Raw genomic sequence first — 144,179 nt, forward strand, 5'->3', positions numbered from 1 at the left:
ATTAATGGAACCATCAAGGAACCAGAATCATTACTGACACCTCCATCACTCTTTTAATCAGGCACTGGAAAAAAAAAAAAAAAAAAAAAAAAAAAAAGAATAGAACAAAAAAAATGGCAATTAGAATTACTGTCTGGTTCCCGAACAAATGACTCGAATGAGTCAGTTATTTTTAGTGACTCCAAAACACAATGCTCAAACAGTGTTGTCTGGTTCCTGAACGAATGACTCAGTTCAGTTCTTTTTAGTGGATCAAAAACAGACAGCACCAATAATGTAGTCTCAGTCCGAATGAATGACTCTAATGAGCCAGTTCTTTTCAGCGAATCAAAAACCCACAGTGCAAACAGAGTGATCCAATACCCAAACAAATGAACAAATACCTGAACAAAATCTCATCATCTGGGAGCAGATTTGATTTATATATATATATACAGTACAGTCCAAAAGTTTGGAACCACTAAGATTTTTAATGTTTTTAAAAGAAGTTTCGTCTGCTCACCAAGGCTACATTTATTTAATTAAAAATACAGTAAAAAACAGTAATATTGTGAAATATTATTACAATTTAAAATAACTGTGTACTATTTAAATATATTTGACAAAGTAATTTATTCCTGTGATGCAAAGCTGAATTTTCAGCATCGTTACTCCAGTCTTCAGTGTCACATGATCCTTCAGAAATCATTCTAATGTGCTGATTTGCTGCTCAATAAACATTTATGATTATTTTCAATGTTGAAAACAGTTGTGTACTTTTTTTTTCAGGATTCCTTGATGAATAGAAAGTTCAAAAGAACAGCATTTATCTGAAATACAAAGCTTCTGTAGCATTATACACTACCGTTCAAAAGTTTGGGGTCAGTAAGAATTTTTATTTTTATTTTTTTGAAAAGAAATTAAAGAAATGAATACTTTTATTCAGCAAGGATGCATTAAATCAATCAAAAGTGGCAGTAAAGACATTTATAATGTTACAAAAGATTAGGTTTCAGATAAACACTGTTCTTTTGAACTTTCTATTCATCAAATAATCCTGAAAAAAAATATTGTACACAAATATTTTGTACAATTGTACACATTAAATGTTTCTTGAGCAGCAGATCAGCATATTAGAATGATTTCTGAAGGATCATGTGACACTGAAGACTGGAGTAATGATGCTGAAAATTCAGCTTTGCCATCACAGGAATAAATCACTTTGTGAAATATATTCAAATAGAAAACAGTTATTTTAAATTGTAATAATATTTCACAATATTACTGTTTTTTACTGTATTTTTAATTAAATAAATGTAGCCTTGGTGAGCAGACGAAACTTCTGTTAAAAACATTAAAAATCTTAGTGGTTCCAAACCTTTGGACTGTACTGTATATATATATATATATATATATATATATATATATATTATTCCAAATAAAACTGCTAAAAGAATCATTAATGGAACCATCAAAGAACCAGAATCATTACCAAGAGCACAACCACTCCTTTAATCAGGCACTGAAAAAATCAGAATAGAAAAGAATTGCCAATTAGAATTATTGTCTGCTTCCCAAACAAATGACTTGAATGAGTCGGTTCTTTTTAGTTTATCAAAAATAGACAGCACCAATAGTGTAGTCTAAGTCCCGAACGAATGACTCTAATGAGCTGGTTCTTTTCAGTGAATCAAAAACCCACAGTGCAAAAAGAGTGATCTGATACCTGAACAAACAAACAAATACTCAAACAAAATCGCATCTGGCAGCGTAATTGTTTTTTTTTTTTCTCTCTCTCTCTCTCTCAATTCCAAATAAGATTACTAAGAATCATTAATGGAATCATCAAGGAACCAGAATCATTACTGATAGCTCCTTCACTCCTTTAATCAACCACCAAAAAAACAAAAACAGATTAGGAAAAAAATTAGTGTTTCATTTTTTGGACAATTAACCAAATAAAAATACATGCACTTGTTTTGAACTCTGCATTCATTAACTGGGCAAGACTCCATTAGAGAGTCATTTCCAAAGATCTGCAACTCTCTTTCTGAGGTTTGCTTGGCAACCAGACGCTAAAAACCATGGCACTCGTCTTTGATTTGGTGACAGAGCTTGTGCCAAGACCTAATAATACACTGACTGGAGATTGCAGGCGTTACAGGCCTCCCCGCGTCGTTCTCTCTGAACCTCTAAACATAGCCCAGTAGGAAAATCAACGAAAATTAGAGTGATGTCTTGCCTGCTCCGTGCCACATGGACCCCCTTATAAGACAAAAGGATCCGGGACAACTGCTCACATTCCAGGCATCACAGTGTGGACAGCATGGCACTGTGACAGCAGTTGTAATCCCTCAGCGTCTGCTGGCGTGAGCCTGCTCCAAGATTCCTTGTGTCAGAAAGTAATCAGTAGCCGAGCTATGCGTGCACCTGGAAAAATGTAACACGATATGATCTTGCAAATAGATTATCATACAGTTTTATGGAGGTTGTAGAACTTTCCGAACCTAATTTTGGACTTTAAAGACCCCCTGTGGTGAAAATCAAGTTTTTAATGTTGTTTATAGGTCTATGTGGTGTTTTTAAGACAAACCATGTGCAAATTCATAAGTCAACACCATTGCTGAGTATTTTGTCTTTAAAACTGCAGTTTACCAAAGACAGTCTCAAAAATGCAGTTTGAAATCACACTTGTTTTCTACGTCACCAGACTTTAGCATATCATTAACTATGCTGCGAAGCAGGGGAGTTTCAAGAGAAGCCAGGTTATCCCGGTATATTTTTCTGTTGATATGAAAAATCGGGTACATATAGCAATATAGCAGGTGAATTATGTATATTATGTATATTACGATGTTATGATGAACTATATGCCTTATTCCACTAAGTTGTTCAAAGAGTTTCTAAGGATGCTGACAGAAGGCAGCTGTCTGATTCTGAGATGGCAAACAGGTTTGTGTAACATTGATAACACAGTCAGGTAAAAGGCTAATCATATCAGTTACCGCTATGTGTCTGATGTAGAGAGCAATAAATAAAACCACAATGGTTGATAGCAGAAGTAAATAGTATATGCTATTTATTTGCCCAAAACCTCAATGTGGGTACATACTGCACATGTAATATGCCCATATTATTTGAAACACTCTCTATTCTGATGTACACTGAAGCTAACTCTCAGGTTCAGACAGTTCGCCGGTTCATTTAGAGGGTAAATAATACGGCGGTTTCTCATATAAACCACTGTGACAGGCATTGTCCTGCATCCTACCTTGTCTTTCACTTTTTGAAAAACAATCCCATAAAAAAATGCAATGACCTCTTTCTGCGGTTACAAAATACAGTCTACTTCATTTGGGACTGTAACAAATCAGTCTAATGAAAAGGCTGGAAGGAGGTTTGTAGGTTAGCAAGGGGAAGACAAAGCTCATTAGAGGAGCCATCCTAGAACAATAACATTGTGTAGGCAGACAACAACAGACATTGTTTTATAGGAGGAACATCTGTGAATGGACTACAAAAAAACAACACAGATAAAACAGTTCATACAAAGGAGAACAACAAAATGAGATTTACACATATTGTGGTCTATTGCACTAAAGCCCCAAGTGTTCAATAGTCCTGGATATTATTTTGTGCCTGTCAAAATGCTTTTTCTTTGTCTTTTTTATGTGTGCACTGCAGTCATTTTACATGAAGAAAATAAACTAAAACAATAAATGAAACAATTTTTATGTTTTATTTACTAAACATAAATAAAACATATAAACAATCCCGCTCAATATAATATAATATAATATAATATAATATAATATAATATAATATAATAGGATGCAAGCAGCAAAGCAGACACAAAGTACATGTTAAAAGCCCTCAGGTAAAATGCAGGCAATCTTTTCATTTCAAACAAAACATAGACCTCAGAGCCCTTTACGTCAAAAAAAGTCATGTCTCTGCTCCTGACATAAAATGTGATGGCACCGAGACACATCAGAGGTGTGAAACAACAGCTGCAGAGGACTTAGGCTCAGGGTGACTGGATGAACAGCCTTTGACAGAAACATCCAGAGATGTGTCACAACTGAGCTGTTATATGATCATGAACTTGGAGTCACAATCCAAAATACGATAAATGTAAAAATATGCCTTTCAAAGAAATCTCTGAAATGACTTTTCTTTTCCCACTAACATCATTTAAGCTGAGTGGGCTAAAGGATAAATGCTATTCACTTACATTCAAATCTTGCATTCATAACTGTCACTGAATATCCTATTTCACTTGGCAATGTCACATTATGAAAGTAAAATGTATAATGAACATTCATGTTGACTTTAATAGACAACCATCACGTTATTAGGTCTTCTTCCAAGCCATAATTCAATGTTTACTGTGATCACTCGTCAAGAAGATATCTGCACAGATTTGTTTTCAAAGGACAGGACTTAACTTGCTTGGATTAGGGATAAAGACTTTCACTGGAAGATTTGCACTGTTGATTTTTGGAGAAAATCCTTTTTTTATTTGCTTTGTTTTAGGCATCTTCATGCTATACCCACCCTATGGGTCCAGCACTGCCATCACACAGGTTCCACATCCATGCACGGCTGCTTTCAATGAACAAATCCAAATACCTCTTGTGCTCTAAATCCAGCAGCAAATCTGCTTTGCCTCTTTAGAAATCACCATCTTGAAGCTGAAGAATTCCATTTCCACTCCAATAGTGTCACTAAAACAGAACAGTAAAAAAATAATCTGTTTTTCAAACAGATTTCCCAAACACTCCCCTGTCTGCCATTGGTCAGACAAACAAATAGTCAAAAATACACGTAAAACTCCAAACATCTTTAGTTGAGTTAATGTTGCTGTGTTGGGCTGGTTGGGGATGCTCAAACAAGCAGAGCACATATACAACCACAGCATTCATTTTTTTTAAAGAAATCATGAATGCCATAGAGTTCGTTCTGCATAAGAGTAGAAGCCCATTTTCATCTAAGAAGAAAAAAAAAAAAAATTAACTGTAAAGTATTTGTGGTAATTGCGACTTTACTTCTCGTAATGTGACATTGCTACGCACACAGCAACATTAATTTTCACAAATGCAACTTTATTTCTTATTTTAAACTCTCATAATTACTATATTTAATTCTGAAGCATAAAAGGACTTCATAGATAACATCCACAAAACAAAACACAAAAAACTAAACAAAATAATACATCAAAAAACTAAACAAAACTAAAAACCGAAACACAAAACAACAAATAAACAAAACAAAACAACAAATAAACAAAAAAAAAACAAACCAATAAAAACAAAAATAAAATAAATTTAAAAAACTAACTAAACTAAACTAAACAAAACAGAACAAAATAACAAAACACAAAATAAAATATAATACAGTAAAATATATAATAGTAAAATATAAACAAAATGACAAAAACTAAACAAAACAACAAATTAAACAAAACTAAACAAAACAAAAAACAAAAGAAAAAAGAAAAAAGAAAAACTAAACAGAACAAAATAACATAAACAATTTAAAACAATCTAAAAAAAAAAGACAAAAAAACCCAACATTAAATAAACAAAAAACTACATAAAATGAAAACAAAATACAAAACATCAAAACTAAACAAAACAACAAATTAAACAAAACTAAACAAAACATTAAATAAACAAACAACTAAATAAAATGAAAACTAAACTAAACACAAAACAAAGCATAAAAACAAACAAAATAACCAAAACACAAAACAATAAGACAAAATCCTAACCTTTCATTCAAAAAGAACAAAATAAATAGATTTGCACTTGCAGCCACCTAAGCATTCAGTGGAATTTTTTATTTAAGAAAGCATGTGGTACATCACATGTGCATCCAAACTATATTTATATTACAACCTGTTATTGCAGCTGGCAATACTGCGTGCCGTAATGACACTGCGGGCATACAGATGTGCAAAAGGGTTCCTCCGGGGGATAGAGGAGCAGGTCCCAGAGTGCTGGGTGTGTGGAGCTGCTGCTATTGTACAACAACATGTGAGCACAGAGGAACCAGCCAAACCCATCTGGATGAGAGAGTCTCTCCCTGTTCCCTGTTCCCCACCCTATATGAGTCAACGGCAATGTTTTCAAGAGGCAGTCCGTTTAAAAACACATGGTTACCCTCATGAAAGAGCAAAAAGTGAACTCTTCCATAAGGTCTACACAACAGGATCACTCCATGTTTAAGGCAGATGACTGAGGGGTGAGGAGAAGGCCAAAAATGGAAGATAATACTACAAAGGGAGGTGAATCAGCAGATTTATGTAACTGCAGCACCACTAATTTCATCCAGCCACTCTCAGGGGCACAGAGACAAGGACTTATATGAACCCAATACTGATTTGATAATGAATTGAAGACAATGGGGTGATGACTCAGTAAAGGGACAAGGGGAAAGGGACACTCAGATCAAGGAGATGAGGTAGAATGAGTAAGGGAAAGCACAGGTACGGACAAGTACAAGGAACAAGTCAGATAAAGTTTTATCTTAATAATGCTATAAAATTATATAAACACCACCAGTTAAATGTTTGGAATAATTACGTTTTTAAATTAATAAAAAGCAACTGGAATATTGTGAAATATTAATTGCAATTTAAAATAACTTTTTTATTTTAATATATTTTAGATATTGCTGAATTGTCAGCATCATTAATCTAGTCTTCAGTGTCACATGATCCTTCAGAAATCATTCTAATATGCTGATTTGCTGCTCAAGAAACATTTCTGATTATCATCAATGTTGAAAAATGTTGTTTTTGGTGCTTAATATTTTTGTGGAAACTGTGATAGTACATATAATTATTTTTTTTAATTTCAATAATGGTACATTAATGAAGTGACAGTATGTTACAAAAGATTTCAAATAAATGCTCTGTTGAATTTGTGTCCTAAAAAATGTCTACAAGCACATTAAGCATCACAACTGTTGATAATAATGAGAACCATTATTAATAACTGAGCACCAATAATAACTGAGCAGCAAATCAGCATCATAGAATGATTTCTGAAGGATCATGTGACACTGAAGACTGGAGTAATGATGCTGAAAATTCAGCTTCACCATCACAATAATAAATGACATTTTAAAAGTAAAACATTAAAATAGAAAAAGGCAATTTATATGTAATATTTGACAAATATTACTGTATTTTGGATCAAATAAATGCAGAGCATAAATGTGAGCATAAGAGACTAAAACATTAATCAAAATCTTACCAACTCCAAACTTTTGAATGCATTGTATAGACATTAACATTATTGAAGATTAATGAATGCTATAAACAGTGTTGTAAACCGTATTAACATAATGAATCATATTGTAATAATTAAGTGTTACCAATGTCCCAATATTATAGTATATAAAACAGATCCATTTCTGTGTAAGTTTAGACATCATATCTGCATATCGATATCAATCGGGTTTCTTGAGAAAGGGGGAAAAAACAAGATGAGTAAAGTATTATGCCTTGATGACACCACATCAAGCATTAAGTTGAGAATTTACACTGACATGCCCACACAATGATTTACTCTGCCTTTAAGGCCTGACACAAACTTCGCCATCTCAGTCTTCAGGTGTGTGACCCTGCCGGATCACAGTTACATTTACACTGTATCTCTACAGTAAATACAGACCAGGCTGTTTTTAAACTAAAATACTGGATCCTATTTGATGTTCTCATACCTTACTGCCTTTATTCAGAAGCATGCAACAGGTGTGAAGACTTGAATTTGACATTCAAAGCCATTCCTGCCACGTTTCACTTGGTTTACCAGAAAAGGTATCAGGTCAAGTCAGATTACAATCAAAGTGCATGAATGACGAGGGCAAACTTGCGACAATGGCCCACAGACCAAGACGTGAAACCCAATAACCAAGTTCAAGCTCAGATTAGATTTCACAGAGCTTCTTTCCCCCCCAGATTCATCAAAAGGGTCTGAGGGAACTTCCTTTCATCATCAAAGACATTTTTTAAGAGAATAACACTTAGTCATGAACAAGTGGGCTAATGTCAGTATTGGGTTACTTCAATGCTTTTGTGTTAAATGAGTTGCCCTCATCAGTGGAGTGGAAAACAACCTTCACACTTAGATCTTTATTAGACTCAGTTTAGTTTTGGTAGAACACATGAACAAACTTTCTTGTAACATTAACATAACATTTGTAGTATTAACATTATTAAGATTATCATATCAAATTTAAAATGTTTAATTTAATGGGTTTATCATTTATCTACACACTGCAAGCTGTTTCTTTTCTACTTTATTTTTTTGTTTTGTTTTTTCTTCTCCAGATGTGAATTTGTTGCAACTTGCATGTGTTACTTGAATTACCAGAATATTACCCACAATACACACTATATACTGCAAACGTCTTGGCTGTCACATTTCTTTCAAACATTCAAAAACATGGTGTGTTCTCTGAAGTAACGATAGGGGCAAAGACGTAACGCAAAGCATTTGTGGCCCGTTCACATATTTTTCGGACAGTAAACAAATTTGTCGCTATACTAAAACTATTAGACTAAAGGCTTCAGAGCATTGAATAATATCCTACATAAAACAAAAAGGTTCAAAAATTCGACTCATCGATTTCCATGAAATTAACACATTTTAGACCACTGGATGTAAATGCATTGAGGGTGCATTTACATGACAACAATATACTAAAAATGGAAAAGTTTTTCCTTTGCGTTTTTTGCGTACAGACGTCGAACGATCCCCGTTCACACGGATCTAAGAAAACTACTAAAAACGCTGTATTCTGCTGTCAGGCCAGTAGTTGGCGACGTCACTGTTTTTTTTGTTTGTTTTTGTTTATTTTTTTGGGTTTATTTTTTGGTATTTTTGCCTTTTTTTATTGAGATAGGACAATTAGTTGACAGGAAGGGAATTGGGAGAGAGAGAGGGGGAAGGGATCGGGAAAGTTGCCTGGAAAATCCAGCCTCACCACTGTACCAGCGGATGAGTCTGGTTGGCCATTGAATCAATTCGATTTCTAGGGCGGAGCAAATCCGAGCAAACAGGAGGCGGAGTAAACCAATCAGAGAAGGGCGGATATGACGTTAGCAAAGCGACAAGAGAGTCAACAGCGAAAAGTAAATAATTAAAGTGTTTTTGGTCATTTAAAACTGAATTCACGGCTGAATAGAACAAACTCTCGGGTCTCCCGTGTGCAATCTTTGTTGATATTGAAGGGACTTTGTTTGCGTCACTGAAATAAATGAATCTGATTGCACGGTACGGTTTGGCTCGAATCGCAACGGAGGGCGGACTGACCAGACTGATATATCTTGTAGAAATTTCATTTTTGTAGTTTACACAGAGACGATAACGGCGTCATTCTCAAATATTTGCACTATGAAACCCGTTTTCAATAGTTTGCATTTTTAAGCCCCCAAAACACCATTGTTGTGTAAATGAACAGTCAAAAATGGTGTTGTGTAAACGGCTCCTAAGACAGATAATTTCAGTGGTTTTACCACACAAGTGATACCACCAAAAGTAATTCATTGTCTCTGCTTTACTATAAAACACACACTCAATGTGGCCACTTCACTACCACATAACACACACTAACTGTGACCCGTTTAACAGATGCATAATTGCAAGATGCAGATGCAAGACAAACAAGAGCCTGCATTTGACATCACCTACATCAAACTTAAAGGGATAGTTCACCCAAAAATGAAAATTCTGTCATTACTTATCCACCCTCATGTCGATCCAAACCCGTAAGACTTCTGTTTATCTTTGGAACACAAATGAAGATCTTTTTGATGAAATCTGAGATTTCTGAGAAAACTACCACTTTGATGCTTCGAAAAGGTCATAAAGAGATTGTAAAACTAATCAACTTCAAACTAACTTCAAATTTTCTTAAGAGACTCGATCACTTCATATGATGAACAGATTTAATTTAGGCTTTTTTCACATATTCATCATATTTCACATATTTATTCACATTCATCAACGCACACATCAGATTTGGTAAACGGAAGCTCGAGCATGTTTGAACCAATGAGGTTTGTTCTCGTGCGTCAAGCAGGTTCAGCTGAGCTTCTGTTTATGTTCGCTGATATGTGAGTAAAAGCCTAAATTAAATCTTTTAATCAAATAAAGCGCTTGTCTCTTCAGAAAATTTGGACTAAACCACTCGATTCATATGGATTAGTTTTACGATCTCTTTATGAACATTTTGGAAGCATCAGTTGTGTGGACTGTCAATGGAGAAACTGAAATCTCTCAAAGAGATCTTCATTTGTGTTTCGAAGATGAATGAAAGTGTTACGGGTTTGGAATGACATGAGGGAGAATTTTCATTTTTGGATAAACTAACCCTTTAATTCTAACTCTAAAAGTCTGGCCTTGAGTAAACTAGTAAAATCCTCCGAAACAACTTGAATATGACACCACAGTAATGTTTGAAGCAGGATAAAAGAGGGGACATTTTTCTCATCACCTGTGTGTGTGTGTTGGTTCAACAGATCCACATGGTCATAGTCGTCATGCTTTCATGTTCTCAAAATTCCCCAGAAACTAACGTTTAACTGGATCATTGGTTTCCACTGGTGAGTCCCCAAGCAATTCTCTTGAAATGACAGTGCTGGAAAAAAAAGGTTTTCTCACCCTCTCAGTCTGTGGACAAAGATCAATGGTGCCCACAATAAAGCAAAGGCCAAAGTAAGTGACTTTTGGGCCATTGGGTCATTCATCTAATCAAAGAGGGCTTTTTCTGCACATCATGGTGAGTCAGTCTAGTTAACTAACAGGATGTGATGCAGAGGACAGTGTTTCTTTGTCCCTATGTGTGGACAGAGACACTGAGGCCATATAGGGTGGTGTTTATGTAAACTCACAAACTGAAAAAAGAAGAGATTCGAACAGCCTACGCAAGGCTTGAGTCTAAACATTTCTACACACTTTTCCAGAAAGCCCCACCCTAGCGAAAACATTCATAATATAAAGCATATGAATTCAATCACAACAGTGGCTTAACGAGTTCTCTAGGCCTCTGACTCACTGAAAATAACGGGGCTTGTTTACGTCGAACAAAGGCTTCAGTTAACACAGTTCTACAGGTTTTTTTCTTAGTAATCTATTGCCTCATTGTCACGCAAACCCCCAGAACAGGATTAAAGGCAGGCCTCTACCTGAACACTGGTTCAATCCTATGATCTTGAGCAATCTTGCCCTCTTCATTGGAAATGTGTGAGCATTTCCATGTCACCGATGCACAGAGCCTGTCCTTCTGTGAATGATTAGCAATTGCCCACTCATGCATTCACTCCAAAAACTCACTCCAAAATGAAAACAATCTTTGCTGTCATCAAAAAAAAAAAAAAAAAAAAAAATAGGCATATATCATGATGTATCTCAGGCTACTTTTGATGTTACAGAAATTTCACCCCCTATTTATTTATTTGTAATCACTTTTTCATTAGGTCTTTATTATTTATTAACATAAAACGTAACATTTTATTAACATTTCATTATGCATTCGGTTATTTTGTGATATAATGATTTGTTTTAGATTTTGTGCTTAATTTTATTTCAGGGTATTTCATTTTGTATTTCATGATGTTTTTCAGTTTCAGTTGGCATTTCACATTCTTTTTTCATGTTACATTAAAAAAGAAATGTATATCTAATCTGTAGATACATAGTCAGTTTAATCGCTCCATAGAAAACGGTTATGCTGCTTAATATTTTTGTGAAAACTAACACTTTTTTTTTCTGAATAGAAAATTCAAAAGAACAGCATTTGTTTGAAATAAAAATATTTTATAAAATTAAAATGTATTTACAGTCACTTGATTTTGATTTTATGCATCCTTGCTAAAAAGTATGAATTTCTTAAAAAAAAGATTTAAAAAAATATTGTACCGCTCCCAAAATTTTGAACCAGTGTATTAAAATAGAAAGCAATTATTTTAAATTGCAATAATATTTCACAATATTACTTTATTATATTAGTTTTTAACTGTGTTTGTAATAAAATATTTGCGGCCTTGGTGAAGATGAGGAAATAAACATCAAAAGTCTTGCTGATACCAAACTTTTGAACACACACACAGAGTGTGGGGGCGTCGTGGCCTAAAGGCCTCAATATACTCACGGCAAAGTTCTTTTTCCTTGGTAAAAAATATTTGGTAAAATGGAGTTCAATGAATATGTAAATATGTGCTGTGCGCTTTCCTCTCAATAACACAACAATTATGAGAAAACAGCATAAGAAAAGCATCTGATCATAGCAACAACCTCTAGGACATCTCAGTACACCTGTAAAGGCTCTGTTGAAAGTTTTATTGAACCATTGCGAAACACTGATCCGCAATTGCTTTAAGAAACCTAAAGCCTATTATTTGGGTTAAGCAATGTTTGTACACAGATTATGAAGGATCTCTTGCATTTAATCTTCACTTTAAACAATAAAACTGGTTCTGTGGACATCGCTAGGGCAGTCCCTGAGCAAGGCTATAAACTACAGAAACATGCAGTTTTGTTTATGGGTGGAAATGTTAGAAGGCACAGTAAATGGCTGTGCTTCAACAACTTCTATTTCACTAATTATGAAGAAAAACGTACGTCTCAAAACTACAACTGCACACAACAAAATTTACAAACATATAAGCTGTTTTCTAAGCTTTCTAACCATCTAACAAAACACAAATGCCATTTGTTTGTATAATTTACAATGCAAGCTTGTTTCTGCCACTAAATTAAAAAATTAAAAAAGGTAATTGCAACTTTTTCTCACAAACTCGCAATTCTGACTTTATAACTCGCAATTCTGACTTTATACCTCACAATTCTGACTTTATAACTCGCAATTCTGACTTTATATCTCGCAATTCTGACTTTATATCTCGCAATTCTGACTTTATATCTCGCAATTCTGACTTTATATCTCGCAATTCTGACTTTATAACTCGCAATTCTGACTTTATAACGCGCAATTCTGACTTTATACCTCACAATTCTGACTTTATATCTCGCAATTCTGACTTTATAACTCGCAATTCTGACTTTATAACTCGCAATTCTGACTTTATAACTCGCAATTCTGACTTTATAACTCGCAATTCTGACTTTATATCTCGCAATTCTGACTTTATATCTCGCAATTCTGACTTTATAACTCGCAATTCTGACTTTATACCTCGCAATTCTGACTTTATATCTCGCAATTCTGACTTTATAACTCGCAATTCTGACTTTATAACTCGCAATTCTGACTTTATAACTCGCAATTCTGACTTTATATCTCGCAATTCTGACTTTATAACTCGCAATTCTGACTTTATATCTCGCAATTCTGACTTTATATCTCGCAATTCTGACTTTATAACTCGCAATTCTGACTTTATATCTCGCAATTCTGACTTTATATCTCGCAATTCTGACTTTATACCTCACAATTCTGACTTTATATCTCGCAATTCTGACTTTATAACTCGCAATTCTGACTTTATACCTCACAATTCTGACTTTATATCTCGCAATTCTGACTTTATAATTCGCAATTCTGACTTTATAATTCGCAATTCTGACTTTATAACTCGCAATTCTGACTTTATAACTCGCAATTCTGACTTTATAACTCGCAATTCGGACTTTATATCTCGCAATTCTGACTTTATAACTCGCAATTCTGACTTTATACCTCGCAATTCTGACTTTATAACTCGCAATTCTGACTTTATATCTCGCAATTCGGACTTTATATCTCGCAATTCTGACTTTATAACTCGCAATTCTGACTTTATACCTCGCAATTCTGACTTTATAACTCGCAATTCTGACTTTATATCTCGCAATTCTGACTTTATAACTCGCAATTCTGACTTTAAAACTCGCAATTCTGACTTTAAAACTCGCAATTCTGACTTTATATCTCGCAATTCTGACTTTATATCTCGCAATTCTGACTTTATATCTCGCAATTCTGACTTTATATCTCGCAATTCTGACTTTATAACTCGCAATTCTGACTTTATACCTCGCAATTCTGACTTTATAACTCGCAATTCTGACTTTATATCTCGCAATTCGGACTTTATATCTCGCAATTCTGACTTTATAACTCGCAATTCTGACTTTATACCTCGCAATTCTGACTTTATAACTCGCAATTCTGACTTTATATCTCGCAATTCTGACTTTATAACTCGCAATTCTGACTTTAAAACTCGCAATTCTGACTTTAAAACTCGCAATTCTGACTTTATACCTCGCAATTCTGACTTTATATCTCGCAATTCTGACTTTAAAACTCGCAATTCTGACTTTATATCTCGCAATTCTGACTTTATAACTCGCAATTCTGACTTTATAACTCGCAATTCTGACTTTATAACTCGCAATTCTGACTTTAAAACTCGCAATTCTGACTTTAAAACTCGCAATTCTGACTTTATACCTCGCAATTCTGACTTTATACCTCGCAATTCTGACTTTATAACTCGCAATTCTGACTTTATATCTCGCAATTCTGACTTTATAACTCGCAATTCTGACTTTATATCTCGCAATTCTGACTTTATATCTCGCAATTCTGACTTTATACCTCGCAATTCTGACTTTATAACTCGCAATTCTGACTTTATATCTCGCAATTCTGACTTTATATCTCGCAATTCTGACTTTATAATTCGCAATTCTGACTTTATATCTCGCAATTCTGACTTTAAAACTCGCAATTCGGACTTTATAACTCGCAAATCTGACTTTATAACTCACAATTCTGACTTTATAACTCGCAATTCTGACTTCATAACTTCATAAAATTGTGAGTTTATATCTTGCAATTCTGAGAAAAAAAAGTCCAAACTGTGAGATATGAACTTGCAATTGCGAGAAAAAAAGTTGCAATTACCTTTTTTTATTTCATGCCATTTCAAGCTTCCATAATATACTACACAATTATGCCAAATTGAAGTTTTTCACAAAATAATCAGTTTTGCCCTGAAATTTCCATGATTCACCATATTATGTGCAATACAATTATATCTGCTAATTTAACCAAAAATGTGTTTTAAAACATTTCCAGGTGGCCCAAATTTTAATGTAACACCAAAGGTGCTAGACATCACCTGAAAATCTAACCCTCTGAATGACAGCACATTCAAATTACTGAGCGGAGAAGCAGGCGTACTGCCCTCCTACACTCTTCACGAACAGACTGGCTAGTACCAGAGCACTGCATGAACAACATTCATCTCCACTTCATGGCGGATCAGCTGCAGGGAGTGTAAAAATAGACACTTGGTAGTGATTGCCGGTGCAGGTGGTCAAATCTCCCAGATACTGTGCATAAACACATATGTGCAGACTGCAGAGAAGACTTTGAAAGCTTCTCCTCAGCACTTTGCTGGATTCTGCACTCTGATTGGATGTGACAGCTGAGACAGGGTTATTATTTCCCATATTATCCCAGCGGTCACATCGCTGAGTGAGGACTTTCACACCTCACCACGAATGCATGCTCACACACAAGCCTTCGGCAAACCCGAATGATATGTTGTCATGACGAATTGCAGAACATGTGCAATGGCAAGAAATCAATTAGCTGAATCCTTCCAGCAAGGTTAAACTGCAGCATTATGTGTATCTGGCTGCAAAAAGAAAATGGCAACCAAACCAACTAACTAAATAAATGAAGTACGCTAACAAAAAGCAGTAGTCTATAAAGTCAGTGACATGTCTTATATTTTGCTATTATTTTAAAGATTCATACTTGGACAAAATTTTAAAGAAAATGGTGCAGCAAAGTCATAAAACTACTACATAATAATAATCTTTCCCCAGCAAATTTGCAGTGTAATATATTGGCACTAGGGCTGGGCAATAAACGATATATCAAGATTGTGATAAAATTAACGTCAATAATGATATCTCTGGACATTTTTACTCTATATGGATTAATCAAACAACCTATCACACAGCAGAAATAAACACACGTGGTTTCGTCTGATACACAAACTTACACACATGATATATATGAAGACATGAACACACAAACTTTATCTCCAAAGCTGCTTTGAGAGTCACTTCACAAGCTTTTCACCGTATCATTTGAGGAAAAACTACCGTCAAACACACACTGAAACTAAAACTGAAAGACCTTCACGACAAACTGTCAAAATAAGTTTGGGTTTTACCTCAGGAAATTATGACAGCTATATATCACTACTGTATACTAAAATGTACTTCTCAAAGTAATAATAATATTATTATTTATCTCTAAGGAATATCAAACAAGATATTTTTTCATCCATGTTTTAAATTTTTACAGTTCTGTTGTGCAGCATCTTATTTAACAAAAAAATAATTGTTATATTTTTCATTTGATTACATTTTAAAAGCTTGATTAAATTGTTAAAGTTTATATAAATTTGTATTAAATCATAAAACACAGAATCCCAGAAAAATAAAATGGAAAACACAGAATTTAGGGAAAAATAAAATGGATTTCATGGGGCCCTACATAGCTACTCTGTGGAGTTTAATTGTGAATGTGAACAAGAACGTTTATATGTTTACATTCATTCCCAAATGCTAATATATATGTGGAAAGCATTTCCTTCCCCATTAATGGTAAATTAATATTGTGATAAATACTGATATCATCTGATATGGAACAAAATATTGTGATAATATTTTTGGCCATATCGCCTAGCCCTAATTGGCACGCAACCAGTAATTCTTATTATGCCAAAGACTGCCTCAAGGATAAACAAAAACCAACAACAGACGAATCAACTTTCAAAAACCAACTTGTCACTACAGGGTTGTTATAAAAAAGGGTAAAAATAAAGTAATAAATAGTATAAAAAATAATATTTAATATATAATATGATAAAATTTAATAATGCAATAATCACTTTAGAATAATGTTTCACACTTCTACAACATATTTTAATCTTTATTAATGTTAATCTCAAGATTTAATACATTTTTTAAGATCAAAAGTTATATCAGTTGAAATTAGTTAACGCACTGTGAACTAACATGAACATTTTAATTAAGTAATATTAAAGGTGCAGTAAGCAATTTCTGAGAAATGCTGTCTAAAATTTAAATCAACACACCAATATAACTGCTAGATGCCTGTTCTGTGTGTGTGCTGAAAAAAGGAGAAGAAACAAAGTGGACTGGACTGATCCACAGAGCATCAAAACACTCTTGTAGCCAATCAGCAGGAGGGGGCGTGTCCACTAATGATGGGGGAGGAGAGTGAGCAAGATTTGAAGAAAGACTGTAGATGGCAAAGGTCAAAAGAATAAAAGAAGGGTCATGGTCAGACAAGAGCTTTAGGACCCATGTTAATATTAGAAAAGCTTTCCAGCACTGGAGAGACCTAAGCGGGAAGGCCTAAAAACGTACGCAGAGGTTGCTTTGTTTCTGTTTGATACGTGAATAACACTGTTTTTTTGCTCTTTCACTAAAACAAGATATGCTGTTGTATGCTGTTGTTGAATTACAGCTGATTCATGCATACTCGCCCAAGCTCTCTGATGCGGCAGCTGTTAGTGGTTTGCCTACATTACATAGCGTGTTCGTTATTTTTGGGGGCGGAGCAATGAAGGGAGGGGTGTGTTTATTTGGATGCCAATTTCAAATATCAACAGTGTTTCTCAGAAATCACTTACTACACCTGTAAAAATATATTGCTCATTGTCATTATTAACTCAACAAATGAAACCTTATTATAAAATGTTACCAATATTATACTAATTATCAGTACTCTTGGAGTGTCAAACTTGTGTTGGCCTGACTCAACTGACCAAAGTGACCTCCAAAGTCTCACTGATTTTTAAGTTACAGACAAAACGCTGCAATAGAACTAAATCGCTCAGCCCCACTGTGAACTTCAAATGCAAACCAGCCGAGCCAGGATCAGAATCACAGCTCTTCCTTCTTATTAGCTGGTCGTCGGTCTTGGTCAGCAGTGTCGACCGCTGAAGGAAATAAAGGTGCCTGACACAACACAAACTACAGAGGATTCTTTCTGTCTGTAACGATTAGAGCCATGGTCACTGGAAAATAGAGGAGAGAATGTAAGCGTGGCCTGTAATTGACATTTCATGGGGCCACTTTCTTTGTGTGTCCATTAAGGCAGGTCTTAATGGAACCGAATTATTGTACAAACTTCTAGAACTCTGGCTGCGATAATGTTACTGTGCCTCACAACTCCTGGCTCTCTTTCTAAAGAATGGCTCATGAGGAAAAAGGATAGAGTCACTAATAATACTAGACTAGATAATGTTAAATTGAACATTCATGAATAAATACAAGTTTGGAAGTTCTTTCAATAGCATCTGTTGTCAATTATCACAACAGCTGTCGTCACAATACTTTATGCAAACAAAAATTTGCCCCATAGACTTTTATTGTAAGAACAACATGTGTCTGTTTAAAAAATTAAATTGACATCAATCCATAAAAAAAAAAAAAAAATTGTATTAGTCAGCAGATTTTCTTGGCGATGCACCAATCTTAAAGCTATAGTCGAAACAATAAGTTAATAATTATGTTTTGGCTGATAAGAGATAAATTGCAGTTCACATTTTTTTTTTTTAAATAATTAATTAAAATAATAACAAAATAAAATCATTTTAATTAATAAAAATATATATATATATATATATATATATATATATATATATATATATATATATATATAAATAATCAATGGTCTGTATAAAAAAAAAATTGTATTGTTCATTCAGATTTTCTTGGTGATGCACCAACATTAAAATTATGACTGAAACAGTAAGTTGATAATTATTTCCATGTTTTGGCCAATAACCAAAAAAATTGCAGTTCTTACATTTTTTTATTTTGTCAAAATAATTTTAAATAATAGGTAACACTTTACAATAAAGTTCATTAAACATTAGATAATGTATTAACTAACACGAACTAACCATGAGCAACACATTTGTTACTGTATTTACTAATCTTTGTTAACATTAGTTAATGAAAATACAGTTGTTTATTGTTTGTTCATGTTAGTTAACAGTGCATTAACTAATGTTAACAAGATTTTAATAATGTATTAGTAAATTTTGAAGATGAATAAATGCTGTATAAGTGCAGTTCATTATTAGTTCGTGTTAACTAATGTAGTTAATTAATGTTTAACTAATGAACCTTATTGTAGAGTTACCAAATAACAGAATAAAAACTAAAATCAATGGTCAGTATAAAAAAAAATTGAATAATAATCAAAAGTTGAATATTTATTAATAAGCAATTTAATTAATGTTTAGTTTAATTATTATTCATTAAACTTATTAATAAATGTTCATTTCCAACATACTTTGGGTTCATTTTAAACAAGCAATACAGTAATTTTTAAACAATAATTGAGTTTTAATTAATAATTGAGCAGGTTGGGTAAACATTTAACCAATATTGTCACATTTACCAATATTGTAAACATTTAACCCAACCGCTGGATTAGAACAACCCAATTGCTGGGTTAAAACAACCCATTCGCTGGGTTTATCTATTTTCAACCCAACATGGGTTGTTTTTAACCCATCGTTTTTTAAAGTGTAAATTCATATTCTCTTGGTGATACATCTTTTGCAACTGTATTGCATCTAATCTAATAGATAGGGGATATGTCTAAATCATATCCCCTAATCTAAAATAGGGGATATGACCATGCATAATTAAATATCCAATACGGATGACACTGATATAAAAAAATCAGTCCGATAACTAATGTGTTATGCTTATGCATCCCCAACAACTATGTATATCAAATCACATGATTTCATTATCATCTATCTAGGCTGACTGTCTTATCCTTGCTTATACTCTCAGTGGCATTTAATCGATATAATACTCCATGACGGAGCTTACATCTGTGTCCGCAGAGGGCTTTGAGAGCTTCTTGGATGTCTCTGTAGCGAGCAGCCACGCCTGTCATCAAAGCAACAGCTGTCAATGAGCACAACTCACTTGAGACACAAGGAGGAAGAAAAGACGCATGTCTGTCCGGCCACCACACGTTCTCACACAGCACCGAGGACATGCTGTACCGTAGAGCTGCACTGCACATTCCAGACCCCTGCTGGGAGGCTTTGGTGAGGCTTAATTATGGAGCACCGGTGCCATTGCTTTTCACACACCAGACTGACTGGATTTCACATTGCACATCACCAACTGGAAGAAAAAAAAAAGAAAGAAAAAACGGCCTGAATATATCCCTGCTATAAATATAACCATATTCTTTTAACAGAGGGGGATTGAGGATCTTCTTAGCTATGTTACAGGTGGTGAGCCAAACATTCTCTGGGAGGTGATTTTCCATCTTGGATGTAGTTCATATTTAAATGGTTTGTGTGTAAAAACATGAAATTAATGAAACATTAAATAATTACATTTTTTAAAACAAATTAAATATTAATTTAACATTTTTTTTTTTAATGCCAGCACCAGCATTTTTGATCATTTTCACAAAAAACTTTCATGGCCCCCAGAATATTTTGCTGTATATACAATATATCAAAACAAAGAACAGAGATTCACATGAACACTTGAATGTGGGTATTTCCATAAAAAATATAAACATTTTGAACAAAAACCTGAACAAAATCATGTTGTCAAAGACAGAGACTCTTATTATTCTAGCTTCATGCATTCTTGTTTTTTACAACACCTGAATGTAGGAAGTTTCATTAAAAAAAAAAATACACATTTTGAACAAAAACCTAAGAAAATCGGATTCAGAATTATGATCAAAACAAAAATCAACACCCACAAAGCTTCACAGTCCTGTAACTCTTCCTGGGTTGACATTTATTCAGTAACGTTTGGCAGTTTTGATTTATATGCTGTTGAATGTTTGATGATGGCGTTAGCTTACATGAGTGTAAGGAATGCCTCTATCGCTTGTTTCTGTTTCTTCACCAGTTTTTTGACCCAAAGATTCTGTACTCTTTCAGAAGATGCATAAAACCACCCCCTACCGTATAACAGTGAAAACATGGATTGCCGGAAAATTCCAAAAGAGTTAAAGGGTTAGTTCACCCAAAAATGAAAATACTGTCATTAATTACTCACCCTCATGCCGTTCCACACCCGTAAGACCTTCGTTAATCTTCAGAACACAAATTAAGATATTTTAGTTGAAATCCGATGGCTCAGTGAGGCCTGCATATGGGAGCAATGACATTTCCTCTCTCAAGATCCATAAAGGTACTAAAAACATATTTAAATCAGTTCATGTGAGTACAGTGGTTCAATATTAATATTATAAAGCGATAAGAAAATAACGACTTATATAGTGATGGCCGATTTCAAAACACTGCTTCAGGAAGCTTCGGAGCATTATGAATCAGTGTGTCGAATCAGCGGTTCGGAGCGTCAAAGTCACGTGATTTCAGCAGTTTGGCGGTTTGACACGCGATCCGAATCATGATTCGACACGCTGATTCATTTGTGCTCCGAAGCAGTGTTTTGAAATCGGCCATCACTATATAAGTCGTTATTTTGTTTTTTTGGCGCACCAAAAATATTCTCGTCGCTTTATAATATTAATATTGAACCACTGTACTCACATGAACCGATTTAAATATGTTTTTAGTACATTAATGGATCTTGAGAGAGGAAATGTCATTGCTGGCTATTGAGGCCTCACTGAGCCATCAGATTTCAACAAAAATATCTTAATAATAGTAATTAATGACATTATTTTCATTTTTGGGTGAAATAACCCTTTAAATATTGTGTGGGCAAAGTTTACTTAAAGTAATAGATCACCTCTCCTAAACAAGTTAGATTTTAAGTTATGTTCTGTGATATATTGCAAGTGAATGATTTCTGCAAGTTAACTAATTTCCCTCTTAGTATAAATTAAAAAGGATATATACACACAAAAGTCTTTTTTCCCCATGGAAAAATTATCAGTAATAGGCTGAATTTTATGTATGGCAGTGACATGATGAATGAATGTTTGTTCTGTGCATGCTGCTTTCTCTCTCGGTCAGGTGATTTTTTTAGAGATGGAATGGCCATTAGATTACCATGGAAACCTCCACAGAGACTTGATGGCAAACATTTAAATGAACAGTCGTCTGACTTGAGGCTTTTCTAAAGATGCCTTTACATTTCATAGACACTTCCGTTTTTCATATTTAAAGGGTTATTTCACCCAAAAAAGACATTTCTGTCATTAAATACTCACCCTCGTGTTGTTCCAAACCGGTACACGGTTCATCTTCAGAACACAAATTAAGGTATTTTTGATGAAATCCGATGAAGAGTTTTTTTTTAAATCTCCCATAGAAAGCAATGAAATTACCACATTCAAGGTCCAGAAAAGTAGTAAAGACATCGTTAAAATAGTCAACGTGACTACAGTGGTATAACCTTAATGTTATGAAGCAACGAAAATACTTTTTGTGTGCAAAAACAAATCAATAACGACTTTTTTCAACAATTTCTTCTTACGCAGTTTACATTGAAGACACATTGCAGAGCTTCCGTATTCTACGTCAGCAGCCGAATCTGTATTTAATGCAAAGAAGTTTTGCATTTCGCTGCATTGCAAAGTTTGGTGAACTCTGACCTATAAATAATAAAATATCAATACATCACAGTGTGAACAAACATTAAAGCTGCAGGTTTGCAGCACTGTGGGAAAGTGAAGCAGACTGTATAGTTTTACATTTTAGAAATAATTATTGTTATATGTTGAATTAATTTTTTTAAAGGCACCACAAAGTGTGTCTTATCTCGTTCATTGCAGTTTCAAAATTAATTTAGCATGCACAAAGTGTAGTGTAACCGTCCCTTGAGTCTTTGAAGAAACAAGAAGTGCTGCGTTGTAGCACAGACCCAAGTGCAATGTGATAATTTCACAGCAATCGTGAACTTTGAGACAAATATTTGCCCTGTAGTTGACGGGTCCTCATCTGGCGTTCCTCGCACATTGTAATCACCTCCTTTATCTGTGTACAGCCAAGCCACAGCAAGCCCATAAATGACTTACAACACAATGAGCTAATACCCCTCAGAACACAAGTCAAGACTTGTAACTCGTAAAATCAGGCCATTTAAGAACACGAGCACATGGATACTATCTAGAATTACTGAAACATTCTGTTGTATTAACAGAATGTACTAACAGATGAGAAATGGAACACAGAAGCTATGTTGGAAGAGTAGCAATGTTTTTTGTCTTGACATTGAACAGCTCAAAACACTACATCAAAATCAGCTAAAATTGCACTAAAAAGCCTGCAAATTATTTATTTTTCTGCCACTGCCTTATTTAAACCAAGGCTGTAACCCTGTCTTGAACATTTGGGGGACCTTTGAAATGGAAATTTTTATTTAAATGATTTAAAGGGGACCTATAATGTCCCTTTTATAAGATGTAATATAAGTCTGTGGTGTCCCCAAAATGTGTCTGTGAAGTTTCAGCTCAAAATACCCCACAGATCATTTATTATAGCTTGTCGAAATTGCCCCTATTTGGGTGTGAGCAAAAACACACTGTTTTTGTGTGTGTCCCTTTAAATGCAAATGAGCTGCTGCTCCCACTTTCCAGAAGAGGGCAGAGCTTTAACAGCTCGTGCTTCGGTTGCTCAACAACAACAAAGATGGAGAATCTCACGCAGCCAAAATGAGGATTGTCAGTAATGGTGACTCATCTATACACTTAAAATCTATACACTTAAAGGTGCTAAAGAGGATGTTTTATTTTATACATTTTTGCAATATTACTTGAAACTGTCTTTACTAACTGATAAAAGACTATTTATTAGGTGCACTGAAAGGAATATTATTAATATACATCATCTGTGCACGAGGTAGGGCCTTAAAAACATCAGCCAATCGTTTACGTGATCATCTTCCCTCTAAATGAGCTGTGAAGGAGGGGGGTTGTTCTTACCCATGCGCTCATTTCAAAAACTCAGTCGACAAAAAGAACCTCTTTAGCACCTTTAAAAATAAAGTTTCTTGGCATCTATGGTTCCATGAAGAAACTTTAAGTTTAGAAGTTAACTAGAAGTTTCTTTATAGTTTAAAAAAAAGGGGAAAAAAAGATTCTTTAAATTATCAAAATGTTCTTCGCACCATGAAAAGAATTCACAGAAAGGTTCTATTGCGGAATCCAAAATTATGCTTCTATGGCATCATAGCGAAAACCCCCTTTTGGAAGCTTTATTTTTTGAGTTTTTGGCATAAATTTTTACTCTGAATTGCAAACAAATCACATAAAGTAGGGGAAAACTTCCCAGAAAACCAGAAAGCAGCATAAAAAAAAATAAAAATGCGAACAGCCCAACACAACAACATTAGTTTAAGCAATGGTATGAGTTTGGGGGCGGGACTGTCCAATAGACCAATAGAAGACTATGGAAGTGTTTGAGAAACCTTTTTTTTTTTTTTTTTTAAAAAAGCAATTTTGGTGACCCTGTTTGTCCAGAAATTCACTTAACCTCTAAAAAAAATTAATTTGGACTAAAGTAGCAATCTTCAGAAAGTAGCATGAAAGTTGAATACATCTGCACTGTTTGTGATGCAACAAGGACTACGCTATTTTCAGGCAGCTGTGATGGATATCCCAAAGTGTGTTTGTGTAGTAGAGAGCAAGAGTGTGAAGATGAGATGCAGAGATAGAGAGAAAGAGGAAGAAAGGTAGATAGAGACAAATAAGCAGTGAAACACAGAGCTGTTTAGCTCAGCAGAGGAAGCAGCAGCCATCTGGGTGTAATGACACGCCTCCACTCTAACACAGAGGTGCAGGTAGTGCTGCGGCCTCTGAGGCCCCACTGTCTCCGGCACTCACTACAAAGACGGTTTTCACGATGCAGGCTGACACACCGGCCAGCTGGCCCACTGCAGAGTGACCTTTAATACACAGACAGGACATGCTCACAGCTGCAGGGAGAAGTCAAAGATGCCAAGCTTTAATTGGCAGAGCTTTGATTTAGTTGCCAGAGCCCCGTGATACTAAACTCTTTAACAAAACAAAACAGTCACATCGTGGATCTTACAGAATATTGCCATGCAAAACTTTCAGAAGAGATGGAAATTTTTAATTCATGACTAGCCATTTAAGAGGATATTTAGTGAGTATATGGCTATGCCCAAAAATGAAGCCAGTTGTCTCGCTGCCCAGTCAGTCAATGACTAAACAGGCAGTGTTTGTGTATGAAAGTTCCACCTCGGAAACCAGGTTTCAAACAAGCACCATAACATATTTAAAGTAGAGATGTGGAGATATTAAAATTCTGGAAATGATAAGCTGATAATCATTTTTTATAAATAAATAAATATTATTAATAAAAACAAAATAAAAGATTAAAAATTAAAGAGGCCATATTACTTGACTTGTACGCGTACACAGGCATTTGACGCATTCGCAGTTTTGAGCAATCTCTTGCCATGAGTTACAACACATGTAAATATATTTGTGATCTTTCATGCTAAAGTTGTACAAATGAGGATACTTTCTAACCTCTTCGCATAATCTGGTGTCTATATAGGCCTCCACTATGGCTGTAGCTTGCATGTGTTCCGCTCTGTTCTGTTTATGCAGGTTTTCTTTGACTGTCTTGTGAATCGACGCCCCCAGGGCACGGTTGCCACCTTGTGGATAAAATAATTATTGCAAAAAAATAATTCATAATGCTACAAAGTATCCATGGTTACAAAAATCAGCCAGTGCGCATATTCTTCTGATGACGAAATTCTCATCACTCGTCACATACACTGTATGCTGACTCTCACGTACGCATAAAAAATGAACTATACTTTGGGCATTACATTTAGTTTCTGTCTCTATGAAGCCCCTCCTTCCAAAAAGCACAATGTGCTCTGATTGTTCGGCTGGACCAGTGTATTGTGATTGGTCAACCGCTTTGAGAGTATTACAGAAATTTCACGCCCTTTACTATAATCACTAGTTTCAACACACAACTAATGCAACTCAACCAGACCTCGTCCCTTTTTTTGTGTAGGCCTGTTCTATGTGTGTTCGTTCTTGGAAGAAAACTCAAGAGTACAGTCGATGTGTTTCATGGAGTTCAGAAAATCCCTTTGGAGGGACTTTGTGCTTTGTATCTATGCATCTATACCTTTTTCATGCTCAAACAGCAACATTACTCTCTAAAGAAAGTTGAAAATGTAAAAAAAAATAAAAAAATAAAAAAAACCCTGTCCTCTTTAAAATGAATAATTTTTAAACTTAAAATTTAGGCATCTCAGTATGAAAAACAGAATATTTATTTTGAGATTTGATAAAGATTACATTTAGCAGTCATTAAATTATTTTAAAGATGAAATTTAAAGGTGCCCTAGAATCAGAATTTGAATTTACCTCGGCATAGTTGAGTTCAGTACATGGAAATGACATACATTGAGTTTCAAACCCCATTGCTTCCTCCTTCTTATGTAAATCTCATTTGTTTAAAAGACTTCCGGAAAACACTCGGATCTCAACATAACACTGACTGTTAAGTAACAGTCGGGACCATTAGTATGTATGACCCCAATATTTACATAATGCCAGCCCATTCGACGCATTAGACAAGGAAAGGCAGGATTAACGGCTGGATCTGTGCACAGACAAGGTAAGCAAGCAAGAACAACAGCGAAAAATGGCAGATGAAGCAATAATAACTGACATGATCCATGATATCATGATATTTTTAGTGATATTTGTAAATTGTCTTTCTAAATGTTTCATTAGCATGTTGCTAATATACTGTTAAATGTGGTTAAAGTTACCATCGTTTCTTACTGTATTCACGGAGACAAGAGAGCCGTCGCTATTTTCATTTTTAAACACTTGCAGTCTGTATAATTCATAAACACAACTTCATTCTTTATAAATCTCTCCAACAGTGTGTAATGTTAGCTTTAGCCACAGAGCATAGCCTCAAACTCACACAGAATCAAACGTAACCATCTAAATAAATACTTTACTCACATAATTCGAAGCATGCATACAGCATGCATGACGAACATCTTGTAAAGATCCATTTGAGGGTTATATTAGCTGTGTGAACTTTGTTTATGCGATGTATATATAGTCGAGAGCTCGTGGGGCAGAGGGAGCGCATCTCTTAAAGGGGCCGTGCTGAAAAAATCAGTGCATAGTTAATGATGCCCCAAAATAGGCAGTTTAAAAAATTAATTAAAAAAAATCTATGGGGTATTTTGAGCTGAAACTTCACAGACACATTCAGGGGACACCTAGGACTTATATTACATCTTGTAAAAAAACAAACTAGGGCACCTTTAAATGTGTTAGGTGATGAAAAAAAATAAATAAATAAAAAAAAAAAAATGGAGGAAATTTCAATGCATAATTAAATATCCAATAACATGCATCCCTAATATAAACAAATTCAAGTCACATCCAAAGATAACCAAGCAAATATTTTGTGACCACTTATTTTGACTTTATTTCTGCTTTTTTTTCGTCGATGAAACCACTCCTATTTGAACCACCTACTCTAAGCAGAACTCAAACACGGGTCCTCCGGCATGGGAGTCGGGCGCTCTAACAAGGAGGCTAAAGACCACAGTCCCTAGCGTCAGCCGCTAGAGCATCTTTTGAGATCAGGGGAGTGAGGTTTACTTGCACAGCTTTTACAGGCCTTACGGGACAGTTACACTCAACCCCCAAAACCTCACTCCCATCCGGGTCACGGCACCAATATAACCCCTCCTGTTCAAACCGCCTACTCGAACCCACACACAGCTCTGTGCGTGTAACAGAATCTAAATCTAAAAAAAAATTCACATTTACTTACATTTAATTCAATTTACTCCTTTCTACAGCTCCATCAGATGCCATTTTATTCTTCCCAACAACCTGCTGAACAGCACACACTTGTGGGATATCATAGGCAGTGAAGGATACATCTATCTATACTACCTTGAGAAACCAACTACACGAAGACATGTTTGACAGGATGTAACGCTTCCCTTACCTCCATATGTGAAAGCAGAGCTTTCGAACGCAGTCAATGAATCTTGCCTTGAATTTTGATAAAGAAACAGGTGAGAGGCCACATGTCTAGGCAGGCACACTGAGAAGATGTGGGCTAGAACAGGGATTCAAATGGTTCAGAGTTACACTTTGAGTTAACTTAGCCTACAGGAAAATTATTCAAGTCAAATAGGAGAAACGCTTGCTTAACAGAGAGCTCACTGTTTATATTGACATCAGCTCCTTCTTCTCTATGTGTGACGGCACCTCCTCAGAATGGCATCCTCGTCTTGTCCTTGATTTACGATGCATGAAATCCTGGCAGAATGAACAACTTAATCAGCCTCAGGCCATACTAAATACACTGTATGTACAAACAAAATCATTGGCACAGTTGCTCTAATCTTAAAGATATTTAGGGGAAAGTGCACTTATGTGGCATGAAATCACTAATTCTCTAAGCTAAACTGACTCAAAGTGCTTGTTTTTAACTTTTATGCACAAAAGATTCATTTGTAATTGGATTTAGCTTCATGCACTAAAAGGTTATTTCAGGTAGATGTCCTCCGGTTCTTTTATACATTTTTTTAAAGAAAATTGCCCCTGCCTGCTAAAGGTCTGTCAGCAAATGAATTGACCAATTATAGACAATGAGCCCTATGAGTATTCTTACATAAATAAACAAGGTCAAGAAGCTGAATTGTACAGAGTTTCAACATTCAGTCTCAGCTTTCAAATGTAACACAGATCAGGTGGGTGTATGCTTGAGGTTAATCAAATTGCAGCAAATGTGTATTCTCACAAGCCTCAAAGTGAACATTCAAGCTACTGTTTACAAAATCAGCATTAGTGGAGCTGTTTGGATAACCCATTTCCTTAAGCACAGAGCACAGGCTGAATGGAGGACTAGAGTGCTACTTAAAAGTATTATTAAGAATTTAAGAATGAAAAAATATATAGTTACAAATTAAATTATTTTATTACATTTAAAGTCGGCATGAACGGGTAGTTGCTATAGTCTTTTCTTTAGAGGGTTAGTTCACCCAAAAATGAAAATTCTGTCATTAATTACTCACCCTCGTTCCACACCCGTAAGACCTCCGTTCATCTTCGGAACACAAATTAAGATATTTTTGATCAAATCCGAGAGGTATATGACTCCTCCACAAATAGCAATTTGACCACCACTTTAAAGGTCCAGAAAGATACTACAGATATCATTAAAACAGTCGACGTGACTGCAGTGGTTCAACCTTATTTTATAAAACGACGAGAATACTTTTTTTTTTTTTTTTTTACAATAATGACTTTATTCAATAATATCTTCTCCCGTTTACATTAGGCATGTGACGGTATCAAATTTTCATGTTGGAATGGTGGGATTAATTGATGAAACTTTTATCACGGTATACGGTATTATCACGATATTAAAATAAGTTGCAAAAAAATGTCATAGTTTAACAGGTTTAAGAACTCTTTTTGTAATAAAACAAAAACAACTGTTTAAATACAATACACTACAAAAAAATATATAAAGTGACATTTTCAAACAGATTAAAATGCAAAAGAATTAGGCTATAAAGAACAGATAACACTTTACAATAAGGTCTCTATTTAATGCATTACCTAGGATTGAGCAACAGCTACATATGTTACAGAAAGTTTTATTTTTTGTTAATGTTAGTTTAGAAACACAACTGATCATTGTTAGTTTTATCTCAGGTCCATTAAATAAGTTCTTTTGATTTTAGTAATGTTATTAAACAGTAACTAAGAATAATTAATGCTTTATAAGTATTTTTCATTGTCAGTTTGGTAATAATGAATTAACATGTTAACTAATGAAGCCGTATGACTTTAAGTTTTACTGAACAATAACAAATAATCAGAACATTTCTAATCATTAGGGCATGTTGTAGTCCAGATAAAAATATAAACATGTTTAGGTTTGAAAATAAATATCCTTTTAAGTCTTTTTTAATTATTCAGTATTTGGTGCTGTGATAAACAACACTGAGATTACAAAAAAATTAATGGTTGTTTGAAGCATTTTAAAAACTTCACCAGCGCAGTTACTTTGTTTGCACGGTTTCCATGGTAACCGCTGCATGCTGCTGTTCCATCAGCGCCCTCTGCTGTCAGAGAGTGAACGTGCACTTTCATTCAGGGCGTCTCCTTCACTCGTTCCGCCATGTGCTTCTCATGCACGATGGGCTTGTTTACATCTGAGCTCGTGTGCTTTTGACGCAGAATACAGCGGTGTTGTACATTTTATACGAGTGATGGGTAAAGTATTCTTAATTGCATTATAAAAAATTAAAAATTGGTAATAAATTATTATTTACGGTATTCTGAAGTGCCCACGATTACAATATCGTGCATATTCATTATCGCGATTTATCGCATTACCGAATATCGGCACAAGTCTAGTTTACATCCAGCAATTCCAGGTTCTACGCCAGAATGGCGAGTCATTATTGGCCGACGCTGTTCCCGCGAGCAGCACGACGCATGCTGACGCAGGAGCCGGCCAATAATGAGTCTGCGTTCTGACCTATAACCTGGAAGCGCTGGATGCAAACAGCTATGAGAATTTCCTGCGAAAACCATCATGTCAGGTCTAAAATATGAATACGTATAATAGGCTTACAATAGTGAATCAGGATAAGATAAAGAGGATTGATTATGTACTGACTCATTTAAATTTGAATTTTGAACAAAACAAAAAAAAGTTAGGCTACATAATGTACCTTTAAACTAGAGGAAAGAACACTGCCTGAGAAAACAAACTACAGTCAGATGCTGAGGATGTCTATAATCAGTTAAGGGCACCATATCAAATCTGATTTTCCTTTTGGCAGGGTTATTTCAGAGTCATTAAAACAAGGTTTGTTTTGTTGTCATAAAATTACCACTGGAAATGTTAAATCTTGGAACGAATTCTGTTTGACCAGGGAAAAACAACTTTAACCACAAGAGAAAATACAAAGGACAACCTAATAAAAGACAGATATCACTGAGTGCAGCGCAGTCCTTGACTAAAGGAAGATTGGCAAAGCAAGAAAGAACAAGTTGGAGGGCTTTACCTGACACCACAGGAAACCAGCTGCTGCTCTGGACACTTCAGCAATCCCTAGTGATTCTCACATCGTTGATCTTTATTTTTTTTTCCTCCTTCTGTAGCCGTTCCACTGAAACGATTGGCTCAAATCCCAGCAAAATATTCAATGAACTATATTTAAGTATATATATGAAGTTAGTTATTCCAACTGCACACAAAATAAAACACTTAAGGACGATTAATAAGCACACTACACAAATCCTAATGTAGTTGTCACATCAGAAGAAAACATTTCTGTGAGAGGATTTGCTTCATAACCATTAGTCTAAATGCTCTTCTAAGGCAAAAAGGAAGTAATGTTTAATATGACATATGAACAGAATAACCTTTTTACAGTATAACTGGACTTCATTGCACATTGTTACATTGTAGATGTACTAATACCCAGGCTGATAAAACACTAGTCACCTCTCTGTGGAACATGTGTCCTGCCCTTCGAAGGTGTTTGATTCTGGCAAGGTACATGTTGCAACGAAACCAATGCCAGACGCTGGTGTCATAATCGCTAGCAAAGAGAACAAACTATAAAGGGCAGAGAGTCAGTGTATGATACAAACTGAGAAAAGCTGCACAGACATCCAAATGAGTACTATACACAAAGACAGGGCTCTCACACTTTTTTCAGGCCAAGGACCCCCTGAAGAGAAAGAGCAGGGACACTATTACATACTGTAAGAAAATTAAAGTGTTGGTTGACTCAGAAATTAAATTTCTTATGTTATTCCAAACCCGCAAGACCTTCGTTTATCTTCGAAACACAAATTAAGATATTTTTAATCCGAGAGGTTTTTTTTTATCTCCCATAGTAAGCAATTACCACATTCATGGTCCAGAAAAGTAGTAAAGACATCATTAAAATAGTCCATGTGACTACAGTGGTTCATACTTAAAGGGTTAGTTCACCCAAAAATGAAAATTATGTCATTAATGACTCACCCTCATGTCGTTCCAAACCCGTAAGACCTCCGTTCATCTTCGGAACACAGTTTAAGATATTTTAGATTTAGTCCGAGAGTTTTCTGTCCCTCCATTGAAAATGTGTGTACGGTAGACTGTCCATGTCCAGAAAGGTAATAAAAACATCATCAAAGTAGTCCATGTGACATCAGAGGGTCAGTTAGAATTTTTTGAAGCATCGAAAATACATTTTGGTCCAAAAATAACAAAAACTACGACTTTATTCAGCATTGTCTTCTCTTCCGGGTCTGTTGTCAATCCGCGTTCACGACTCCGCAGTGAAGGAGCTTCTTCCATCGCTCTTAGTTCTTCGTCCGTGTATTCGGGTTCAAATAAATATGGCTGAGCAAAAAAATGCAAGTCTTCCTCTGTGTCGAAATCCTTAGACATGTTTGCGAAGGTTGTTTTGTTTACAGCGTGCGTCTCCCTCAGACTGTAAACGAAGCTCGGGCGCACCGGATGACACGTCAGCAGCGTCACTGCGGAGTCGTGAACACGGATTGACAACAGACACGGAAGAGAAGATATTTTGTTACTTTTTGGACCAAAATGTATTTTCGATGCTTCAACAAATTCTAACTGACCCTCTGATGTCACATGGACTACTTTGATGATGTTTTTATTACCTTTCTGGACATGGACAGTATACCGTACATACATTTTCAATGGAGGGACAGAAAGCTCTCGGACTAAATCTAAAATATCTTAAATTGTGTTCCGAAGAGGTCTTACGGGTGTGGAACGACATGAGGGTGAGTCATTAATGACATAATTTTCATTTTTGGGTGAACTAACCCTTTAATGTTATGAAGCAGCGAGAATACTTTTTGTGCGCAAAAACAAAACAAAAAGAATGACTATTTTCAACAAATTTTCCTCTTCCCCGTCTCTTCTACGCAGTTGGCGCAGTGAAGGCAGTGCAGGCTTCCGTGTTTTACATCCAAACACCGACTCATAACTGGCCAGCTCCTGTGTCAGCATCACACGCATGCATTGTGCTGCTCACATGAACTCATAACTCGGATTTAACTCGGATTTGGCCAATACTGAGCCGCCATTCTGACGTAGAACCCGGAAGCCTGCACTGCATTAACTGCGCCAACTGCGTATGACAACAGTTCAATTTGTTGAATAAATATTTATTTTTGTTTAGTTTTTGCACACAAAAAGTATTCTCGTCGCTTCATAACATTAAAGTTTAACATAACATTAAAGTTGGACCTTTAAAGTGGTGGTCAAACTGCTATCTGCGGAGGAGTCATATACCTCTCGGATTTGATCAAAAATATCTTAATTTGTGTTCTGAAGATGAACGAAGGTCTTACGGGTGTGGAACAACATGAGGGTGAGTAATTAATGACAGAATTTTCATTTTTGAGTGAACTAACCCTTTAATGTTCCATTTTACTCCTGTCCTGGCCTATATAATAACATGTGTAAAGTATGTGTAAAGTACCATATTGTTGAATTTACATAATTTGGGATGACACTTGCATGCCAAAGCCAGTTAAATATCCAAATTATTGATATACAAAGTCATATATTATATCAAGTGAAATCATTATAATTAATATTATATTAATTATAAATTGATATTAAGTTAATGTAATTTACTTAATACATTTTTATATAAGAGGAACATGAAATATTAATATAATATATATAATATAATATAATCTTATATATTAATATAAGAACTTTTAGGACTTAAATGTTACAGTAAGAGGGAGAATTAAACATTTTTTCAGCAAAAATTAAACTAACTATACTATAGTTAGGAAAAAAAAAAAAATATATATATATATATATATATATATATATATATATCCATATATATCCAACAAAAATGATGCATCCCCTGCAGCACCACTGTAAGCATAATGATCATTTAAGTACTTTCTTAAAGGCTTGAAAAAAAAAAAAATCTTTCCTTTACTCAAAAATGTACTTAAATGTTATGATTGGGAAATGCTTGATATGGGCTTATGAATATGGTTGAAGAATGCTTCTGAAGTTCAGTGGATTCAATCCAGGCAGCTCAATAAAGAAGCTGTAAACATAAGAGACGCAGGTTTAGGCCCAAGCTTCTCCTTAAAATATACAGCGAGTGAGAAAGGGCTCAGAATCAGCGTGAACAGCCCTGTGGGTTCCTTGAATTGCCGCAATTTTTGGCTGACACACTGAGAAATCAAAGCTTGGCATGGTTTTGTTGGACTGCACTGAACAAGTACAGAAGCCGCTCTCCTTCCTACAGATTTCAGAATCCCTCAATGAACACTGTCTGTGTTTATCAGGCCAATAAAGCCTTATTTGAATCATAAATCCTGAAAGAACTTAAAACTAAATCCATCTAAGGGCAAGCTTATTTTTTGTGGTTATGTTATGTAAATTTGTAGTACAACTTTATAATTATCAAAGTGGGTCTAGATGAATTGTTCCACAGTTATAGCTTAGTTCTGTTAGCCGAGAGCAATTGCACAAGCAGCTTTACAGAAGTACATTCAGTAAGGATGCTTCAATTACACTGATAATCAGACTTCCCATCAAAGATCTCTGCATACACCCTGTCAGCCTAAAGGGCAAAAAAAACAAGGGGGATTTATATGTGAAAATATTTTATATAAACGATCATTAAGTTATGAGCTTTAATAACGCAACACTGGAAAATCCGTAATCAAAACCACTAGATTGCGACAAACATTTGGACGGATGACGTTTAACTCCATCTGGAAGTTCTTTTACTTCCTATTCCACATATGCAAGACATCAGTTCAACTTTATTACTCTCAGAACCTCCACCAGCACCCTATTTGTATGTTTGGTGGGGAGCGGCTTTGTTACATAAGAAGCATTAGTACAGAATTCCAGAAATTCCAGCTGGAGGAACAACTATGATCCCAGAAGAGGTACAGAGAAAGTGGGGGTTACAGCAAATGACGACAGAGCTGACTCAACGCACGCACACAGCTGATCCATCTGCAGTGCTGGACATTACCCATTACCAAACCTCCAGGCTGTCATTTCCTTAAAACAGAGGAGTATCAGAGGCCTGGACTGTCTCACTGCATTCATGGGAAACTCAGGAGAGGAAATGATCTAAACCGCCATCAGCAAGACAAACAGCATCAGGATAATACTAGTCTGATCATCTCAGAGCGTCTCTCAGGACATTATCTCATCAAGTCACTAAGAGTGAGAAACTGTGAAGAGACTGACAATGCATTTGATCTGGAACTGCGTGATTAATGGTTATAATTAGCTGCATGTTTATTTCTCGAAAGAAAGAAAGAAAGAAAGAAAGAAAGAAAGAAAGAAAGAAAGAAAGAAAGAAAGCAAGCTTTAAGAGCTCATCAAACTGTTGCAGAAGCCAAATAAAAGACAGAGGGAATGTTCTACTGCCATCTAGTGGCGAAACTCGTGTATTAACAGTCCTTCCATGCGACAAATTGTAAACCAATGGAACATAAAGACTGAAATGACCTGCCTACTTTGCACGTATATAAAATACAATAAACATTATTAGATACTGAACTCAAAATATCTAGATTTTAGTATTGAATATGGGTGCTTCTTTAATTAAGAGCACTTTTGTCCCTTGATTTTCAGAAAATAGGACCATCAAAAGAAAATGCCAAATACACACATTTAAATAATATGTAATTAAAATATAATCCTATTTTAAATACAAAAACGTATATTAACTATAATCAAGCTTTGTGCATAATTAACCAACTTTGACAAACCGCCTGAGTAAATATTTCTAGACAGATCTCCTTTGAACACTAAAAACAAAACAAAAAAACACCATCTTGTGGATACAGCACTAAAAAATTACATTTGTCACATAAGATGAAGATGCCACGAAGTCAATTAAAGATAATAAAGTAATATATTGCACGAGTTTTTGTACGACTTTTGTGGCAGCATTGGTTTTCAACATGAATGCTGTGAAAAAACATAAAAAAGAGCTGTGCGATTGACTGTACAAATAGATTTTACAAGAAATCTGAGGTACATTTTTAAAGACTGCCAAAAGCGACAAAAAATGGATCGCATTTTGTCTCAATATGTTAAATCATACTGTAGGCTATATATTGTATTTTTACATATTATTGTATTGACAGTTCCTCAATTAAATATTTAGCATCTTATATTCTGTATAATTGGGTGTTTCATACCTACAAACTTCAAAGTGGGGAAAAAGGTGACGTTTTACAAAGCAGGGCTCGACAATAAGGATTGCCCGATGGCCCGGGGCCAGTGTGATTTAGTCTATTAAAATGCCTTTAGAATGCACCATAATTCAAGATAACGGGCAAAAATGCCCCTGTATATCTTTTATATTTATATCATTTAATATAGTTAACCAACATTACACAGTGCCGTTTTTCTCCAAATATCAACAATTACAAATGTGATATTGATTTTATACAGAGTACAGTTTAATGAACAATAACTTAATATAAAGTGACTTACATTTTAGACACCAAATCGTCTGTTTCGCTCTATTTCGCCGACTAAAACAGTTCCAAACAAAGTCCACAGAGTTGTTTTGCGTCTCTGAGCAACATTTCCTGAATGAATCAGCCGTTTGAATGAATCGGTTGAATCTCAATGACTCGCTCATTAGCAGGGACTTGCTGCCACCTACTGTCTTTTTATTTTTAAAATAATTTCAAACAACAGCATTTAACGTTTTATATTTTCAACATTTCAAAACATTATGCATATGTAACTGCTCTTGACTGATTAATAAAGTCTAATCTATAGTTATATAGTTATATTATATATATATATATATATATATATATATATATATATATATATATATATATATATATATATATATATGCTATAGTTATATAGTTATAGATATTACAATTTCTGTACCTGAAAATCTCCTGTTTAAACCTACATGAAAAACTTGAAAAGCATTGTTTATTTCATTTACATGTTTGTTCCGTTGTATTCATTTGTGCTAGTACTCGTAATTTGATTATTTATTACTATTGTATTACTTGCTGTTTATTTATCTAAAAATATTTAAAATGTAAGTTAGTTAATCTAGTAGCTTTTGGTGTCATAACCTTACTTATTAAGATTACATGTATCAAAAACAACAAAAACAATAACTTGGCTTATTTTATAGGCCCATTTTCTTTTCTGTTACCTTATTAAGAAGCTTGCGATTTGATTTCAATTTGTACCTATCAGGTACAGTACCTGGCAAATTACCTCAAAGAAAAAAATTATCTCTCAAGTAATGCTGTAAACTATACAGGGAGCCACAGCTGGTACATCATTATAATATTAAAGATTAAAATTAATTGATTTGTAAACTACAAATAAATTACACATAAAAAGTTTTTATAATAACGTTATAATACATTTAATGACATAATTATGTTTCTAATCGTTTTAATATCGGCCTAAACATTTAAATGGTGGCTGTCATAAAACGGATTCATACATTCAGTAAAAGCACATGTTAAGTATATGAATAGTATGCAGTGGTCTATAGTCGCAGTGGATAAATGTTCCTCTCTAAGTACATTTTTGTAGCTGACTAACAAGTATTTTGACATTGAATGGCTTTTCTGAGGTAAATGTTACATTTTGTAAGCTATTTTATTGGCGCTTTTACGCGGTTGAAACAATGATTGATCGATTAACGTTACATATGACATGATACGGATTTAGTCCTCAGTTTTTTAAATAAATCACGACACAATTTATAGTTACATTAATCACATAAACTACCTTGTTTAAGAGCTATTAATCGTCTTTCCAGGGAATGGAAACAATAAAATTGTGTAAAACAAATTTTTCTTCCAGTACTGAGTCTGTCCTATAGAGGGCAGTGATTCAGAAATACAGCGCCAATTACCGATCGTTTCCAATCATCATTCGACTTTAACTCACTTCACAAATCAACGCAGAATACAGCAACGGTAAACTTGTTTCTTTAACGTTCTTACATGTATATACTTATCCCACGATTGAGGTTCATTAAGTGCAGCTGATAAAAACTAATCCTAATGCGTGCTCGCTATCACTTTTGCTGCCTTCACGTGCTTTCAAATCGAATAAGGCCTGCAAGATGCATGATGGTAATAATTTAGCAGTTATTTTAATTTTATTGTTATATTTAATTAATAGCATAATGATGCATGCTTTGCTATTTGCATGCATTTTTTTGGGTTAGAAGTAGATGCCATGCATTAGTAAATAATGTTGCTAGTACGCAACAGTAAAAAATCATTTCATTGTTCGTTTTGGTTTGCAGACCATGAAATCAAAATTGACAAATCTTGTGTTTCATAGAATATTGCAGTATAAATTATTTATCTGTGCACATCACTGTTCTTCTAATTCATGTGCCCTTGTAATCTTTAATCAAAATATCTTTCTCTTCCAACATCTCCTCTTCTCTGATGATGTTTTTCAGCATGAAGACAGGAAAAACTGTCACTCACATGAGATTGCAGCAATAGCAAACACAACAATCTTACTATCCAATCCATTCCTGATGGACAAAATCAAATCCCACCCTACATTTTGTCTTGTTTGACAAACTGTTTCACTCTGTCACATTAGGGAAGTACTTCTTTTGAATAAGAACTTACTTCATGAAAAAATCGTTCCATCATCAGTTGCTTATATGGTCTCTCATATATACGGTTACAGCCTCTGAGCTATTTGTTTCTTGTAAGCGTCCTACTTTACCATGGTATCCAACTGTATCACTTTCTGCACTCCCATTGGACCATATGCAAAAACAGTTACAGGATATGCAGTTGTCTAAATGTATATGACTGTAACTGTAACATCTAACAATGTAGTTTCGAAAATGATCAATTATTGTTACAAATACAAATTGTATACAAATATTATTATTACAAATACAAATTGCAGAGATGACAGTTCAAATTGTAACTATGACTTGAGACTAATGTGGCCATCATACGGAGTCCGAGCACATGAATGAATAAAGGATTAGTTCACCCAAAAATGAAAATTATGTAATTTATTACTCACCCTCATGTCGTTCCACATCTGTAAGACCTTCGTTAATCTTTGGAACACAAATTAAGATATTTTTGTTGAAATCCAATGGCTCAGTGAGGCCTCCATAGTCAGCAATGACATTTCCTCTCTCAAGACCTATTAATGTACTAAAAACATATTTAAATCAGTTAATGTGAGTTCAGTGGTTCAATATTAATATTATAAAGCGACAAGAATATTTTTGGTGCGCCAAAAAACAAAATAACGACTTATATAGTGATGGCCGATTTCAAAACACTGCTTCATTAAGCTTCGGAGCGTTATGAATCAGCGTGTCGAGTCATGATTTGGATCGCGTGTCAAACCGCCAAACTGCTGAAATCACGTGACTTTGACGCTCCGAACCGCTGAATCGACACGCTGATTCATTATGCTTCGAAGGTTCCTGAAGCAGTGTTTTGAAATCGGCCATCACTATATAAGTCGTTATTTTGTTTTTTTGGCGCACCAAAAATATTCTCGTCGCTATATAATATTAATATTGAACCACTGTACTCACATGAACCGATTTAAATATGTTTTTAGTACATTAATGGATCTTGAGAGAGGAAATGTCATTGCTTGCTATGGAGGCCTCACTGAGCTATCGGATTTCAACTAAAATATCTCAATTTGCGTTCCGAAGATTAACGAAGGTCTTACGGGTGTGGAACGGCATGAGGGTGAGTAATAAATGACATAATTTTCATCTTTGGGTGAACTAATCCTTTAAGCAAAGTCGTATTTACAAGTGGGAAACTCGGAATTCTAAATGAAAAACGAGTTGTGATGTCACTTTGAAAGACTGGAAACACTAGCCATGTTTTCATCCTCCTTTTTATGTGCATTTTGGGATATTGCATAAAAAATGCTGAATTGAAACGTGCGTAAGATGCGCATAAATTCTAAAAATGTGCATAAAAAATGTAAGCGCTGAATTGAAGCGTTTTTTTTTTTTTTATCCCATTAGAAGACGTGCATAAACTACGATGGAAACACATTACCAAATAAATTTCTCAATGCGCAACAAAAACATTTTGTTGACTTTGCCTCAACAGTGGATGTTATTGGAATAACTGCACTAACCAGCGGATAAGTAGCTATGTTTCCATCACCCTTTTTTGTTATGCACATTTTGAAATATTGCTTCAAAAACGAGTGATGAAAATGGCAAATTTCAAAATGGAAAAAAATCCCTTAATTCGCAAAGAAGTTTTTATGTTCGCTTGAGATGTTTTTTTTTACTTGTGCGAAAAGGAGTTATTGCGAATAATGGGAGATGGAAACACATTTGCAGAATAAATTCTGACGTAGCGAATATTAAACCCACGTGACTAATCTGCCTTTTCTGCTGATGGTGTTTTGGTCACTGTTGGTTACTAGGTTACTAATACCATCATCATCCGTTCGATCAACTTTATGATGTAGGAAAAAAGAGCCACAGTGGCTTCCCCGATTGCAGCAACTTCCATTTTTATAACAGATATTTTGCACCAATTTTCCAGGAAGTGATGATTTTGTTCTCTTGAACACATGGGATGGAAACAATGCTTTATTCGCAAATGTTTTGTGCGATATTCCAATTTTGCACACAAGTTAAGTTCACAACATTGGATGGAAACAGCTACTAATCTATAATATTGTTAATATAATATATCTATTTATAAAATGGTTAGTTTCTGTCCTTGATTGTGATTGGTCAATATCTGTGTTTTATTCACGATAAAACACTGCTATGACCTCTTCACCCAACAGTTCTGTGTATCACTACACTACACCCTTAGCAACTTCTCTTAGCAACGTAAACTGTATGTTCAGAATTGATATTGTTCATTGAAGCTTACTGGATTATGTAGAAGAATGTTGTGAGAAAAAGATTGAGTGAGCAAATTTATTACCTGCATTAAGATTTAGCATTTTCCTTCAGGTCAGTCCTATGTTCATAATAAAAAATCTGTTTAAATGTCCTATGCATTATCTTGTCCTTTTAACAGTTAAGGGGTTTTCCCGTGACTGACAGCGCTAGTCAAAGCATTTGTCAGTTGCGTCTTGTTCCGCGTTCACAACAATTCAGTCTTTTCAATGTAAAAACCTTCGCTACTGACTGACACACTCATAAAGTCAGTCTTTGCCGCCATCTAATGGTTTAATAATGTAACTTCTGTTGCTGTTCATGGTCAGGGACTATTTTTACCGGCGGAAGGCTTTTAGTAAGAGTTTATTTCATGAAAGTTGCATTGTTACATATCTTTGACCTTAATATTTGTATTGTGTGGTAACAATTGGGTGTTTTATAAAAGCAGTAAGTCATAGCTGAAGGGGTTGCAGGCACAACACCCTTCAGCTGTGAATTATTCACGATACAGCACAGCCTCTTGTACCTTATTGCTTACATATAGATCAGTGAATGGAAAGCAAGTCTGTAGTGAAGTTCATCTTAATCTTTTTTTTCCCGGTTGTGATAGCTTCTCGAACAAGAAGAAAATGTAGAGACTTGATTTTTTTCCATCAGGAATTGATTGGATCTTTGGATCATTGTGGTTTGTTATTTCTGTGATCTCATGTGAATGACAGGTTGTCCCACCCTCACACCAATAAACACATCATCAGAAAAGAGAAGAGATGTCGTTGCCAGACGAAGGGGAAGTTATTTTGATCAAAGATTATGAGTGAACTTTTTTTTTAATTGATGTGCACAGATAAATTATTTATAATAAATTGCAATATTCCATTAAAAAGAACTGTCAATTCTGTGACTTTGAATGACTTAGCTTCTCTCACATGTACTTGAAGGCAGCAATAAAACCTGAGTGAGACTTGATTCACCAAGTTAGACCCACAACCTTTCAACATGGTGGAGAAGAGAACCATTTCAGCTGTGAATGGTTGAAAATTATTGATGTAAAGCTTCCCTGTTAGCTGTTTTGCACATGCAAAACTCACTGCCACGAGGCTAAGGTGTTGTGTGTGGTTGAGAGGGCTTTGATATGTGATAGCTAATGTGTTCTCAGTGGTTTTACATGTTGCTACGCAGTTGCATTGGGCATTGCTGGGTTGCTAGAGTGTTCTGGGTGGTTTCTTAGAGCTCACCTTCACATATCAGAATCACCTGAACCGCAGCGCCCACATAACACAATGAGATCTTGTGTAGTCCATAATTTATTAGGTTATGTTATGTGAGATTGTATGGGGGATAACAGCCGTGTCTTGCTTGTCTTAAACAGGTAGTGCTCTGCACACTGTACAATTCTCCTTCATTGTCTATCTTCCAACATCTATTATTATTGGTAGTCACATGCAGTATAGCCAGAGTGTATATGGAAGGTCATTGTTTTCAATTACAGATTGCATTTTCAATACCCAGTATCAAATTGTTTATCGTGACATGTCTGCTGGCAGGAGGAGAACAACTATATGGTTGACAAGCTTTTCCAGCTAGCTTGGATAAATGTGTTACCTTACTATACAGTGGCTTGGTGATGGAACTGCATATATTTAAATATAAATTCTGGACTATTGTATTTTCATTTGTGGAAATATTATCCCACTTAAAAGGGAAATCTATCATAACTTACTGACGCTTATATTGTTTCAAACCTGTATGAATTTTTTTCTTCTGTGGAACATTAAAGGTGCCCTAGAATCAAAAATTGAATTTACCTTGGCATAGTTGAATAACAAGAGTTCAGTACATGGAAAAGACATACACTGAGTTTCAAACTCCATTGTTTCCTCCTCCTTATGTAAATCTCATTTGTTTAAAAGACCTCTGAAAAACAGGCGAATCTCAACATAACACTGACTGTTACGTAACAGTCGGGATCATTAATATGTACGCCCCCAATATTTGCATATGCCAGCCCACGTTTCCAACATTATAAAAGGCATTAGACAAGGGCAGCCAGTATTAACGTCTGGATGTGCACAACCAAATCATCAGACTAGGTAAGCAAGCAAGAACAATAGCGAAAAATGGCAGATGGAGCAATATTAACTGACATGATCCATGATAACATGATATTTTTAGTGATATTTGTAAACTGTCTTTCTAAATGTTTCGTTAGCATGTTGCTAATGTACTGTTAAATGTGGTTAAAGTTACCATCGTTTCTTACTGTATTCACGGAGACCAGAGAGCCGTCGCTATTTTCATTTTTAAACACTTGCAGTCTGTATAATTCATAAACACAACTTCATTCTTTATAAATCTCTCCAACAGTGTAGCATTAGCCGTTAGCCACGGAGCACTATCAAACTCATTCAAAATCAGAAGTAAACAATATAACAGTATACAATACTCACATAATCCGACGCATGCATGCCGCATACATGACGAACACTTTGTAAAGATCCATTTTGAGGGTTATATTAGCTGTGTGAACTTTGTTAAGGCACTGTTTAAGGCAAGCGTGAGCTCTGTGGGCGGAGAGCACGGGATTTAAAGGGGCCGCAGCATAAAATCGGCGCGTTTATAATGATGCCCCAAAATAGGCAGTTAAAAAAATTAATAAAAAAAAATCTATGGGGTATTTTGAGCTGAAACTTCACAGACACATTCAAGGGACACCTTAGACTTATATTACATCTTTTAAAAACATAATCTAGGGCACCTTTAAAATGACAGAAACCATCTTTGGAAAAAAATATTTGACATATAATTTGACTGTTTAGTTTGTCTCATGTCTCATTATATTACATGGAGAGGGCGGAGTTTATGACCCCACCTAGGGGTGACCGAGACGTTTTGGCTTCACTTTTTAGGACTCGTGTGGCAGAGACAACCATTTTCAAAAACTTGCACATTTTGAACCCTCTTTTTCATAAGTTTGCATTTTCAAGCCACCAATGCGCTGTTGTCGTGTAAATGAATAGCCAAATGCTAGTCAGTTAATGAATGTAGTTAACTGCTCTAATTTTGCGTCTCTGGAAAATAGCAATCTATTATATTGAAATATCAAAGGTTTTTGTGTCTATTTGTTAATGAGGGATTTGATGGCACATTCATGTTTTGTGGAGTAATTAGCAAATGTTTAATTTCCATTAATAACACATTTGCTGATGCATCATCATCCTGCACATGATAAACTTAATCAGTTTAAAAGTAAATGCACATTTGGAGTAGGCTTTCCCCCATCTTACCCTAAATCATTTAGACTTATTTAGACTTACATGCAGAGGACATGGTGTGAAGTTTTGACTTTGGTCTTAAAATTAGAACCCTCCTCCTTGCAACTTACCACAGATTTATCTGTCAAGAGTATGATGAAATCTTGTGATAGATGTGTAGAGATGGACTTTATAGCTTAATGCATTTAAACCAGATAAATGGTTCATTTCTGCCTTCATCAGTATGTAGGCTGGTTAAGATTTGTGCTATTAATTTTATGCCATTAAATCCATATTTAAAAGGAAAAAGAAAAAATACAGTTTTTTCCTCTCACTCTCTCTCTCTTTTTCGCTCTCTCGCTCAGCGCTAGCCTTTGCTCTGCTTCTTTTTTCTCTGTCTCCCCCTCCCTCTCGCTGTCCCTCTTTCTTCTCTTTCTTTCTCTCTGGCTGCTTTTCATTCCTGTTTCTCTTTTCATTGTTTTTTTTCCCCTTGCTTTTCTTTAGCTCTTTGGGACCTCTATTTCTTCTCTTCCTCTATTCAGGTTTTCTTTATTCTCTTTTCTGAATAGTTGTGGTACTTAAAGGGAAAGGGGAAAGGGAAGGAGCAGGGGAGGGAGGTTAGTTTCAGACAGATCTCAAGCATAACACTTCCTCCTACTGCAGTCAGTCTCAACCAGACTACACCAGGGACTTTTTCTTAGTGTGTTTTGTGTAGCGACTTACATAAAGCGCTCGGTTTAGCCCTAATGAAACACCCTCAGGTGCCTTTCTGTGCATGCAAACTTGTCTCATCTTGAATAATTGTACGTAAAGTACAGGGGGGTATATTGCATCTCACTGGTTTTCTTTGTTGTCGAGGTTGTGATATATTGCTTCATGTCACTGCTGCAGTTGTGTATGAGGACCGTTATCTCCTCATAGGAGGTGTCTAGGGCTCACATCTTCATCACAGCACTGAGCTGACAGGCCACCGTATGTCCTGCTACATAGCGCGTTTTCCATAGGCAGAGCGTATGAAAGAACCCTATAGGGGGCAAAACATAAGAAATCTCACTTCCTGTTATTAGAGTCAACATAAAATTAAAATTAGGGCTGGGTAAATTTGATTTGAGTCTAACTCTTTTGGTCATTTTTCAATCATAATGTGTATTTTGCTACATATGAAAGATATTCACTGTCAGTTAATGCTGCAAATTCTAGAAGTAATCTTGTAACAAGAGAACCCAAATGATGCTGATTATATAACAGATATAATAATCATTATAATATATAATAAGCAACATGACCAAAAACTCTATGGATACCAATTTAAGCAAACTTCAAATTGCATATCATGAAAACTTCACTTATAAATGCCCATGAAAGAGTGTAGAAAGTCTTTTTCAATGATTTATGAAATAGACTGGCTCATAAGAGTCATTTGTTCGTGAATCTGACACTGACTTTGCTTTTGACTCAGTAAAAATACCTGGTTTAAAAGAGTTTTGTTCATTTGTTTTAATGATTCATTAAAAGGACCAGCCCATAAGAAACGTTTGTTCATCAATCTGACTGCACTTTATGTTTTTGATTCAGTAAAACAAGCCACTTTAAAAGAATCATTTGTATTTGTTCGTCTGGTTTAATGATTCATTAAAAGGACCAGCTACAAGTCATTTGTTTGTGAATCTGACACCGCACTGTAAGGTTTTTGATTCAGTAAAAAGAGTTTTGCACTTGTGAATCAGTCTAGACTGGTTGTACTTTATGTCTCACTAAAAAGAACCAGTTTAAAAGAGTCTCGAATTGTACTTGCTCAGTGATTCACTAAAAAGAACTGGCTCATAAATGCCATTTGATCATGATTCAGACACAGAGCTGTGCGTACAGTAGACACTGGCACAGAGAAGAAAATCGATTTAGGGATTTTAAGAATCAAGATCATTCAAAATCTTGTTCTCTGAGGTCCACTTATAATTTTAGCAAGATTTTTACATCAAAAAACATCCTAATTTAGAAGTGATAGATGATTTTCTATCCTGTTTTTGACACTCTCTTTGAAACACTAGGCTTGCTGCATTGGAAGTAAACGCCCACTGCTATGATTGGGTAACAGTTTTGCATATTAAAATATTTTTAAGCATCTCCGCTACACATGTGAAATTGTTTTGAAAACTTCCGCCATACATTTGAGCCAGAGTCTGATCCTGAATCAGAAGACAAACCTACACCTAAAATACCAAGGATACTCATCTGCGACAGCTTGGTAATTAATCATCTTTATTTATATTTATTCCTTATGTATTTGTGAGGTAGTTTTTACATTATATTAGTTTTTAAACGAATACACTACAAAAAGGTCCTTATCTCTTTACGTAGTACATTTGTCAACTGTGAAACAATGCGTATTACATGCTTTAGAAGTCTTGGTTGTGGCAAATAAAGTTTAAATACTTGGACTTAACACAGCTATAGTTGATAGGATAACTTTGCAGTGTTTCTTGTAAACAAAATATGAATGAATGTACCATCTTTTGTCACACTGTCATCCTTATTCATCGTTCATCATTTTCAGTAAAGTGAAAGTAAAGTGAGTATGTATCAAACAATCTGTAACAGACAAAGCAATAGACATGGTAAAAACATTGTTGTGTTGTGATATTACTGTCGGATCCAATGTAGTCAGCACTGCTTCATCTTTTATTTTCAGTCTCTGAAAAGTCTGAATCGAGAGTGTCTTGTTTAAAAAATGAATCCACAGTAAAATAAAGCAAATAAATGAACAGTGCCTTATTGACGTGATCTGAAACTCTGTTAAAAATAAAGTTCATCCATGCATTCCTAATGTTCGGGCTAAAGAGGCAACCGTGTAGAAGTGGGCGTTGATCTTCTTCTGCAGAGGCTTTCTGTGACGTCATACTGAGACAAACTCTGAAACGAGTTGTTTTGGCAGCTTAGTTTCAATAAAAGCTGTTTTTGGATTAACAATGACATTTTGAGTTCTGAAACTTACAAACCCGATTCCAAAAAAGTTGGGACACTGTACAAATTGTGAATAAAAAAGGAATGCAATAATTTACAAATCTCATAAACTTATATTTTATTCAGCAATAGAATATAGATAACATATCAAATGTTGAAAGTGAGACATTTTGAAATGTCATGCCAAATATTGGCTCATTTTGGATTTCATGAGAGCTACACATTCCAAAAAAGTTGGGACAGGTAGCAATAAGAGGCCAGAAAAGTTAAATGTACATATAAGGAACAGCTGGAGGACCAATTTGCAATTTATTAGGTCAATTGGCAACATGATTGAGTATAAAAAGAGCCTCTCAGAGTGGCAGTGTCTCTCAGAAGTCAAGATGGGCAGAGGATCACCAATTCCCCCAATGCTGCTTCGAAAAATAGTGGAGCAATATCAGAAAGGAGTTTCTCAGAGAAAAATTGCAAAGAGTTTGAAGTTATCATCATCTACAGTGCATAATATCATCCAAAGAATCAGAGAATCTGAAGCAATCTCTGTGCGTAAGGGTCAAGGCCGGAAAACCATACTGGATGCCCGTGATCTTCGGGCCCTTAGGTGGCACTGCATCACATACAGGAATGCTACTGTAATGGAAATCACAACATGGGCTCAGGAATACTTCCAGAAAACATTGTCGGTGAACACAATCCACCGTGCCATTCGCCGTTGCCGGCTAAAACTCTATAGGTCAAAAAAGAAGCCATATCTAAACATGATCCAGAAGCGCAGGCATTTTCTCTGGGCCAAGGCTCATTTAAAATGGACTGTGGCAAAGTGGAAAACTGTTCTGTGGTCAGATGAATCAAAATTTGAAGTTCTTTTTGGAAAACTGGGACGCCATGTCATCCGGACTAAAGAGGACAAGGACAACCCAAGTTGTTATCGGCGCTCAGTTCAGAAGCCTGCATCTCTGATGGTATGGGGTTACATGAGTGCGTGTGGCATGGGCAGCTTACACATCTGGAAAGGCACCATCAATGCTGAAAGGTATACCCAAGTTCTAGAACAACATATGCTCCCATCCAGACGTCGTCTCTTTCAGAGAAGACCTTGCATTGTCCAACATGACAATGCCAGACCACATACTGCATCAGTTACAACATCATGGCATCATGGCCAGCCTGCAGTCCAGATCTTTCACCCATAGAAAACATTTGGCGCATCATAAAGAGGAAGATTCGACAAAGACCTAAGACAGTTGAGCAACTAGAAGCCTGTATTAGACAAGAATGGGACAACATTCCTATTCCTAAACTTGAGCAACTTGTCTCCTCAGTCCCCAGACGTTTGCAGACTGTTATAAAAAGAAGAGGGGATGCCACACAGTGGTAAACATGGCCTTGTCCCAACTTTTTTGAGATGTGTTGATGCCTATTTTTCCTTTAAAATGATACATTTTCTCAGTTTAAACATTTGATATGTCATCTATGTTGTATTCTGAATAAAATATTGAAATTTGAAACTTCCACATCATTGCATTCTGTTTTTATTCACAATTTGTACAGTGTCCCAACTTTTTTGGAATCGGGTTTGTATATGCAGGGTGTTTTTTATAGTACAACAACCTTTTAAATGTCAAAAGATCAAGGAAAATTTGATTCCTTTAAAAAAATTGTTTGGCTTAATAACTTGTAAGCAACTTGCTGAAATGACATTTCCCCTGACATCATTTAGGCCACATGAGTTATTGGATAATGTTAAAGGGTTAGTTCACCTAAAAATGAAAACTCTGTCATCAATTACTCACCCTCATGTCGTTCCAAACCTGTAAAACTTTCATTCATCTTTAGAACACAAATGAAGGTTTTTTTTAATGAAATCTGAGAGATTTCTGTCCCTCCGTTGACATACGCAGCTGATATTTTGATAAAGAGATTTTGATAAAGAGATCGTAAAACTAATCCATATGTATTCAGATTTAATTTAGGCTTTTATTCACATATAAATATTGATCAGTGTACATAAACAAAAGCTCAAATGATCCTGCTTGATGCGCGAGAACAAACCTCTCTCAAACGTGCTGCGTAACATGAGAATGAACCTCATTGGTTCTTCCGGAAGTTCAAATGTCAAATGTGCTGCATAACACAAAAATGAACCTCGTTGGTTCTCGCATGTCAAGCAAACATGCTGGAGCTTCTGTTTACCACAACTGATGTGCGAGTTGATGAATATGTGAATAAAAGCCTAAATTAAATCAGTTCATCATATAAAGCCATCGAGTCTCTTCAGAAAATTTGGACTAAAGCGCTCAATTCATATGGATTAGTTTTACAATCTCTTTATGAACTTTTTGAAGCATCAAAGTGTCAGTTGCGTAGCTGTCAATGGAGGGACAGAAAGTTCTCAGATTTAATCAAAAAGATCTTCATTTGTGTTCAGAAGATGAACAAAAGTCTTACGGGTTTGTAACAACATGAGGGTGAGTAATTAATGACAGAGTTTTCATTTTTTGGTGAACTAACCCTTTAACAAACATCCAAATAGCTACTTAGGTATGCAATTCTTATATGCAATGTCAACTTTTCACGCTCCAATCAATTCCCAATGTTCCATCCTATATCTTTTCTCATTGAATATCCCATTTCACTCAGAAAGGCATCACATTATGAAAGTGAAATGGGTTGCAAATAGTTCACTTTGAATTTAATTATAAACACATCACATAGACATCTGCACCATGCTGAAGTAACCGTAGCGAGATGAGGACACACGATATCAGGTTTGATTCATCCTGTAATTCTTTTCACGCCAGAACCTTCCGAAAGCTCGAAGAACAGAGAAGCAGCCCAGGGATGAGCATTGAAGAACTGACCACTCTGTCTAGCACACATGTAAATGAGAGATTGTGCCAGTGGAAATGAAACGGGATTGGACGACTGGAAGGTGATTAAAAATGCAGAATTGATAGGGCAACAGATGAAACTTTTTTTTTTTCTCTCTCTCGCTCTTCATAAGTAAGAAACTGAAAAAAAAAAAAAACAGCATGATGGAATGGCAGGCTTGAAGGGGAGAGAAAGGTGAAAGACAGATGAAAGTGAAAAGAGATAAAAGCCGGAGTGAGGAGGGTGTGGGATAAAGCAGGAGGAAGGGAGGCAGAGATGAAAGCAAAATGAGAAAGATAAGAACAGAGTGAGAGAGACAGAGAGGGAAACGGAGGGAGAGATAGATAGTGTACAGCGCAGAGAGAGGGGTAACCATGGAAACAAGAAGAAGGTACAAAAGAAGAGAGAGACAAAGGGGTTTTGATTTAAAAGAATGAAACTTGGGAGAAAGAAAAAGTAATTCAGGTTGAAATTTGTTACCGTGAGGTGAGGGAGAAATACAAAAGATCACGATCTCGCGCGGAAGGACGGCCGCTTTTTCCCGTGCTATTTACGAGACCCCGCAAATGAGACTTTGCCTACGGTCAGGCGCGTTAGTATTTACAGGCCTCTTCATTTGAGCCTATATGAAATTGGATGTGAAACTAGGCGGTCAGACTCGTGCCGTCGGTCCATTTAACTGCCATTAGCAGGATTATGAGATGAAACGGCACGGGAGGCAGGAGGCAACTGTTCTCTTGAAGGCAGCGGCGGGAGTCAGTCGAGGCTTTGACCTCCCAACCTCAGACCGCAGGGAAACGCACACATGCAGAGGAGTGGCGCTCCTGAATGCTTCTAGGCCCGACACAATGAACTTGTGCCTTCACAGCTGAGTTTTTGCAGGGTGTGGACTCCCGCCTCATTCAGATGTATACAATATAGCCTCCAATGTTCATTCAAATTTGTCTATCTTCATGGAGCCGAAGCCAGACATTGCTTCTTCTTTTTTATTATTCTGTGGTTTTTGAGTCTCTTGTGTGTCTCTTTTTCTTTCTATCTCCCTCCCTCCCTCCCTCCCTTCCCCCTTCTCTCCTGTCTTTCTCTCACTGTCTCTTTCCCTTTCCTCTTTCTGTTTCTCTCTCTCTCTCGCTCACTCTCCCTCCCCCTCTCTCTCTCCTCTTTCTCCTTCTCTCGCTCTTCTTCTCTCTCTCTCTCGCTCTCTCCCCCACTCTCCTCTTTCTTTTCTCTCTCTGTTCCTTTTATATCCTGTGCTGAATGCTCTCCTCCCTCAACTGTCTTTCTCTTTTCTATTCACTCTATTTCCTCTCGGTAGAAACATTTCTTGCCCAATATTCTGTCCAACATTTTATCTGTAACCCCCATGCTGAATGAGGGGGGTAATCTTTTATTCAGGATTTGGAGAGCCTCTCTTCTTTGCATCTTCTGTTTGTGTTTGTGTGTGTGTGCGTATCTGAGTGTGATTTTTCTCGGACAAGCTGCAGTGAAAATACACAAACATTGAAATCAAGAGCGCAGGATCATCAGGGCCGAGATGCAACTTTGCGTGAATGAGATTAAGACTTCCAGTGAAGTGCTGTAGGACTGTAACTTGGTGTTTGGATATACTAGCTGCCGCTGTCTAACCTCATAACACGTTTACACAAGTGGACAAATGATTTAGAAGTTAATTTAGAAAGGAACTAACTGCTGGCAGTAGTGTCTGGCTTGGGGTCAAAGGTTATGTCCATTGAGTTTCTGTGGTTAATAAGTGGCAGTGCTGGTGTGTGTGTTCTGGGCTCGGATGGGGGGGCGGCTGAAGGCTGGCTGTATGCGCTTTAACACCTCACAAGATCTCCAATAAACCCAGTTTTGAGGAAGCACACAGTAATAATCTGGTAGCTTGGTGACAGGCAAGATCTGGCTTTCTGCTAATTCATGTTTGTTTGGTTCTGCCCATATTAAAAGCTTTTGAAAAGATTGTTTATCATGGAGATATGTTTAGATTAACATGACAGCATAGTGGGGTAAGATGGGCCACCTCCTTAAATCTGTTTTTGTCATGATATATGCCTATTTACACTTGGATTTACTTAAAAAAGCAGTGTCAAGTGGTTCCACGCAACTATATTAAAGGGATAGTTCACCCAAAAATGAAAATTTGACGTTTATCTGCTTACCCCCAGCGCATCCAAGATGTAGGTGACTTTGTTTCTTCAGTAGAACACAAATGATGATTTTAAACTCCGACCGTTGTGGTCTGTCAGTCGTATAATGCATGTCAATGGGAATGCCGTCTATAAGAGTCAAAAAAACATGCACAGACAAATCCAAATGAAACCCTGTGGCTCGTGACGACACACAAAACGATCGGTTTGTGCAAGAAACCGAAACAATTTTTTACCTCTAAAACACCACTATGTCCAACTTCCCTGCGCATCTGGTTAGTGAGGTCAGAAAACGCATTCTGATGACGGAAGTGATGTCTTGCGCTTTGATTCAATGAGTGCGAGAGATCACTTCCGTTGTCAGAGCGCGTTCAGACCTCACTAACCGGATGCGCAGGGCAGTTCGGTTTCTCGCACAAACCGATCGTTTCGTGTCTCAGGACATCAATGTGTCGTCACGAGCCGCAGGGTTTAATTTGGATTTGTCTGTGCGTGTTTTTTTGACTCTTATAGATGGAGTTCCCATTGACATGCATTATACAACTGACAGACCGCAACGGTTGGAGTTAAAAATCATCATTTGTGTTCTACTGAAGAAACAAAGTCACCTACATCTTGGATGCCCTGGGGGTAAGCAGATAAACATCAAATTTTCATTTTTGGGTGAACTATCCCTTTAAATCATTTGTACAAATAAAAATGTAGTTGCATGAACAAAAGAAATTCAAGTAAATTTCTTTGAGTACATACAAATCATTTGAATTTGTCACTGTTACATAATATTTATATGTGCAGTTAACTTAATGTTACTTATAAAAGTTTATTACATGAGGTGAACACATTTATTGACTTAATTTACTTTATTAAAGGATTAGTTCACTTTCAAATTAAAATTTCCTGATAATTTACTCACCCCCATGTCAACCAAGATGTTTATGTCTTTCTTTCTTCAGTCGAAAAGAAATTAAGGTTTTTGAGGAAAAGATTCCAGGTTTTTTCTCCTTATAGTGGACCCTAAACGGTTGAAAGGTCAAAATTACAGTTTCATTGCAGCTTCAAAGGGCTTTAAACAATACCAGACAAGGAATAAGGGTCTTATCTAGTGAAATAATCAGTCATTTTCTAAAAAAAAATAAAAATGTTTATGCTTTATAAACACAAATGCTCACCTTACAAGTGCTCCCGCCAGACCGCCTTCACAGCGCTAGTTCCGTTTTTGCGTAATTTGAATACAGAAGGCAGTCTGGTGGAAGCTGGATATTTGACTTCATAACTTGTTTAGGCTAAATATGGGTATTTTTCTTACACAAACGCATCACTTTGCTTCAGAAGTCCTTTATTAACCCCCCGGAGCTGTGTGGAGTACGTTTATGATGGATAGAAGCTTTTTCTTCAGCTCATACTCGCAGGTCCCGTTCACTGCCATTAAAAAGCTCAGATGCGTCAAGATATTTAGTAATATTTCTTTTATTATGTTCATCAGAAAGAAGAAAGTCATATACACCTAGGATGGCTTGAGGGTGAGTAGAGTTTGGGCTAATTTTCATTTGAAAGTGAACTAATCTTTTAAATTAACTATTTGCTCTACAAAATGCACTCAAAAAACTCATGAACAAACTCAATTTAATTGAGGGCAGGAATTCCATTCTAAACATGTGTATATGAGTGCTCACAGCCTGAACACATGTGCCACTCTTCTGCATAATGGTAACCACAAAATTCAAAAACATTACAGAGGGAAACTTATAGAAACTCCAACATAACTGAACATTGAACATTAAACTCTAACATAAACGAACAACATCTTTGCCTTTACTGAAAAACACATAAAATAACACTTTAATCCCTAAATTTACTCTCCTAATGCAGTCCCTTGCAAAGCATGCTGGGAACTACGTATCCACTGCCCACTTAGTTATGTCATCATTCATTTGTGCGTTTCACTCAGCAATGTTAAGTTGACTGAATTTTTAGTAGAAACTACTCAGTTAAATTAAGTTTATGTAGTTACATGAGTTTAAGTATGTGAACAAGAATGGTTTGAGTAAAAATATCAACAAAGAAAGTTCTTTTTTTTTTTAGTGTAGAAAGCAAAAATTTAGAATATATATATATATATATATATATATATATATATATATATATATATATATATATATATATATATATATATATATATATATATATATATATATATATATGTGGAAAGAAATTAACAATTTTAATCTGAAATGATGCATTAAATTGACCAGAAGTGACAATGTCAAATAAATAAATGCTGTTCTAATCAAATCCTGAAATATATATATTTTCAGAAAGAAAAGAAAAAAATAAATAAATCAATATCAATACTTGTTAAAATGTATATGCTTGCAAAAGGGATTCATCTTCTTTTTTTTTCTTTTTTTTTTTTTTTTTTTTTTTGCCTTCACTGGTTCTTTTTAAAAGGTTGTGTGGTTTGATAACAGAATTTTAAAATAAATCCCATAATCTCTCATTTAAAAATGTCTTAAACGCTGCATGCATAATAATTTGCAAAATGCATTTTAACTTATCACACCACAAGACTTGTCACCTTTCTAAAAGTATTTCATGTCAACTACACATATAAAATCATATAATTGTTTAGTCGTAAAATATTACTGTAAATGCAGAGTTTCCCCAAAATCGTACCTGTGGGGTAAAATGTGCCAGATGCTTTAGGATATGCTGTGTCAGTGATTTAACTGATAGTGGGATTTGTCTCCAAATTCAGGAAAAAAATACTCTTTCAAATACTGTTAAATTAAATGTTAAAATGTCATATATTCGGAATATTAAACTTTTTCTTGCCTGTCTTAAGAAAATGTGAATAATGTGCATCAAAATAAGACTTCCGAATGGTATTGTGCATTTGTAAAGAAAAACAAAATAATTTATGTTCACATTTTTATTTGACACATAAATTGTTCACATAGTCCCTTTTAATTCATCTTGCCCCTTGAAATGATACAGCTCACATTTTTAAAGTAAAATATCTAAGGTCAAATTTTTCTAATTTCAATTGAGAGCAGACATACTGAAAAAATATATTAAATGTATTAGAGGACAACTTCCATGAAAAATGGCACAGTTTACCCCACTCTCTACTTTTGAATTCACCTCTCCCACACACACAAATTGCATTAAGAGTCAAATAACTTGTTTGTGCCACACCCCTTCACCGTCATTGCGTCACCATGAAAATGTTAGTATGTACCGGTGGAGGGTTTCAAGTTTCCCCGTGGCATCTCCGCTCAGGTCACGTTAGCACTGAGAGTTTTGGGAATTTAAAAACGACCTCACATCCCAGTCAGATCTCAGCCACTAACCCAACCGGTTCAATCCCACTTCCCTCAGTATCATACATTCACACTGCCGCAGAAAACAATGCACTGATGCAGACAAAAGTTCCCTTGCTTCTCTTCAGGCAGAAGAGAAATACACAAACCATAAGTACAAATGTCATGTGATATGCGCACGCACACATACGCTTGTCGGTTAAAACCTGTAGATGGATTCCCAAACCACACACCCCTCTAAAACACAGCTACACAAACCTGTGGAGAAGCAAAGACACACACGTGCAGAAGAAACTAGTAGGCGTTCATTATTCATCATGTATTCTTCCCTGTGTGTGTGTGTTAGGACTGGTTCACACAAGTCTGATACTTCTGGGCAAATGAGGTTAGGACAGGTTTCAAGCCATTTCCAAGGGAGGGGGGAAACCCATGGGCCTGGATGGGTATTCTTTCTTTCCCCTAACTTTTGTTGTCTCCCCCTGTTCGTTTTCCCCACAGGCGGGCAGCTCTGTGTTGTTTTATGTACACGTCCCTGGCCGTTTCTTCTTCTTCCATGTGGATTCTTTGTCTTTTGCGTCTTATCTCTTTGTTTCTTCCCTTGCACTCTTTCTATTTTCTCTCCTCTCTCGCTCTCTCAACTTCCTGCTATCTCTCCCCCTCACTCACACCCTCCCTCAATCTCTCTTTATCTCTGTCTGTTTCCCTTCGCTCCCTATCTCTCTCTCTCTCTCTCTCTCTCGCGCTCCCTGTCCTTTCTCTTTTCCCTCCCTCCCTCCTTTCCTCTCACGATCTCTCACACGCACACACATCTTTCTCTCACTCAGACGCACATATACTGACTCTCCTACAATGCTTGATTTTCTCTCTCCTTCATGGATTGCCCTTTCCTGCTCACTGATGAAAAATGTCCTCCGCTCTTCTCACACACACTGACGGCATACAGCAGCACAGTCCTTCACTCAGGTGTGTTCCATTCCATAATAGAGGCTCTTTCGCGGGACGGCCAGCCTATATCCCGGCGTTAATAAGCTCACGGGAAGTGTTAGAGTAATCCCATACCTTTTCCGTAATGAGGATGAGCGGGAACACCTCAGCACACACCCGGCAACGGAGCGCGCAGGTAGCCTATCGCGCGCTCCTCCTGACAAGAGCGAACCAGAACTTCAATAGTTAATATCTTTCCTTGCTGTTTTTCCCTTTTCCTCTCTTTTCCCCTGCCCCCCCCCCCCCCCCCCTCTTCACTCATCCACTCCCCCTCTTTTTCTCTTGCTGATGAACTCCTCTTTTTTATTTTCACACTCCACCATCCCCCTTTTTTTTTCCTCACTATCTCTCTCTCAGGCTGCTGAAACTCTCTCTCTTTCACTGCATTCTCTTTTTCTATCTCTCTTTCAGTCCCCCCACCCCCTCTCGAGCGCTCTCCCTCCCTCTTCTCTCTTTTCTTTCTGTCTTTCTCTCTTTTCTTTGACCTCATCTTTTCTTATGCTTTGCTCTCCCTCCCCCAGTTCCTCTCTTCCTTCTTTTTTGCTGCATTCTCTTCTTCTCTCGCCCTCCCCCACCTCTTTTCTCTCTCTCTGTCGCTCTCTCTCTCTCTTTCTATTTCTCTCCCATTCACCCCCCCTTCCCTTCCCTTTTCTCTCTATACCTCTCTGTCTCAGTCCCCCTCCCTCTTCCTCTTATTCTCTCTCTCCCCCATGTCTGTCTCACTCCCTCCCTCTCTTTCCAAACTGCTTTTCTTTCTCCTTTTCTTTCTTTTGTCACTCATTTTTTTGTGCGCACTGGCTCTCAGACATCGCACAGGCGTCTTGCGGCTTAATTATTTGAGATGCGCAAATAAACAGACCTGTAGAACTCCTCCCGGAAAACATTTCAGCATATCTCACTCACTGTCTGTCTTGACACCGACAGACACACCTCCAGTGATTAGAGATCACTCTCTCTCTCTGTGTGTGTGTGTGTGTGTGTGTGTGTGTGTGTGTGTGTGTGTGCGTGCGTGCGCGCATGCCGGCTTGAAACGTGTTTGCTATCATCTCTAAAGCGAAGAGAGGACGTACATGTGCTGAGAAGTGAGCTTTTGTTAGTACGAGAGAAATATGTTTGTTGAAGGGTCACGCCGTATGGAGTGTGTGCGTGAGAAAGAGAGATAGTGAATGCGCGAGAGAGAGTGAAAGAGAAAGAAAGAAAGGAGAAAGAGATGGGGGAGTGCGAGGAAGGGAGGGCAGAGAGACGGACGGAAAGAAAGAAAGAAAGAAAGAAAGAGAATGGAAGAAATAGGTTTGTGTGTGTATGTGTGTGAGAGAGGCAGGCACAGTCAGTTCTGATAACAGCAACAGTAGGAGGAGGATGAGCTTGGCTCCGCCCCCTCTGCCTCACGCAATTATAAATAGGAGCTGGTGTTTTTTGCTCCTCTCACTTCTCTTGAAGGATGAGGTCCCTGAAACATCTCAAACATCACACCAGGAGTAATGTGGTGAGTGCTCAACCCAAACATACACGCTGCCCGAAGCGGCTTGTGTCGATGTATTGACTCGAACTGTTGGTTTATTGCTGCGTTAAAGTTTGTAACTCTGAACTGTGGAAATGAAATAACTTTTTTTTCTCTCTCACAGAATGTCATTTATACTTGAACCTTACTCTCTTTTTCAGTCTAGCCCTTGCAGTGTGTCTCTTTTGTTTTCTATCTCTCACACTCACCACAAACACACACAGCTTCATTCTATGCTAGTCTTTACACTAGCTAGCGTTTTTGTTTTTTATCTATTTTTATATTCACTTCAGCTCTCCTCATACAGTCACGGCTGCTATCTTGCCCGACTAGCTCTTTCATTTGTCTTTCTGTCTTAACACTCCTTCTCTTTCCTTTTCCCTCCCTCATTCTTTCTAATTTCTCACCCTCTTCTTTTCTCTCTCTTTCTGTCTCCTTCTTAGTTTCAGTCTTTCACTCCCCACACCCCTCCCTCTCTCTTTATCTCTCTGTTGTACTCTCTCACTCACTCAGTTTCTCTTAGTCTCTCATCCCCCGCTGCCCCTCCCTCTCCCTCTTCTTTTCCTCTCACTCTTTCTTTATCTCTCTTTATCTTTCTTTCCTCACTCCCCTCCCTCACTCAGTCACTCAGTCTGTCTCTCATCCCCCAGTTCCCCTCCTTCCTCTCTCTTCCTTCTTTCACTTGCTTCCTCAATCACCCTTTTTCTCTCACTCACTCACTCACTCTGTTTTTCTGTCTGTTTCTCCCTCCCTCTGTCTGACTGCTTTAAAAGCAGTAATTATAAATGACATGGTTATCAGGGCATCCAGGTTCCCCTTCTCATTTCTCGTTCTCTCCTCTCTCTCTCTCTATCTCTCATCCCCCCCCCCCCCCCCCCCCCACTTCTCGTTTTCTTTCCTCTGTCTCTGCTTGTCTGTCTCTCTTTCTCTGTTTTACAGCTGTCAGTCTCTCCCTCCCTCTTTCCCTTGTGTATGCTTGTTTTTGCTTAAGCTGAAATCCGTATTTCATGGCTTTCTTTTTTCAGCAAAAATCAAGGTACCAGCTTGTTAGAGGTGATAATACACGTTAATGACTTTCTGAGCACACATACAATTACTTGTGTGAACATGACAGTGATTTGAGCATTCTGGTAACCTAGAACACAGGTGTGGTACTAAGTTACCCTAAACTAAGAGTTCAACCAAGTTCCCCTTAATTAATCCATATGTAAATAACATAATCATCAACCTCAAAGGAACAATTTTTCTCCTTAAATTGCTGCAGCGAACTGAATCATGTTGGCTTCAGCAAATCTCTGAAGTCTGCAAATTGACTGGACTCACTTATGTTGCTGGTACTGCTAAAACTTCACTGTCCAGCTTTTTCATCGTCAGCAGTGGCAGTGCTTGACCTCGCAGGAAATGCTGTGGATAGTCCACGGATGTAGACTTCCCGCTCGGACCCAGACACTCTTTGTGCTTCGCGTCCTTTAAAAGACTGTGAAGGAAGGAAGCATGGCGCTTAAACATGTCTGTCTTATCTAAAGCAATCTCTAGTGGACACAGGCAAGGCGTTGTCAGAATATGTCTCTTGCTTACTGCTGTAAATATAAATGTATTATATATAGTATAATTTTTATTTCTTTGATGAGAATGTTCACTATTTCACATCAGGTAGAGGAAAGATTTCAGAAAAACATTCCTGCCATGTTGCCAGAAATTGCCTGATCTGACTAAGCTGTCATTTAGCTCTAAAGCAAATCCTTAAAATCTATCCCAACAGCTTTTATTTGTTGCCCCGCATCAGTCAACTTTGTTGTTCTGACACTCATGTTGATGTGACGCTATTGCGCTGACTTGCCATGACAGTGTTGCCATGACAGCGTTAGCCAGACTTTGTTGCTACGAGTGTATTGTATTGACGCGTGCAATGACAGATGTATACACTGATTCTGATTTCATGAAATATTGCTAAGACCTGTTGTTCTCTCCATTGACAGGAAGAGCAGGAGGTTCCTCTGGTCCGCTGCTATTCTAAAGTGATGGAGCATGCGGTGGATGTCGGCACTCAGACTGACCCGGTGGTGGTCCTGTCCCTTGCCCAGGCTGCTGTGCTGGGCCTCATATCTCAGAACGAAATCTTCGGAGCCACAATTGCCCCAAACGGTTTCTACACAGGAGAGGGACGGGAAGGCCCTGCTCCCCCTGCAGAATCCATGGAGTATGAATATGCAGATCAGCTAATTGGAGCCAATGGAGACTATCTGTCCGAGCCTCACGGGGAGAACAGGAGAGCAGATGGGCTCTACGGAGCAGAGCGCAGGCGACCTGGGCCCCGCGGGAGGACCAAGAGGGTCATTGAAGGAGAACCGGAGGAGTCCACGGAGAGGTCTCTGGACACATCGAGTGAGGTGAAAGGAGAGAGGCCTGAGTTCCCTAGCCCCTGTTATCTCTCGAATCCCCAGCAAACTGACAACGAGCCAGAAGTGTTGGACCTAGCACCTCAAAGAGTGCCAATGAAAGAAGAGCAGTGTAACAAAGGCTACCCTGAGTCCTCGAGGGAGCCAGCAAGCAAACAGTTAGACTCTGAGACTCAGTCTCAAGGCCACCAAAGCCCTGTGGGGCATGGAAAGGCATTGGTGGAGTCCCCCCAGGAAGGACGGGGAAAGGAGGAGGAACATCAAGAAGAAGAGGAGGAGGAAGTGGAGGAGAGAGCGCTCAACCTGAAAACTACAGAGGAGGATGTGAGCCCAGCAATGAGGCGCTACTATGAGTCCAGCGTGACGGCGTACGAGGCTGCTGAGATGGGCCTGCCGGGAGATTATGAGGAGGGCGGACAGGCCATGATGTGGACGGAGGGTGAGAACTCCTTGGGTAGACGGATGCAGATCGACCGTCTAGATATCAACGTGCAAATCGACGAATCGTACTGCGTGGATGTGGGCGAAGGCCTGAAACGCTGGAAGTGTCGCATGTGTGAAAAGTCCTACACTTCGAAGTACAACTTGGTTACACACATCCTCGGTCACAATGGCATCAAGCCACATGAATGTCTGCACTGTGGAAAGCTCTTCAAGCAGCCCAGCCACCTTCAGACGCATCTGTTGACGCACCAGGGCACGCGGCCGCACAAGTGCACCGTCTGCAAGAAGGCCTTTACCCAGACCAGTCACCTTAAACGGCACATGTTGCAGCATAGCGACGTCAAGCCTTACAGCTGCCGCTTCTGCGGCCGAGGCTTTGCCTACCCCAGTGAGCTGCGTACTCACGAGACCAAGCACGAGAGCGGCCACTGTCACGTCTGCACGCAGTGCGGCATGGAGTTCCCCACTCACGCCCACCTCAAGCGCCACCAGGTCAGCCACCAGGGCCCGACGACCTTTCAGTGCACCGAATGTCATAAGTCCTTCGCCTACCGTAGCCAACTCCAGAACCATCTGATGAAGCACCAGAACGTACGGCCTTATGTCTGCTCGGAGTGCGGCATGGAGTTTGTGCAGATCCACCACCTGAAGCAGCACATGCTTACACACAAGGTACTGACACAGCAGGCCCTCGAACACAAGGTACTTAAACCTCATCAGTTTTTGTAATCTTCCCGCAACCATCCTATTAGAATTGACTCGCCAGTGACTTTCAGATCCAGACCCCACCTACATATTCCCATAAATCCGTAGGTTATTGTGTCATCTTCAGCTGTGTCTTGGGTATTGCCGCAACAAGTTTCAGTGTAAATGGAGCTGTCTCTGTCAGTCCCTTCCAGCCATCCAACCCTGCCATTAACTCTGTCCCTTGCAATAGTATGGAGCTGTTTTGGTTTTGTGTGTGCTTTGTGCAGTGAAGTGTGTCTCACATGCTGATACTTCCTCCTTTCATTTCTCACTCTCCATGAGTGTGATTCATCTCGTCATGACTGCAGTGTCAGTAAACAGAATGTGTCACAGGTCAGCAGGGTTATAAACAAAAAACACATCGGCAGTTAGTCATTTCTTCGGCGTATATATCAACAGTTGTCTCGTTTGGAATCTATTTTTAGATTTATTGCCATTAGAGATAACGACTGAATGAGAACACTGGGTGATTTCAGTTAGTTGGGTACACTGTATGGCCAAAAGTAAATGGACACCTGAATACTGCACCTGTATGTGCTTTATAATTGCCAATAATAGGGATGTTGGAACACGAATAAAGGAATTTGATACCATTCGGACATGAGCATTAGTGAGATCAGGGGTGTTGGGTGATGTGGCCCACACTGCAAAAAATGCTGTTCTTACTTAGAGTTTTTGTCTTGTTTCTAGTCAAAATATCTTAAAGTTCTTAAATCAAGAAGCATTTTCTTACTTTCTTGTTTTTAGAAAAAATAAGTCAAAATTAAGTGAGTTTTTCCTTAAAACAAGCAAAATAATCTGCCAGTGGGGTAAGCAAAATAATCTTATATCAAACCAAAAATAAGATATATAATCTTGTTTTCAGTTTGGATTAAGATTATTTTGCTTACCCCACTGGCAGATTATTTTGCTTGTTTTAAGGAAAAACTCACTTAATTTTTCTAAAAACAAGAAAATAATTTTTTACTTGTCAAGAAAATGCTTCTTGATTTAAGAACTTCAAGTTCTTAAAAAATTCTAAGTAAGAACGGCATTTTTTGCAGTGCAGTCAAAGTTGCCATTCCAGTTCATCCCAGCAGAGTTCAGTGGGGTTCAGATCTGAGTTTTGTGGCCAGTCAAGTTCTTCAGCATCAAACTCGGCAAACCACAGTTTGTGCACAAGGACATTGGGACCATCCCTAAACTGTATCTCCACTAAACTAGTTCTCTAGAATTGTCTTCACTGAAATTAAGGGTCCAAACACACTAATTAAATGCACTTATGGCCATGTAGTGTAGTTCTTCATAGCACATTCTGAAATGAAAAGAATGTTTCCATGTATGTTAGGACAGCAGTATTCCCTGGATACACTGGAAGTGTTCACTGAATAGTCAGATTGTTGAGGCGAATGTTTAACCCTCTTCATTTGTTAATGTTTTAGCTTGGTTGAGCTTCAGCGCTCACACTGCAGTGTATACACGTCTATTTACCCTGCAGCATTGCGATAACAACAGTGAATGAAGTATGTGTGCGTGAATTTCTTGCTCTGTATTATGAATTCTAGTGAGCAAGCAAGACCGGCACCCTGCTGATGGATTCAGCTGCGCTTATGACAACTAACCACTTTTTCTCATTCAGCTGATGCCAGTGATAAATCATTTTTCCTCCTGCTCTCAAAAGTGAATTAAAAAAAATATACGGCTAATTATAAAAGTTACTTTTAAAGTGATTGAATCGTATCTAAACATATTGCCATTGTCTTTCTCTCTCAGGGTATGAAGGAATACAAATGCGACGTGTGTTCTCGTGAGTTCACACTCTCTGCAAACCTGAAGCGACACATGCTGATTCACACCAGTGTGCGCCCTTTCCAGTGCCACGTCTGCTTCAAGACCTTTGTTCAGAAGCAGACGCTTAAAACGCACATGATTGTCCACTTGCCTGTGAAACCTTTTAAGTGCAAGGTGGGTATGAAGAACTCTTCCATGCACATTATAACCCTGCTGGAGTCCTCCAGGCAGTCTATATTTTTCTACTTGATATGGCTGTGCATCAAACATAGACCTCTAATAGTTCCTGTATTTATTTTTTTTGTAGGTGTGCGGGAAGTCCTTCAACAGAATGTATAACCTGCTGGGTCACATGCACCTTCATGCCGGTAGCAAACCCTTCAAGTGCCCTTACTGCACCAGCAAGTTCAATTTGAAGGGCAACTTAAGTCGACACATGAAGGTGAAACATGGAATCCTGGACACCTCAACTGAAGGGCAAGGTAACATGCAAATTATACCTCAGATTATATTTACTCGTGACTCTTGTGGTTCTCAATGTTATCGAAAATTAGAAACGACAGGACAGGTATAGCCTAGAGGTTTATAGAGTTGCTTGACTCCACCTGTCTGTGGGTTTAAAGGGCGAAAGTTGAAAAAAGTAAATGCTAATGCTAGTTAAAGTTTGCTATCTAAAAGTATCAAGCCTTGTGATATATATTTAACTGATTCAGAGATTTTTGTCAGTGATTTAAAGGGTTAGTTCACCCAAAAATGAAATTTCTGTCATTACCCTCATGTCGTTTCACATCCGTAAGACCTTTGTTCATCTTCGGACCACAAATTAAGATATTTTTGATAAAATCTGAGTTTTTTTCAACATAATTACCACATTTGAGGTCCAGAGAAGTAGTAAAGACATCGTTAAAATAGTCAACATGACTACAGTGGTTCAACCTTAATGTTATGAAGTGACGAGAATACTTTTTTCGTGCAAAAACAAAACAAAAATAATGACTATTTAACAATTTCGTCCCTCCCGTCATTCTCCTACGCAGTTGATGTTGTATGCTGTATTGTGTGTATTACGTCAGAATGCCGACTCATTATTGGCCTTGTCCTGCGTCCGCATCACACGCATGCGTCGTGCTGCTCACGCGAACAGCGTTGGCCAATACCGAGTCGGCGTTTGGATGTCACTGTTGTATATATCTATCGTATAGTCCCGTTGACTATTTGAGCGATGTCTTTACTACCTTTCTGGACCATTAAAGTGGGAATTACGTTGCTTTCTATAGGGGATAAAAAAACCTCTTGGATTTCATCAAAAATATCTTAATTTGTGTTCCGAAGATGAACGAAGGTCTTACGGGTGTGGAACGACACGAGGGTGAGTAATTAATGACAGAAATTTCATTTTTGGGTGAATTAACCCTTTAATTTCATGAAATTATAAAGCATTGGTTAACCCCCTGAATTCACGTTGTGACAAAAGAAGTGTCAAAGCTAATTATGCCAGTCTCCATTTCCTTTCCCAGATGCCCTGCCTGATGCGGAGGGTCAGGAAGATTACGAGGAGGAGAGCTTTGATTACAGTGAGAGGGAAAATCTAGCCAGCAACAACGCACAAGATTTGGCAAAACTCGCCAAAATGAGCTACTACAACTACACCAAGGTTGCTGCTCGCTACAACACGACTTAAGCAACGGACTGAGACACTAAAATGTGGTTTGAGGGGGTGAAAAAGACTGCAATGATCATTTCTGTAGTACTCTTGGCTCTGATAGGAGCCAGTGAGGAAATAGCCATCATGAAGTGGATGTGCACTGGAGCCCATTTTGGGTCTGTGAAACAAAAGTGATAGCAGACTGAAGCTTCATTTTAACAATGTCATTTCACATTACGGACCATCCTGAAGAATAAAGGACTGTGTGTGCAAGTGCTGTTCTTTTTGAAACAAATGTTCCACTTTTTCCCATTACAGAATGCAGTTTTTAAGAAGTGAGCTACATTCAATGGAGCAGTGGAATATGTAGATATAAGAAAGCACTTAATCTATACAGACAATCCACAGCTCATTTAAACGGATAAACCAAGACTGCTGTTTTAGACCATTGATCTTGTTGCTGGTTTTACTGTCCAGCAAGTTAGATACCACTTTATAGGAGTTAACCAAAGCTGACAAAGTGCAAATAGGTCTCATTACATGTTAACTTCCCCAGCATTTAGTTTAAGCATACTGTGACTTTTTGTTAAGGTTCTTCTCCAGCATTTCTCCGATGGGCATATGTTGTTTGTAGCTCATTGTGGATTGATTTGAGTTTGTGGAAAGGTTTTTCAGTGCCTATTTTTTTTTTTTTTTTTTTTTGGCATTTAATCACTGTATGGCCTTCTGGATATTTTGTTTGTTTTAACATTATTGCAAATAGTATTTATTGTTCAATGTTTCTTGGCATTCACAAGTGTAAATACATTGCCAATGTTCCAGATGGGCAGAGTTTATTTCAAATTTAAAATATAGAAGCGAAGTCATGGGTTTAGTTATATTTGTGCGTAATTTACCCAAATGCATTGTTTGGTCCATCATCTCTAAAATACAAGAATCTTCCATCTAAATTATATATTTTCCCATCTTTATTTCGATGAATGTAATAATACTAAGATTTGTCCCTTTAAAGCGTTTAATATTTCACAGAGCCATGCATCAGCAAAAAAAAAAAAAAAAAAAGTTAAATATTTTCTTCATAAATCTCTGAAATGTTTTTTTAGTTTGCAGTGTTATTTACTACTTGTGTTCTTGTACTACCAGCTAACTGCGTGGGCTAAATTCATTTTATATTTAAAATGTGATCTAGCATTTTTTTGGTGTGGATTAGACTCCAAAAAAAAAAAAAAAAAAATCCAATTTAGCATCCATTTGACATAAAACCTTGTAACATGTACTGCATCTTTCACAAAGTCACCAATACTGGTTGAATTTTGAAGAGGATGCCCTAAAAACACTGGACAAAAATATTAACTGCCCTTGTATGCGCAAGAGAGTGTCTCATCCATCATTCCTGCGCAGAGCTCAGGAGTGATGAACGACAGTCTGCCGACATGTGACAGGGCTCGAGACCCAGCAGAGACTGATTGGGGAAATTCACCATGTATTCTCCATCTAGCTAAGAAACTCAAAATGTTAATGTGAAAGATTTGGTGCATTTTTATTGTTTTAAATGGTCGTGTCCTTGCATTTTGGGCTGTTAGCGGGAGTTTTAGTTTTGTATAAGCTTTCAATTCTTCTGTTGCACACTGATGTGAATATGATGTTGATAAATGTCTGTTAAACGTTGTGCTCTGGACATTACTGTAAATTAATACATTTATTTACCTTTAAACGTGTGGAGTGTGTGAATTGCGATAAACAACACAAGAACAGGAATCCAGGTGACCGATTTATTAGAGGGTTTCTCATGTGGCCCTTGATCTTTCTTTTTCTCCTATGGTATTATACAGTATCTGACATACAGTACTTCATCTTAAAAAAATAGACCCCTGGAGGTGCGGGAAGAGATGGGATCACCCATCAGCAGGATTCACTAACAGAACAGCTAGGAGGAACATCACTATGTTTTTATTACTCCTCCCTTCATACATTATGTGGTATTCATGACCTTTAAGTTAAAAATGAGGTACAAAAAGACGCTCTCCACCGTGTCCGGGCCCCGTTGTCCTTCATTTGCCCAGTGCCTTGTCTAGGTTTGTCTTGATGGCATCCAAGAAGTCTGTGGTGTTGACGTAATGCTCGTTCAGCTTACAGCTGTGGTCACAGAAAGACAAATGTTAATAACGTTAGCTAGAGCAAACATTACAATTGATGTCAGCAGTTTTATCATTAGGGCTAGTCATTTAATGGAGGTTACAGACATTACACTTTGATCATTTTTTATATGCTCTGAATAATTTGCTGACTTACTTGGCGAGACCGTGAATGCAGCCAGCCAGATCCTTGGTCATCACGCCGCTCTCCACAGTCTCAACGCACACCCGTTCTAGAGTCTGAGAGAACCTGCAAAGACACCGGATAATGATGAACCGTTCCACTTCCTTTTAAACATTACCAGTATGACTGGAATGCTGCTACATCAAAGATAAAACTCCTAATCATTCAGTACAGATGATTGGCAGTAACAAATGAGCTTACTTGATCAGGTCTGGGTTTCCATCAAGTTTGCCACGGTGCTCCAGTCCTCTGGTCCAAGCAAAGATGCTGGCAATGGGGTTAGTGCTAGTTGGCCTACCCTGTGCAATAAAGATAAACTCAATATTATGATACATTTTTATAATTCTTGATGGTAAATTCTGGGTTCTACATTGTAAGCATTTGACATGCAATTGCACGTGAAAATAGGTAGGTGTGAATATAATAAATATATGGGTGCGCCCCAACTGTAGCATACATACGTATATAAAAATAATTTTATGTGCGCCTCCTAGAAGATCATGTATCAAGACCAAACGTTACATTATAGAATTGTTGCATTTATTTGATCAATAAATAAAAGTAAAACAGTATTATTGTGGAATATTATTACAATTTAAAATGATTGTTATTCTTGGGATGCAAAGCTGAATTTTCAGAATCATTACTCCAGTCTTCAATGCATCACATGATCTATCTGAAATCATTATAATATGCTGATTTGGTGTTCCAGAAAGATTTATTAACCTCAATGTTGAAAACAGCTGTGCTGCTTAATATTTTTGGGATTTTTTTTTTTTTTCCATTAATTTGAAATAAGATTTTTTTTTTTGTAACTGTCACTTTTAAGCAATTATCGCATCCTTGCTGAAAAAAAAAATGTTCAAAGTTCAAATGCTGATGTTGAAGGCAGCCGTTTTTTCCTCTCACCACAAGATGGCAGGAGGCATCTAAATTCAGTTGTGGAACCTCCTGATTGCTTTATTTATTAAGTTCTTGTTTTGTTTAGTTTTTTTCCCCAATTACCCTTATTGGTTACACTTTTGATGGTCCACTTTAGACATTCTACTAACTATAAGTAACTTTGCAACTACATGTCAACTAACTCTCAGAGTACAAGTAGACTGTTAGTAGACTTAGGTTTTAGGGTTAGGTTTAGTAGAATAAGTTGACATGTAGTTGCAAAATTATTTATAGTCAGAAGAATGTCTGTTAGGGCAGCATCAAAATAACGTGTTAGTAGATATTAAGCAGACAGTCCACTAATACTCTAATGAGAGTTAGTTGACAAGCAGTTGTAAAGTGACTTATAAGGGGCTTTCGCACCGAATAGTTCTAGGAACTGAGTTATAGAAACTAGCTACTAGGATAGTTCCCCAAGAACTAATTTCTCCCCCAGGCCATGTTCCTGGTTGCATTCGCACTGGGAATAGGTACTGTGAAGCTGCTGACAGCGGTGTCTTTAAGTGCTGCATTTACAAATGCTAAAAACTGGTGGATGGAAGACGCCGTGATTGGAGCTGTGTTTGTTGTGTGTCGTGGGTTTTATGATAACAAAGATGGAATGTAAATGCATAATTTACGTGGCTGAAAGAGCAAAAAGTGGCTAAGAGATGAAATTTCCTATGACAACTTTCAGTATTACATACCATCGAGACAGAGAAAAGAACAACTCTGCAGACAACAGGTAAATGCCGTTATCACTGTTTTCCATGTTTGTGAAGTAAATGTGTTTACACAGCTTTTTAAAAATGCCGGGTACTGGCGTTTGGCATGCATTTGACCAAAAGACGTACACTCACGTTACTGATAGTTCCTATAGTGCTGGTTTAGCTATAGTGCTCTAAAGTAGGAGCTAATTTAGTTCTCCAAAAGGAGTTCCTAGAATTAAACTGCTGTGAACACGGCAAAATCGGGGTACTTTAGCCAATAGTTCTAAGAACTATGAAAAGGTTCCTCCAGTGCGAAAGCCTCTATAATTTGTAGAATGTCTAAAGTGGACCATCAAAATGAAGTTACCATATTATTTTATTCAACACCACAAACTACTCTGAATATCCAGTGTCAAACCTATATCTGTATGCGGGATATGATACGTAGCAAGACAAAAATAACTGAAATACACAAACCTTCTGGTGCTCACGGTAATGCCTGGTTACTGTGCCGTGGGCGGCTTCGGCCTCAATGGTCTTTCCGTCAGGACACACCAGCACTGAGGTCATCAGTCCCAGAGAGCCGAAACCTGTAGACAATTTTCAACATCCTTTAATCAGCTAAAAGGATCATTTCAAATATCCTTCATGAGCACTATGTGCCTTTATATAAAGGCAGAAAAAGGAAAATCATGCTAGCAATTTTCAGTCTTAAATATGATTATGTAATCTCTAGAGTCTAGAGCATGAATTGAAAGTCTCTAAGTGCTAAAACTATTTTTTTTTAACTTAAAAACGGGCTAATTGGATGAACATGGGTACAACATGATAAAATAATAGAAAAGACTGAAATGATTGAATAAATATTTTCCTATGATTTTTACCCTGAGCAAGGATGTCAGATTGTACATCTCCATCATAGTTCTTGCAGGCCCACACAAAGGCACCCGAAGACTTCAGCACCTGAGCCACCATGTCATCGATGAGCCTGTGCTCGTACCAGATCTTCAGCTTGTCAAACTCTGGCTTGTAGTTTCTGCCCATGGAAAACAAAAAAGATGCATCAAGATTTGCCATTGAAAATACTTTGGAAGAAAAGTATAGTTTCACATGTCACCACTGTGACAGCATCTCAAAGCGCTAATCTCATAATTACACAGCAACACATGCTCGTAGAAAACACACTGTGGAAGTGTGTAAATAAAAAGCATGCCAAAGACACTGATAAATCCTGCTCACTTCTCAAAGATTTCCTGGAAAATGTCCTTGAATCTGCCATCGTAAGCTTTCAGGATGGTGTTCTTAGTGCTCATGTAGAGAGGCCATTTCTTCTGGATGGCATATTGGAAGCAGCTGTGAGCGAAGCCAGTGATGGACTGTTAGAGACGAAAGACAGAATGTCACACAAATGTTCCACTTTCACAATGGGGAATTCAGCTAGGATTTGGAAATGCTGGCTGTGTATTTCCAATTGGTGAAGAGAAAAAAAAAAAAGAAAAGAAAAAAAAAAAAAAAAACCTCACTTCAAATGTGAAGTGGAAATGGTGTAAAAAATCTATTTCAGCACCATCAATTGGTGGCCTGCATTGAACAGAGACTTCATTCAATCTTTTCTGAGGGGAAAAAAGAGCCCACCACCAGCACCACCTCTGGAGCTGCCTACAGGCAGACACCTCTTCTGTTGTAAACCCAAACAGACCATTCCCCTCACTACAAACAAAGACTTCAGGCCACCAGGGTTCACTGCAGGAACACGGGCTGAAGGAGGTCATCTATATCTAGACCTCATCCCTCCGGAGGTGTAAGTGCAGAAAATAACAGAATTTGAGTCAAAAAGGCCTTAATTATACAAACTGAGAATACACGAGACAGTCTAAAAATGTCTCTAATTTAAGGTGTTATTTTTACACCATCAAGATAGATCACCAGAGTACAAGCTCATTAACAAAGATATTTTTCAAATTCATACATCCGTTTGCCAATTTTTTATTTCAGTGGAAAATAGGAAGGCCCCTGCAGATATGCTGTTTTGAGGTCACATTTGGATTCACTAGCTCTGTTGGATGCTGTAATTCAGGAAGTGCAAAACTCAGAGGTCCCACACCTTTTAACCAATGAATTTCCATGTCTTTTCCAGTCATTTGTGATTACTGGATTTTTCAAATCAACTTGATTTGCACTCACAAAAAACTATTTCTAACTGATTAAGCCGTTTAAAAAAAATTAACTGTAATATTTTGTATATTATTTTATACACAACACTTTTCAAAAGTTTGAGGTCAGTAAGATTTTGTATTGTTTTTGAAAGACTTCTCTTATGCTCTCAGAGACAGGAGTATTTGATAATAAAATTTAACTAACTATTTTCTCTTTCAATCATTTTAATCAATTAAAATCATAATATGCTGAAACATTTCTTCTTATTATCAATGTTGAAAACAGTTGTGCTGATGAATATATTGTGGATTTTTTTTTTTTCTTCAGGATTCTTTTATGAATACAGAAGTTCAAAACAATCGCATTTATTTGAAATAGAAATCTTTTGTAGCATTATAAATGTCTTTACTGTCACTTGTTATCAATATAATGTGTCCTTGCTGAATAAAAGTATTAATTTCCTAAAAAATAATAATCTTAGTGACCAAACTTTTGAATGGAAGCGTAGATATATTTATATTAAATTTACACTATTTTATTTCAGGAAAGCACCATTTAATACTTCCAGGATTTCCAAGACTGTGGATATTAATTACATTTGGGGAGGAGGGGGTGTTATTCTTCTTTTAACAGATTATGATATCTTGATTCTCCTTCAGTGTTTAAAAATGCATTGTATGCATATGCTCACTGACCTCGTCAGTGTTGTACATGCCCATTCCACAGCCACCACCAGGGAAATCGAACACCTCCCACTCCTTGGTTTTGCTTCCATCAGCTGGAGAGAAGACCATTTTGAATTTGCCTGGTTGGCTCACAACAAAGTCTGTTGCTTTGTACTGTAAAAGTAACAAGATGATTGCAGATAAGCAGGAATAAGAACAGAACACACTGAGAAAAAACAAAATTCAAAACAAAAACAAATAATCAGACCTGGTCACCGTGGGCATGTCTGCCAATGGTGATGGGCTGTGTCCAGCCAGGAACAAGTCTGGGAATGTTCTTACAGATGATTGGCTCACGGAAGACAGTTCCGCCCAGAATGTTCCTGATGGTTCCGTTGGGACTCTTCCACATTTTCTTCAGATTGAACTCTGTCAAGTGTAAATGATGACAAAGATTTACATAATGCACTTTTTGTGAAAATATGAAAACAGCATGGTTATTTTGGCAAAAGCAGTTGTACAAATCAGATGACCATTATGGATTTTTAAATGGTTATCTAGAAAGCTGATGATATCAATAGAGATTTCAATGATTATTTTAAAATAAATCTTTCACAACATCTGCTCAATTCACAAAAATATGCTGGAAAAAAGTGATACAAACTTCAACTACATTATCAGCATCAGCATTTCAAAATGGCCCAATTGAACAGCATGAGTGATATATTGTTAAGTCATTACAACAATATAATCACACAGAGGAAGTGTTTCTGAGATGTGCCGTACCTTCGACCCTAGCTTCGTCGGGTGTAATGGTGGCACATTTCACAGCAACATTGTATTTCTGGGTAGCTATAGCAGAGTCGATTGTGACTTGGTCATCAGTCTGGTCACGGTAAGGAAGACCCAGGTCATAGTACTTCAGTTCCACATCCACATTGGACAGAATGAGCTGGACAAAAAAGTTTCATGTTAAATGTGAAAACCGTGTCATTCTCATTAAACACAGATTAATTTATTACAGTAAATCAAGTAATTTGACAATTTACCCATTTGTTTTTAGTCTCAAAGGTGATGTTTTTCTGATTTTCTTTTTACAAAATACTTGCCCCTATCCGATCTCAAAGGGTTAGTTCACCCGAAAATGAAACTTCTGTCATTTATTACTCGCCCTCATGTTGTTCCACACCCTTAAGAACTTCAGTCATCTTCGGAAAACAAATTAAGATATTTTTGATGAAATCCGAGAGGTATCTGACTCACCCATAGACAGCAATTTAACAAAACAAAAATAACAACTTTATTCAACAATATCCTCTCTTCTGTGTCATTATCTTACGTGGTTTACATTCAGCGCTTCCAGGTTTAAAATTAAGGTTGAACCACTGAAGTAACGTGGATTATTTTAAAAATGTCTTTAGTACCTTTCTGGACCTTGAAAGTGCTGGTTAAATTGCTGTCTATGGACGAGTCAGAAACCTCTCAGATTTTAATCAAAAATATCTTAATTTGTGTTCCGAAGATGAACAAAGGTCTTACGGGTGTGGAAAAACATGAGGGTGAGTAATTAATAACAGAAATTTAATTTTTGGGTGAACTAACCCTTTAATATTCAGTTTGACGATGCAGAAAATTCACACTTGAATGTTTAAAATTCTAACTGAACCTAAACAGAGAAGTTATTATAATCTTTGGATTAATGGCATTGTTTTGCTGGCTATAAAAAATGAGCCCATTCTGATTCTCCACAGAATTGTCAGAATAATTTCAGCGCATGGAACGCCACCACCATCTGCTGTTTCTCTCGTGGAGGCAGACGGCCAGTCAGTGAGAATGACCCCAACACTGGCCCTGCCCCCTGCGTGACGCGGCCGTAATCTCCCGGTCTTCGCACGTAAATACTCACCCAGTAAGCCTATCACACTGTCTTTTTAAAAAAGGAGATCTGCATAACACGCCAATCACTCCTCCACTCTCTCCTCGTCTGTTTAATTCTCCCAAGAGACGCTGTCACATTCCCTTTCCAATTTCCGTCTCCTTTTGTCTTTCTACTCTTGTCTAACCCAATTTTCATTCTGTCTGTGCCTGTCTAGGCTTCTCAGTCTCCTGTTTCTCTCTTTCCTTTGCCCTCTACATCTTTCCCTCCCGCATTCTGTTTCTCTCTCGATGTGTGTGTGTGTGTGTGTGTGTCACAGATTTAAAAATAGACCAGACAGACATTGCTTCCCTCCCCCTCATTCTCTCACTCACTCACACGCTTGCCGTTTAAGCACCTTTTCTTTGATGAACTCCCAGATGATCCTGGTCATCTCATCTCCGTCCATCTCCACCACCGGCTGTGCCACCTTGATACGTTTATCGGCATCTGTCAAAAAAAACCCAAAACAATCATTCTATGAGTCCGTTTTTCTTTCAGGCCTGAATAAGGCAGTGTTTCTTCCCACTCATGGGACAGACACCCAGAAATTAGTGCTTCCTCAAGGAGGATGATAATAAAGACATATAAAGCTCCATTCACTTTGTCAATGCATGTCACCAGTCACCGTACTTGGACGCTAGTAGGCGTTCCAAATTCTGGTTGCCCAAAAAAAAAGTTATGAACCTCATCATTACCACTAAAATGTCTTTTCATGTTGACACTGGATCAGCTTTTATACTGCTAAATAGGAGTATTCTAGAGGGGAAAGTCTTGTATATAAATCACACACATGCATAATGCATCATCAACACCAGCTCTATGTCACCGCAGCCATCTATCTGCACAGAGCGTGCAAATGCTGGGCTATCTGGGTCTACATACACTTTTGTCTTGCATGTAAAAACAGGGAAATGCATTGCATGCATCATCATCATTTTAACATTGTCCCTGTACATGATCAAAGACATATATAAAAATGGTGAAATTACAGCGCAAATGAGACTACAACACACACAGCTGCTCCCTAATCTAAACCAATTTTGTAATTTGAGGTTATTCTTCAGATCTGACCACATCATAAACTATCGTTCAAAAGTTTTATATCAGTAAGATTTTTTATTTTATTCATAAAGGTTGCATTAAATTGACCAAAAGTGACAGTAAAACTTTTACACTGACAAATATTTTCCATTTTAAATAAACACAGTCCTTTTGAGCTTTCTACTCATTTCTATGCAAGAATCCTGAAAAAAATATATCACCGTTTCCACAAAAAATAAGATTGAGCAGCATGATAATAATGATGATAATAATCAGAAATGTTTCTTGAGCACCAAATCAGCATATTAGAATGATTTCTGAAGGATCACAAAGACTGAAATAATTGCTGCTATAAAAACAGCTTTTCCTTCACAGGAATAATATACAGTTTAAAATAGAAAACAGTAATTGTAAATTGTAATATTTCAAAATATTACTGCTTTACTGTATTTTTGATCAAACAAATGCAGCCTTGGTGAGAACAGACTTCTTTCAAAAGGTAAAAAAATATTTTATATAACTCCAAACTTTTGAATGGCAGTGTAAACAAGAAAATAGCAACCTACTGTTGACTGTAACATGGGATTTATATTTAGATATGCAATACAGTTTGCACTTTGGTTTCATTATACTTCCTGCTAGGGTTTGACAGTACAACTGTATACACCATCTCAACTCAAGTGTTACAAAAAAAGAAAAAAAAAAAGCCACTGGCACATTGTTATTTCACATATGCAATGCCCTCTAAGGGTTTGAAAACAACCCTGATAATGAATAATATCAGCATAAACCCTCATCATTTCTTAGCATAAATCCATTGAAGTATCTTGTAATTATCAATAAGAGTAGCAATAATGATTTTCATCTTCATTACACAATAATGGCAATATAAATCACAGCCAGGCGTGGCCCTTTGGCAGCTGTAATGACTGATTACTGGATTAAACTGGCCCAGGTTTCATTTTTAAAGATTACTGGGTCAATGCACCTTTATTGCTTTACTGGCTGATTGCCAAAGTGATGCAAAGTGTCTGAACAATTATGTTACCTCTATAGTATTTCATATAGCCACATAGCATGCACATTTGGAGAAATATTGATGAATTCTCATGTTTGTCAATTTTCTATACAGAGGAGTAATATTTATTCAATGTTTATTGTCATCACTATGAGCTCTGGTGTTTTCAATTCATACTTGCAGCCGGAGGGCGCTCTGTGCACCTTTAGTCCACAAATTAATCTAAAGAAGAACAGGTCATGTGACATTCCAGGAACTAACAGGCTTCCAGTGATCACTTTAACATACAGATAAACACTTTTCAAGACAATAAATACACGATTAAGACGATGTATACATGTATTGCCTCAGAATTTGCATCTGAATAGCGCTCGTTCCGTGGGCGTGGCCGCATTTGTGGATAATGAGCTGAATCACGGACTTCTGACATGTCTCTTTTCATACAGATTACATAAACAGAATATTTGTTTTCGATTTGACTTACACGATTTAAAACCTGACATTTCAACGTTTCTTTAGACATAAGTCAAATTTTTTTGTGATTAGTATTCACTAAGTTACAGTTCATTTTCTGAGAACTATCAGATTGGACTTCGTTCAGAGAGAGATGACAGATCACGCATCATGTTAGTTTTATTTATTTTACAAAAAGCACAACATTTAGTTTTGACAACATTTAGTGTACACAAATAAAAGAAGATATTCCACAGATTAAAATGGTGTATAACTCTTAATTGTATGTGCAACATTGACGGAGTATTTTGAGTTTCTTTCACACTGGTAAGAATAAAACTGAGGTGGTATCGCCAGCGTAACCGCCGACCCGAGGGAGTTAAGTTTAATAGACAACAGACCAATTAGAACACAGTTTAGAGATGCTTTAAATAGTTCTAGAACTTTTCTCTGTTCTGAATTAGTATTTATTATTATTATTATTATTTAATAAAATGTTTTATTATAGTCTGCATTGGCCACAGTCATCACAATTTGATAAGGATTTTTGCTGATATAGTTCAACCCCACTTAGCCCAGGGTGTTTCAAAACTTTGAGGCGAGGTAATTATAAAACAAATTTACTGTATAATGACAACAAAATACTGCGATATAAGATTACTCATAACACCACTCCCACTTGCTGCTACAAGGACCAACTTGCAGCAATTTCAAGAACTTATAGTCTTCCTTGAGTGTTTCAAACACCTTTTAATGCCACTGCTTCCCACTAAAGCGATCAAGTAGAGGTCAACTCACTCTCCACCTCTCTCAGTGGGGACAAAGTAGAGGAAGGAGGGGGAGCCATGGAGAGAATCAAGTGACTTTATTCCACTTGCCAAGTTCCTGCCCATGCTACAGAACCACTCCATCTAAATAGTCATCAAAATCAGTAAAAGAGTTCATAAAAGAAAATGCTGTCAATAAAACTTGACCATAATGACCTTTATAAGCACTGTGGGTAATACATTTACTAGAATCCACTGATGTAACAATCTATAAACTACATCTTCAATGCATTTCAGTAGCCAGAGGTCAGGTCCATCAAGTCAGATCAGATACTGTGAATACATATATAGCAGAATGGCATATAAATTCACATTCGTCAAATGTTTTTAAATATTTTAATGCAATATACTAACTCAAACGTCTTATATAAAAGATAAATGAGGAACATTTCTTTGGTTGGGCCATTTCATGTCTGCAAATCCAAGGTATCACAGGTCAAAAACAACACCAACAAGTTAAAGGGACAGAAAAATCCATCAGATAGAGTTACCGCTCAGCACAGCTGTGTCAACCAAAACTGCATTATGGGTAAGGCCTTTCGCTTGAAACCTGACTGGGTTCATAATCAGAAATTACATAAACAGGGAATCCTGGGGTAAAGAATCCTCTCACTAGTCATGAGCGCTGGGGACAGCATGCTAAAGGGGGAGGAGGAGTATATGGGCAGGGTTATGTAAGCATGCTTCAATACCCTGTTTCTATCAACACTGCAGCCATCTGCACAGGGCATGAATCCTCCCATGAATTATACATTTATGCTGAGCTAAGATACAAGCTAATGTGCCATGATGGACTGCGGAAATACTCACGTTTCCATCCATTGAGAAATAGAATCTGCAAAAATATCACAATGTCAAACAAGGACTTGTGATCTAGAATCCAATGACCTTCAAAAACAACTTAGTTTTTTACTTCAATGAGTTATTCTTACTGCAAATTGTATGCAATCAAACAACATGCTTCACATGCAGTGAGCATAAGGCACACAGCCACTTTACTCCTACACTACTGCACAACAGACGATACTCTGGCATTTACTGCACTAGAATCCAGTTGATGCGGTCATGCTGTCTATTTTAAACACAATAGTGGGTTCTACACAACTATTTCTCGTTTAACCTAAATTAAAAGGTACACTATGTAACATTTTTGGCTCAAAATTAACAATTTAAATAAGTCATCATTCATCCAACCAACCGTGTTTTTGTCTTTCCCTGTTTCACTATGGTAAGCCTATTATAAATGTTTATATTTTAGACCTTAGACATGTTTTTTTGCAGGAAATTGCGTGCATACATCACCTGTCTGTGCGAGTCGCATCATATCTGTAAATGGAGAAAAGTTGCTCCGGCTACTTTGACGCATGTATGGTGTGGGAGTGGCATAGGTTAGATGTCATAGTGAGTGAGAAAGGTTTTTATTACTCAACATGTGAGTTAGGTATTTTATTGAACAGATAAATTGCCATATGTAGCTCTCTAACAGAGTTTATTGTCAAGCATTATCTATTGTGAAGTCGTTTTTATTATGGTTGTTGTGCTGGAATTTATTTTCAAGGAAATACAATGTCTATTTAGCTTAGGTTAAGCAAGAGTTTCTATTAAAGATACAGGAACGTCTTCAGCTAGTCAGCTTGAGATCCTTTCCATCTAAACTGGTTACATCTCTTAAGCCTAGTAGTGAATGATTTATGAGCAGCAGGATAATCATATTGTGAAAAAGAACCATATTCATCCGCAGTCACGGAACAACAAAAACATTGGGTCTCGTTTACTAAGCATGTGTACGCACAAATTTGTGCGTAGGAACAATTTTAAGACATCAAAAATTTCGCACTAAAATCATTCTAAATTTGTGACAAAATATAGGAACAACTGAAAGCACTCCTACGTAAAAAGAAAGGCCTACTCTGTACGGCCTTATAATGATGTTATATAAATATGAAATTTCATCCTAACAAGACTATAATTATATTAAAGTAAGTTAAATTAATTGTATTATATAATCCATAAAATAAATATTACTAAAATTATTAAACAATACAATTTAATCTTAAAAACATTTCATTATATAGCCTACAGTGATTATGTTCAGCTTCGAAGTTTCTCTGAATAACGCAGATATACGTGTTCAGCTAGCTCACGAAAGGTCTGTAATCTGGGTCTGTATTAAAAGTGTTTATTGTGAGAATGGCACGCTTGGCATTGCTCTAGGATCAGGTGAGAGCACGTCTTTAAACAGCGGCATGTCTGACGAGAGTGACGTCAGCCTGTTAGGAAATCGTGCGAGGAAAGCCCTTATATGGACATGGTTTGGGCGTGTTTTATGCAAATGACTAACCTCGTGCACACGGCCGCTCATTTAGAATACTCCAAATTCACTAAAATAAGAACGAGGTTAAGAACAAATTCATGTGCGTATTCACATGTTGTGAATTCTCCTGTGCGTACAAATATGAAATAATCCACGCAATTATTAGTGAATGAGTTTTTGGTTTTTAACAGCTAGAGGGCCAAAAGTTACATAGGGCACCTTTAAGTTAATTTGTGGAAGTGTTTGTTCAAAAGTTTGGAGTTATAAGACGTTTTTGAAAGTCTCTTATGCTCACTAATGATGCATTTATGTGACCAAGAATACATTTCCAGTCTTCAGTGACACGTAATCCTTCTGAGATTTTTCTATACTGTAGGGATGCACAGATATGGAAATTTTGTCCGATGTGATAATTCTTTATATTTGAAAGCCGATAACCGATATATTGGCCGATAAATCTAAATCCACATTTTTATATCATTTAAGAGCCTGATTACAAAAACAAAAGTTACACCATTAAAAGCCATGTCCCAAGGACGTAATTGTAATATCCTCATAATTTTATGTAGCCTATATGAAAAACATGTTACAATTAACTGTATATTCGTTTTTGAAGTGACTTCATATTTCAAGCAATTCAAAACCATCATGGTAAACAGTGCGCATCTGAAGTGTCTCAGCTAAAGGAAATAATCCCTTATCAGCTTTGATAAATCGGGCAAATTTTCTTATTGGGCTGATAACGATAACGTTAAAAATTAACATATCGGCCGATACCGATATGGTGGCCGATATATTGTGCATACCTACTGTACTGATGTGGTGCTCAAGAAACTTTTTTCTTATTATTATCATCAATGTTAAAACAGTTGTGCTGATTAATATTTTTTAATACTTGTCAGGAATCTTTGATATAAAGTTCAAAAAGAACAGCATTTATTTGAAACCGAAATCTTTTGTAACATTATAAATGTCTTTACTGTCACTTCTGATCAATTTAGTGCATCCTTGATAAATGAAAGTATTAAAAAATTATAATATGGTTACATATTCTACACCATGGTTCCAAGAGCCATAGCATTTCATTTCTGTGCCTGCCATCAACTCTGAATGGAATTAATCAAACTTTCATCAATTACTTGAGTGCATTTAATTCAAAGTAACTTATTTGCCATTCAGTAACATTTTGGCACAACTTTTTGAATCTTATAATTTACATTGCTATATTTATTACCATATTTATATAAACAACCTTAAAAAAAATTGCAATGCAACATAAATAAAAAGTTTACCCCACAATTTTAAATGTCATTTACAAACTCTCAAATCATTCCAAATTTACAATGAGAATAAAATGACAGAATGTGCGCAAACTATTCCTTTAAACCTTATAACTACGAAAGAAAAAGACCATGTCAACCCACGTGTATCTAAGTCTCTACACAAAGCATGTGGTCAGGCTATCATATAGCAAGCAATCATTCTCACATGACCCTTTGATTTTCAGTTGTCAAGGACATGTGCAAACACTGTACACTTGTGCTCCACACCAGAAGGTCAGTAGTTAAAAAATCCATGAGGTGAGCATGTTCACATGGAGTCCTCGCAAATCATTCAAGCAAATGTTCTTACACTCTTCCCTACGGACATCCTTCAAAAGTAGCTCAAGAGTGACACAGAGAAAAAGTGTCTGAAATGAGCAATTTCATGAAGATGCTGCACCATGGAGAAACTAAAAATAAATTAGTGAAATAACCAACCAGCTGGGTTGACAACAGCAAAACAGCACTATTCTCTAAATAGTGGAAGACAACGCAATACTTAAAAGTACTTCTTTTAATCCAAAGAATATAATCATAAAAAAGGAAATTATTATATATATATATATATATATATATATATATATATATATATATATATATATATATATATATATATATATATATATATATATATTTTTTTTTTTTTCAGGAAATTATATTCATAGCCTAAATTTATATTTAAGTTTAGAAAAAGATTTATAAATGAGTATTGCGGGCTTCTCAGCTCTCATTACAACTCAAACATCTTGGCAAAAGTCATATCCAACCTTGTGACTTTAATGAGAGAGAACATGCAATTGTGCTTGGCACTGTGCCTGAACTTAAGTCAATCTGAGATGCAAGACGATTTCTTGATACATGAACGCTATGCATTGCATATGGCTGACACTTCACCTATATTAGAAGCTCACTGAAAGAGCCATAATAATCCCAAACCGCCTTAGGGAACGAGGCAACAAAACCGTTCAGTGCCAAAGCATCACATCTCCTAATAAACTTGTCAATGCAGTTTAATGTGGCACACCTCAAGTGCAAAAGGTTGGTTATATCATTACATTTATTCATTCAGATGTCATGCATGAGTAACATTACTGCTGCTAATTAGGACTAACCTATTCAGGGTAAAGTGTAAAGGTGACCTGGAGGACATGAGGGCTGGTGTACGCCAAGTAAACCTCTAACATTTGGACAATCCTCCATGACAGCTGATTACCTAACACAGAAGGACAGCTACTAGTAACACTAATTCATTCACAGTTGTGCGTGAAGTTGTGCCCTTCAGTCGTCCCATGTTTTAAAGTAACAACCTGAACCGCATGTTTCACAAGATAACCAGTAATCTATCAATACAGTAAGTCTTCATGATAGTTCAGTTGCTGCATCAAACAAGACATTTAATTCAGTGCAGCCTCCATAACAAATAAAACTAGGGTGAAAATAATGTGATACAGTATAATAGTCAAAAATATGATGTTTCTTAAAACAGATAATGTGCATGTCGGTCATTTACACCTTCACTTCATGGTCAGCACTCAGTCATTAGTAAAATACGACGCAACTTACTGACCAGGCCGACTGACCTTGAAATGATTCACATTGCAGCACAAGCAAAACACTGACAAAACCCTATATGAACACTAATATAATCGGTGTTTTAAATCACAAACAGTTCGATTAAATGTCTACATCATTTACAGCAGTATTTTAGGCGCGATTGGTTTCATAAGTCATCCCGCTGCCCGTGTGTGTGTGTGTAAACCATTTAGGAGATTAAAAAAAAAAGCCCAAAGCCCTTTACGACGCCGTCAAATTGTTCAAACACTCAAAGATGTGATTAAAACCGGATTAGCCTTTTAGAAACGGTCTCTTAGGCACAACTGATTAAATGAAACTAAACTATCGTATTATGTTTATTTTCTATAAAAGGCAGCCAACAAGCGAACAAAGGAGCGCGAGCACGGCGCGCGACTTCTGCCTATGCGGCCGCGCGATTCCCGCTGCACGTACAACGTCACCGCGAAATAACGTGCAGCTGTGAAGCCGCGAAGAGATGGAAAATTTGCAAGCTGGCGGATTGAAAGAAATACAAGAGCCGGCGTCTTTCGATACAAGTGTGAGGTATGTGGCAGGAGTGTAAGGATATTTAAATTTAAAGCCCATCGTCTCAGATAAGCATTAAGCGCCGGTTAATGCGGCTTTACTGACACATCAACAGACAATTCTGAAAGTGAAAAACTCACAGTTCCTCTGTTGCAAACTCTGGCAAGAAGCTGGAGCAAGAACGGCGGGGTTTTTTGATAGAGTGGCCGCGGACCTAGTGAGAGAGCTGAGGACCTTCAAGTAACCTGCCATATTTTTTTTCTAGCCGAAAACACTAGAGGTTGCTGCCCGACTTCACTCCGGTCGAAGGAAGGGTCGAATGAATCGGAGCAAACGGCAATAAACGTAGCTCTTCTCCGCCTCCGTGTCAGGGCCGACGTCACTGTTACATGAGGTCAGGACTGAAAACCAGCGGAGTGGTGAATGGCCAATCATATTTGAATACGCAGCTCATCGATGTTCCATCTGGTGACTTTTGATAACGCGCAGTTTGCACGTTCCGTTTCGTTTTGAGTTAACCCTTCACAGGCATCCGGAGATATTTCCGATTGTGTTCTCTTGAGGAATGTCCTCATTTGCATTTATCTTTTTTACAAATATAATTTTTAGAAGATTTTTTGGTGAACATCCAAACACATTGGTGGTGGTTTTATTTGTGTTATTTGGTATAAGACTGTCTTAGCAGACAGATAACCTCTTCACATTCCGCTGTCTGGTTGCTGAGCAGCTCCGCTAATTTTAGCTGGGTTGTGTTACCATACTGGGTGAAAGAATGGGAGGTGCGTAGTGCGCATGCGTCGTAGAGCTTCTGCAGGTCACTTCAAGGTGCCAAAAAGTTTGAGTGTCTGTTTTTGAAGGCTGAGGAGTTGTTGACAAAATACACATTTTATGTTCTGTCTCACAAAATTCACAACATTGTGTTATAGGTAACTTTAGTTTTTGTTAATGTACCATATAATTAAATATAAATTATGGAGTTAATTTATGCATGTAAGGAATTATTTCACTTTCAAATAAAAATTTCCTGATAATTTACTCACCCCCATGTGATCCAAGATGTTCATGTCTTTCTTTCTTCAGTCGAAAAGAAATTAAGGTTTTTGATGAAAACATTCCAGGATTTTTCTCCATATAGTGGACTTCAATGGAGCCCAAACGGTTGAAGGTCAAAATTACAGTTTGCAGTGATCCCAGACAAGAAATAAGGGTCTTATCTAGAGAAACCATCGCTCATTTTCTAAAATTTTTTTTTAAATTTTATACGTTTTAACCATAATTGCTCATCTTGAATTAGCTCTCTTCTTCTTCTCTATTTGATTTCCAGCTGTGTAGATGCTGCTAAATGTATTACTGCCCTCCACAGGTCAAAGTTTGAACTAAATTGTCATATTCAATATGCTAGTGCAAGTATATAACAATTAGTTCAAACTTTGACCTGAGGAGGGCAGCCTTACACTTAGCAGTGTCTACACTGCCGGAATTCAAATAGAGAAGAAGAAGAAGAGGGCTAGTTCAAGATGAGCATTTATGGTTAAAACGTATACAATTTTTATTTATTTTTTTAGAAAATGAGCGATGGTTTCTCTAGATAAGACCCTTTTTCCTCGTCTGGGATTGTGTAGAACACTTTGAAGCAGCACTGAAACTGAAAATTTTGACCTTCAACCATTTGGGCTCCATTGAAGTCCACTATATGGAGAAAAATCCTGGAATGTTTTCATCAAAAACCTTAATTTCTTTTCGACATAAGAAAGAAAAACATGAACATCTTGGATGACATGGGGGTGAGTAAATTATCGTGAAATTTTAATTTGAAAGTGAACTAATCCTTTAAGGAATTTCCTCACAATTCAATCGTCCCAGCTTTGGCAATCTAGGCCAATTCAAATTTAAATTCCTCAAATGCTTCACGTGAAGGAAACAGACTGATGTCAGTAACCTTTCCTGTTTATGTCTGTATTGTTGTCATGTTAGTCTAGGCTGTCTTTCTTAAATTCAATGTGCAAATATTGCTCCACTGACCTACATGTCAATATGACCTCTGTTATCATTCAGAGGTCTGAAACATGTAGTTCACAGTGAACTGTTTACTCTACAGTGTTTGTCTGCTTACAGTAGTCAACTCTGCATAGGTCAAAGATGAAAAAATTCAATTATTTTCACAGCTGGATCTAGTTCACCAAAACTGAATTACTGCTGCGTACGTATAATTAATATGTACAACAGAGCAGTGTGGTACTGATGAGAACATTATGTCATGTGGTTATAATGACAGTTTAGGACAGAAATGACAAAAATATTAACACAAAAATATTTTTATAGTAATAATAATAAACATATTTTTGTATTGATTGTTTTACAGTATCTCACAAAAGTGAGTACACCCCTCACATTTCAGCAACCATTTTATTATATGTTCTCAAGGTTCTCATTTACTGTCCTCTGAAAATAACTCAAATAACTCAGCCATTATCGTCTAAATAACTGGCAACAAAAGTGAGTACACCCTAAGTGAACATGTCAAAACTGTGTCCAAAGTGTCAATATTTTGTGTGAGCACCATTGTTATCTAGCACTGCCTTAATCCTCCAGGGCATGGAATTCACCAGAGCTGCACGGGTTGTTGCTAGGATCCTTTTCCACTCCTCCATAATGACATCACGGAGCTGCTGGATGTTAGACACATGGCGCTTCTTCACCTTCCGCTTGAGGGTGCCCCACAGCTGCTCAATAGGGTTCAGGTCTGGAGACATACTTGGCCACTTCCTCACCTTCACCTTCAGCTTCCTCAGTTGTCATCTTGGCGGTGTGTTTGGGGTCATTATAATGCCGTTTAGCCCAGTTTCTGAAGGGAGACCATCATGTTCTGCTTCAGAATGTCACAGTACATGTTGGAATCCATGTTTCCCTCAGTGAAGCAGAGCCCCAGTCCCAGCAGCACTCCTGCAGCCTCAGACCATGATGCTACCACCACCATGCTTGACTGTAGGCAAGACACAATTTTCTTGGTACTCCTCACCAGGGTGTCACTACACATGCTGGACACCATGTGAGCCAAACAAGTATATCTTAGTCTCATCAGACCACAGGACATGCTTCCAGTAATTCATGCTCTTGGACAGGTTGTCTTCAGCAAACTGTTTGCGGGCTTTCTTGTGAGCCAGCTTCAGAAGAGGCTTCCTTCTGGGACGACGGCCATACAAACTTCTGCAACCTCTAAAGCAATGCTGGCAGCACTCATGCATCTGTTTTTTGAAGCCAGCTTCTGCACCTGACGCATAGCACAAGGTCTCAACTTCCTTGATTCAACTTCTTTGACCTGTTCCGAGTGGAACCCGTCTTGGAAAACCTCTCTCTATGACCCTGGCCACTGTAACTCAGTTTCATGGTGTTACCAATCTTCTTATAGCCTAGGCCATCTTTGTGGAGAGCAACAATTCTAATTCTCAAATTCTTAGAGCGTTCTTTGCCATGAGGTGCCATGTTGAACATCCAGTGATCAGTATGAGAGAATTGTACTCAAAGCACCAAATTTTAACTGCTCTAATACAAGATCCACACATTTGTATGGTCCTGTCAAGGAGACAAAAACATGAACATGATGGCTTTGCATGGTTAAACAACATACAACTGTTATACAACTTGCCGCTGTCGCCTTTGGCTTGCTTAGTTGGGGACATTTGACTTGACATTTGATATTCAACAGTGCTTTGGTCTGCCTGCATTGACACCATTGTTTAAGAGCTGCTGTGCAGCCACAATTATATACAGTTATCACTGTAAAGCTGCTTTGATACAATCTGCATTGTAAAAAGCGCTATATAAATAGAGGTGACTTGACTTGACTTGTTATCACTTAGGGTGTACTCACTTTTGTTGCCAGCTATTTTGACAATAATGGCTGTATGCTAAGTTATTTTCAGAGGACAGTAAATCTATACTGCTATACAAGCAGCACATTGTCTACTCTAAAATATATCCAAGTTTCATTTCTATAGTATTGTCCCTTCAGAAGATATACTAAAATGGTTGCTGAAATGTGAGGGGTGTACTCACTTTTGTGAGATACTGTACATACATTTTTATCCTTTTTCATTTATATCTACAATAAAATCAAGCCTTATATATATTGTTGCATGTAATAATAATAACTTTTATTTTTATTATTATAATTATTATTAAAGGGTTAGTTCACCCAAAAATTAATTACTCACCCTCACGTAGTTTCAAACCTGTTAGACCTTCGTTCATCTTTGGAACACAAATTTTGATGAAATCTGAGGGGGTTTTTTTATCCTCCATTGAAAGCAATGTAATTACCACATTCAATGTCTAGAAAAGTAGTAAAACATCGTTAAAATAGTCAATGTGACTACAGTGGTTCAACCTTAAAGGTCCCGTTCTTCGTGATCCCATGTTTCAAACTTTAGTTAGTGTGTAATGTTGTTGTTAGAGTATAAATAAAATCTGTAAAATTTTAAAGCTCAAAGTTCAATGCCAAGCGAGATATTTTATTTAACAGAAGTCGCCTACATCGAACGGCCAGTTTGGACTACATCCCTCTACTTCCTTCTTTAATGACGTCACTAAAACAGTTTTTTGACTAACCTCCGCCCACAGGAACACACAAGAGTTGCGTTTGTAGAGTGTGTTTGTCGCCATGTTGTCGAAACGCTGTTATTTTCATCCCGCAGTCCAATCACCGGGTCTGATTCCGACTCAAATTGATAGGGTAAAATTAAAGACATGTTTACAATAACACTGAGCGCGTGCATCTCCACGTTATGGTAAGAGGCGTGACCTTTCCGGGCAAGATGCGCTAAGCTGCTGTCGAATCACAACACAGGAACCGCTGGCACAATCAGAACTCGTTACATATTTCTGAAGGAGGGACTTCATAGAACAAGGAAGTCATCAGCCCGTTTTTATGACAGTGGAAACAGCGGTATACAGATAAGTAAATTATGTGAAAAATACTGTGTTTTTTTACACGCGAAACATGAACACATGTTATATTGCACACTATAAACACAAAGCTTCAAAAAAACACGAAAAACGGGACCTTTAATGTTATGAAGCAATGAGAATACTTTTTGTGTGCAAAAACAAAACAAAAATAACGACTTTATTCAACAAATGCATCTCTCCCCTGTTATTCTGCTACGCTATTTTCGTTGCAGCGCTTCTAGGTTCTACGCCCGAAGAACGGCGACTCAGTACTGGCCGACGCCTGTTCACGTGAGCAGCATGAGGCATACCTGTGATACATTGTTCCGAAGATGAACTAAGGTCTGACGTGTTTGGAAGGACATGAGGGTGAGTAATTAATGATAGAAATTTCATTTTTGTGTGAACTAACCCTTTAAAGCATTTTTTCATAGTGCCACCTGGTGGAGGTAAAGTCTATAATGTTAGTAAATAATTAATATAATATAATAATTAAATTAGTTTTTCACCCTGCATTACAGGAAGCTTTAGTTCAGAGAGGATTATTTAAAATATTGTTAGTTAGTTAGTTAAAATAGACAGTATACAAAACCTAATAGATAGTCTAGCAAAAAGTAATATTCTGACTAATATTCCTTGTTTTAAAGTGGTGAGTTATAAGTTATTATAGAAAGAATGAATGCCAAATGATCTCATTTAGATCATAATATAATCATATTCCATTGTATGCATCCTATTTGTTTCCACTCATCTAGAGAGGAGAGATGCTTATACTGTATGTCCACCAGAGGTCAGTAATAAATCATTATTACACTTTAGTGAAGGCTGATAGAGTTTTCTTGTTGAGTTTCTGTGAGTATATGTAACATACTAGAATTTCCTACACCTACAGTGATTATTTTAGTTCACTTGTAGTATGTTGTTACACAAAATGTTTATACTTCCAGCATTGTGAGCTGTCTGTAACCAATTGTTTGTATTGAGTCAAATCATTTATCATCCGTAACAAACACCCCCTTATTTATAATGACTTATTTATGCAATTGTTGCTTTAGAAGACTACTTTGAACAACCAAGGAGACAGCTTAGTCAACAAGTATCATTAATGGTAAATGGTAAACCTAATACCACAGGATATCCAGGGACTTTCACACACAACAGTCAGAGTAAACGGAGTTTACAGAAAATAATACGAAAAACAAGCAAAAATTAAATGAGTGCGCGAGTGAGTGACAGATCTGATATGTCTTGAACACGCTGGTTCAAGCTGAGAGGAAGACAACAGATTTTATTTTTCAACATTACACTTATTCTGGCTTTTACCTGTACATCCTGGTATCATCTGTTCACTATTTAACAAAAAGGTCTAGCCTAAAACTATACCTTTGGAAGAGGATCCTCTATAATCCCTTAATGTACTTTATTAAGAGTCCTGATGACTTTACACTCTATACAGTGGATTAGATCTGGAAAAAGAAACTGGTCTACTATAGGTCACTCCTATTGTTGTTACTTGATTTACAATCAGTTTAACCCACATATTTCTACTTTTTGATGACTATAGTGACTACTAATCTAAATAAGTGGAAGAATGACACAGACTATGAGAAGACTATGGGGATCTGAATGCTGCAACGATGGGTCTGTCCTCATCAAACCTACATCTGAAGAGCTACAGGTGCTTTTATAGTCATTTGAATTTTTAGACTTTGAGATTAGAAAGACTAGAAAGATTGATACAGACATTTATTCAAAATATACAAGATACTACATACAAAAATACTATGCATCAAACAATGTAAACATGAGCGCAACCAATAGTATGCCTCACAGTTTTCATATAAAGAGTTGTGATAAAACCTTTTCACATGGTCTCATTTTGGGGTTCATTAATAATTTAAATTTCACTCTTATATGTTCTTTTTTTTTTTTTTTACTACTGAATTGCTTGAGGGCCAGCAGTTATGAATTATAAATTATAATTATTATTGACCCATATGTATTTTTATGTCATACACGTATTTCATAATCACAGACCAAAAGCCTGAATGCATCTGTTTGTTTGTTGATTGCTTATCTTTTATGTCTTAACCCTAGGGAAAATTAGTGAGGAGTTAGCCAGCTAACTCTAGTACTACAGAACATATATTATTTGACAGCCTTATGCAGGCTAATAAGTGGCTATTAAACATTATAGCAGCAATGAATCTGAAGCACTTTGCAGTTGCACAAAAAGTAACATGGGCACATTAGTTCTACCACATAACATTGGCTGACAAATGGATAAACCTACGTTTACATTTGTCTGTACAATAGTCATTGGTTTATCACAAGGTATGTTCTGCTACAGACCTTACCCAAATATATTATGATATAAGTATTACCTAGTGATTTTTGTCAATTGTTGTCATTGTTATATTTGTCGTGATTTCTTACTTGCAGTTCTAATATTGTAATTAAATTGCTGCTCAATTATATTTTATTGAAAGTAATCTGTGATGCAGAACACCTTTTACACTCCCTCAAAGGCACTATACACTAATTAGCTACAAACATACAATCTTTTGAACTCATCATGGAATGAACTGACACTTTATATATATATATATATATATATATATATATATATATATATATATATATATATATATATATATATATATATATATATATATATATATATATATATATATATATTATAAGACTGCCAACCTAGCAAGGTTAACTAAGGGCTCTATGACTATAGAAATCATCTTTGCGTTAAGGAGTAAGTCATAATAACATTAGCAATGTTGCCTGTATTATTGCAATCGATGTAAGATGTAATCAATTACAAGAGACAGATCACAGATGGTCAGTTTTTCTTACAAAATCTAGATCAGGTATGCATGTAATGATACATCTGCACACAGGCATTATTAACATCAACATTAATAAGCTAACATTTTATATGTATAGTGATCAGAGAACATTTCTTTTGCATTTCCTCTCTCTTGCTACAATTCTCAACCGGATTTGCTTTTCTTACAGCTTTTTAATCAGGAGCCAATGGAATGCTTTCTTTTAATGGGTATGATCTGGTGACCTCTCTGCTCCATTTTGACAGTCTGGTTTTGCATTCACTCTCCTGTCTGCTTTAATGAATCTCATGGAGAGATGTCTAGACTTTGAAGATATACAGATATTTCTGTCTCTGTTTTTGTTTGTAGCAGAAGATCTGCGCTTAGAACTAGCTGTAGTCAAGCCTGTCAAATTCAATCTTCATGCGCGAGAGAAAAATAGCGCACTCTCTCACCTCTTCTTTAAGAGGACAAACACTACCTTTGTTGCAGAATGGAAAATTGCACACTGCTTTGTTGTGTTTTTGTGATTGTGATGTAAATCCCATTTCCACCAACATATATTTTGAAAAACAGTTTTGTGGGTGGTAGGAAGTGACAGTATAAGCTTACACTATAATGTTACATCATATATTAAATCTAAACTAACCGCTAGGTTGCATCTTTAAAGGATTAGTTCACTTCAGAATTAATTTCCTGATAATTTACTCACCCCCGTGACATCCAAGATGTTTATGTCTTTCTTTCTGCAGTCGAAAAGAAATTAAGGTTTTTGAGGATTTTTCTCCATATAGTGGACTTCACTGGGGTACAACATGTTGAAGGTCCAAATTGAAGTTTAAATGCAGCTTCAAAGGGCTCTACACGATCCCAGAAGTGGAATAAGGGTCTTAACAATAAAAACGTATATATTTTTTTAACCACAAATGCTCGTCTTGCACTGCTCTGTGATACACCACGCATTATGTAATCATGTTGGAAAGGTCACGCGGAAGTACCAATCCAGTGCAAAAGAACATGCAAAGAAACACCCTTTACAAAAAAAAAGGTAAAACAACGTCAGACGATTTTGAAGTTGGAGGACAAAATTAGATGGATTTTTTTGCCCTACCACGATGCTTCCGCCTACGTCACGAGTGACCTTTCCAACATGATTACGTAATACGCGGAGCATCGCAATTTTTATTTGTTTTAAATGACCAATCGTTTCGCTAGTTAAGACCCTTATTCCTTGTCTGTGATGGTCTCGAGCCCTTTGAACCTGCACTGAAACTGTAATTTGGACCTTTAACCCATTGTATCCCAGTGAAGTCCACTATAGAGAGAAAAATCCTGGAATGTTTTCCTCAAAAACCTTAATTTCTTTTTGACTGAAGAAAGAAAGACATAAACATCTTGGATGACATGTGGGTGAGTAAATTATCAGGACATTTTAATTCTGAAGTGAACTAATCCTTTAAATTTCTTCACCTATTATAGACAATAAGCTATTTATGCACCTGCGACATCTGATTTTTTTCCTCTGGTAGGCATTAGATAAATATATTAGTTTTCAGTTGCTGTTTCAAAAATGGTCTTTTTGCTAATTGACACTAACAAGTAGATTAACCTCATGATACAATATCCCTTTGCCCTAAATGGCTACATTCAGTGCTAACTACTTTCAAATTCTATTACAGGTACCACCTGTTTTCCACCTGCCTAAGCATCAACATTACCCAAGATCTCAGACGTATATTAATGATGTCAAAGTTGCTACATCTACATAGACTGAGTTTTAAGATTGATGGTTGGGCTCTTCGAAGTTTGAAAGCTGCTTCATCTGTTCCACTTGCATAGAGTGCCTTCTCACAAGCTTCTTTTTCGTCCTGAGGTTGCCTCTCTTTGGTGAGTTGGGTGCTACGGGAGCTATTGGTCTGATACCTGCTGCAAGTGGGGATGAGGGCTTGCTGCTTGCCCCTATATCTGGAATCGGAGGGTTGGGGTTGACGTTTAGTGGGGGCAGGTGACCTGGGCGGGTGTGGGATATATAGTCCAGCAATAGCGTTCCAGAGCCGCGCCGCTCCAGTAGGCCAGGTGCTCTGCATCTGGCTGTGCTAGGGGAGGAGGTACTGGGATTGCTGTCCAAGGACTCTCGCGAGCCTGTAAGCATAGCAAGAGGGGATGTATTGAGCTTCCTTCTCTCCAGGGGTGCCTTAGGAGAGTCTAGCATGCTGGAATCTGAGTACAGCTGGGAGTCTGAGTCGTAGTGTTCATTCCCCAATCGCCTCCGGTGCAGTGTGTCTCTAAGGCTAGCTGGCCCCAAGTTTCCTCCAGAGCCATCCTGCTCTGTGGGGACAGTGCTACGCCGTGCCAGGGGTTGGTGCTGTGCTAGCGATCTCTCGTAGGAGGCCTTGGAAGATGATGTTTGGGAGATTTTTGCGGTCTGATCACCCACCATTGGAAACAAGATGTCCTTTCCATCCACGCTGTTATGTCGGGACAGAGTGCCTCTTCTAGACAGGCTCAGACCGTTGACACCTGCAACAACATCTTCATCTGAGTTGGCTCTCTTGCTCTCTTCATTTGCTGCTGCCAACACAGATGGGGCAATCAGACCCCAAGGCTCTGACTGTAGTCGCTTCAGCTGGGGTAGACGAGCCCGCTTGGGGTTCACTGGCTTCTTACTGGGGGAAGTAAGTCCATTGGGAAGTTTGGCTGCTGTGTTTGAGGTTGACTTAAACTTTGTTTGAAAATTGAATACGGTGTCCTTCTCCTCCTCTTTGCTGGGAGATGGCAACGCATGAAGATCTATCTCAGACGGTGAGGCACATGGTGCAGGAGATGTCCTCTCATCCAACTCAGGAGACGGAGGAACATTCAGGTACTGCTTGGTAGTTTTGGTTCCAGACGGCGATTTATCGGTGGTAATGATGATGACCTCCTTGCCTTTGGCTTTGCAGGCATCAAGGAGAACTTTTAAGGTTTCTTTATCATCTGCGTTGACGGCATAGACTAAAGCAGAAGATCCATGACGGTCCTCCAGACTTGGATCAGCCCCGTTTGTCAGTAGAAGTGAGACCACCTCATGTCCCGCCCTGTGGCTGCATGCATGCATGAGGGCTGTCCTTCCAGCTTTGTCTTGGATATTAGGGTCAGCTTTGTTGTCCAGAAGGTACTTGACAAGCTTAGCCTTGCTGACACTCTGCTGGTCAGAGTGTTTGGACATGCAGGCAACCATGAGCGGCGTCTCTCCACGATCATTGCTTTCATTGATGTAGGCTCCACCTTCCAGGAGAAGCCTTGTAAGGCGCAAACGGCGAAGCCATACTGCTTTCAACAGAGAGTTCCCATCCGTCCTGAGCTCCAGCACGTCAGCCATCACCCAGACTGGACCCAAATCAGCCTCAGTCCTGAAAGGCAAGAGCAGACTGCTGCTACAGCCATCAAGCAGATCTCAGAGATATTTGCATGCCACAAACACTTCAATTTTTGGAAATAAGGAAAGGTGCTGTTGATGTGTTTAACCCTGCATTAAATCACTAGCCTGTTTGTTTTGAAGAGCCACCAGGTGGCAGCCTGAATGCGCAGGAATGAGATATTGAAAGAGACGCCGTACTGACAGGTGGATCAGGTGCGAATGGAACTTTGAATTTGCGTTAAAATTCTAAAATGTGTTTGTATTGTTTCAACATGTATTTCCTTATGAATCCTTAAATTATATCAATAGTGAGTGTTCTCTCAATGTATATAAATGTTTTATCTGAATGTGCTATAGTGATGTAGTGATAAAAAATACGGATAAATATCGAATCAATTACATTATTAAATAAATGAATTGCGCGGTTTTTCTATTTTCCTCTATATTTTGTATGTATGTATTTTTTTTTAGATTTATTTGATAGGCTGCTTTAAAAGCAGTTGCTTTGGCATGAATAGTCGTCCTGAATTGTCTTGTAGCCAGTTCTCGACCCACACAATATATTCAGATCAGTTAGCCTTACTTGAAATAATTTGATAATCGTTTAAAATTAAATGGATTTATCAAAAACCCAAGAAGGGTTTAATCAGGGTTAGCTGATTGCATGTGATTTTTGAACATGGAACAGTATGACGGAATGAAAGCACTGATAATGCGCTTTTATATTTAGTGTGAATAAATGAAACGTGTTTCGTGTCATATAGAGTTTTATTCAGATATTTGCGTTTTCATGTAATCACTGCGTTCTCGATTTGGCACTGTCCATGGTCCTGAGAGCGTGTGAAAAATAGTAAACATCTGCGATTCGCGCTTGGAAGATAAAACATGGTCTCATAATTTTATAAGTTATAATTCCAGGTCCAGTTGCATCCACCTCTGTGTAAATCACAACTTTGGTCTGTCCACCTGCATGTTCTATTATCTTACATTTATTTGTGTGCATGTGAATACGAGTTCCCTAAAATTTAATTTCGTTAAACATTGTAATATTAGCAAACATATTGCATCGTAATCATTAAATAGGCAAAACATATGAAAAATAGTCTAAATGTTTAATGCGTTTCTCAGGTAGTTAAACACCCAAATAGATGAACTTATTAAATTTCCTTACCTGGTTGACGCACAGGTTTACCATTGTAGAATAAGTCCACGGTAATGGTCTCCAATATTCTAGAAGCTATAGAGAGGCATAGTTTCTCAGCACAGCTCGTGTAGTTATTTAGTTCAGACCCAACAGAACTGTCCTATTTTAGGTTCAGTCCGTGCAGAGGCACAACGACGCTCCAGCCCCACCGCTTTTGTTACTGAAACGCAAGAGACCAGTCCAATCGCTACATTCCTATTTGCGCACCCAAGGATCACACTAAGACGTTGAGGTTATAAATAACTTCCCCCCTTTTCACTTCGTGAATTAAACGTGAATCTGTTTGACGTCAGAATATACAAAAATAAGTCGGTTCTGGTGTGAAACTGTGTTGTCATGAATGATGAGCACAAACAAACAAAAACATTTTCAAAAAAAATAAATAAAAATAAGATCTTCGGTTTTTGTACGCCGAGATTAGGAGTCTAATCAGTATGTAATACAGTACTAATCGGTAATGGTGCATAGTTAGAGGATGATGGTTAAATTTGAAATGTAAATATTTTTATATATACAGCATTCAAAGAATAATACAGATAAGCGGTTTGGTTTAAATATCACCATCAAACCATACTGACTATGGCATAACGTTTCCACCCAGTTAGACTGTGTCAAACTTAGTAAATTGCACATAAATTGCACCTGATTACTGGATTTGATGTTTTGGCATATTATAATAATACTGCACAAATGATGATATAATAATTATAGCAAAAAATGTAGCCCTTACTAACTTCAACATTTAAATAACTTTGTCACAGCACAAATTGAAATTAAGCATACCACAGTCTTGTTCACTACATAGATTGCCTTGTGTCATGAACAAGAGAAAATAATTCTTTGATGTAATATATTCAGTATTTCAATAGCTGCATATAGCACTGATTAGGCTGATAATAGTGCACCTGTTCAAATGCCCATTCTTATGCAAGTAGTATCTATCTATCTATCTATCTATCTATCTATCTATCTATCTATCTATCTATCTATCTATCTATCTATCTATCTATCTATCTATCTATCTATCTATCTATCTATCTATCTATCTATCTATCTATCTATCTATCAGTTTGAATTGCAATTAAACACCCATAACTTGTTCCAGCCATTTCAGTCATATATAGCATAATAGGGACAGTTCTATTTTTAGGTTGCTATGAGACAGCACAGAATCATATTCTGACTGAGACCGATAGAATCTGTGGTGCTGGTGAGAGCATGAACTCAAAATATTAATAAATATTTAAAAAAAAATATGAAACTATTACACCTAATAATATTGTGACGCTAAATCGCTTTTATGATAAAGTCTCATAAAAATGGCAGACTTTTGTCTTCGAATGACCCTTGTCTTTCCTTTCCTCATGTTTTTAATATCACACAAGGCCTGTGGCTATTTACTTTCTGATAAACTGCTCGCATGAACCCTTTTTTTTCCACTGGAGCAAAACAATGGTTTTTGAATGACTTTACCCACACACTGTCCCCACGTTTACCTGCTGATGATGACACTTCTGATCACATAGGAGAATATTATTATTTACCCAGCCATCATGTCTGAGACAGAGGCTAGTTATGAAACTGCAGGGCGCTGCCAATCTCCATGTTTGTGTTCATCCTGCTGGCTAATGGTGTCGTTTGGAGCTTCTCCAGCCGTATGACCACGCTTCATTTATCTTTACAAAAGTTTCCAGAGCGCAGAAAGGTGGACAGTAACTTGGGGTTCAATATCTGCCGTGAGGGTCACATCTTTTTGATAGGAAAGTAAGGAAAAATATAAGCATTTCATATAGAGCAGCTCTCATGTGATGAGTGTTGTTAAGCAACAGAACTAAGGGCGGGTGGTGGTGTGGAAAACAGATGCGATAGAATGCCCACTGTTGTCGGTTACCAGTTTTCAGCATGCTTTATGCAGTGCAAATGAGAAATTTTCTCCTTTGGCATGACACTGGTAATGACAATAAATCTGCATTTTAGTATAATGGGTATATTTGTACATGAACTACTTATCTGGTTTACAAAGAGACGTGCCATGCTGTGAATTGGCATTGTTTTATGTGAGCCTAGTGTGCTAGTTTGCCTATCACAGTGTGCTTTCGAGGCATGGCTTCCTCAGGCATGCGCTTTCTGACTGGGGAGCAGAAAGGTTCCTGAGCTCTGTTGATTAGACACGTTCATTAACATGGGAACTACAGGGACGTCAGCACTCTTCCTGCGAATTTTTTTTTTTTCTTTTTTTCCCAGTGCAACGCCTTAGATACAAAATAAATAATGAAAGCGCCCGAGATTCAGCTCTCTCACCCCTGGGAGCTGTTTCCATTTTCAGAAATCTTACATTGCACCTGATGCGCTGCCTCTGTCTAAATATAACCCCCATCGCTCTCTCTCTCTCTCTCTCTCTCTCTCTCTCTCTCTCTCTCTCTCTCTCTCTCTCTCTCTCTCAACTTTCTCACTTTCTCGCACTCTTTCATTTACACAAGAAGCGAAATCACACTGTGTTAAAGCATTGCAGTTCTGCAGAAGCATATGGAAGCCACGGAATAAAAGAATAAAAAAGGTAATTTTGAGTTTTTCACAATTCTCTTTTTTTTTCTCACAATTCCGAGTTTATATCTCATATTTCTGAGAAGAAAAATCTGAATTACGAGATACAAACTTATTTTGTCTTTTTTTTTTTTTTTTACCTTTTATAGGTTTAAAAATTATTTTATGCTGTAATTGTAGGGCACATGCAGTCAAACCAAAAATTATTGAAAAAAAAAATAAAATAGACATTTTTGGTATTTTTTTAATATATTTTACTAGTGGGTGCAGGACACTATAGTTCATTTATGTAAGTGAGGATAGCAAAATAAAGTAAACTGTGACATATTATACCCAAAAATTCTTCATATCAGTAAAACTGATAAAAATTTGGAACCAAAAATTCTTCAGACACTTTGACCTGACCATGTTTGCTTAAGTGTTGTCTGACATAATTATGATTTTTTTTTTTTTTTCTGATTCAGTTTAACTCTGAGATCTTGTCATATTTTATTACCATTTTTTTAAACTATTGTGAATAAACTGTATTAATGAATGAAATGTTCAAGATGTCTCAATAAATTTAGGTTTGACTGTACATTATGTCCCCTATGAACTGCATATGTGAATATTCATCAAATTATCCCAGGTTTCATCAGTCCAGTCTGTCTGTTTAATGGCTTGCAACACGTCTGCATTTAGCTTTAAGGGGTGTCTTTGACTACATTTTTTTTTCTATACAAATTTAGACAGATCTTTTTTTTTTGCTTTCCAATTCTGACATCCAAAGGCACAAGACATTTTTTTTTCTCTTATTCTGTGTTTTCTCCCCCCCCCGTTTTACACTTGTTACCACTGTTTTTCTTCCACCACAATGCGGACGCAACTGCAAATGACGTAACTGTGATGTCTATTTGTTTTATTTTGGTTTAAAAAAATGCAACAGAAAATGAAATACTTTTAAACAAGTGGAAACGTATATTAAAATAAAACATTTTGAGGGCTAATAGAAAACTTTAAACTTCAAGTTTTCTGGGCCAAATCTATATTTAGTCATTTTTTGCTGCCCGGTAGACTCCGCCCACAAAAAAACATCATCGCTGTTTGCAAACACCCAAATGGTCTATAAGACATGCATTTAGCCATCACCTTAAAGGGTTAGTTCACCCAAAAATGAAATTTCTGTCATTAATTACTCACTCTCATGTCATTCCACACCCGTAAGACCTTCGTTCATCTTCAGAACACAAATTAAGATATTTTGATGAAGTCCAAGAGGTTTTTTATCTCCCATGAAAGCAAGCAATTTTTCCTTTTCCCTGTCAGACTCAGGAGCCTGAAGCAGGAGCCGGCCAATACAGAGTCGGCGTTCGGACATAAACACGGGAGCTCTGCACTGCGTTCACTGCGCCAACTGCATACGAGTCTGACAGGGAAAAGGAAAAATTGTTGAATAAAGTTGTTATTTTTGTTTTTGTGCACAAAAAGTATTCTTGTCGCTTCAAAACATTAAGGTTGAACCATTGTAGTGACTCTGATTATTTTAACGATGTCTTTACTCTCTGGACCTTGAATGGGAGATAAAAACAACCTCTCAGATTTCATCAAAAATATCTTAATTTGTGTTCCGAAGATGAACGAAGGTCTTGCGGGTTTGGAGGTTGACGACATGAGGGTGAGTGATAGAAATTTCATGACAGAAATTTCATTTTTGGGCGAACTAAGCCTTTAAATCTTTTGAAAATATGTTTACCATCTTTATAAGAAAGATGAATTAATCATTTATATGGCCACTGGTTATCTGGTCTTATTAATATTGTTGGGTTTTCCTTCATGTACTACACAAATGTAAGTGATTTTCAGGTTCACACCCTTCAAATGTACATATCAGTTCTATTAGCTCTTGTGTGTTTCTCTGATTCTTCTTTTCCAACAGTTCTCTCCCTCTACCACTATTCAAATGTTTTGTCACTGCAAGTAATTAATCATCTCAGGATTCGGGTTCCAGAGTGTCTGCTCTCTGAGTGACCTTTCTGAGGCTAAGCCCAATTAGAGTGTGCCAATTTTCAAACCCTTGCTGCATTTACATATTCTTGAGTGGCAAAATCCTAGTGATTTAGAAAACAAATCTCAGTCAAAATTAGCATTTATAGCTAATAGCAAGCTTAGACTCTTGTATGGTGTCTAGAACAAAAATGAAACAGGCAAACATTGATTGGGGACCACTCGATAGCAGAGAGCAAACAGCGGAGTGAAGAAAAGCCTGTCTAGTGCCTGAAATAGATCTTGTGATTTTCTTTTTCTTTTCTTTTTTTCTAATTTATTTATTTATTTTTCACCTTGGCAGTTCTGCTTTATAGTTCATTATCAATCGCATTTATTTATATAGCACATTTAAAAACAACACACGTTGGACAAAGTGCTTTACATACCTAACACATACAATTTAAGATTATAAAACAATTAAAAAAATTACATAAAATTAATTACAATCAAATGTATAGAGAGAAGAGATAAGTCTTTAAATGAGATTTAAATGCATCAAGGGTGGCACAAGATCTAACATGGAGGAGTAAACTGTTCCATAAACGAGGAGCTGCAACAGAAAAGGCCCTGTCTCTTTTTGATTTAATTGAGATTGCACTGTAAAAAAATATTTTCATGATTTATCACAACATTTTTTCATTTTTTCTTTTGTCAAATCAACTTAAATAATTAATGTGGTTCAGATAACACAATATTTTGAGTTTCTGTTGATTAAACCAATCGCCTTCATTGTATTAACTCAAATTTTTAATTTCAGTGAACTCTTTAAGGCAACCAGGTAACTTACTTTTTTAAGTTAAACCAACAATTCTTTTTTTTCAGTGTGGGAATGGTTAACTGAAACCTTTGTACAGATCTTAAAGGCCTAGAGGATGTATGTTGCTGAAGAAGTTCGTTAATGTAACTTGGTGCCAGCCCATTTAAGCCCTTAAAAACAAATAATAACATTTTATACTTAATCCTAAATGTGACTGGAATGGAAGGATGCTAGTACAGGTGTTACTTGCATATTTCCTAGTCCCGGTTAAAAGTGATGCATGAGAAACACCATAACAATAGTCCAATCTGGATGTAATAAAAGCATGCATAACAACTTCCAAATCGTTAAAAGACAAAAAAGGTTACATTTCTGTCATTAAGTACACACCCTTATGTCGCTCCAATCCCGTGAGACCTTCGTTCATCTTCGGAACACAAATTAAGATATTTTTGATAAAATCTGAGAGATTTCAGTTCCTCCATTGACAGTCCACAAAACTGACACTTTGACGCTTCTTTAGATTTTAGAAGAGGTTTTAGAAAAACCTCTTTCTTATAAAGAGATTATTTTTATCCTCAATTGAAAGCAACGAAATTACCACATTCAAGGTCCAGAAAAGTATCATTAAAATAGCGTGTCTACAGTGGTTCAACCTTAATGTTATGGAAGCGACGAGATTGCTGGACATAAACATTTTTGGGTGAACTAACCCTTTAAAAAGGCCTAATTAATTAATTATATGTTTGGAAGAACTCGGAGGCTAAAGACTATCAATTCAGTCTTAGATTTATTCAGGTGGAGAAAATTGGCTGCCATCCCTTAATATCATTAAAACAATCAAAGAGAGACTCTACGGCCGATTTATCCCCCATTTTTATAGGGAGATAAAGCTGAGTATCATCAGCATAAAGATGTTAATATACATTATGTTCCTGACAAATATCAGCCAATGGAAGCATGTACAGTAAATAGAAAATTTACTGGACCCGATATCGATCCTTGCAGAACCCCACACTTCATTAGAGCAGAAGAGGATGAAAAATGTCCTAATTCCACAGAAAAAAGAAAAAATTAGATATTATAATGCCTTTGGTTTGTTTCTAATCTTACATTTGTACTAACCATTTGCTTTTGTAAATCATGAAAACACATTTGGTGATAAGATTATTTCAATTAGATCATGATAAACCTGAAAAGCAGTCTGCTTGTGAATTAAACACCAAACAAAAAGCCTCTGAAATAGTAACATGATGTTGGTTTTTGCTTTTCCTAACACCAAATAATGGTTCATTTTTTTTCTGGTAGAATAGTGTAAGTAGCAGATGTTGGCCTATTCTGTTGCATTTGATTTCACCACAGTGATGGGAACAATAGCAATGGGTGGAACATGATCAAAGGGACCCACAGATATAATTATGGAAATCAAAGATCATTTTTGTCTCCAGTGGCAACATGTAATCCTGGTGTGAATAGAGAAAAAAGACAAATATCGCAAAGATTAAATGAGGTATTTAGTGATACATTATCTAGAGAATCTTTGATCTATGAATCAGCCACTATATACTGTACAATTAATTTCAGTGTCAGTGCAGAGAAAGAGTTAATACAATGCCATCTCTTGATGCGTTCACCTCCTTTGTAAAAAGCGAAACAATTCTTTAATTACTTTTGCAAATGATGCATTTGCTTTGCATCACTTTTGCATCAAGTGAAGAGGTGGAGAAGTGGTTTCTGATTTATTTCTGAGTTCTAAATCTGCTATAGTGTACCTTTGCTATTATATTTTACCAGCTATGAAATTCTACTCAAGGTTTGTTTAAGCCCCCATAGTCTATCGCTAAGGAAAATGTTGGCTTTTGCTCTTGCACAGATTGTATCCTGGCAAGTAAAGGCTGTGCATATGTTCTATCACACAATTTTTAATCATCTTTACCCCCAACTCACTGTGACTAATCTCTACTCGTCTCTAGACCAAAATAATCAAATGAATATGCTTGTGCTGGAAGCATGCGGTCTTTCCCCTTCTTCTTGTTGTGGTGTAGAATATTGGATGTTGCTTTTGATTGCGTGCTCCTGAGCTTAGCGTCTCTTTAAAAAGCGAGCCTGACATTCTCATGGCATTTGGTGTCTCAACGATTGTATCAGCTGAATGTGTGGGCTGTGACAGCAATGAACTGGCACAAACCTGACTGCAGCACTATGTCGCCTTCTCTTGCCCTCCTCTTGTGTCTCCTCTCCCACTTGTAGACCATACCATAATACAGAGATATGCATAAAATACGTGTACTCGAAGTACAGTACGTGCCCTCAAATGAAGCCCTCAAGCCATTTTATTTCGAGGAATGCTGATTGTCTTTGCTGGAGCTTGGAGATGGTTTCAGATCCTCTTATGCAGACTGATGCTCTCGCCGCTGTTGCGTGCATTTACAATACAGGCAACAATCTTGCTTGGTGATTATTGTGTGGCGGGCCGTATCCTAGGAGATTTGTGAATATCTAATGAGGAGTTTGCTGCTCATTTTGCAGAGTGGGTGCTTTGATGTCTTTCTGTTGCATTTCCAGATTCACGTCAATTTCCTTCCTAATGAAGCTGGAAGCCTGAAGGGTGTAGATTATGAGACATTTCCGGCTATTAGAAAACATAGTGCGTCCTTTGATTGGAAAATTAGAGTGGGATCCCTCATAGTGAGAAGAAGGTCCAACTACTTTGCCCCGTTTCACTACTGTCCACTTAAAATGCTTGTAAATATGAATGATTCTAATTGCTGTTTACTTTTTGAGTGCTTCTCAAAGACTTAACATATTTATTCTGTTGCTCAAACAGTAGAGCAACGGAGGTCATGAGATTGATTTTCACGTGAGGTGTTTAGGCTACTAAAAAAATTTACACATTGAATGTGATGTGTGGTGCTTTGAATAAATGTATTTCATTATCATATGGCCAGCAGCCATATCACCCTGTAGCATAAGACTGGTTGCCCACTGAAGCTAAGCAGGGTTGAGCCTGGTTAGTACCTGGATGGGAGACCTCCTGGGAAAATGAGGTTGCTGCTGGAAGAGGTGTTAGTGAGGCCAGCAGGGGGTACTCACCCTGTGGTCTGTGTGGGTCCTAACACCCAAGTATAGTGATGGGGACACTACTGTCAAAAAGCACCGTCCTTCGGATGTGACGTTAAACCGAGGTCCTGACTCTCTGTGGTTGTTAAAAATCCCAGGATGTCCTTCGAAAAGAGTAGGGGTGTAATCCCGACATCCTGGCCACATTTGCCCATTGACCTCTGTCCATCAAGGCCTCTTAATCATCCCATACTGATTGGCTTCATCACTCTGTCTCCTCTCCACCAATAAGCTGGTGTGTGGTGGACCCAGAAAAGCGCTATATACTGTAAATGTATGGAATTATTATTATTATTATTATTATTTATTAATAATATTTATTAATTAATAATTTATCAAAAGTGTACTCAGTAATGTTTTCCTCATTAACAAAATGTTTTATACATAAAGAAATTGATAGTAATCTGAAAAGCGTTATTTCAACTTCATTTAAAAATATGTATTTAATTGCCAATTTGAGGTGATGAACTGGATAGAAAGTTCCACCAGGACGGTTATCATTTACTGTATTGCATTAAAGGGGAGGTTGATTATGATTTCACTTTTTTAACTTTAGTTAGTGTGTAATGTTGCTGTTTGAGCATAAACAACATCTGCAAAGTTATGATGCTCAAAGTTCAATGCAAAGAGAGATTTTGGGAATTCACTGTTTAAGGACTACATCAAACAGCTGGTAGGGACTACAACAAGCTTCTTCCCGGGTTGGTGACATCACTAATCCTAAAATGTACATTAATCCCGCCCCCGAGAACACACAACAAAGCAGATGAGGCCATGTTGGGCTGCTTTAGAGAAGAGGAAGAGGGGGTCAATTCAACGCTGGATTTGCACAAAAGATTAACATGACGGCACATGCTAGTCGATGAGTTGAATCAACTCCACAGCAACAACATAAATTTATCCACTAACCATTCAGAAACGTCCAGTTTCATTCTAAAAGTTGTAACTTCTTCCTGAGTCTCTCCATCAGTGTCGACTCCGGTTTGAACAATGTAAGGCTGAACACCGTTACTGACAATCCTCATTTTGGCTGCGTGAGATTCTCCAGCTTTGTTGTTGTTGAGCAACTGAAGCGTGAGCTGTTAAAGCTCCGCCCTCTTTTGGAAGCAGCAGCTCATCTGCATTTAAAGGGACACACACAAAAATTGCATGTTTTTGCTCACACCCAAATAGGGCAAATGTCACAAGCTATAATAAATGATCTGTGGGGTATTTTGAGCTGAAACTTCACAGACACATTCTGGGGACACCAGAGGCTTATATTACATCTTGAAAATGTGGCATTATAGGTCCCCTTTAAAGGATTATTAGGCTGTATAAATTAGGTCAGCCAGAACTTCCTATAACACACAATGCACTTGTTGACGAATGAGAATCTATGCTAATATTAGTCTCTTTGTTTATCCTAAGGTTTACCATAGTCAGCCAGATCCTGGCCATATCCAGATCAGAAGGAGGACCCGTGCCTAAACACGACCACCACGCATCCCTGAAGTGTCAGCAGAGATTGTGTCAACTAGACCATCCCCTGTAAAGGCCTCATCAACATGACAGCCAGTGGCACAGATCCCCATACTGGTGTGATGAATCCGATCTTCAACCAGATGGAACTGGATTAAATATTTTGAATGTTCTGATCCATTCTGACTTCTGATCTGTAATTCTGCCTGAATCATAAATTATGCACTGTCCGTTCGTTGGCGAGAGGAGAACTGGCCTCCCGACTGAGCCTGGTTTCTCCAAAGATTTTTTTTCTTCTCCATTCTGTCACCTGATGGAGTTTGGGTTCCTTGCCGCTGTCGCCTCTGGCTTGCTTAGTCAGGGAAGTTTAATATTCAACAATACTGATCTGCCTGCATTGACACCATTGTATGAGAACTGAACTGAGCTGGACAATGACATGACTGTATAGATAAATGAACTAAATAAATAACTAATGATTTTTACAACGGAAATGAATCAATACTGAACTTCTTAAGCTGGACAATGACACTATTTTCATCTAGAGCTGCTGTACAGCCAAAATGATGTTTCTGTTATCACTGTAAAGCTGCTTTGAAACAATCTGCATAGTAAAAAACGCTAAATAAATAAAGGTGATTTGACTAAAAAGTGCATGATTATGGATACGCTCTATTACAGTCACTGTTTGTAAACCTTTTTTTATTCAAAAATACTAGAATCTAATTGTCATCCTACTGACTGTCATCCTATTTGCCATTACTGACATGTAATGTGAGATATTTTGATATAAGTAGCAGGTCTTACTGTATATATTACTGTTTGTTACATTTTTAAAAATATATCAACTCACTGGTTTTTTAAATGGTGTAAGACTATAAATGAACTATCCTTATTATGTCTTTTTTCGCAAAAGAGAAGTTGAGGCTGTTTAATCTGTTAGTGCATGTGTGTTTGTGTGTGTTGCACATGTGTGTGTGTGACAGCTTGTTAGAGAGCATCACACTGCCTTTGGTTTACACCCTTAGCTGTTGCTATGACGTCTTAGGCAGCGCAAGTGCTCTCTGACTAAAACACACTTCCTCTGCTGATAAGAGTGGGAATGTGAGTATAGTGTCATTTTTTTCTCTTCTGTTTTTCCTGTTTGAGGCACCGTTTGTACGTGGCTTTGATGATGTCAGAGCTCATTTGCATCTTCTTTGCAGTATAAGCCCTCATAATCCATTAACACGTATATGAACAACATCAAGTGTTTCCTCATATGGCATTTATCATTTTCTAAATCTAGAAGAGCTATCTTACTGAACTGAATAGCACTAATGTGTAACATTGTGGGGGGGGTATGATTTAACTTTTTTAACTTTAGCTGCTAATGTGTAATGTTGCTGTTTGAGCATAAACAACATCTGCAAAGTTGCGACGCTCAAAGTTCAATGCAAAGGGAGATATTTTCTTTTAAAAAATTCTCTGTTTAAGGACTACAACAAATGGCTGGGGACTGCAATGAGCTTCTTCCTGGGTTAGTGACATCACAAACCCCAAAATTTACATAAACCCTGCTTCCGGGAACACACAACAAAGGGGGTGAGACCATGTTGGGCTGCTTTAGATAAGAGGAAGAGTTGTTGTAGTGGAGTGTTGTTGACATTTTACGCCAGACTGCTTCACAAACGAGGGTCAATTCGACCCTGCATTTGCATAAAAGATTAACATGACGGCACATGCTAATAAATGAGTTGAATCAACTCCACAGCAACTACATAAATTTATCCACTAACCATTCAGAAACGTCCAGTAACTTTTTCCTGAGTCTTTCCATCAGTGTCGACTCCGGTTTGAACAATGTAAGGCTGAACACCGTTACTGACAATCCTCATTTTTCTGCGTGAGATTCTCCAGCTTTGTTGTTGTTGAGCAACCGAAGCACGAGCTGTTAAAGTTCCGCTCTCTTTTGGAAAGCGGGCAGGGAGCAGCAGCTCATTTGCATTTAAAGAGACACACACACAAAAACTGTGTGTTTTTGCTCACACCCAATAGGGGCAAATTTGACATGCTATAATAAATGATCTGTGGGGTATTTTGAGCTGAAACTTCACAGACACCAGAGACTTATATTACATCTTGTAAAAGGGGCATTATAGGTCCCCTTTAAGCAGAACCGTCTGCTGCAACCGTCTTTGAATAACTCATCTTTGGAGGAGTAGATAAAGATGACAGGTACAGCCTTGTTCATGTCGGAGTCAGATGAGAAGTCTGTAATTGTTGCCCTGAGCTGTAAGGTGCTGTGGAGGCCACACAATAAGAGCCATTACACTGCGCCCAAACTTCATAAAGAAGCCCCTTTCCTTCTCCCAGTGCCCACGCTCCTTTTAGACTACGGTTCTTCCCGTGTCACAGGGTGCATTTGCGTGGTGCGTGTAACAGTGAATGCATCTGTGCTTTAGTGATTCTAAAATACCCCCTGAAACACTCGATGCTGACGCATGTTTGTTATCAAAAGCTTTTTACTTGTAAGTATCCAACCCAGATACCTAATGACTGTTTTATAGAAGCACGGTTTGGTCTTTGATAATTCACAAGGCTCAGGACCACCGTTCGGTTTGGCTGGATTCTCACCTGCCGACATGCCCAGCAGGAATAAGCAGGTCTGCTATCAGAGATAGCAGCATGAGAGGCGAAAGGGGACTGAAGCATTCAGCTCTGCTCTTCTCCAATTCTCATCCGGTCAGGTCAAATAACTCAACACCATCTTATTTGGCTATACTCCCACTTTTGTCATGCAGTCGATTGCAGTCTGTTTTAAATTAAATGTTGTTTTGTATTTTTTTTCCCTGATTGGCTGTATAGCCAAATATAGCCTAAATATAGTTATGACATTTAATTTTCCCCTTAACCCAAATCGTTTTGTTCTGGAACAAGTAATAGATTAATAAGACCAAAGATTTGCCTGTTTGACCCCGAATTAATGATATTTTTAACCACTATCTACATAAGAGCCAGCCGCAAATACCCGAAGGATTGGCCGAGATGAAGCTGCTCTCTGTGGGTACATGAGCACTGAACGGCCGCTGATGGCCTGGAGCTCGCATCTGGGAAAGCGTCAAAACAAATAGTAAAATAGGTGTTATGTTTAAATATGAGTCACATATTTTAGGTCTAAACAACTACATTCTCACCTAAAAACTTTTAAAATTATATTCTGTGACAACAACAGTAGTATCTATAAAAAATATGGTAGATTTGCTCGACCGCCATGACAGTTGCCGCAAGCGGAGTGATACAAAAGGTGAAATGGTACATTGCTGATACTGGGAGATTATCGCATGGCTCTCAGCCAATCAGATTTGAGAACTAGACAGAACTGTTATATAAAACAGTTTCTAAAACGGTTAGTTCCAGTCCTTGATTCTGAATGGTCACCCAACGGTCTTATGTATCACTGCACAACACCCTTAGCAACGTAAGCATATCGTCGCTGTCCGATGAAAAACACGTATGTCCATTTTGCCGATTTTAAGATTTTTCGACGGATTGAATGTCCAGGTTCATTTCCGTATACAGTATGCTTCACATATCTAAATGGCCAATGAAAAGTTGTGAAATCATGTCATCTGATTTTCACGTATATCCATTTGGTGTCAAAGCTGTCAATCACGCCGCGTATCTCCCGCCCTGTGGAAGCATCTCGCCGGTCTCGTGAAGTTTCATCGAAGCTCAGCACTGGATAGCCGAATAACACTGTGAGGTTACATTGCCAAATAAACATAGCCTGGTGAGACAATGACTTTCCTTTATCGAGGTAAACGTTTCCCCCCTGACGCCAGACGTACATCTAGGAGTGACAAAATTACGGTAGGACTGTGCAAACAAAGTATCTGTCTAGCATTACCATGTCAGTGTATTGATTCATTGTCCCTTCATAGTTTGCAAGAGACATTTAATAAATTTATAATTAATATTAAATAAACTAAGCGTATTTAATAAACTAAGACGTAGGCTATTTAATAAACTGAGCGTATTCATCTGTCAATATGAAACGCGACTTGGCCATTCTAATTAATGATCGGAAGAACGCGTATCGACCACCGTTACTGTAAAATATGCACGTATGTCCATTTCAACTCAATTTTGGTCAAATGTGGATTATATCATTACACTGGCAAGAATATGGTTACATGTAAAGATGCCGTACCAAGTATGACAACGCTACATTCAACTGCTTTTGAAATACGGTGTTTTTTTCACTTCCTGAAAAGTAACCGTTTTGGACATACGTGAGTTTCATCGGGCAGCGACGATATGTTAGTTCTAATTGATATTGTTCACCTGTTCACTGAGACTTGTATTACCTGCATCTATATAGCATTTTCCTTCAGGTCAGTCCTATGTTTATATTAAAATTTTTTTTTTTAAAAATCAGTTTGAATGTCAGCTGCGATATCTTGTCCTTTTAACAATTAAAAGGTTTTTCCATGCCCTGACACTGACAGCGCTAGTGTTCACAACAGTTTCAGTCCTTTCAAAATAAAAGTCTTCACTACTGACTGACTCACTCAAACAGTCTTTGCCACCATCTGACTTTTCCTAGTCTGTTTTAGTTGATCTCCATGCGATGACAACGCATTCTGTTGCTGTTCAGGGTCAGGGACTATTTTTTCCAATGGAAGGAAGGCTTTTAGTGATTTTACTTCATGAAAGTTGCATTGATATATACATATATTTGCTTTAATATTTGTATATATGGAAAAACCATTTTATGCAAGCAATAAGCCCTGTGAAGCCGTGGTTTACTGTGAATTTATAACAGCTAAGGGGGATTCAATTAGAACTACAAATACGAATAAAAGTGTTAAAAAACTACAAACATGACTGATATGTGAGACCAACAGTTAAGCAGAGTGTTTAAGATAAAGGGGTTTGAGTGATTAGTAATCAGTATCTAACCTGATGAAAAGATATTTATTAAATGTTATCCACATTACATTTCATCTGCAACAGTATTGGGAACTTTTATAATGATGCATTTGGTCATTAACTTTCAAATGCATCATTATGCAAAGATGAGGAGAGTTCTCCGCATGAAAGACCCATGACTGGCAGATTAACGTGCGACTACATTTCTCTCCGAAACGGTAGGAAATTAAATTAATTTGTGGAGTATTTTAAATGTGACAAGATGATTGACAGGGCAGTTTAAACGGTTACAGGTTGCATAACTAAGTGACAGAACGTCTGTTAAAAACGCAATTATGACGAGGTAGTATGTCCCAAAGCTTGCATACTATTCTGCTACACGCTCAAAAGTATGTACTTTTTCTTCACAAAAACAGTACATACTTTTAGGGCGTAGAATAAGTAGGCGAATTGGGATGCAGCACACAGCTTCTTGGGGCTTAGTGCTTTATTAATGGACAGGTAGTTCCAGTCAATTTAATCACCATTCTATATTAATATTTTAATTGAAGTGATTGAAGCGTGCACATACAGAGATTAGAGATTGCATAAAGTGAATTATGTTATGAGTTACAAGTGATATGCCCCACCCAAACTTCCTGTTTTAGGGGCCATTTACACAAAATAAACTAAAATGAACTAAAACAGAAAACTTTTCATGCATTCATTTTAATGACAATGCTATTTTGGGGGCCTGAAAACAGGCAAGTTTTTGAAAACAATTATCACCTACATGTAAACTACAAAAACGTGAATTTGTGATAACGGTGACGTCATGTGCATGCGTATTACGTGTTCAGTCTATAGGCGTGTAGTGTTTCTTTACAAAGTGACGTCGCCAACTATTGGCCTGGCAGCATAATACAGTGTTTTTAGACGTTTTTGTGGATCAGTGTGAATGGGGTTCATTTTGACAATGTTGTTGTCTGTACACGTAAAACGCAAAGGAAAAACTTATCCATTTTTAATCATGTAAACATTCCCTTAATAGAAAATATATTAGCACAGGAAATAAAACTGAGCTTTATTTCTTTATAGACATGCAGATTTCTCAGAAGGGAAGCCGAATGTTATTTTATTAGCTAATTAATATCTGGTTTCCTAAACAGATGCAGGAGCAAGCCGATGGTCTCTTCAAATCCAATCTTGTTTTAATTATCCTAAAGCAGCGAAACCATGGATGAAAGGGAGGCCGGATATCCATTAACAGGTCAAGCTTGAAATCTTCTCTAAGGATGCTGCCTTTCGACAGAGAACTACAAGCAGCACCATCATGCTATCACACATTCTGCTTCCAGTGTGCCTATAGAGAAAGAAGCATATTGTTAGGAGGAGGAGCATGTGTGCATGTCGCAAACACAGCTATGGAACACTCTGCATACAGCAATCTCAATATCACAAAAGGATGAGTCATCTGTATTATAATATCCCCTGTGATGTCTCCTCAAAACAAGCTTGATCCACACACACAAACACAACGAATAAGTATAATGACATGCCTTGGTTTCTTTTATCTGTGTTCTTCTGAACTTTCTCAGCTGTTTTCATGTGATTTGGTAACAGACCTACATGATTTAGCCTATCCATATTGTGCAAGAACGTTGACACATGTAATGTCAACATGTCAACTGTAGAAGCGGGTGCACGAGAAACATATTTTTCTGCTTCTTGCTATTTTATGCCTGGCATCTGACACAGAAACATTTTTACATAGCATTGGTTTGTGTTCCAGGGTGTGCACAACAGATGGATGTGGATGCAGTCCAAGACCATGATTTCAGTGCTATTAATGCAGATGGCACATTGTTAATTTGAAAGGAGCATGTAAACATATATAAGACACAATAAGCAGGGCTGTCATATACTGTATGTTGCACGTGCTACGAAAAAAAAACGGTCTGTGCGATGAATAACATAGTAGCACACGTGTTTTGCATGTGTGTGAGAAAGAGTTTGTGTGAACTGAGTGAGCGTTTGTTGTGTTTTTGTTTGTACATGAGGTTAATCTAGAACTGCACGATTAACCGTCAATTAAAAAAAAAAAATTGCAAAGTTTTAATTAAATAAGTATATGCGCAGCACTGAGATCAGAGCAGATCGATCAGTTCGATACCGGAAGTTTGATTGACAGGCGATCTAACCAATCATAAAGCTGACAAAGCAGACGGGAGTTCGTAAATTACCGTCGGTGGACTTGAACTTGAAAAATGGTGTGTACTGACGTCTTTCCGCGGTTGAAACAACATTCCTTCTGATGTTCATTCATGTTTATTTGATGCTATAAATGAACTAGTAGGAAGAAATGATCGGTTCATGAGCCGCAAAATTTTCAACCTCTGTAGCACCAGTGCTATGTGCAAAAAAAGTTAACGTACAGCCCTGATAGGAGTGCAGTAATCAGATTTTCAGATTTAGATTTGCACCCTTTGAAACTTGCATGTTTGCAGATTCTAGGACACTAGAAAGGTGGTAGGAAAAACAGACAGTCATTTCCACTCAACCTCATTCAAATCGGTTAAAGGATTAGTTCACTTTCAAATTAAAATTTCCTGATAATTTACTCACCCCTATGTCATCCAAGATGTTTATGTTCTCCTTTCTTCAGTCAAAAAGAAATTAAGGTTTAGAAAACCGATCGTTTCACTAGATAAGACCCTTATTCCTCATCAGGTATCATTTAAAGCCCTTTGAAGCTGCACTGAAACTGTAATTTTAACCTTCAACCGTTTGGGGTCAATTGAAGTCCACTATAAGGAGAATAATCCTGGAATGTTTTCATCAAAATGAAAATTTCTTTTCGACTGAAGAAAGAAGGACATGGACATCTTGGATGACATGGTGGTGAGTAAATTATCAGGAAAATTTTATTTGAAAGTGAACTAATCCTTTAATGCATGTTTCTGAAGGAGACCTAATGGCTACAAGTGCATGCATAATGACTCATCCTGAGGTGATATGTTTAATATAAGGGCCCTTGATTTGCAGCTTTGTTTGCATTGAGGCTTTTTAAATTAGATGAGATACAAGAAGGAACAGATGGATTATTTGGATCGGAGTACAAGCTTTCTCAGGAAATTTACAGGTTGATGCCAATCTGGTGGTGTGCAAGTTCCAGTGCAAAAGATTACTCTTATGATACAACGTATGCCTTTTTTTCTGCAGTGAGAGAGACAGAGGATATGCTTCAAATGCCTGAAGGTGGCCTGCAATGTGGATTCAGCCAACTTAAATGAGATTCCAAATCATACGAATATGTTCCGTCCCAATGATACAGAGAACAAGGATGGCAGGGAACAAGTATGCATCGACATAAGACATCATCAGGAACAAGTGTACCTGTATCAATAGACCACTTCACAGGCAGTGAATAGGAAATTAGGTAACACTTTATTTTACATTGTCTTTGTTGCACAAGTAACATGTAGTTACTGTAGTATTAACTATAAATGATGCATAATTACATGCAGCTAACCCCAAATCAAACCCTAATCTTAATGCTAACAATATAGTAAGTACATGTAGTTAATTAATATAACTCAGTACTTAAAGGTGCCGTAGAACATCTTTTTAAAAGATGTAATATAAGTCTAAGGTGTCCCCTGAATGTGTCTTTGAAGTTTCAGCTCAAAATACTCCATAGATTTTTTTAAATTTTTTTAACTGCCTATTGGCATCATTAAATATGAGCTGATTTAGGCTGCGGCCCCTTTAAATGCTCACACTCCCCGCCCATGGAGCTCGCACTTGCCTTAAACAGCATAAACAAAGTTCACACACCTAATATAACCCTCAAAATCTTATAAACCCTCAAGATCTTTACAAAGTGTTCGTCATGCAACATGTCTAATCGCGTAAGTATGGTATTTATTTGGATGTTTACATTTGATTCTGAATGAGTTTGATAGTGCTCCGTGGCTAAAGCTAACATTACACACTGTTGGAGAGATTTATAAAGAATGAAGTTGTGTTTATGAATTATACTGACTGCAAGTGTTTAAAAATGAAAATAACAACAGTCTTGTCTCGGTGAATACAGTAAGAAACGATGGTAACTTTAACCACATTTAACAGTACATTAGCAACATGCTAACGAAACATTTAGAAAGACAATTCACAAATATCACTAAAAATATCATGATATCATGGATCATGTCAGTTATTATTGCTCCATCTGCCATTTTTCGCTGTTGTTCTTGCTTGCTTACCTAGTCTGATGATTCAGCTGTGCACAGATCCAGACGTTAATACTGGCTGCCCTTGTGTAATGCCTTGAACATGAGCTGGCATATGCAAATATTGGGGGCGTACATATTAATGATCCCGACTGTTATGTAACAGTCGGTGTTATGTTGAGATTCGCCTTTTCTTCAGAGGTTTTTTAAACAAATGAGATTTATATAAGAAGGAGGAAACAACGGTGTTTGAGACTCACTGTACAGTATGTCATTTCCATGTACTGAACTCTACAACTATGCCAAGATAAATTCAATTTTTAATTCTAGGGCACCTTTAAAACATGTAATTACACTGTAACACGGACACCTTAAAATAAAGTGTAACCGAATATAATAAATATTTGTAATAATTTATTTATATTTATATTCAGTGTTGTGGGTACTGCATTACAAGTAACGCAAGTTACGTAATCAGATTACTTTTTTCAAGTAACTAGTAAAGTAATGCATAACTTTTGAATTTGCAACAAAATATCTGAGTTACTTTTTCAAATAAGTAACGCAAGTTACTTTATTTTCCAATTTATTGACTGAGAGCTCTCCTGTCCCCATGTTGAGAGAAATCAGGAGTAAGTTCAGAGGCGTTGTGTGTGAACATGATGGGTATTCTAGACTAGTTCTAGACTATATATGAGCATACATTTACTAATTTACTTCTTCTCCTGCATCCTATTCTTCTGCATTCCAGAATGGCAGCACAGCTGAAAGGTTTGTTTGAATGGCGCCCTGAGGCTTATTCATTTCTCTTTTGGTGTGAAAGGGCCTTTACATTTGCCAAAAATAGAACTTTTTTGTTGTTATAAAAACAACAAACAGGCCAGCCCTGATGAGAAAAAGAAATGCAAAAGTAATGTAACACATTAACTCGTTTTATCACATTGATTAATAGAATAATCTTGTGCCATATTGATATAAAAAATATTTAATATCTTTGTCAGAAGTTGATTCGACATGCAATGTTGAGAAAACACTCCTTAAAAGTGAAATGATTTCTGTAAATCCAGTGGTCAAATGCTTTATGGCCTCTAAATTTTCCAGGTAATTATAGCCACCTGACTAGTGGCTGGTCTTTTTGTGCAATATCACAAAATTAGAAGACTTTCTGAATGTTTATAAGCAATATGCTTTTTTAGAAAGAGAAATTTAAAACATGAAAAAGAAGAATTAGGTAGAATCAATAAATTGTGAATGATTTACTGCCATTGTGAGAATAATATGCAATCATGTTATTAATAAAAAAGTACTGTAATCTGATTACGAGAACTTAATTTTTGTAATGTGATTACATAATCCAGATTACATGATTATAAGTTTTCTATGAAATATGTAATCATATAAACATACACATAGAATATGGTATGAAATTGAAGTTAACGTCTACAGATATTGCTCTGTGTGTAAGGAGCAGTGAACACTATGTAGGGACCCTGTGAATTAGAACACAGCTTGAGTCCTGTATTTGAAGTTACAGGTGTTGCTTGTGAAGAGGAAGTGGAAGGGAGCGAAAGACAGAGATTCAGAAAAAAAAAAACTGAAGAGAGGATGGTAGGTACGGACAATAGATGTCTTTTCCCACCTCTTTTGTCATAAGTGAAGGGTGCTATTTCTGGCATGTCGTCAGGCTTTCCTTGGAGTTATGCGTCTGTCTCCAAGTCTACCTGAGATCTAATTACAGAGAATGACTGCACCTGACAGCCGGGGATGACATACTCGCACACACTCATAGACACACGGCAATGACCTCATCAGCTTCCTCTCAACTCTTAACTAAAGGATGAACTCTATGAATATTAATGCTGCTGAAATTAATTCATGATTATTCAGATGCTACATAAGGTGAACAGCAGAACAGACAGTATAGACGTGGTCACAATTCAAATAAAAGTGTCCGTTTAATTGTATTATCTAGAAGAATGTTTCTAAAATTACTAAAACATTCACTAAATGTTTAAAGGGGACAAAATGCAAACCGTTTTCATGCGTGACTTGAAGTTGAGTGGCAGCTCGCAAGCTCTGATACTTCAGAAGTCTGACGTCTGAAGCCAAATCTGTGATATCCGAGTGAAAACCACCTGAAGGAATTTACTTAAATCTAGTCAGCAAATGCCACAACCTTATGAGGTTGGCCACAAGCAAAAGAGGGATTCTCAAACTGAAGTGGAGGGATTTAGACATCATCTCTGTAATGGCAATTAGTTTAATGGAATATAATGAGTGGTGCAGAAACTAAAGCAAAGCAAGTTTAGGCCTGGTTGGAAACCCTTCTGGGAAAACCAGGTTAATGCTGCAGGAGGTCATGACAGGTTGATGTATTCTTTGTGAATCTGAATGCCTTAATGTGCGATGAGGACATTATGTTTTGAAAAGGTCTTTCAATTCCGGATCCAGTTCTATGAAAGCTGTTTTGAGAGTAGAGAAAAGCAGCGGACTGATCATAATCTGTTAGGAACCGTAATGGCATAATGTGACAAAACACTGATGAATATGCTGCTCATCTTTAAATGACATATCTTGTTATACAGCCCTAAAAAATATACAAACAATGTTTGAACACTCTAGAAATAGTAGCTCAACCAAAGCTTAAGTACATGTAGACTACTGTTCAAAGGTTTAACTAATACTAATTTAAATTAATACTTTTATTCAGCAGGGACACATTAAATTTGATCAAAAGTAACAGTGGGGACATTTTTTTAGAAAAAAAATTCTGTTTCAAATAAATGTTCTTTTGAACTTCTTCAAAGATTTATGGGGGAAAAAATATAGGCCTAAAAACCCCTTAGCTGTTATAAATTCACTGTAAACCAAGGCTTCTAGGGGCTTATTGCTTTTATAAAATTGTTAAAGACAAAATATGTATCAATATATCAATTTCATGAAGTAAAATCACTAAAAGCCTTCCTTTCACTGGAAAAACTAGTCCCTGACCGTGAACAGCAAAAAGAAGTTACATTAATACGCCATTAGATGGCGGCAAAGACTGTCTTTATGAGTGTGTCAGTCAGTAGAGAAGACTTTTACATTGAAATGACCGAAACTTGTGAACACGGAATAAGACGTAACTGACAAGTTAATATTAAAAGACAAGATATTGACTGACCTGAAGGAAACCGCTATATCTGAATGCAGGTAACTACACTCACTCATTCACTCGATGTCTTTCTCACGATAGAGGGTGCATCGACGTCGCTTTCCCGCCGAAAGCGCGCTCCTTCAGCTGGACTGAGTGGCAAAAGAACCAGCCGCGTGACTGGGGGGAAACTGCGAAAACGCGAGTAAAACTAACGAATTACACTAAAGGTTGGAATTGAATGTGTTCCTTACAACTTGTCAAATAAACCTAATCCATGGATATTGACATGCAGCCAGGAGTCGTGTTTCCTGACATTTATGTGCCTGATTTCGACGGCGGGGAAATACATCAAGCAAATCTGCCTGTGAATATTTTAAATAACTACAATATAAGTAGGTTTAAATCCACGTAATCACTTATATCAATGTTATATCGTCATATTGTCTAGCCCTAAAACATATATAGTTTTATAGTATAGTTTTTGTCAGTGTTGTCTGTTGAAAAACACCCAATTATGCAGAATAGAAGATGGAAAATATTTAATTGATGAGTTGTCAACATAATTTATAACAATATAATATATACCTACGATTTTACCTCAAAATCCAACAATTTGACACAAAATGATAACTGCAAATCCAGCTGTTTCTGTGAATTGCAGTGATCCATTTGCTTCTTTTCTCTGTAGCTTTCGGCAGTTTTTAAATATATACCTTAGGTTTTGTGTCATAGCTATTTGTACAGTCAATCATAAAGCTCTTCTCCGTTTTGGGTGTTTTGTGTGTGCATTTAGGACTGCGCATGCGCATTAGCCTGATCCAGCCTGAACAATATCGTTTTTTTGTCATGATTCGAGCGTTTGGAAACAAAATTTATGAGACAATTATTGTCAGATTTCATTGGTTATTTCAAATATGAAATTTAATCGAAACCTTGGTGAACAGCTTTGGAGAATTTGATGTTTCCCCATTCAAAGAGATAGGAGCTGCACTTGAATGCCCGAGAGGCGTTTCAAAGATGGCCGCCGAGTGAAATGACTTGTCTTAAAGGGACTTTGCTAATAATACAGTAAGCTTCAATAAACAATATCGATGAGAACATACAGTTTACGTTGCTAAGAGTGGTTAAGGGGGTTGTGTAGTGATACACCGAACCGTTGGGTGAAGCAGTCATAGCAGTTTTTTATCGTGAATAAAACACTGCTATTGACCAATCAGAATCAAGGACAGGAACTAACTGTTTCATAAACTACAAATTTTTTAAGCAGTTTTCAACTGATAATAATAAAACATGTTTATTAGCAAATCAGCATAGAATGGTTTCTGAACGATCATGTGACACTGAAGACTGGAGTTATTGCTTGTAATTTTGCATAATTTACTGTATATAGTAAGTACTATAGTAAATACATGTAAAATGTGTAAAAGGGACACTGTAAAATAAATTTTCACATTATTACTTTTTGTACTGTATTTTGATCAGATTTTAGATGGTAGACGCAAGCTTATCTGGCAAGACATATGAATAATGGTGGAAATTTTGGTAATTCCTTCAGAATATCACGCATAAGCCATATGGACCACTTTTATGATCCTTTATATTGCTTCTTCACAGACATGGTCACTATGAACTGTCATTATATGACAATGATTCTGAAATGCATACTTTTGTGTTCCAGAGAAAAGACAGCAGCATATTTAATGATATGAGTGTGAGTAAAGACAGAATTTTCATCTATTGTTAAACTATTCCTTTAATGTCTTGTGGATTGATGTGGACAAATGGTGTGAAGAGTAATATTTAAGATCTGATACCTAGAAATAATAATGAATGATATCTTTATGAAAATGTCGGCTTCATGGCATGTCACAAAAGGAAAATGTCACAGATTTTTATCGCCCCCATTTATTATAATAACGTTTTTGTACATAACCTGTCATCATCAGAAGACGTATTACCATGTCTTTCTCATATCCTCATTATCTTATAGTCTTTTGCTGACACTGTGCTTACATCCACTGGTTCGGCTGGTGCTGTGGTGCTAGGCAGATGTGCTGTTTCTGTAACACCTTTAGCAGGAGCCCCAGATGGAGGAAGAGTGGCCTAAATAAATAAAGTCTCCATGCTGAGTTCCCGAGTGACTCCTGCTGCTTTCCCTGATGCTGTGGGTTTGGCTGCTCTCTTTAAGCCCCGTCGTCCAAGTAGCGAACTGGTCCTCTTATTTAAAAAAGAGAGAAAAAGCAGTGAAGTACTGATGGATGATGCCATTCACATGGGCACATAGTGAGTCAGTGTGTATACAGACTTGCGCTGTTTTTAAAGGTCCCGTTCTTTGTGATCCCATGTTTCAAACTTTAGTTAGTGTGTAATGTTGTTGTTAGAGTATAAATAAAATCTGTAACATTTTAAAGCTCAAAGTTCAATGCCAAGCGAGATATTTTATTTAACAGAAGTCGCCTACATCGAACGGCCAGTTTGGACTACATCCCTCTACTTCCTTCTTTAATGACGTCACTAAAACAGTTTTTTGACTAACCTCCGCCCACAGGAATACACAAGAGTTTGTAGAGTGTGTTTGTCGCCATGTCGTCGAAACGCTGTTATTTTCATCCCGCAGTCCAATCACCGGGTCTGATTCCGGCTCAAATTGATAGGGTAAAATTAAAGACATGTTTACAAGAACACTGAGCGCGTGCATCTCCACGTTATGGTAAGAGGCGTGACCTTTCCGGGCAAGGAGAGCTCAGAGCTGTCGAATCACAACACCGGAACCGCTGGCACAATCAGAACTCGTTACGTATTTCTGAAGGAGGGACTTCATAGAACAAGGAAATCATCAGCCTGTTTTTATGACAGTGGAAACAGCGGTATACAGATAAGTAAATTATGTGAAAAATACTGTGTTTTTTTACACGCGAAACATGAACACGTTATATTGCACACTATAAACACAATCAAAGCTTAAAAAAAACACGAAAAACGGGACCTTTAATGTTTTTGAAAGAAGTCTCTTATGCTGACCAAGGCTGCATGTATTTCATCAAAAGTAAAGTAAAACAGTAAAACTGTGAAATAATATTACAATTAAATTTTTATTTAAAAATTTTATAAATTTTTATTTATAAAAATATTTTAGCTGATGAGATCTAAATGCAAAGGGGTTGTTTATTAAAGGTAACTTTTTTGTTCAAAATTAACTACATTTAAATAATGAGTCAATACATCATCAATCCTTCTACCAAATGTGTTTTTGTCTAACCCTGATTCACTATGTTAAGCCTGTTATAACTGTTCATATTTTAGACCGGGCAGGATGGTTTTTGCGGAAAATTGCATACATGCGTCACTCGTCCGTGCGTGTCTCATTATATCCATAAATGGAGAAAAGTTGCTCCGGCCACTTTGACACATGTATGATGTGGGAATTGCATAGTTGTTACAACGAGCGAGAAAGGTTGACATGGAACACCCTAAATCTCCAACCTCCAGGGAAACGCCTGTTTTAAAGGGGACCTATAATGCCCCTTTCCAGATGTAATATAAGTCTCTGGTGTCCCCAGAATGTGTCTGTGAAGTTTCAGCTCAAAATACCCCACAGATCATTTAGCTTGTCAAATTTGCCCCTATTTGGTTGTGAGCAAAAACACACCATTTTTGTGTGTGTCCCTTTAAATGCAAATGAGCTGCTGCTCCCAGCCCACTTTCCAAAAGAGGGCGGAGCTTTAACAGTTCACGCTTAGGTTGCTCAACAACAACAAAGCTGGAGAATCTCACCCAGCCAAAATGAGGATTGTCAGTAATGGTGTTCAGCCTTACATTGTTCAAACCGGAGTCGTCACTGATGGAGAGACTCAGGAAGAAGTTACAACTTTTAGAATGAAACTGGACGTTTCTGAACGGTTAGTGGCTAAATTTATGTAGTTGCTGTGGAGTTGATTCAACTCATCGACTAGCATGTGCCGTTATGTTAGGGTGTGTTCACACTTTGGTTCACGTTTGGTTCGATCAAAACGAACCCTGGTGCGATTGCTCTGTTAGGTTCATTTGAACATGTGAACGCTGCCATCCAAACCCTGGTGCGCACCAAACAAGCACACCAAGACCTCTGAAAAGATGGGTCTCGGTCTGCTTCCAAATGAACTCTGGTGCGGTTCGAATGATATATGAACGCAACATGGACCAAAGACATGTAAACGAACCGAAAACAGGAAGATGAGACCCTAAAAATGACAGAATGCTCACGCATATCGGGTTTTCTCATCATAGTAGTGAGTTTGCCCATCACAGGCATCGGATGCGCATCTCCACGCAGCAGATCGTTTGTGTGTGTGGCAGAGGAATTGCCGCTGCTGTTTTGACTCCTTTACACATTTTATAAGCTCTTCACAAGTTCCCAGCTGGTCAAAATGCCATCATACGCAGGCTACGCACACACAACAAGCGCATTTGCCTCAGCACACAGCATTGTTTTGAATGTTCGGTAAGTTCCGTCTCAAAATAATCAATACGTCATAAAATCCGACCAATCAGGTTGTGAACGTATCCCTATGCCTTTAGGTTCGGTATCTTTTGGTTTGGTGATAAAATTGCCAATCTGAACGCTTATCGGACCAGGACTAAATTTTTTTTTTTTTTTTTTTTTTGGTCCGGACCAAACGAACCAAAGGAACCGAACTACAAGTGTGAACGCACCCTTAATCTTTTGTGCAAATCCAGCGTTGAATTGACCCTCGTTTGTGAAGCAGTCCGGCGTAAAATGTCAACAACACTCTACTACAACAACTCTTCCTCTTCTCTAAAGCAGCCCAACACGGCCTCACCTCCTTTGTTGCATGTTCCTGTGGGCGGGGTTTATGTAAATGTTGGGGTTTGTGATGTCATGAACCCGGGAAGAAGCTCGTTGTAGTCCCTACCAGCCATTTGTTGTTGTCCTTAAAAAGCGATTTCTGTAAAATAAAATATCTCCCTTTGCATTGAACTTTGAGCGTCGTAACTTTGCAGATGTTGTTTATGTGTATGTTAATTAATAGCTCACAGCACATTTCTGATTATTTGTCAAGTATCATGAATTCAGATTGCACATGAATCATGCAGATGACCAAATACGTTCTGTTCTCTCACTGCCATGAAACTCATTAGCACTGTGTTGTTTGGGAATCACATCCACTGCAGTTAGAGTTTGAGGATGTCATGCAACTTCTTCCAGATGAGACATTTCAAATGAATTATTAAACAAATAAACTCTATCAGATTCATTCTTAGACGTGATGCTATGCTATAGTCCATTTTAAATGCTTTTAGCCTCATCTAGTGCATTTATTTGGCTTATCTTGTTCCGCCATCAGTAATAGCTCTGAACATGGATGCTAATCAAATAATCTGGCAAGGCAGAACGGCTATGAAAACACTGATGATGAAAACATTAATAGGGTTGATTATGTGTTTGTTCTTTGTTGTTTTTGTGAAAATAACACTTCGACACTGATAGCAATAAAATGTATTGTTCTTGTGACAATGAAATTGAAATCCTACACAAGATTACATTTAAAATTTGTCCTAAAGCACATTAAACATAGTTGTGCAAATACCCAAAGGGACTGTGTGAGGTAAAGGAAGATGCCAGTTTATAAATAGGGATATAGAGCAGCCTGGATTATAACTTCATTGCCATGGTGATAATGACTGTATATTCCCTCAATCGCTACTAATAGAGCCTGTCTTTTATGAAGAATCTCAGAAATGCCAGTTTTTTTTTTACTAAGAAGTGAATGCCAAACAATGCAAAGGCTTTTACACTTTAACCACGAGACAAAATAATAATTTCTCTCCATTTCAAGGTAGCATATTTCATTTTTATTGTCCTTTATTGCTGATTTACTAGTAAAAAAAAAAAAAAACTATATCAAAATCTATTTAAAAATACATTTATTTCATACTAAGTATACTTAAAATCATTAACATTTATTGACATATCACTTAAGATTACTGATATAAAATTATAATTACACTTTATTTAGAGTATTTCTTTATTGCACAATGCACATTTCTTAATAGCACTACCTCAGCACTGCTTCTGCACAATTAAAGGGGTCCTTGATTATGAGTTCTCTTTTTTAACTTTAGTTAGTGTGTAATGTTGCTGTTTGAGCATAAACAACATCTGCAAAGTTACGACGCTCAAAGTTCATTGCAAAAGGAGATATTTTCTTTTACAGAAATCACTTTTAAAGGACTGTAACGAGCTTCTTCCCGGGTTGGTGACATCACAAACCCCATAATTTACATAAATCCCGCCCCCGAGAACACACAACAAAGGGGTGAGGCCATGTTGGGCTGCTTTAGAGAAGAGGAACAGTTGTTGTAGTAGAGTGTTGTTATCATGCCGTCATTTTACGCCAGACTGCTTCACAAACGAGGATCAATTCAACGCTGGATTTGCACAAAAGATTAACATGACAGCACATGCTAGTCAATGAGTTGAATCCACAGCAACTACATAAATTTGTCCACTAACCATTCAAAAACGTCCAGTTTCATTCTAAAAGTTGTAACTTCTTCCTGAGTCTCTCCATCAGTGTCAACTCTGGTTTGAACAATGTAAGGCTGAACACCGTTACTGACAATCCTCATTTTTCTGCGTGAGATTCTTCAGCTTTATTGTTGTTGAGCAACTGAAGCATGAGCTGTTAAAGCTCCGCCCTCTTCTGGAAAGGGGGCCGGGAGCAGCAGCTCATTTGCATTTAAAAGGACACACACAAAAACGGCGTGTTTTTGCTCACACCCAAATAGGGGCAAATTTGACAAGCTATAATGAATGATCTGTGAGTATTTTGAGCTGAAACTTCACAGACACATTCTGGGAACACATGAGACTTATATTACATCTTGTAAAAGTGGCATTATAGGTCCCCTTTAAAGTGCATTAAGTACAAAATTAGTTGTTCCAATATAGCAGACTTTAAGTATACCAGTTGAGTATACCAAAAGTACAATTGCAGGGTAATTTTATTTAGAACATAAATATGTAAATGTATTTGTAGTTTACTTAGCACAAAATAAATGTATTTCAAATACATTTTAGTATATTTTTTCACTATAGGGTAGGTAGCTATCAAAATTAAAGATTGTTAAAATAATAGTAGTAGAAGCACAATGAGTCTCGTCTAGCTCATGGACGCACATCTTTTGTCGTCTATTAGACATGCTAAGTAAAAGAATGTGACGATTGTGGACGACCGTTTGATTTACATGGCCATCATCTTAGAGCCAATCTGATAAGACACATCAGATTGCTTTGAGCAGGGAGCGTCTGTTCAATAACGCAACATGAAAGGCTGACACTACCCGACTATTCACTGCCAGCTAATGTGATTGAGCAGGGATGGAGAAAACAGAAGTCACGGCACTGCTTCGCTTCAGTGTTTAAGGCGCTGTTACAGCAGACTAACGTGAATCTTCTACTGAATTAGTTCTCTTTTATACAATAGACGTGAGGTAAAAAGTGCCTCATGCCAAGCTGAAAGAACTTTAATTATTGTCCTGCCTTTGTGCCCTGTCTAGGCTGTAATAATAGCAAATTCTTTAGCTTTTCATGTCTCATTTGATCACCGCATGACGCACAGGTAAATGTCACTCAGTTCCTCAATTAACTTTGAGTGGATGCCTCTTGAACTGCCATAGTTCGTCTCGATGATATTTTAATGCATCGGGGATAGGTGTTTCATTTCTTCCCCACGAATTCAATCTGAAGAGCTTAGAAAATGAAAGTCAGACTGAACTGAGAAAGGATTCTGTATTTTAGAGGTGATGCCATCTTTTCTGGCAACATGTTCAAATAGTCACTGTTAAAGACTCATTATATTTATCTCATTATGTAGCATTCAGAGCCAGACATTTATGATAATGTTAGCTCGATGCTTGAGGGTTTCTGCACAGACGAGCTTTTTTTCAATGTTATTTTCTCCAAATGTCATCATTTATCTTTCTCTTCAGGGATGCATGTTTGCAACATACAGTATCATCACCTGTTGTAGAGAAAAGAGCAAGTAAAAGAATGGTTTTCATTCGACACATACTTGTGACACATACTTTGACACATACACGTACTTGTGAGAGCCTAGTTAACAGTAATATATGATTTAAATATGTTTGGCACTAAGCATAGTGCGTAAATATATTCCATGCATTTGCTTGTTGTTCTAATAACTAAACAAATGTGATATTCATTTATTTGTTTCTCTCTTTTGTGTGTATCTCATTTAAAGATGTTTGTGAGGGGCTAACAAATAAACCAATTAAGTCCTTATTTACTGACAAGAGGAGTGGAACAGAGTGTTCTTAACTCAAGAGCTCTGCGCACCCTTTAGTCAATTATTTATCCAGACTTTACTTGTAAAGAACATGACAAATAAAACAGACAAATTAATAAACTTATATAATAGCTATAATTTGCAAAATAGCAGTAAAGCCTTTTCTTACGGTATATGGGTTTCCATGCTAGTTTCTGTATAATCGCCAGATCTTGTATCCAAAAGAGCTGGACGTTTTTCCTCTTGGATGTTCAAATGCACTTTTATAATCTATTTGTTGTTTCTTTTAACTGACACTAGTGACTCAGTCTTCAGCAGATAGTGTTTCACAGATGTTTGTTTTTGAATCTAACAAGCTTTTCTTTTGTTTCATGTCGCTGGTGATGTGATGTTTTTATTTGTCTGTACACATTTAGTTTATGACTGAAACAGTAGACAATATGACAGGTCTTGTTAAGCTCTAGACCAGTGGTTCTTAACATTTTTGACCTGAAGCCTCACTGTTAATATTTTGAAATAGCTTTTATTTTTACATTTTACATTTTAATTTTCATTTTAGTAATTTTGTTGTGCTTTTGTCATTATATTAGTTATAATATGTTGTTTTCTTTGATACACTAAAAAAAATCCATAAAAATGTACTTTATTAATTTGACAGAATTTTCCGTATTTATTTTTTTACAGGTGTTTTACCTGTATTTTGAATTTTGAATTTCATTGCATTGTGTTTTAGGGTTAACGGAATTTAGGGTTTACAGATTTTTTTTTTTTTTTTTTTTTTTTTTTAAACAGTGTATTTATTATTATTTCAATTTAATTTCAGTAATAAATGTTAAATATAAATGTTGCCTTGGAATTCTTCTAATGCTATTTTATTTTACTTTACTTTTTTTTTTTAAAATACTTTTAGTTAACAATGACTACACTAGTAAGTTTCAAGAACTGCATGTTCTATAAACATTAGTGAGGGAAAATAAAAAAAAATATATCTGTTTTTTTATTTGTTGTTGTTTTGCATTTTAATTTAGAATATTTTAATATATTAATAATAATTTTTTAATTTATATACTTTTAAGTCATCCTGCGGCCCTCTTGGAAGTTTGTTGAGGGCCCGTTTGTTGTGCCCCGGCCCCCTAGTTGAGAAACACTGCTCTAGACAATACCAGCTTTGGTAATGTTAGCTGATTTGGTGTCTTTGGCCCTGTTTACATCTGGTATAAGGATGTGTTTTGGTCCGTCGGATCACAAGTAAACGAGGGAGACAGTCAGTTAAATGTAGTTAAATGTACATATAAGGAACAGCTGGAGGACCAGTTTGCAACTTATTAGGTCAATTGGCAACATGATTGGGTATAAAAAGAGCCTCTCAGAGTGGCAGTGTCTCTCAGAAGTCAAGATGGGCAGAGGATCACCAGTTCCCCCAATGCTGCGGCCAAAAATAGTGGAGCAATATCAGAAAGGAGTTTCTCAGAGAAAAATTGCAAAGAGTTTGAAGTTATCATCATCTACAGTGCATAATATCATCCAAAGATTCAGAGAATCTGGAACAATCTCTGTGCGTAAGGGTCAAGGCCGGAAAACCATACCGGATGCCTGTGATCTTCGGGCCCTTAGACGGCACTGCATCACATACAGGAATGCTACTGTAATGGAAATCACAACATGGGCTCAGGAATACTTCCAGAAAACATTGTCGGTGAACACAATCCACCGTGCCATTCGCCGTTGCCGGCTAAAACTCTATAGGTCAAAAAAGAAGCCATATCTAAACATGATCCAGAAGCGCAGGCGTTTTCTCTGGGCCAAGGCTCATTTAAAATGGACTGTGGCAAAGTGGAAAACTGTTCTGTGGTCAGACGAATCAAAATTTGAAGTTCTTTTTGGAAAACTGGGACGCCATGTCATCCGGACTAAAGAGGACAAGGACAACCCAAGTTGTTATCATTGCTCAGTTCAGAAGCCTGCTTCTCTGATGGTATGGGGTTACATGAGTGCGTGTGGCATGGGCAGCTTACACATCTGGAAAGGCACCATCAATGCTGAAAGGTATATCCAAGTTCTAGAACAACATATGCTGCCATCCAGACGTCATCTCTTTCAGGGAAGACCTTGCATTTTCCAACATGATAATGCCAGACCACATACTGCATCAGTTACAACATCGTGGCTGTGTAGAAGAAGGATCCGGGTACTGAAATGGCCAGCCTGCAGTCCAGATCTTTCACCCATAGAAAACATTTGGCGCATCATAAAGAGGAAGATGCAACAAAGAAGACCTAAGACAGTTGAGCAACTAGAAGCCTGTATCAGACAAGAATGGGACAACATTCCTATTCCTAAACTTGAGCAACTTGTCTCCTCAGTCCCCAGACATTTGCAGACTGTTATAAAAAGAAGAGGGGATGCCACACAGTGGTAAACATGGCCTTGTCCCAACTTTTTTGAGATGTGTTGATGCCATGAAATTTAAAATCAACTTATTTTTCCCTTAAAATGATACATTTTCTCAGTTTAAACATTTGATATGTCATCTATGTTGTATTCTGAATAAAATATTGACATTTGAAAGTTCCACATCATTGCATTCTGTTTTTATTCACAATTTGTACAGTGTCCCAACTTTTTTGGAATCGGGTTTGAAATGGACAAAATAAACTTGCACAGTTTACATATGGACAAAAATGGTTTTAGACCCAGTTTACACCTGTATTTACACTTGTGATCCGATCGACCAAAACATATCTTAATACAGGTATAAACAGGGTCTGAGTGTGTTTACATGCAAAAAAAAAAAAAAAAAAAAAAAAAGACAATAATGAATAGGATTTTTGATAATACTGTTTACATGCAGAGAAAAACTGGGTTAATGTGCAAAAAAATCTGGTGTTGCTTAAACACTTTATGGACTTTCCCTGCTTAACAAAAAAAAAAAAAAAACTTACACAGGTTATTAATCATAATTCTTTAAAATGTCATAAAATGTCATAAATCATAAAATCATATTAATCATAAAATGTCAGGTTATTAATCATAATTGTATAAAACCATGCATGTAAACACACTCATTGTATTCTTGTTTATTTTTTGGTGGGATGCAGTGTGTGCCATGAGTTTTTACAGATGCTGTTGGCCTTTGATGTCCATGTCTTTTGAAAGTCAATGAGACTGACAGACAACTGGGTTTCCTTTGCAATGAGGCCCTCTTAGCTCCTTTTGACTCCATGAATCCCCTTCCCTTTGAATATGGTACTTTGTCCTCTGGATGCAACTTAGAGTTGTTTTCTTTCTCTTTGCCTCAAAAGCAAGAAGCTTTATCCCAACTATTATACTCTGACTTTCAAAATTACAAATCTTTGTTCACTTTCAGGACCTTTGTTCTAGTAAGGAGACAGGCAGTGAGAGTGGAGACAGGTGATATCCTCAGAAAGAAGTCTAAATGTAGCCGAAAAAGAGGACGGGATTCTTGACCAGTGATGTGCCACGGTCAAAACAAAAACACAAACAGGAAAAGAACAACCGAGTATTAAGCGACGTGAACAGACAAATGAACTGAACAAAACACAGGGAAAGTAATCAACAAAATGAATGAAAGGTGACTCAAACAATCAATGAAAACCATGGAAATAAACTGAAAACAAGGTAACAGAACTAAAAAAGTGAAAACAGAAACAAATACAGATAACCTGTTACATGATGTTCAACGTTTGGAAGAGCTCACAATGTCACAAACATCACAAGAAATCTACTGTGCCACAGATTTCAGCCGCAGAAGTCAGCCCACCCTAGCATCTTCACAGCTACTCGAGTGACATTTTTCTATGTCTAGCACACTATTCCTGGTGTTCTGATAAAATATCATCCCCCACCAAAAAAAACAAGTGTGCTTTCTCCAGGGAGAAAAGTATCCTAGAAGAAGAACATTTGTAACAGACATGAAAAGACTCATTTGGTCACATATCGAAGTCCATTTTCAGCCCATCCCTTTAATGCATTTCGTCTGCAAAGCCACATGACCTGTTGAAGATGATGTCATCCTGAGCCATCAGAACAATCTTCTGTACTTTTTCAGGTAAAGTCAGGTAGATTGGTACACGTGAAATCATCTGCACTACACTACAGAAGAAGTCTGTAAAAATAAGCTCCAATGTGCTGAGTAAATATGAAGGAATTTTCCAAATTGTTTTTAACAGGTGTTTTAGGCTATCCATATTTTGAATTACACATTGCATTGTGTTGTGTTTTAGGGTTAAAGTGCCCCTATTATGCCATTTTTCATGTTTTGGGAGTCTTCTACAACAGGTTTACATCCATGCAAGGCAGGGATGGACTGGGACCAAAAATCGGCCCTGGCATTTTGGCCCAGACCGGCCCACGCACCACCACATAAGATCACAAATACCACCTGTCCTTCCGCTTATATATATATATATATATATATATATATATATATATATATATATATATATATATATATATATGTCATGACTATATAGTTATATATTACTAATTATATAATTTCATTATATATATATTTATTTTATTTATTTATTTCTTTTTTTTAAGTTGTTTACAACCAAGTCACCAAAATACGATGAATACACACTGAGCATAACCCAACACACAACAGTAAATCTATTAGCCTTATTACAGTTTACATATTCTTATCACAATGTTAATTGTTGTTGGTGTGGGTGACTTATATCCAACAAGCTATGGTAAACAAGCTAGGTAACATTATAATCGCTAAAATAGCGGACTCACGGGAAAAAATCATCAGTTATCATCTTTTTTTGTTGTTGTTGTTATGACTAATTACTCAGCACCGTCTGCATTAAAGAGAAAATAATCACTTCATCCGATGTTTTTGAATAAAATAGCCTTGACAGCCGACTTACTGGAACTCATCTGTCTGTAGAACCCGCCGGCGCCGCCGGACTTCTACAGAATCTACGCACAAGCGAGTGTGACGTTCGCGGTGGACCAAACCACTGTGAGGCAAGGGAGGGGTGAGTCAAAATGTTTCTAAACTTAAAACGCCCGTTTGCGTTTGTATTGCTTTACTACATACATAATTATTTTAAGTTTATATAATTTATACACAATACTTAGCGTGGTTATTAATTATATTTTTTGGGGGGGACAGCACTCAGATAAGGGGGTCCTGACCCCCCTGTCCCCCCGCTATTTACGCCCCTGCTGCTACTGCTGAAAACATTTGTGTCAATTTGACACATTTGGCAGCGTCTTTTTCTCTTACGCAGCTTCTCTGCACCTCCTTTGCGTTTCTTCTCCATGATCACCATCACACTGAAACTGCGTGCAGGCAGAAATCCTATAGATGGTACTGTTCAAAGATATGATTGGGCCAGTCCAGTGTCAATCAAGAAAACAACCAATGGGCCGCTGAGCTACATGTTTCATGAGCCGCGTCTGTCAGAAGGAAAAAAAAACTAGCCTATGTGATATTTTTGACTAAAGTGTTTTGGGCCAGCAGCCCAGTGTCAATTGAAAAAGTATTGGGCCGCCGATCTAGGCCTACCACTTTCACTTTATTTATTTATTTATTTTTTTGCGGTCGGCGACCGTCGGCCCCAAAAAGCATGTCGACCCACCGGGAAAGTGCCCGGTATGCCAGATGGCCAGTCCGCCCATGATGCAAGGTCAAAAAATCACTTTCGTTTTCTCATAATATACATTTAATATCACCTAATTTCTCAAGGATTCTTAAACGATTTGTTCGAAGATTCAGTCTCTCTGAATCCTCCTTTCCGTGAGTCTACTCTGTTTTGATTGGTCAGAAAGCCCATTCTGTTGTGATTGGTCTACCACATTGCCTTAACTGAATTACAGCTCCAGAGGCTTATCAGTTCTCAAGACATTGTACAATGTATGGACAGAAAAGATGGTATCGATTTTACCTTATCAATTCAAGCCCAAGTCCGACTATGAAATGACTGAATCAGTCGATCAACCAGAGACTCAATCGCAAGCACAACTGGAGCAGGACATTTCTCAGTGGTAGGCTAAGTGTCAACTTAGTTTGTGGTATGTTATAATACATGATAGCAGCGTCATTGTTACAGTTTGTAATTCAATGGAGCAAGCTGGTCCAAATAAGCATTTTGCGAATCCCGCTTTGAACTCCCACGAGATTTGAGAAGCAGTCATCAGTAAAATGGCGGGAACACAACTAAAGATTTGGATTTTCTACTGTGGAATCATTAAAAATATGAATTTTAAACACTGATTCTTCACAGCCTCATTATTGGGAAGTGAAAGTAAAGCAAATTTACTTTCACAGTGTAGTACACAGCATCTTCTCAGGGTGGGTAAAGTTGTTTGAGGGCGGACAATGTAGAACATACAGTAGGTGGGCATTATGCAAATCTGTTACACAGTGACGTGGAAGTGGGATTCATATGATTTCCTCACTCATACAAAATCTTATGATTTGTCTAAACCCCAGTAATGGTTATGTTTAGGGGTGGGGTTAGGGGTAGGTCATTCATATAAATTCATACAAATTTGGCAACTCCTAAAACACGTATGTTTTAGCCAAAATCATACAAATTCATACGATTTATGCACCTCATAAAATACATAGGAATTGCTGTGAGATCAGGTTGATTTATCTGGTCAATAAAATACCTTAGTGTAATAAAAATGTAATAAAAGCACCATCTCCATGTTGCCTTTACAACATTTTAAATCCCTCAGTTCTCGCTATCTCCGGAAAGCCAAACCAATGTTGATTCTTGTTTTATTACGAGCTCTATCACGTTTTCTTTTTGCCAGCAGACTCTGCTCTGTTAAGGTCTTTTTTAATGGGTGATTCCCCAAAGTTTGGAGATTTAGCGTGCTCCATGTCAACATTTCTCGCTCATTGTGACAATTAACCTATGCCACTCCCACACCAGTCAAAGTAGCCGGAGCAACTTTTCTCTATTTACGGATATGACGAGACACATAATCCTGTCCACATAGAATGTTATAGACAAATGAAAAACACATCAAGAGCTGTTTTGATCATTCTCAGTATAGAAACATCATGTCTAAACAAAAGCTTTGACATTGATTTTTTTCATGTCTGGACACTATAAAATGATGAGTCCTCTAAATACTCTTATTGATCTTTGCTCTGTGGCTCACTGATCCTGAAGAGGGATGGAATAGACTCTGACATTCACATGATACGCTTTTGTCCGTTACAATATTATGGTCTCTTTTTTTTATCTCACCCTTGTGAAGGACAAATGACAATCTATGTGTGCATATTATCTGGCCATTTGCACTGATAGGTCTATTTCTGATTATCACAGTAATATTTACAGCATAAATGGTATCTAGACATAATAAGTGTGTAATTACTGAAGCAAAGACAGATTGACGATTGAAACTGATAACTCTGTTGTATTCTTTTTGTCTCAATAGGAATTTTAGCGCTTTGCATTTATCTTGTGTATGTCTAGTGTGCTGCTAAAGGTCAATTGATTGGTGCTTGGGGCTTGTAAAAGGTCAGAAACGGCTGTGACTTTGTGTCTGCTGGAGAGAGGAAATACTCTTGTGTCGCTCTGTCTGTGGTCTCTCTCAGGGGGGATTCTGGTAGAAGCCGCTGCTCCAGTGTCACGTTTCTCTTAGTGGTCACGGTTAGGACTCGGATGGGACCGAATGATTGAAGATCGAACCGAGGCTCAAGGATTTTCCATTCCCAATCAACTTCACTCCAAATTCGCTGTGAAGTTGTTGTTTTTGCCGCAAACACTCTGCAGTGGGCCGAGCAGCCACTCATACTCGGTACCAATCAATCCGCTAAACAAGCTAATAACGGTCATTAGAGAAGCACTGCACTCCCCGTTTTTAACATTCATTGAGCAAATGGGAAGGGGGCAGAGCCTGTGTCACATCCTGTGGTTTAGATAAACCTCCCCCTCCTTCTCCATTTAGCTGATCAGATTTGGGACAGAAGGAGCTAGGAAGTTTAGCAAGAAAACTCAGCATGGCAGAGCATGACTCATTAGCATGGGGATGACACCAAGCCTGTTGAGCTGAGTTTGTGCAAAAATGTAAGCAACTCTTGCTGCTTCTTGATTTTTGTAATTTAATAAGGTTAATTCAAAGCTTGATTCAGTTCGTTGGTTTTAATATCTGTGCCACTGGTACAACAATGCAGGAACTATTTTGATTTGTGAAATGAGCAGACGTATCAGATTTTAGAGGCCCTTGTAAAGTAAAATATAATAAGTGTATGTGGATTTAGGTGATTGTGAAAATAAATCAATAAGCCACAAGAGACCATGTATTACAGTGATGTTGCCACAGATTAGGCTGTGTCCACCAAAGTGCCTATAGCCCTGGGTATACTTAGTTTTTTTATGCGTACGCTAGTGTACGTGCACAGTCGAACGCACAGCCTTGGAAAGTATACTTCATTTGACTCGTACGCATACACAGGTGTTCGACGAATGTCGAAAAAGTGACAGTGATGAGTGCAGCGTTTTACTCAAATTTGAACATTCTTCTACTGGACCAGTAAAAAACGCAGAGCACTCAACGCCTCGTTACGCTCCTGATGTTTAAAAAACATGGCGCTCCCATTGAAAACAATTTAAAAAGTATGTTAGCTGCTGAAAGAAAACGCTTTGGTGGACACACTGCCTATTTTGGGACTCTTGACGCATCTTTTGGGCATCAATTGTGTGATGTATTCTACATTTTTGTTGTATTCTGCTAATTTGTGGCCAGAATAATGTTATTTAGCTAACATAAATAAATATTTGTTGAATTGGCAAAAATGGCTTGTGATAGTCTTGAAAGGATCAGCAAACTGATCAGTAATGCACAGTGTTGGATGTAACCAAAGTCCCTTTAAGACAAGTCATTTCACTCTGCGGCCATCTTTGAAACACTTCTCGGGCATACAAGTGCAGCTCCTATCTCTTTGAATGGGGAAACATCAAATTCTCCAAAGCTGTTCGGCAAGATTTCAATTAAAGGTGCCCTAGAATCAGAATTTGAATTTACCTCGGCATAGTTGAATAACAAGAGTTCAGTACATGGAAAAGACATACATTGAGTTTCAAACCCCATTGTTTCCTCCTTATGTAAATCTCATTTGTTTAAAAGACTTCCGGAAAACACTCGGATCTCAACATAACACCGACTGTTACGTAACAGTCGGGATCATTAATATGTATGACCCCAATATTTGCCTAATGCCAGACGAGAGTTGTTGCTATTTTCATTTTTAAACACGTGCAGTCTGTATAATGCATAAACACAACTTCATTCTTTATAAATCTCTCCAACAGTGTGTAATGTTAGCTTTAGCCACAGAGCACAGCCTCAAACTCACACAGAATCAAACGTAACCATCTAAATAAATACTTTACTCACATAATTCGAAGCATGCATACAGCATACATGACGAACATCTTGTAAAGATCCATTTGAGGGTTATATTAGCTGTGTGAACTTTGTAAATGCGCTGTAATATAATCGAGAGCTCGTGTGGCAGATGGAGCGCATCTCTTAAAGGGGCCGTGCTGAAAAAATCAGTGCATAGTTAATGATGCCCCAAAATAGGCAGCTAAAAAAAAAAAAAAAAAAAAATAAATCTATGGGGTATTTTGAGCTGAAACTTCACAGACACATTCAGGGGACACCTAGGACTTATATTACATCTTGTAAAAAAAACAATCTATGGCACCTTTAAATTTCATATTTGAAATCACCAATGAAATCTGACAACGACTGTCTCATAAATTTTGTTTCGGTAAAAAAAACAACAACTGGATTTTTCAGGCTGGATCAAGCTAATGCGCAGTCCTAAGTGCGCATCTCTATAGGAAGCACGTGTCTGACTGTTTCTATAGGAACCGGAGCTTCTAACTGCCCCTGCAGTGACGCGATGACTTTACCAATCATCGATTGGCACTTATTTGGAAGGTGGGACTTATTCCACCATATTACGCGCTGCACTTTCTCCCATTCAAAACAATACGTGTGACACGTCTTGTGTTATTATAGTCTTTGGTGTAATGCATTACAAGTAACGGGAGTTGCGTAATCAGTTACGTAATTACACGCTGTGTAATTATGATAGTTATTGTAGTTCTAGACTAAATATGAGCAGGCATTTACTCATCTCACTTGCACAAAAACAGATTCCAGTGAAATGCAAACTCAGAACATTATGCAAACCTGCAATGATTAAATGTTAAATAAGTTAATACAAATAGACTTTATGTATTTAATCTTATTTTATTAACCAATGCCGCTTCTGACCTTCAGTGATCCAATTCAGTTATACTAATGAGCAAAAATGACTTCAGATAAACATCACATCTGTGTTTAATTTTGATTTTATTACTTAAGTAAGAGTGTTGAACTTTCTTCTCCTGCGTCCTAATTTTCTGCAATCCAGAACAGCAGCACATCTGAAAGGTTTGTTTGAGCGGCGCCTTCTACTGAACAGGCGTGAATTTGCATTTCCTTCATCCTGAGGCTTATTCATTTCACTTTTGGTGGGAAAGGGCCTTTACATTTGCCAAAAATACAACTTTTTTGTTGTAATGCGAAAGTACGCTATGCATTACTTTCCATTAAACAGTAACTAAGTCATGCAATTAGTTAATTTTTAAGGGAGCAACACAATAGAAAAAGTACGTTTTGGATTTACATTTATAGCATTTTTTGTCAAGAAAAAATTAATTATTCAACACAGTATTTCCTAAATATTTCAGGTTTGCCATCACGGGGAAAAAACAACTTTAAAATATATTGAAATAGAAACAGTTGTCATAAGTTGTAATAATATGTTACTGCTTTTTTTTAAAATGTATCTTAGATTGAATAATTACAATCTTGGTGAGCATCAGAGACTTCTTTTAAAAACATTTAAAAATCTTACCAACCCCAAACTTTATTTGCAGTTGCTACTTGGTGCATTAATATATAATTGCGCAGTTACAGGGGTGTGTTTAAAGTCATTTTACAGTTTCAGGCTCATCCAATCAGAATTTAGAGTTTGAACTATATTGTGTTAATAAACAACTTAAAATACTACACAATGCACTACTAATGTAATAGCATGTGAATGAGTCTGCATCCCATAAGCAGATGCACCGTTCTCTAAATGCACCTTTCTCTGGCAGTTTTTAAAGCCTAAATTACTTTGTTTCTACTAATGAAACTAATTCAGTTTTGCACTGATGTTCATCACACCCCCATGCCATGAGCTGATTTACTGGCACATGGTCTATGGCTCAGTGATCAATGTGAATGGAAGAGCAGGAGAGCAAATTGCTGGCTTAGGAATGCATGGATGACCTTGTTTGACCTGAAAATTCTGCCTGTTATGGAGCAGATCTGAGTGGGGAGCTTTAGGGAAAGGGTAATACTGTATCTCTTTACCTCTCTGATGTACTCTGGGTGGGAAATTGGCACTCACATATTTAATTTAACGCTTACACAACCTCAAGGCAGTATGGACAGGTATTAGATGGTGACATTCTTGCATAAATGATAATTGTGAGATGTAATTCTATTGATGCTACAAGGTGAATTAAGTGAGACACTGGGCTTAGAATTCATAAGAGGAACATGGTCACCGTGATTTTGCAAAGTAAGACAACATGTCAACATATTGTAGCCCTAACTATTCCCTACCCCTAAACCTAACCCTACCCATACCTTATCCCTAAAATCAGAGGGAAATGATAGGTGAATAATACCAATGTAGAAGCACCTAACCCTGATTGCAAGCCTAAACTTGACATAAACTGTAAACTTGTCCCTCAAATCTGATTGGTTGATTGGAATGTTGTTCCAGGATGTCACTCCAGGAACATGTTGTACTTGGTGTACAATCATGTTCACCACAGGGGTCATACAGTGCCTCCAATTGGTTTTATTTTGCTTTGTGTAACCTCTGTTTTCAAATGAACTGCCGCACCTGATAGATTCATTCCACAAAATGACTCTTAGACATCTTTAATTAATTCATTTCATACTCATCTCTCTCAACCATGTATGTAATAATGTTACCCCACCCCTCAACACTTTTTTTTTTTTTTTGGGAGATGATTACCATATCCTAGCGCTTTAAGATTTTTCTTAGCTTTTCGTTGTCATGGTGACAGGTCTCTATGCTTGCATCTATAATTAAGACAGTGAATTAGTGTCTTGATCACCAGAGTCTTATCCCACTATCACCACAAGAGGTCGCCACTCAACCTATGAATGACTGTGTCTAGGCGCTGGAAAAAACTTGCATCTGTGAGTTCTGTTTTTTTTCTTATTTTGCCCCTTAATTGAACTGATATTTTAATTAATCAACTAAGGGAGCGCTTTATATTTTTGGAGGTAATGTAACATCATGGTAGATTGGTATTTTCTTTTACTTTTAATGGAAAGTAATGCATAGCGTACTTTCGCGTTACAACAAAAAAGTTGTATTTTTGGCAAATGTAAAGGTCCTTTCTCACCAAAAGTGAAATGAATAAGCCTCAGGATGAAGGAAATGCAAATTCACGCCTGTTCAGTAGAAGACGCCGCTCAAACAAACCTTTCAGCTATAATATAAATAGCATACCAAGTAGCTTGCTATCTATTTAAATAGTCATTGGTTATTTCTCACCAAACTATCTAATTTTCAAGCAAATTGAGGGTTTAACACAGGAAAATTACAGTTTAGCTCGTTGTTTAGTGGTACAGCATTTGTTATTGGTAAGGCAATATGAAGTACATTCGACCAAACAAACTTAAAATGATGAGGACACCATAAGTAATACTGTTTCTGTGGTTACAATGAAGAAACGGCAAAAATTGTTTAATGTCCAACAAACTTGGGAGTTATTCCAGCTAAATATGCCACGTGTAAGTGCTATGCCTGTAATGACAGAGAAAACAAATATTACCATTGAAACCACAAAACGCACTACTACTAGGTAAGTATTCAATTAGAAAGTCCAGATGATTGATATAATTGGGACACAAGAGGCTGGGTGAAGAGGTTAAGGATAACCCAAGGGCAAAAAGCATACAAAAGGTCAAAATTGGCCAGTAGCCTAATCTTCCTCTTCTCAACACATGCCAGTCACATGCCTCTTGTAATGTTAGGGAATATAATGATTTATCGCAGTTGAAAATACAATTTAACTACTGTCCCACTCTGCAAACCTATACTTATTTTGATTTCACACGCTCATCAAACCTCATCATTTTTTTTTTTTTTTTGTGTTGTTGTAATGAAAACTGAGATTGAAAGTTTGGAAATGGAGAGACAATACCCTCTGGTGGTACTGATGGAGGTATAGCTTTGTAAATGGTTAGTTTTCATTGGAAAGCACAAAGATATTGCATGTACAATCTCAGGTACAAAATTTGAAATTATACATTTTTTGCCACGTTAGCTTCTGATACGATATACGCATGTGGCCGTGCATGTGTGCGTGCGCCATAATAAGAGTTTCAGATGAAGTAACTTCGTCCGTCTTGTGAAAAAATAACTAGCAAACACATTGTTTTATTGTAATAGTGTGTTTAAATCACCAAAAAAACATTCTAAAGAAACACACAAAAAGGAGGGTCTTTATTTGCATGACATGTTCCAACTGTGCATATCATACAGTTATGTCAATCACACACATACACATATTTTATTCATGAGTTTATTTATAAGCATTATCCATGCTTGAATTACTGTGTGCGAGTAGGAAAAGCTTAAACCAACAGTGTTCAAAGAAAACTCTTATACATACCCCGGGGCCGGGGCTGCAACAGATACCAAACCTGATATTCCGGCTACTCTGTTTTTATGGCTTTATACATGTTACTACACTTTCAGGAAACTTCACCCATTCATTTTTTGTGTATGAACCAGCACTCACATTATCTCTCAAATCCTTTTGGATCCAGTCTTCCTTCATTTCAAGTTCATCTCATCTCAAAAAAACATTGAGTATTATCTTCTCTGTAGCAAATGCTTAATACAAGGACATATTAAACATACAAAGCCAGGTTTTTGTATTTCTGTAAGCTTTAAGACATATACAAACAAAAAGAGATTTGAACCATCAGCAAAGGTGTTCACAGTAATACAAATGAACATAATTAGTTAAGTTATCAAACAATACGACTGAGACCCTGCTGGACCGGCAGGGAGTATCGGGCACATGCCCTTATCAGTTCTCCGTCCAACGGATACTAAATGGATAGCTGGGCTGGAAAAGTGATAAGGAGATGTGGTCGACTGAAATCGAAGTCTCACCATGATGGAAGAGTCCCCTGTAATATGTCCAACTCCCCATCGTGAGACATAGACGTCCAGTATAATCACAGCAGTAGAATGTCAAAAAATGTCCATCCTCAACACCCATCAGAAACGAAAAACCATCTGTCCCATATTTCTTAAAACCTCCGACCTGTTGACTAGGGGAGTATCTAGAAAACACTTACTGAGAAAGTTGTTTAGACACACCTCATTGATGAGTTTTATGTCACATTAGCCCGACCCTATTGCGCTTTTTCTAAGCTCTCATTGGTCCACATCTGAGATTCAGATTTCAGTCTCTCATCAGAAAGTCAGCCAATGGGGTGGGAAAGGAGTGCACAGGCAGTTGAATTGGGAAAAAGGTGCTATGCACACAGGTGTGGTTCAGCTGTGCATTCCAGCACACACATACCTGTCAGCTTAGACTTCATCTCCATGCCCTGAAGAGACAGGCTGTCTCCCAGTAAGAGTACTGCTTAAGATCGTTCAGACCACATTCCTCCCTTTAATTATTTTTCACTTGCATGTAACCAAAAATTTCTCATCCAGAATCCAAAGTGCCCTAATTTTCAGTATAAATGAGATTCAGTGGGGTCCAAATGTTTGACGCCACACTGAAAATCTGATATTCAAAATCCTAGTAAGAAGAAAAATGATTTGGATTTTTGAAAAGTGTAAAACAATGAAAAGTTAGGTAAAACACTCTAAAAAAATATTGGGTTGAGCCTTTTGTGTCTTTTTTTGTTGTTGTTGTTGTTTTTCCAGTGTTTGGGTAGTTTTTGTGTTACCCAGATCCTGGGTCAGACGTAACAACCCAGTGTTTGGGTAGTTTTTGTGTTACCCAGATCCTGGGTCAGACGTAACAACCCAGTGTTTAGGTAGTTTTTGTTTTTACCCAGATCCTGGGTCAGACGTAAGAACCCAGTGTTTGGGTAGTTTTTGTGTTACCCAGATCCTGGGTCAGACGTAACAACCCAGTGTTTAGGTAGTTTTTGTTTTTACCCAGATCCTGGGTCAGACGTAAGAACCCAGTGTTTGGGTAGTTTTTGTTTTTACCCAGATCCTGGGTCAGACGTAAAACCCAGTGTTTGGGTAGTTTTTGTGTTACCCAGATCCTGGGTCAGACGTAACAACCCAGTGTTTAGGTAGTTTTTGTTTTTACCCAGATCCTGGGTCAGACGTAAAACCCAGTGTTTAGGTAGTTTTTGTTTTTACCCAGATCCTGGGTCAGACGTAAGAACCCAGTGTTTGGGTAGTTTTTGTGTTACCCAGATCCTGGGTCAGACGTAACAACCCAGTGTTTAGGTAGTTTTTGTTTTTACCCAGATCCTGGGTCAGACGTAACAACCCAGTGTTTAGGTAGTTTTTGTTTTTACCCAGATCCTGGGTCAGACGTAACAACCCAGTGTTTAGGTAGTTTTTGTTTTTACCCAGATCCTGGGTCAGACGTAACAACCCAGTATTTGGGTAGTTTTTGTTTTACCCAGATCCTGGGTCAGACGTAAGAACCCAGTGTTTGGGTAGTTTTTGTGTTACCCAGATCCTGGGTCAGACGTAAAAACCCAGTGTTTAGGTAGTTTTTGTTTTTACCCAGATCCTGGGTCAGACGTAACAACCCAGTGTTTAGGAAGTTTTTGTTTTTACCCAGATCCTGGGTCAGACGTAACAACCCAGTGTTTGGGTAGTTTTTGTGTTACCCAGATCCTGGGTCAGACGTAACAACCCAGTGTTTGGGTAGTTTTTGTGTTACCCAGATCCTGGGTCAGACGTAACAACCCAGTGTTTAGGTAGTTTTTGTTTTTACCCAGATCCTGGGTCAGACGTAACAACCCAGTGTTTGGGTAGTTTTTGTGTTACCCAGATCCTGGGTCAGACGTAACAACCCAGTGTTTAGGTAGTTTTTGTTTTTACCCAGATCCTGGGTCAGACGTAAGAACCCAGTGTTTGGGTAGTTTTTGTTTTTACCCAGATCCTGGGTCAGACGTAAAACCAGTGTTTAGGTAGTTTTTGTTTTTACCCAGATCCTGGGTCAGACGTAAGAACCCAGTGTTTGGGTAGTTTTTGTGTTACCCAGATCCTGGGTCAGATGAATAAACCAGTGCTTGGGTAGTTTTTGTGTTACCCAGATCCTGGGTCAGACGTAACAACCCAGTGTTTAGGTAGTTTTTGTTTTACCCAGATCCTGGGTCAGACGTAACAACCCAGTGTTTAGGTAGTTTTTGTTTTACCCAGATCCTGGGTCAGACGTAACAACCCAGTGCTTGGGTAGTTTTTGTTTCCCAGTGTTTGGGTATTTTTTGTGTTACCCAGATTCTGGGTCAGACGTAACAACCCAGTATTTGGGTAGTTTTTGTTTTACCCAGATCCTGGGTCAGACGTAACAACCCAGTATTTGGGTAGTTTTTGTTTTACCCAGATTCTGGGTCAGATGTAACAACCCAGTGTTTGGGTAGTTTTTGTTTCCCAGTGTTTGGGTATTTTTTGTTTTACCCAGATCCTGGGTCAGACGTAACAACCCAGTATTTGGGTAGTTTTTGTTTTATCCAGCTCCTCGGTCAGACATAACAACCCAGGGGTTGAGTTATTTATCACAGGCTTTTTGCAACCTCTTCAGTAGAGAGCAGCGCAGCTCTATCAAATAGGTGCTTATAGCTCTATCAAATACAGGTTTGTGTACATTTTATTTTATCTAAAAATTAATTATTGTTCTGTATATCATTTAATTTTATGCAAAGCAACATACAGGGGCATGATGTGAGTCAACTAAACGAGTGTCACGTCGGTATTTTTGCGTGATGGGAAGCCTTGCATAAACTTTTATGATTTTATTCAAAAAGAGACCGAATATAAATATGTAGGATGTTCTCAGAATTGTGCACTGATTATTTATGGACAGGTTATGGGGTTTTGTGAAAATTGTTTAATTTTTACTTCTAATATTTGTTAAACGAGCTTAAATGTAGGCAATATGTATTAAAAACGATATAAAATATGCTATTCTATAAAATATGATTGAATTAATGGAATTATCATGCAAACCAATGGTTGTGTGAAGTACTTAAAAAAAGTTTACAGGTTTAAGTTAATCCGTAAACAATAATTCATGTATGATGTAAAAAAAAAAAAAAAAAAAAATGTAAAAATGAATCAACCCATTATGCTGGTTTAAATAAACAACCCAATTTGCTGGGTAAAATTAACCCAACATGCGTTCTGTCCTATATTTACCCCTTGGGTTGTTTTTAACCCAGTTACATGTAGTTACTGTGGTAATAAATATACATAATTACACACAACTAAACTGACCCTAAACCAAACCCTAATCCTAAAGTTCATGTATTTAATCATTATTACTCAGTACTTAAATGTATAATTACACTGTAACACAGACACCTTAAAATAAAGTGTAACCGAAAGTTATTACATAAAATGAATCAGAAATATTTCTAGGTCACTAAAACAATTAGGTAATTTCGGTGCAATTATAGGGCACTAAATAAGCACAAAACTTGTGCTGATGTGTTTATATGCTGTGTCTGTTTTGTGTTGTTGCAACATTAAAGAATCAAGATGGCAAAAGATACATTGGTTGAGTCTGGAAATTTTCATTTATCTGAGGGTCAAGACAAAAACCCCATTATTGATAGTCCAGGGCCGTCACTAGAGGGAAAAAATATGGTGACTATTCACGGGCCCCCCAGAACGAAGAAAAAGCTTGTGTATTTTAGGTTGCCCAGCCACTATCACAAGTCACAGAATGCTTCTTAAATATTTATGTGGTACTGTGGGGTTATCCGAGTATGTCTGTGATACAGATGTTTCCCATACAGTATTAATGAGTGTTTCTGGCCCGTCTCGTCCCTGTTCCCTGCGATGCCCGTCACTTGCACTTGCTGCTGTTGTGTCTGCTGTGCCAGTTTCTGTTTGTGTCTGTGTGCTTGTTTAGCCCCGTTTGTTCACAGGCTTCTAGAGAATAAGCCAAACTTAAAGACCCAGCTGGTGGTGCAATGTTAAATATAGGTTATACTGAGACTTCTAACACTAGAGTATAAATAATCCTCAAGTATGATTTCAGTCCAGTGAGTAGAGATCATAAACCACAGAATATACATAAACCACAATGACTGCACTGACTTGATCAGTCAGTCACTTTACAAAATGGCAGTCATTTGTGACTGTTATATAAAATTATGTGTAATAATTGACTTTAACAATGAATTCTAACTTTAGTGTCATTTTTATAAATTCGTCAATAAAAATA

General features: G+C 37.2%; 3 protein-coding genes and 2 long non-coding RNA genes across 13 annotated transcripts; 2 read left to right on the forward strand and 3 right to left on the reverse strand.

Annotated features, from left to right (window-relative positions):
* Positions 1-3,123: 3,123 nt before the first annotated feature.
* Positions 3,124-31,864, reverse strand: LOC125254833. 3 transcript variants are annotated; one of them, XR_007181759.1, is made up of 5 exons: positions 31,083-31,864; positions 28,219-28,314; positions 27,998-28,111; positions 20,004-20,207; positions 3,124-4,706 (listed from the first exon to the last, which is right to left on the reverse strand). It is a non-coding gene; the product is annotated as an uncharacterized LOC125254833 (long non-coding RNA). The 3 variants fall into 3 exon arrangements; XR_007181758.1 differs by lacking the exon at positions 3,124-4,706 and having other exon boundaries at positions 19,363-20,207; XR_007181760.1 differs by lacking the exons at positions 3,124-4,706; positions 31,083-31,864 and adding an exon at positions 29,073-29,771 and having other exon boundaries at positions 19,363-20,207.
* Positions 31,865-37,930: 6,066 nt separating this feature from the next.
* znf710a (zinc finger protein 710a) lies at positions 37,931-66,727 on the forward strand. 4 transcript variants are annotated; one of them, XR_007181744.1, is made up of 6 exons: positions 57,778-57,993; positions 59,988-61,553; positions 63,351-63,542; positions 63,676-63,850; positions 64,646-64,737; positions 64,886-64,963. XR_007181744.1 is itself a non-coding variant. In XM_048169641.1 (5 exons), the coding sequence occupies exons 2-5, from the start codon at positions 60,030-60,032 to the stop codon at positions 65,047-65,049; spliced, it is 2,055 nt and encodes a 684-aa protein (XP_048025598.1). In that variant the 5' UTR covers positions 37,931-38,025; positions 59,988-60,029; the 3' UTR covers positions 65,050-66,727. The 4 variants fall into 4 exon arrangements, 3 of the variants coding, with proteins under 3 accessions (XP_048025598.1, XP_048025596.1, XP_048025597.1); XM_048169641.1 differs by lacking the exons at positions 57,778-57,993; positions 64,646-64,737 and adding an exon at positions 37,931-38,025 and having other exon boundaries at positions 64,886-66,727; XM_048169639.1 differs by lacking the exon at positions 64,646-64,737 and having other exon boundaries at positions 57,794-57,993; positions 64,886-66,727.
* A 44-nt stretch (positions 66,728-66,771) lies between these two features.
* On the reverse strand, positions 66,772-83,175 carry idh2 (isocitrate dehydrogenase (NADP(+)) 2). Its single transcript, XM_048169643.1, has 11 exons — positions 82,919-83,175; positions 74,059-74,150; positions 72,572-72,737; positions 72,054-72,214; positions 71,816-71,959; positions 70,203-70,339; positions 69,848-69,999; positions 69,441-69,553; positions 67,534-67,631; positions 67,306-67,398; positions 66,772-67,149 (listed from the first exon to the last, which is right to left on the reverse strand). The coding sequence occupies exons 1-11, from the start codon at positions 83,028-83,030 to the stop codon at positions 67,065-67,067; spliced, it is 1,353 nt and encodes a 450-aa protein (XP_048025600.1). The 5' UTR covers positions 83,031-83,175; the 3' UTR covers positions 66,772-67,064.
* LOC125254813 lies at positions 82,658-105,449 on the forward strand. Of its 4 annotated transcripts, none has more exons than XR_007181747.1 (6): positions 82,658-82,796; positions 87,959-88,094; positions 88,481-88,515; positions 89,290-89,403; positions 90,756-92,452; positions 105,026-105,449. It is a non-coding gene; the product is annotated as an uncharacterized LOC125254813 (long non-coding RNA). The 4 variants fall into 4 exon arrangements; XR_007181748.1 differs by having other exon boundaries at positions 92,245-92,452; XR_007181745.1 differs by lacking the exon at positions 88,481-88,515.
* On the reverse strand, positions 92,334-96,106 carry ankrd34c (ankyrin repeat domain 34C). Its single transcript, XM_048169642.1, has 2 exons — positions 95,137-96,106; positions 92,334-93,957 (listed from the first exon to the last, which is right to left on the reverse strand). Exon 2 carries the CDS (start codon positions 93,924-93,926, stop codon positions 92,343-92,345), a length of 1,584 nt encoding a protein of 527 aa, XP_048025599.1. The 5' UTR covers positions 93,927-93,957; positions 95,137-96,106; the 3' UTR covers positions 92,334-92,342.
* Positions 105,450-144,179: the final 38,730 nt, after the last annotated feature.

The sequence above is a fragment of the Megalobrama amblycephala genome, linkage group LG19 (genome assembly GCF_018812025.1).
Source record: "Megalobrama amblycephala isolate DHTTF-2021 linkage group LG19, ASM1881202v1, whole genome shotgun sequence".
Lineage (NCBI taxonomy): Eukaryota > Metazoa > Chordata > Actinopteri > Cypriniformes > Xenocyprididae > Megalobrama > Megalobrama amblycephala.

What these genes read in the sequence shown, in the direction of transcription:
- znf710a (XM_048169639.1), top strand. Translation starts at nt 57,949, where the DNA reads ATGAGGTCCCTGAAACATCTCAAACATCACACCAGGAGTAATGTG. An exon ending in TGAAACCTTTTAAGTGCAAG is followed by an intron (nt 63,543 to 63,675) that starts GTGGGTATGAAG and finishes TTTTTTTTGTAG; the next exon opens with GTGTGCGGGAAGTCCTTCAA. An exon ending in CACCTCAACTGAAGGGCAAG is followed by an intron (nt 63,851 to 64,885) that starts GTAACATGCAAA and finishes TTCCTTTCCCAG; the next exon opens with ATGCCCTGCCTGATGCGGAG.
- idh2 (XM_048169643.1), bottom strand. Translation starts at nt 83,030, where the DNA reads ATGGCAGGTTACTTGAAGGTCCTCAGCTCTCTCACTAGGTCCGCGGCC. An exon ending in GCATGTACAACACTGACGAG is followed by an intron (nt 70,340 to 71,815) that starts GTCAGTGAGCAT and finishes CGTCTCTAACAG; the next exon opens with TCCATCACTGGCTTCGCTCA. An exon ending in TGCATTCACGGTCTCGCCAA is followed by an intron (nt 67,150 to 67,305) that starts GTAAGTCAGCAA and finishes CTGTGACCACAG; the next exon opens with CTGTAAGCTGAACGAGCATT.
- ankrd34c (XM_048169642.1), bottom strand. Translation starts at nt 93,926, where the DNA reads ATGGCTGACGTGCTGGAGCTCAGGACGGATGGGAACTCTCTGTTGAAA.